This window comes from Ananas comosus, linkage group 14 (assembly GCF_001540865.1).
Source record: "Ananas comosus cultivar F153 linkage group 14, ASM154086v1, whole genome shotgun sequence".
In the NCBI taxonomy this organism is placed as follows: Eukaryota; Viridiplantae; Streptophyta; class Magnoliopsida; order Poales; family Bromeliaceae; genus Ananas; species Ananas comosus.
Genome location: NC_033634.1, coordinates 11,059,881 through 11,182,681, shown reverse-complemented (window position 1 = coordinate 11,182,681; position 122,801 = coordinate 11,059,881). Strand labels below are relative to the sequence as shown.

At 34.7% G+C, this 122,801-nt stretch overlaps 10 protein-coding genes across 24 annotated transcripts; 6 read left to right on the top strand and 4 right to left on the bottom strand.

The window, feature by feature from the left end:
* On the top strand, window positions 10,500–19,269 carry LOC109720309 (the record flags this gene model as incomplete). Its single annotated transcript, XM_020247332.1, is given in 3 exon segments — window positions 10,500–10,517; window positions 13,173–13,265; window positions 17,546–19,269. Coding segments are annotated over 3 exon segments (1,500 nt in total), but the record flags the coding sequence as incomplete, so codon positions are not given.
* On the top strand, window positions 19,813–28,654 carry LOC109720310 (KH domain-containing protein At5g56140-like). The gene is made up of 7 exons (XM_020247333.1): window positions 19,813–20,069; window positions 20,908–20,993; window positions 24,171–24,310; window positions 25,913–26,032; window positions 26,132–26,248; window positions 27,169–27,312; window positions 27,905–28,654. Exons 1-7 carry the CDS (start codon window positions 19,972–19,974, stop codon window positions 28,052–28,054), a joined length of 855 nt encoding a protein of 284 aa, XP_020102922.1. The 5' UTR covers window positions 19,813–19,971; the 3' UTR covers window positions 28,055–28,654.
* Window positions 33,000–38,134, top strand: LOC109720733 (glucose-1-phosphate adenylyltransferase small subunit, chloroplastic/amyloplastic-like). Its single transcript, XM_020248024.1, has 9 exons — window positions 33,000–33,316; window positions 34,159–34,455; window positions 34,897–35,166; window positions 35,771–35,950; window positions 36,447–36,550; window positions 36,676–36,787; window positions 37,097–37,195; window positions 37,310–37,429; window positions 37,556–38,134. Exons 1-9 carry the CDS (start codon window positions 33,053–33,055, stop codon window positions 37,670–37,672), a joined length of 1,563 nt encoding a protein of 520 aa, XP_020103613.1. The 5' UTR covers window positions 33,000–33,052; the 3' UTR covers window positions 37,673–38,134.
* On the bottom strand, window positions 34,539–44,953 carry LOC109720732 (probable galacturonosyltransferase 4). Of its 3 annotated transcripts, none has more exons than XM_020248022.1 (9): window positions 44,549–44,953; window positions 44,363–44,397; window positions 44,087–44,186; window positions 43,728–43,933; window positions 42,153–42,424; window positions 41,516–41,873; window positions 40,624–41,199; window positions 39,942–40,228; window positions 34,539–35,137 (listed from the first exon to the last, which is right to left on the bottom strand). In XM_020248022.1, exons 1-8 carry the CDS (start codon window positions 44,649–44,651, stop codon window positions 39,953–39,955), a joined length of 1,926 nt encoding a protein of 641 aa, XP_020103611.1. In that variant the 5' UTR covers window positions 44,652–44,953; the 3' UTR covers window positions 34,539–35,137; window positions 39,942–39,952. The 3 variants fall into 3 exon arrangements, with proteins under 3 accessions (XP_020103611.1, XP_020103612.1, XP_020103610.1); XM_020248023.1 differs by lacking the exon at window positions 34,539–35,137 and adding an exon at window positions 35,907–35,924; XM_020248021.1 differs by lacking the exon at window positions 34,539–35,137 and having other exon boundaries at window positions 39,664–40,228.
* LOC109720421 (general transcription factor 3C polypeptide 3-like) lies at window positions 49,027–63,080 on the bottom strand. Of its 10 annotated transcripts, none has more exons than XR_002218916.1 (20): window positions 62,628–63,079; window positions 62,432–62,540; window positions 62,105–62,212; window positions 61,628–61,809; window positions 60,826–61,021; window positions 60,333–60,587; window positions 59,951–60,097; window positions 59,337–59,415; window positions 59,076–59,189; window positions 58,831–58,982; window positions 57,707–57,825; window positions 57,011–57,134; window positions 56,846–56,917; window positions 56,056–56,182; window positions 55,718–55,832; window positions 55,102–55,286; window positions 54,905–55,017; window positions 54,511–54,753; window positions 49,756–49,977; window positions 49,027–49,659 (listed from the first exon to the last, which is right to left on the bottom strand). XR_002218916.1 is itself a non-coding variant. In XM_020247520.1 (20 exons), the coding sequence occupies exons 1-19, from the start codon at window positions 62,915–62,917 to the stop codon at window positions 51,960–51,962; spliced, it is 2,745 nt and encodes a 914-aa protein (XP_020103109.1). In that variant the 5' UTR covers window positions 62,918–63,079; the 3' UTR covers window positions 49,027–49,321; window positions 51,935–51,959. The 10 variants fall into 10 exon arrangements, 8 of the variants coding, with proteins under 8 accessions (XP_020103109.1, XP_020103108.1, XP_020103104.1 ...); XM_020247520.1 differs by lacking the exon at window positions 49,756–49,977 and adding an exon at window positions 51,935–51,974 and having other exon boundaries at window positions 49,027–49,321; XM_020247519.1 differs by lacking the exon at window positions 49,756–49,977 and adding an exon at window positions 51,954–51,974 and having other exon boundaries at window positions 49,027–49,321.
* Window positions 64,050–70,355, top strand: LOC109720838 (probable galactinol--sucrose galactosyltransferase 2). 2 transcript variants are annotated; one of them, XM_020248177.1, is made up of 14 exons: window positions 64,050–64,438; window positions 65,216–65,448; window positions 65,752–65,842; window positions 65,948–65,996; window positions 66,084–66,175; window positions 66,355–66,462; window positions 66,561–66,686; window positions 67,395–67,805; window positions 68,212–68,353; window positions 68,461–68,528; window positions 68,614–68,748; window positions 68,864–69,087; window positions 69,698–69,786; window positions 69,888–70,355. In XM_020248177.1, exons 1-14 carry the CDS (start codon window positions 64,080–64,082, stop codon window positions 70,155–70,157), a joined length of 2,397 nt encoding a protein of 798 aa, XP_020103766.1. In that variant the 5' UTR covers window positions 64,050–64,079; the 3' UTR covers window positions 70,158–70,355. The 2 variants fall into 2 exon arrangements, with proteins under 2 accessions (XP_020103766.1, XP_020103765.1); XM_020248176.1 differs by having other exon boundaries at window positions 65,189–65,448.
* Window positions 70,929–84,504, bottom strand: LOC109720361 (subtilisin-like protease SBT5.3). Its single transcript, XM_020247410.1, has 12 exons — window positions 84,376–84,504; window positions 83,825–84,325; window positions 74,460–74,569; window positions 74,264–74,361; window positions 74,020–74,184; window positions 73,795–73,903; window positions 72,766–73,300; window positions 72,593–72,690; window positions 72,125–72,376; window positions 71,924–72,038; window positions 71,629–71,842; window positions 70,929–71,560 (listed from the first exon to the last, which is right to left on the bottom strand). Exons 1-12 carry the CDS (start codon window positions 84,502–84,504, stop codon window positions 71,019–71,021), a joined length of 2,868 nt encoding a protein of 955 aa, XP_020102999.1. The 3' UTR covers window positions 70,929–71,018.
* On the bottom strand, window positions 93,398–94,001 carry LOC109720710 (auxin response factor 12-like). The gene is made up of 2 exons (XM_020247988.1): window positions 93,820–94,001; window positions 93,398–93,713 (listed from the first exon to the last, which is right to left on the bottom strand). The coding sequence occupies exons 1-2, from the start codon at window positions 93,979–93,981 to the stop codon at window positions 93,615–93,617; spliced, it is 261 nt and encodes an 86-aa protein (XP_020103577.1). The 5' UTR covers window positions 93,982–94,001; the 3' UTR covers window positions 93,398–93,614.
* On the top strand, window positions 95,349–96,479 carry LOC109720729 (60S ribosomal protein L8-like). Its single transcript, XM_020248017.1, has 2 exons — window positions 95,349–95,788; window positions 96,134–96,479. Exons 1-2 carry the CDS (start codon window positions 95,349–95,351, stop codon window positions 96,477–96,479), a joined length of 786 nt encoding a protein of 261 aa, XP_020103606.1.
* Window positions 100,491–110,899, top strand: LOC109720379 (protein HIRA-like). Of its 3 annotated transcripts, none has more exons than XR_002218909.1 (12): window positions 100,491–100,927; window positions 101,619–101,894; window positions 102,433–102,684; window positions 104,168–104,568; window positions 104,975–106,010; window positions 106,921–107,131; window positions 107,756–107,996; window positions 108,149–108,271; window positions 109,186–109,303; window positions 109,660–109,853; window positions 110,092–110,149; window positions 110,773–110,899. XR_002218909.1 is itself a non-coding variant. In XM_020247442.1 (10 exons), the coding sequence occupies exons 1-10, from the start codon at window positions 100,820–100,822 to the stop codon at window positions 109,837–109,839; spliced, it is 2,946 nt and encodes a 981-aa protein (XP_020103031.1). In that variant the 5' UTR covers window positions 100,491–100,819; the 3' UTR covers window positions 109,840–110,085. The 3 variants fall into 3 exon arrangements, 1 of the variants encoding a protein (XP_020103031.1); XR_002218910.1 differs by having other exon boundaries at window positions 110,087–110,149; XM_020247442.1 differs by lacking the exons at window positions 110,092–110,149; window positions 110,773–110,899 and having other exon boundaries at window positions 109,660–110,085.

Genomic DNA, 122,801 nt, shown 5'->3' with positions numbered 1-122,801 from the left:
ACAACCCCACTAATGGCGCGGACGACGCACAATCCACCTTCCTCACTGGTGCTCCTGCTGCTTGTCTGGATCACCCACCACTACCGCGCGCCGTCAAGGTTTTTCTTCGGGAGGGGGAGTTGTGGTGTGGAGACAACGCGGAAGGACGGCGGCGCTGCAGGCGAGCGCTGGACTGAGGCCTCGCGGGGCCAGGGACGGGGCGGAACTGCCGGACCCATCAGCGGGTCGCGACTGCACGACCGGAATCCAATCCCTCCGATCGCTCTTAGCCTTCAGACGGACTAATTCCTCCGTTTCCCCGCCCGACGCCTCCGCGCGATTCTCCGCCCGCCGCCCTCACCTCCCTAAACCCCGGTAATAACCAACCTCCCGCGCTCAGATCAGAGATTCTTTTTTTTTTTTTTTTCCTTTCTTTTACTGTTCATTGGCTCTTTTTTTTTTATTTTCTTTCTTTGTGTGTGGGGTGTGTTTTTTTTTTGGGGGTGTTACAGGTCATGGTAGCTGTATATTCCCGTCGAGGTTCGGCGCCTCTTACTTCTTTTGCTTGTCTCGCGGTAAGTCATTCTCACTCCTTCATGTTAACTTGCTACTGAAATGTGGTGGTAAGAGTTGGGAACAAAAAAAAGAAAAAAAAGCGTTGGCATTCTGTCAGTTGTAGATTTCAACATACAAAATGATTCTCTCGGATCACAGGTATATTCTATAATTCTCAACCAATAACGCATTAATTTTGTTCGAACATGTTTTGCTAAAATAGAGTAAACTCCTATTCGGTGTTATATGCTATTGAACGAATGTTCAGCTAGTAATTTATACATAACAAACACGGGTTGCGAACGATGATCAAGCTGAAGAAACGATGAGAAAGCTCGGGGCAAACGAATATAAACATTGTTGAAATTTGTATTGGGCAAGTATTTTCCTGTCAGAACCACATTCTATTGCCTCTTTAACAAAGGCATGCATTTTAAATAAAACGAAGAGAATATTTTTCGAATCGTGGATAGCTTACAGTGCCATACTGCCGCAGTTCGATCCGCGAAGAATGGAAATTTTACGGAAGGAGCGACGGGATTGGCCGCCCGTCCAGCGCCGATTAAGTGGAGGTTTACAGGAATTAAAATAATATCGACATGGCCCTCAAGCATAGCCTTTTTGTGTTCCTTATTATGCCAAACTAATGGGGTAAGAAATTGCGCCTCGGAGAAGCCCCCTCATTGATATGCTATTTTTTCACAGGACTCTCAGAACTTTGTCTTTATTTTTTCAATTTATGACAGCAGGTTAGACTTTGATTTGAAGTTTTCAGTATTTTGAGTTGAGCATTTTGTTAAATTAGTCGAGTATTATTATTAAAATTTATAATAGTTTAGCTCATGTGGTTTTATAGTTAGAATAGACGCCCAAAGCTGTCTAAGTAACGAAATCTCCGGTATTCGATGATCGGATAAGCTTCATGATCAAATACAAATGTTAACAAAAATTTAAATACAATAGGGGCAGGAGTTAGAGGGGCCAGATTTTAATGAGGTCAAGTATTGAGGGGCTTCTCAGTCCAGTAATAGATTTGTGCTTCTTTTGTTTTGGGGTCGTTAGTTTTTGGTGAGGATGAAAGCAAATGGTGCGGTGAATATGGATTTTTAGTGTTGTTTAGTGATAAGTTTGTGGCGCTTTCTGGCAGGCAGACGAGATTGTTTGTTTGTGGAAGAGATTTTTGGGAAAATGGCAGGTGTTGTAAACTAGTCTGGCGCGAGACCAAAAACACAAGCAAGTTTTGAGTCACTAGGTTTAACGTTTAACTAGGTGTTATTGGGTGTTGACTCTTGTTGGGGGGGGCGTGACATTGCATGTTCTGGACTTTTGTTTGCATTTTTTTAGAAATCTTTGTGAAGGGATGAACCAATAGACACATCGAACTGCTTAATGGGTTTCCTATTTACTGTAATTAGTTGTTGGACCTCAAAAACTTTATACTGATATTTCAAATTCAAGAAAGCTTAGGAATGTGTCGAGGGAAATAAGCATGGTGCATATTCCCTGGTATATTACGGAGATAGAATCTCTCTCTCTCTCTCTCTTTCTCTCTCTTGTCTCGTCTTCGTTTATTCATGTTAACAGAACAGTAGAGGGAATGATCCAAAAATATCATTTGCGTGGGGTGCCTGTATTATTTATCATGTTTCTATATATGAACTATATTACTTGTAAATGAGCAGAGCCTTTAAGTTTTTGTTTGGTATAACGAGAATTTCTTCGTACATGCGGTATGCGGTATTTGAATTTTATTTTTTTTTAACGATATAGTGCAGTTTCATGTGTAATTTGCCAAACATTTGTATGGAAAAGATGGCGAGAATCCGATATTTAGCGTGGCGCTAGTGTAACGATCTTCTGTGCTTTGACTCGCCATCTTGTCTGTAAGATTGTCTTTCTTTTATTTTAAGAGATGTTCAGTTTGAGGGATTGTTTTGAAAAGTTAAAAGTATAAGACACTATGATGAAAGTTCATCTCACAGAACAGTCAGGTAGACATAAGATCGACCTATATGGGCAATGTCGAGTGCTCAGGCCCAACCCACTGTCGACGTCAGTCCCATATGAACGAAGTGTAAGCCACCGGCAGACTGCGTCACGTTCCCCTTCACTGAATACACGAGGCAAGCGGAGCGAATGACTCCGCACGCGTCGCTACTTTCGGGCCGTTTGCTGGGGGCTTTTTGTCCCAAGGGGTCAGGAATGGCAATGCGGGGGCAGTCGCGGCGAGCCGACTTCATTGGGGCTTGATGCAGCTGGCAGCACTGGTAATTGTATTCGAATATCTGGTTAGCAGCAGGTGAGGCGGGTTCCGACGTTGGTGTCGTGCATGACGCGCACAAAAATACCAGGCGATAAAGAACCCAGAAGATGGTGAAAGGAAGTCACCAAGCAATTTGGTGTGTAAGCCCTTCACGTAACGGATGGACGCAGGGAATTCGCATGACAACAAGCAAATTCCGGCCGGGCTCCGGTCGCTTGCCACAGGTGGATCCGAGGTGGCATGTTTCTGTTGGAGAGTACCTATAACTAGTGAATATTTTCTCTCATTTCAAATCCTTTTCAATATACATCTTGATCGCTTTTTTTTTGCAAATTACAATTTGTTACTAGTTACAATACGCGACCATTTCTAAAATAAAACAATGGACCACCACTTTTTCTTCTTATTTTTCTTTCTTTTTTTTTGGTATTCCTCCCCTTTTCGTGGATTGTATAGGGTAAGAGAGCCAATACTAATTATAAGCGAAGTGCAAATAGTTTTTTCCTTATTTTATTTTTTTTTCATGTTATTCCTTGTTTGGTCGGTGAATTCAGGTGTTTGAATTAAAAAAAAAAAAAAAAAAAAGAACAAGATTAGTCAATAATCGGTAAGTTTTTAGGAAAATAGTTGGGAGTACACTTGGAATATCAATGGAAAGTAAACTTTAATTTATTTGAAGCGAAGAGGATATCTTACATCGTTTAATATCTTTTTTATTTGATAGGATAAAGATTTGGTAATAAAACCGCTTTTCTTTTATTTTTTTCCCTAACTTTCAGATAAAAACGTTATTTTTTATTTATATTGATTATTGGGTAAGTTAAAGATATAAAGTGAATTTTTTTTCAAAGTAATCTAGGTAAAAATGTTCTAATTAAAATTTCCGGACGAATGGATACATCTTTTCTTAATAGATCACATCGAGATGAGTTTATAATTTTTCTTTTTCATAATATCTAACAATTATAGTAAAAAGTTAACATCACACTATAATCTTACCAATCTAAGAAGTATCCTATATCCATATTAATCCTAATATTTCGTTATAATCTTAACAACATTCAGTATAGACTATTTCTACAATGCTACTAAATCTAACTACTACTTGATAAATCGTTAATGATAAAAAATTTCTGATAGATTAATCCGTAAAATCCAAACCTCACAAACTAAATCATCAACAATAATACAAAGAAAATAACAATATAAAGACATGAATTAGAATTTTTCTATAGAATTATTGTTTAGAAAAAGTCTATAAATCTCGAGTTAGAATTTAATAATCTTTATAATTTTTTTACTAAGTAATACATAGATATTTAGGAATGCTATGTTGAATAATAAAACAATGTGTATTTATTTAACGCATGAAATACATTTGCTAATGTATGGTAACGTCACTAGACTAACAAATAAGATTCTGAAACTTGAGGGCCAAAACTGATCACTCTTCCCCTTTCCTCGCTGCAGCAAATACCAAACAATTCGTCGGCATGCAGTATTCTAATTAAGGAATGGTCATCGAGCGACAAATGGGAAGTCGAGTGACAGGGCGAGCCAAGGGTAGACGCGAGTCCGCATGACATTGTCTGTTCACGCCAGCAGCGATCTCCAATTCCCCTGTCTGTCAGTGAATCTAAGCAAGGAACGGTATGGCAAGCCCTCGGACCGTCGCCGCGTATGCGCCACGCCTTCTTGTCAGGTAATGCAACGGCGAGATAGCACTTGTCGGGCAGAAGAATAGACCGGCGCGGTTCAGCCAAGTACTGCCATGCGTGCGATACCGTTGGACAGGCCGCACCCGGTATAGGTTGAGAAGGGACCCACAATCCCGGACGCGATGGATGGCGGCTCGGTTAGAGCCGAGGAGGAAAGCGCAGACTGCCCGATAGCATCGGAGCAAAGATATCAGAAACAGGAGAGATGCCGTCACCGTGACATTGCCGTGTTCATGTCTTGGACCTGAGCGGAGCATATGGACAGTAACTGATGTCCGTAGATCACCTAAATATATATTATACAAGTATAGGATTAAGGTTTTAAATCAAATTTTAAAATTTTAGATTCGGAGTGGCGATAGTTTAGATTAATTTTCTTTACCCCATATATTAGAGTTAAAGCTTAGAAATTCTCGCCACACTTGATCTATGATATAGTGATTGTAGAGTGCAATCCTTTTGGTTGCCCAGAGGTTGCTTTCTGTGTCAAATGTAGATAACAATGTGGGATTTCTTTGAAAATTAGTCACGATCAATTATATATGGTAGATAGATATTATATTTTACTAAACAAGATTACAATCTGCAGCCATAATATTTAATAAATAACAAATTGCAATACGACAAGAGGAATAAAAGCAAATCTTCAAAATGCAGGCTAAACCTCTAGAACGTTTACCTCAAGTTGTGTTCTAATTTACTGTGGAATATCAAAATAGCGGATATTAGTTTGTATATGACATGAAACAATTCTCATCTCTTGGTGTTTGGAAATTAATACTTCGTCCTGCCCTCGGAGCACTTGGTACTAGGGTTTTTTTACAATTCATTCCGTATCAAGTTTGGTTGATGGACTTTGCATAACGAAAAATAGGGCTCAAATCAAATTTTTATCATAAAGTTCAGCAAATAGCTAAGACAAATTATAAAGCATTTTTTATCAAACAAAAAAGAATAAAATAAAAATTTATTAAATAAAAAAAAAGAAGTTAAGCCTCACTTTTTCAACACTAGTGAATTCGGCCAAATACCCTTCACTTTAGGTGCTTGACTTTCTCATAAGTGCTGGGAACTCGTTAGTGTCTATTATTAATGTTTCGCAGAGGATATACGCGAACTAATACTATTAGAATCTCTTGTTAAATTAACTTAAATCTAAATAATTTATCTCAATGTATATAATATAGTATTTCTATTAGACTAGGAATATTAAAATCTAACTCAATCCTAATACAGCTTAAATTTTTTGGGTTAGGCGAAAGATGGTTGGAATTCCAAAAACTTTTTAGAGATGTTTGTCCCCCGTAGAATTTTTTGATTTTTTTGATTTTTTTTTTTTTTGAAACAGTATTCTTTGATATTTTAGCTTTTCGCCCGCCGTTGGGAAAACAAAGAAAAAATGCCGGCTCATGGCCTTTGAGCCGCGGTCCACAAGGTCATCCTCCATTGACCAGGCATGAAAGATTATATAGGCGGATAATTCCATTCAATTTATATATAAATTGCTTTCTTCGTGAAATGATGTCATGGTATATATTTTTTATTATAGGGTAAAACTCCGATTGCAAATAGAGATTTTTCGTGAATGCTTTTGCTTTGACATTTTGATCGGGCGTTACAGCCCAATAAAAGTGCAAAGCGTGATCAACAAAGTTCGATGTCTAACAAGTAGCAAATGCGAGTTTATTAGATTGCTTTCCTTAAGTGATTTTGAGACTTTATTTCTCTGTTTTACTCTGTTTCTTAAGAAAATGGTGTAAGGGAGTGTTTAATATAAAAAAGTTCAATATACGTATGTTGGATTTTTAGATTATTAAATTGAATCCTAGTTGAGAAGATTAAATTTAAATCTCGTTGAGAAATTAGATTTCATATTAATTAGATGTATAATCTAACGATGAGGTGAGGATTAATATTTTAATCATTGGAGATAAACAATATAGTATAAATATTTTCGGCAGTGGACTCCTAATTATACTGGATTTGCGTAGCGATTTTTATCTTTCTAAATCATTTTAGATGATAGAGATTTCGGATCGGTAATCAAAATGATTAAAGTTGATATAGAGTATTTAAAGTGTCTAAAATTTTTTTATAAATTTTAAAAATTATTTACATAATAACCAAAGGATCACAAAATTAATAATTTTTTATAGTTTATATGAGCAGTTTGCTTATTTAACGGTGTAGAACAACAGCTTGAATTTTGATAGAAAATTCTATATACTATTTAGATAATGTTTGATAATTCTGATCGTGAATTGAAAAAGTCTAACATCTAGTTTCACAAGGTTATTCGATTTTTAAGAACCGGTAAGTTATTCAATTTTTACCGTTTATTTTTCAACTCTTCAATGAACTTGTTAACGAATTTTAAAATGCATGAAATTTAGTTTTTAGACGTTATAAATACTCTAAATCAATTTTAACGGTTCCGATCATCGATTCGGGGTCTCTATCATCTAAAATAATTTTAGAAGGATGAAGGCCTNTTTTTAGACGTTATAAATACTCTAAATCAATTTTAACGGTTCCGATCATCGATTCGGGGTCTCTATCATCTAAAATAATTTTAGAAGGATGAAGGCCTCTGTCCTCTTAAAAAGATAGTAGCTGAACTCTGCATCACTCTTTTCTCTCTCCTAATGGAAAAAATATATTGGTGAGCTCTCAATTCGCTGTTGTTATATGTCGGTTTTGTTTTATCCACAGATTATAATATTTCTCCTCCAGCATTTAAATGATATTGAAAAATCGTAAGATTTATTTTCTAAGTACTTCAAATATTTTAAATCAACTCTAACGGAACTGATCGTCGATTCGAAAACTCTATCATCAAAAATATCTTTGGAACATAGAAACCTCCGTGCTCCTAATAGCACATAATACCTACTCTCTCTCTCTCTCTCTCTCTCTCTCTATCTCAAAATCAATAATTTTAATGGCCGTGGTGAGCCGGCTGCAAGTTTAACGGTGTAGAAATATCCAAATCATATGAAATTTTGATAGAAAATTCTTTATACCATATAAAACAAGATCAATAACTTTGATCTAAAATTTTAATGTCATATCATCATATTTTGTAAGATTTTTATTTTCAGCCGTTGATTTTGAGCCACTTCGATCACTAGGCAAATGATATCGATCGAAAAATCGCAAAATTTATTTTCTAGATACTTCAAATACTTTAGATCAAGTCTAACGGAGCCGATCGTCGATTCGAAAGTCTAAGATCGAAAAAAGTGGAGAGCACGAGCCTTCCGTGCTTCCATAAAGCATCCTAGCTGCACTCATTTATAAATATATATATATATATAATATATATATATATATATATATATATATAAACACACCTAATCACATTAGGAGTCTTAGCATCCAATCTACATTTACATCATCCTAAAAACTTAACTCAATTTGTCACAACTAATCCAACTGGGACAATACATTATATCACAAAAAAAAAAAAAACTCTTTTTTTTTAAAAAAAAACTTTTCTTATTCATTTCGCCCTTTTCTTTTCCCCTGTAGCTCTAGTGACAGTTCCCCACTTTAATACAAAAAGTAAATAAGAGAGAGAGAGAGAATGCAAGTATGATAAATGAGCAGTAAAAATTAATGTATGGAGATCCCTTCAATTAATTTCTAATTAATTGATGTCCTTTAACTTCTATTTTGTTGATCAACTTAAAAAAGTTGTTAAATTTTATGTTCTTGATTAGCTACTTAATCAATTAATTTATTGGCTAGAATTTGGAGCTTAAAATGTTAAATATGATAGAGTTGAGAATCAATTTTGGTAAAACTTTTTATTTCTTCGACTAAAATTACTTAGTTCTACAAAGTTAAAATATACGAACTTATATGAACTAAAGACCACTTTGAGTTAGCGGCCTAATCTTTTTTTCAAAATTTGATTTTAGAATTCAACTTTTCGATTTATTTGATCTGTATTCGGTTAGCAACACTTTGACTTTAAAATTTAAATGCGTCATTTATCTTTAAAGATTTAATTATTATATAAAGTTAATTATTTTGATGATTTCAAATTATACAAATTTAAAGATTAGATAATAAAGTTAAATTTTTTAAAAAAATAATAGTAATTCAAATAATTCATAGTTCATATAAGTTATATAAATTTTACATTTTTTAAAAAAATTTAATTTAGAGGTGAATTTCAAAATGGAATGTATTTGTGAAATGATGGTGAGGCTTCACTTTGTGCTATTGTGTATTTGTGTCCATTGTTTAGAGAGAGAGAGATGAGAGAGAGAGAGAGAGAGCGCTAGCTCTTGGGATCTCCTTACAAAAAAAAAAGAAAAAAGGAAAAAAAAAAGAAGAAAAAAAAGTATTAAAGCAAGCAAGCCTGACTCCGTGCTTCCATAAGCATCCTAGCCTGCACTCATATATATATATATATATATATATATATATATATTATATATTATATATATAATATATATATATATATATATTAACACATATCACATTAGGGTTTAGCATCCCAATCTACATTTACAGTCATCCTACAAACTCTAACTCAATTTGTCACAACTAATCCAACTGCGACAATACATTATATCACAAAAAAAAAAAAAACTCTTTTTTTTAAAAAACTTTTCTTATTCATTTCGCCCTTTTCTTTTCCCTGTAGCTTCTAGTGACAGTTCCCCACTTTAATACAAAAAGTAAATAAGAGAGAGAGAGAGATGCAAGTAATATAATGAGCAGGTAAAAATTAATGTATGGAGATCCCTTCAACTTTAATTTTCTAATTAATTGATGCTCCTTTAACTTCTATTTTGTTGATCAACTTAAAAAAGTTGTTAATTTTATGTCTTGATTAGCTACTTAATCAATTAATTTATTGGCTTGAATTTGGAGCTTAAAATGTTAAATATGATAGAGTTGTAAATCAATTTGGTAAACTTTTTTTTTCTTCACTAAAATTACTTATTTCTACAAAGTTAAAATATACGGAACTTATATGAACTAAGACCACTTTGAGTTAGCGCCTAATCTTTTTTTCAAAAATTTGATTTTAGAATTCAACTTTTCATTTATTTGATTTGATTCGGTTAGGCAACACTTTGACTTTAAAATTGAAATGCGTCATTTATCTTTTAAAGATTTAATTATATATAAAGTTAAATTATTTTTGACTGATTCAAATTATACAAATTTAAAGATTAGATAATAAAGTTAATTTTTTTAAAAAATTAATAGTATATTCAAATAATTCATAGTTCATATAAGTTATATAAATTTTACATTTTTTTAAAAAATTATAATTTAGAGGGTGATTTCAAAATGGAATGTATTTGTGAAATGTGGTGAGGCTTCACTTTTGTGCTATTGTGTATTTGTGTCCATTGTTTAGAGAGAGAGAGGAGAGAGAGAGAGAGAGAGAGAGAGAGCTCTTGGGATCTCTTACAAAAAAAAAAGAAAAAAGGAAAAAAAAGAAGAAAAAAAAAAGCTATTAAAGCAAGCAAGCCTGAAAAGTTGTTTTGAATTTGTCTCTCCTCTCTCTCCTCTCTCTCTCTCTCTCTCTTAAAAAAGAAAAGTAAAAAAGTGGCTTCTTTGGTTTTTGGGAAGAGGAGAATAAAGTAGAGAGAGAGAGAGAGAGGAGAGAGAGAGACCCACTATAAAGAAAAAACCACAATATACAGCTATAGAGAGAGAGAGAGAGGGGGGAGAGAGTGACCAAAGAAGAGAAGAAAGAAGAAGCACAAGAAACAAAGAGGAAGAAAGAGAAAGGAGAGATTTTTAAGATTATTTGCAACTACTATTCAAAAACCAGGAAAAAAAACAACAAGAAGAGAGAGAGAGAGAGAGATATGTATATATAAAAAAAAGGAAGAGGTTTTGGAGTAAATTTTTTTTTTCTTCCCTTTTTTTTTTTGTTTTGTGAATGGTGGAGGGGAACATCAAAGTGGAAGAGTTAATGGCCAAGATGTTTTGCTTCCTTGTGCTACCTTTTCAATTACTCCACCAAAAGTGTATGCTCTCTCTCTCTCTCTCTCCTCTCTATTTTTCTCTCTCTCTCTCTCTCTCTCTACTATTTTTTTTCTTTTTTTGGGGGGGGTTCTTTAGTTAATTAGCATCTCTACAAGCATCTAATGCTAATGTCCAAACACTCTCCTCACAAAAAAAGAAGAAAAAAAAAAGAAGAAAAAATCCAATTTTTATCTGTGATGAACTTGGTTGAAGTAATTGCCTTTTTTTTTTTTTTTTTTCTTTTTGTTGTTGTTGTTGTTGCCTATTTTAGTAGCATTGGCCAAATGAAATGTCTCTCTCTCTCTCTCTCTCTCTCTCTCTAGTTTTTTTAAAATCTATTATTATTTTATTTATTTATCCTACATTTTCTTTCTTCTTGTTCTTAAGATTGTGTTCCAACCACCTCCAAAAAAAAAGAAAAAAAATGGATTTTTTATTTGTAATTAATTTGGTTAAAGTTGTCTCTTTTTTTTTTTTTTTTTTTTTTTTTTTTTTTTTTTGCTTATTTTAGGCCAGCATTGGTCAAACACTGTAATCTGTGAATTCTCAGTCCATTTTAGATGATATTTTCCTCAATTTCATCCACAAAATCTAATTTTTATTTTTTTTTTTATAACTAATCCTATTCCCTTTCCTCATTCTCACAATAACTCCACTATTTAATTTCTCTCTCTCTCTCTCTCTCTACTATTTAATTTTCTTTTTTAATGTTAGAAAATGAAAACTCAAATTTTTATTTGTAATTAATTTGGTTAAAGTTGTCTCTTTTTTCTTTTTGCTTTTTTTTTTGGGGACTATTTTTGCAGCATTGGTCCAACACTTTAATCTCTGAATTTTTACTTCATTTTAGATGAGATTTTCCTAATTTTCATCCCACAAATCTGTTTTTTTTTTTTTTTTTTCCTTTTTGTTTTCTAATTAATTCTCTGTAAAGAATCACAATCTCCCAAATTTTAATTTATTGCCCTATTCCTGTGGGAAAAATTTTCTATTTTGGGTAACTTTTTCTCTTTTTTTTGGGGGGTAATCTTTGGTTTCTTTAATTTTTAAAATTTTAAATAAAATAAAACTTAGTCATTAAATTATTATATTTTATAAATTATACCTTTTAGTAATAAAATAGAATATTAATTAACTCAAATAAATTACTAAAGTTGGTAAAACTATTCACTTAACTAAATAAATAATCCAAATATAAAACAACCTTATTACACTACACTACACCTCTACTTTATATATATATATTTTTTATTTTCTAAACTTTTTTTATTTTCAAAGAACACTAATCAATTATTTATTTAAAATTATTATTTGAAAGTGGCGAGATATGTTCAGCTTAATTAGTTTTATATAAAAAAATAAAATAAATAAAATAATAATAAATAGTTTAATGGAAATTTTAATAATTAAAATTTTTAATAAATTTTAAAAATTAAAAGCGCTTACGAAACTTTTGAATCTTTTAGGCCTACATAGGTAATGCGGTGGTTAAAAATAGTAATGTTATATTATAGAAGGTTTTAGTAATTTTTTCGGATAAATTGCACGTATAGTCTTATAAATTTAATTTTTTATCGGCTTAAATTTTTAGAATTATTACAATTAATTTCATAACCTAATTTCGATAACAATATATATTATATATAATATAATATATATATACACATCATTGATATTAAAGTGATATAATATTTTTATTATTGGCGCATTATCAATCGCATTACTATTACATTACTTCTCTATTTTAACAATACACTAAGAGGCTGTTTGATTTAATGTAATTATAAGTACAGTGTAGTTAGATATGTATGCAGTTGAAAATACAGCAGTTGTAACTATATGTATTTTATTTGATTGGATGTAGTGGAAAGCACTATAGCTATAAATAATTTGTTTTGTCGCATGTAGTTGAGAAATGATTTTTAAAATTACTTCCAACGTAAGAAAGAAAAAATATTTTTTATTTAAAAAATAATTAAGAAAGTAAGCGTATCTTTTATTTAAATTTATTTTTTTCAACGGCTGCTGCAGTTGGAACTGCAGTCAATTTAGGCGTAATTCCAACTGCTGTTGCAGTTGGGCCTTCTCTAGCGGTTTTTACTGCCGGAGTTTGAGTTAAATACATCAAATCAAATACCGAATTTATATTTACATGCAGTTAGTTACAACTGTAGTACAGTTGCAACTTGCGACTACATGCGACCAAACGGTCTCTAATATTTAACCAACTAAATTGAGTTAAAAATTATAATAAATTGAAATTTGAGCATCATATATTAATTTAACAATTTTGAATCTTTTAAAATGAAAAAAAAAAGTAAGTTCAATTTTTAAACTAGTATTGATAAATAGAATTAGGCTGGAATACAATCGATAGCACCAAGGATTAATTTGGTGCTATTAGTTTTTTAGTCCTTGAATTGAGAAATGTGCGGTTAGGATGATATGAGCTCTCTAGGATTAAGTGGGTGGTTGGTTGAATAATATAATCTATCGGATAAAAATAATCAAAGGATTAATCTAACGGTGGAAAATTTGACAGCACCAAATCCTTGATGATATCGATTGCATTCCAGTCGAACTCTTGACGAATATATAATATAATAATAATAAAAATAGTAATAATGTTGGTAATGAGGGACGATGACGATGTACAGGTGGCGGCATCCTCTGCCTGCGCGGTGAGCAAAAGCGCTTCGGCAGAAAACGCGGAAGAGGGAAGCAGGGAAAAGCAGCAAGAACCCACTAAGGTAGACAGCCTTTTCTTTTTCTTTTTCTTTTTCTTTTTCTTTCTTTCTTTTTTTTCCCACTTTAACCACCCCACTTTTCTTTATTTGTTTAAGAAAAAACTTCAAATACCCTTTCAGTGATTTCGCACTTTCTTTCTCACTTTAGTATCTTGTGGTTTAAATTATATCAAGTTAATGCTCTGTGATTTTATTTTTATATCAAGTTAGTATCCTGTGGTTTTATTTTTCTTTTTTTATTATTCATTTCGGAGTATGTTTTTTATTAAATCAGTAACAAAATTAAAACTAAAAGATATTAAATGAATATTCGATAAACCTAGATAGGATATCTGAAGTTTTTTTGTATATAATTTAACGAAATATTAAACGATAGAGTATTAAAGTGAGAAAGTGCGAAACCACAGAGTATTAAAGTGAGTAAGTGGGAAATCACAGGGTACTAACTTGATACACTTTAAACTATGTGGTACTCAAGTGAGAAAGTGCGAAACGACACGGGGTATTTAAAGTTTTTCCTTTATTTAATTTATTAGTTTGTTACTTGCTTATTTTACCATACTAGGAGAGCTTTTTCTCCTTTTTTTTTTTTTTTTTTTTTTTTTTTTTTTTTTTTTTTTTTTTTTTTTTTTTTTTCCAAAGTGGGCTGCGGAGGCGGAGACGGAGGCGGAGGTGGAGGTAGAGGTGGTCCGCCTCGCCTCTGTCCCGTGCTCCCTCGCCTTCGCCTACGCACCTCCCTCCGCCGTCCTCGTTTCTGGCCTTGCCAAGGCCGCGCCGCGACCTTATTTTTTTTTTCTCCGACCCTTTTCCATCGCCTTCCCGGTTCTTTACAACAGTAAAGAGGACAATGTCACATCTTCTTCTTTTTCTTTTTTTCTCTCATTCTTTTTTTTTTTCTCTTCAACCCACCTCCACCGCCTTGGTGCATCTCCATGACGGTAACGACAACAGTGCCGTATTCTTTTCTTCCGTCTCTTNAACATTTTTTTTTTTTTTTTTTTTTGCACAGAAACTTTAATTTAAGGCTAAATTATAAAAACTCCCGCATAAACATTTACTTTTTAACTTTTTCATCCTTGATTTTTAAAAATTTATATTTTATTCTCTTAAAATTTTAAAAATATTTTCGGACGAGTACGACGTTAATGGAGAGCACAAAATGGCCAAATTATCTTTATTTTTTTATAAAAATTAAATTTTTGATATTTTTTGTCATTTTGAAAAAAATTTCGGTACAAATTATAAAAATTAGGCAAAATAGTAGTAAAATTCTGACGGGGGACGGGTTACATGCAACAACTTGAAATATAGAGAGAGTAAAATATAAATTTTTAAAAGTTAGAGAGGAAAAGTAAAAAAAACTGGAATCCATAAGAGAATTTTTTATTATTTACCTTAATTAATTTATTATTATTATTAATTATTATTATGATATAAGGATTTTAAATTATTTTGAATTGGATTAGAAATTATAAAATTCGTGTTTTAAGAGCTCAAATTATATATAATGTAGGATTAATTTAGGTAAAGGTACTTAAAAGTGAGAATCCACATTACCATTTGTATAGGGAGGGTTTGCGGGTTAGTCCATGCACTATTCTTAAATTGCTATTTGGTCCCTCGGCTCTATTAGTCAGTTATTTATAATTATTTTTAAGAATCAAATATCTTTCTTTTTTTTTTATAAAGAGACATCTGAATAGACGATCAGTTTCGTCAGACATAATTTATATTATTAAAAATATTTACAAATTAAATTTTATAATTTTTTAATATTATTTGTCTAGAGATTAAAATGCTTCAAACTTATAAAATATATACTAATAAATATATATGATCGAAAATAAGCTAGAATAAGACACAATACAATTATATACTTATATACTTATATTTATTTAATAAAACTAACATTTTAACAAGTATAAATGTTCTCTTAATACAAAATCTATAACAAGATAAAAAAAAATAACACAATAAAAATCATTTTATCCTCTCCACAATATATATTATTAACATTTCTCTTATCTCTTAGGGTAAAAGCGGTCGAATGTGGTCAATTTTTTTTTTATATAATCAAATCCATATTTCCAAATTTGGACACGAATATATGTTGAATGCTAAATTTTAATATTTTCCAATTCACCCCCAGTCCTTTCTATGAAAAGATTAGGGACCGGATAGCGATATCAGGAAACGTCAGGGACTGTTCATACATTTTACCCAGATTATTAAAAAGTAAAAGAAATAAAATAAAATTATATATATATATATATATGTTTTAAAAAAAAAGGGAAAACTTCAAAACCCCCCCCTGTGGTTTCGTGCATTCTCACTTTGCTACCCTGTGGTTTAAAACGTATCAATTTACCCCCCTGTGGTTTCATTTTTATCTTTTCGGAAGCTTTTTCGTTAATATTTCGTTAAATTATATACAAAAAACTTCAGATAACCATCTATATTTATCGAATAGTCACTTTAGTATTCTTTAATTTTAACTTTGTCACTGATTTTAAAAAAAAAAAATAATAAAATTGATAACAAAAAGATAAAAACGAAACCACAGGGGGGCAAATTGATACGTTTTAAACCACAGGGTAGCAAAGTGAGAATGCACGAAACCACAGGGGGGTTTTTGAAGTTTTCTCAAAAAAAAATAAAAACGAAAATATGTGTTGATCATTAATTTAAAAGAAGGTGGGACCCACAATAAACTCGACACTGTGACGCAACCATAACCTGAGATGTGTCAGTTTTTTTTTTTTATTATTATCATTTTCTTTAAATTCTGGGGGTGGGCCCCACTTTGACTTCCGCACACCCCCCGAGGGAACAAAACCCTCCCTCCGGTGTATAACTGCGGACGCATTTTTTTACACCCGGCGTACGTACGTACGTACGTACGCGGGGCGCTGCTTTAAGATTCGCGCACGGACGGCTCGGCCGTCCCCGTCGATGCTTTGAAATTCGTGCTCGAATCGCCTTTTTTTTTTTTTTTTTTTTCTTTGGTTCTTCACGATATGAAAAAAACCAAAATAATAATGATAATAATAATAATAAAATGCATGCGGTTCACGGATGGCGTGGTGCACCGGGCGCAAGAAATATTTTATCTCTCCCGTAATGTGGGTCCCACATAAAATCACGGTCACATCGTGGGGGGAATTGGACGGTTCTGATGTAGTGTCCCCTCGGCACGGAATTTCGAACGCACATAACAACAATGCAGTTTAGTCCCCGTACTATCACATTATTATTATTTTTGTGATGTTTTTTCTTGTTTGCTACATTAGAACATTCAGAAAAAAAAAAAAAAAAGGTGAAATGTATAGCACTTAGGTGAATTATGAATCATTTTTAATTTATTATTTGATCTTTCAAAAAACTTATCTACTATTTAATTTTTCAATTTGTTTAATTTGAATTAGTCAACGATACTTTTACTTTAAAAATTTGAACTAATTTCTTATTTTAATAAATTTATAATTGTGAAAATTACATTAAGCGTATTAATTAAATCTGTAATGATAAACGACGCATTTAAATTTTGAAATCAAAATATTGTTGACGGATTAAAATCAAACAAATCTAAAGTAGTAAAATCAAATTTTGTTAAAAGTCGGGTAGTAGGTTCAAAATGGTCCATAGTTCAGATAAGTTTTGTACAATTTTACTAAAAATTTAATTACAAAAGCGATCCTTCTCAAATTATAAATGTAAAAATGATGATAAATTATTACTTTGTTCCTTAATACTAATAATTGAAATGCAAAACTAGCCCCTAATGTATTTAGTAAACACGATAAATTATTCACGGGGGTTTAAAATTCGTGAAGTTTAATATAGTAAACTATTTACTGCATATATGAGGGTCAATTTTGTATATTTACCTTAAATGGGGCTAAAAAAAAAAGAAAGAAGAATGGTAAAAATATAGGGAAGCCCCCTGAACTCTAAGCAATTATGAATTAACCCCTCAACTTTTTTTTTTTTTTTTCTCTCTCTTTGTTATTGAGACTCCTTCAACTTCTAATTTTTCTCTTCAAATTATAGAATAAAAGGGAGAATGCTACTAAAAATTAAATTAAAATATAAATTTATAAGATTTTTTAAGTTTCTTTTATTGCTTTTATATCACCTGATTCTTTGTACTTGTACTTGGAATAAAATTTCCTAAATTTTTACTTTATAATCAACAAAAATTTGTGTTTTTAGCCTTTTTATTATGAGTTACTTGATGAGCCAATCATTGCGCTAAAAGTTTATGCTCTTGTACTGATTTGCAGAGCCTTTGCGCAATATGCCTTGAGCCGCTCGGCGGCGGCGGCACAATTGACGGCGGCGGTAGCAGCAGCAGCAGCAAATCGACGATTTTCACGGCCGAATGCTCGCACTCATTCCATTTCCTATGCATCGCATCGAACATTCGGCACGGCAACGTCACGTGTCCGATCTGCCGTGCCCAGTGGTCCCAGCTTCCTCGTGACCTCAGAGTGCTGCCCGCATCGCACCACCACCGGTCCGACCCCGTCCTCCGCATCCTCGACGACTCCATCGCCACCTCCCGGGTCAACCGTCGCTCCTTCGTCCGCACCACCCGATACAACGACGACGAGCCCATCGATCCCGCTTCCACCGTGGAGCCCGTCCACCCTTCTCTCCAATTTGCCCTAATGCCGGCCCTCATCCCCGTGCCGGTCCCGACTAGCCCTAATCCTCTCGGGCATTACGCTTGCGGTCATGTAATGCCATTGCATCATGAAGTTCACTTCACTAGCTTATCTTTGATAGCTCCGCAACCGAGTACCTCGCCCTACGGGCAAACAAGGGCTTACCTCTCGATAAGGCTCGCCCCTCAACGGGCTACCGACCTCGTCCTAGTGGCGAGTCCCAACGGACCGCATATTAGGCTTCTTAAGCAAGCCATGGCGCTCGTCGTATTCTCGATGCGTGCGATCGATCGGTTGGCCGTCGTGACATACTCCACCACCGCCACCCGTGCCTTTCCTCTGAGGCGGATGTCGCCGCACGCGAAGCGGATGGCTCTGCAAGTCATCGACCGCCTCTCCTACTTCAACGGAGCCGACCCGATCGAGGGGCTCCAGAAAGCATCGAGAATTCTCGAGGACCGCACGCACCGCAACCCGATCTCGTGCATTCTCCAGTTGTCGGATAGCCCCGTGCGAGCCCATCTAGACGGAGGAGGCCTCGATGCTCCTATCCCCATCCATCGGTTTCATGTCGGGTTCGGATTCGGGACGTCGAACGGGTTCGTGATGTATGAGTTCGAGGAGTTCTTGGCGAGATTGCTCGGGGGAGTGGTAAGAGAGACCCAATTGAGGATAGGGGAGCATGGTGGGGTGGTGAGGTTGGGGGAGTTGAGGGGCGGGGAGGAGAGGAGGATACCATTGGATCTATTGGGTGATTGTGGACTCATCAACGTCGGTTATAGCTATGTCGAGGGGGGCGAAGGGGATCAATATAGGAGTGGTGAAGTAGTAGTCGAGTTAGGCGAGAAGAGCGCGGGAAATGGTAGTGACATCGGAGGGTTTGAGGTCGGAGACAGGGATCTAGGGTTCGGCGGAGCGCGAAGGAGTTGTGTCGACCGGTGGGACTACGTCGACCCCTTCATGGCTCGACGGTGGGCGAAGCACTTGCATGGCTACAAAGCATGAGGAAGAGGAATTAATGATTCGCGAGAACCAAAACAACCTCGGCCGATGATCGACGATCGACGATCGACGAGGCGAAAACAAGGAATCCAAAGGGGGGATAGAACATCAACATCTTGTGATAAAAGAGTTTGCTTTGGTTTGGACTTGGTTGATATTCTTCTTAATTTGTTCTTCATGTTGCTCCTGATTTTTCTTTTCTTTCAATTTTAGTTTTACTTTATTTTTTTTCCATGACTTTGTGTGTGAGTGTCTCTTTAAATCCATGTATGTGAGTAGTGGATTAATTACATGTGTGATTAATGGGTTATATCAATTTATTCTACTTACTTTTTTTTTTCAAAAGTGATATAGCAAATTGTGTTGGATGTTTTTTTTTCTATAAATTAATATAACAAAAAAAAATCTTAATAAAATAATTAGATCAAATACTTATCATACCAACTTAACCTAATCCAATTTTTGTAGTCAATTTTTGATGCTGTGAAAATTGAAATATTATGTTTGAAAAATAGAAAAAAAGTACAACACGGAGTATTAACATTGAAAAAGATACTGCGAAATGTTTAAGTTTTTAGAACTTGTTAAGATAATCGAATTGGTTCTGAGTGATATTTATATGTATTTTATGAGGNTTTTTTTTTTTTTTCACGAACTTGTTTAGATAATTTTGCCAATATATCCATGACAAAATCCTAAATTGCTACACCCCATTTTTTTTTTTTTACTTTTACCCCCCTCTCCATTTTTTAACCACCTTAAACAACAGTGAAGTGGAATTAGTACTATTACAACTACTACTTTTTGTACTATTACTATTACTATTCATATAATAAAGAGAGTAGTATACAAAATTAGAAACTTTTTTTTTTTTATCTCTCTCTCTCTCTCTCTCTCTCTCTCTCTCGCTCTCTCTCTCCGCCGCTTCTCTCGATCGATCGATTGATTGATCGAGATCTCGCCGGAACCCTAGCCGATCGCCGGAGAAGGCCGAGGGATCCGGCGCCGATCTCGGCGGTGTTGGCGGCGGCGGCGGAGCCATGTCGTCGGGGAGATACATGGCGTACTCCCCCTCCCCCTCCACCGCCCCCCACTCCCCCCACATCTCCGGCATCCGCTCCCTCTCCGACCAGGAGAAGTAAATAAACCCTCCTCTACGCTTTCGATTTTGGTGGAGGATCTCGCCTCTAGGTTTATTTCCGATTTTTTTTTTTCCCGTAAAAGTTGGATTTTTACGCGATTTGATCGGTTGGTATCTCGCGATCGTCCTCTTTCCGCTGCGCGATTGTTGAGCGCTTCGATTAGAAATCGTTAGGATTCTGGGGGTGTTTGTAATTTTAGTTCATCTGGTTGTTTAGGTGGATGGAGAGGTTCAGTGAGGTTTTATGAGCAGAGTTTTTAGGCAATTTTTGTGCTCAGAGCTCCATATTATTGACTTATTTGATTGGTTACAATGGCATGTATCAAGTTAAAAGTGCACCTTTTAATTGGAAATGGGCAAAATTGTTGGTGAAATAAATTTGCAAAAATGCATCTGCTTGTAGGAAACTGTTTTGTGGTTTTGGTTCTTTGTTTCTACTGGATCTTCTTGTTGGGATTATGATAGTATCAAAGGTTATTGTTGAAGTTTTATAATTTTTAGTGCTTAGAGTACAATTGGTGTTTTTCCTGATTTTTATACATTAGCGGCTAATCGATTTTGTTAGTTTGGTTACTTTGCTTGCAACCTGATAGATTAATTTACTTTAGGGCCTTAGTATTAAGTTTTTGTTGCAAATTTCTTATCTTTGTAAACTTTTGCCATTTGAAGTTCAAAGATCCAATGTTTTGCTTGTCGGGTCCAGTTTTGTAATAGTATTCTATTTAAATTAAATGTCGATGCTGCTGAGAATAATGGTTGTTCGAGCAGTTCTTAGGCACATTTTACAATCTGTCTCTTCAGTTGCAAATTAAAGAAGTGGACAATTTCTTTGCAGGTACTTCTCTGAGTTGCTGGCTGAGCGTCAGAAACTAGGTCCATTTATGGCGGTACTTCCACATTGCTATCGATTGCTAAACCAGGGTAAATGTCCCGACGGCATTATAGATTCTCTTAATTTTCTTTCCCGCAGCTACTATGTCGAGATCGAGTAATATATTTTTCTTTTTTGTTTTTTGCATGATGTTCTAAGATATTAATAAAGGGGTTTGATCACTTAGAAATTAGAATGAAATGATATTATACAAAGGAAGGGAAAAAAAAAAGGGGAAGATAAAGCAATCTACATTGACTTGTTTCACAGGAATGTTTTTGGATGATGTATGTCAGCAATAAATTGAAATTAGAGTTATCACTGCTTAGTTGGACAGAAGATAGCCACCTTTAGAAATAACAGCTCTATAGGTGCTCAAAATTCTCTTTGGAAACCAACCTTTCCCTCACGGTGAAATTTTAGAAGTCGCTTTTCTTAGGTACTTATGCAGTTCATCATCAAGATCAGAATACACTTGGCCCAACTGTAAATAATTACTAATCAGCATGTTTGACGATAACATCAGAGGGAATCATGTTTATCTGAAAGTATCCTGGCTTTGTTAATATGAGGTATAATTCAATAGGGAGAAATCCATAAAATATCTCTGATATTTTAGGTCAATAGCACTTAAACCTACATCACATATATGCGCTGGAATCATGTATAGGGCTTATATTGGAATTAATACAATTTACTTTTATTTTGCTTTTCTCATATATTAGGATTAGTTGCTACAAGTTCTCCCTGCTTTTCCTGATCAATTAAAACATTCCATGTAGGTTTTTTCAGATGGCTAAGTCTCTCCTGTTATAATTTAGTTTATCCCTGTAGTTACTTAAAGCTGGGAATCTTCAGCTACTTGCCTAACTCCTTTTCTGTACTTAATATTTGGATAAAATTGCTCGTATCTTGATTTATTTTGCGTGTTTACTTCAAACTCTAACTGACTCTCTGTCACACTAAACTCTTACATGCTACTGACATCTGAGCAACATTGTGTCATCTCTGTATTCTGTTTGTTATGGGTTGTAACAAGAAAGGACAGTGGATATACACTATAATAAGATGAGCTATTAAAACTCAACTTTTTGAAGAGAAGACTGTAGAGTCAGAAAGTAAAATGGTGTTTGATGACTCCAGGATTTGCACTTTAGTGTGTTGCGGGGAAAAGCAATAACGGCAAGTGTTTGATGGGCAGCAAAATGGTTGCTTGTTTATAGGTCTAATGCAATCTGTATATGATTTTGCCTCTTTCAAAATTATGGAAATAAAACTAGCCCTCTAAATTTCTGCACCTTCTATTTTTAACTTTGCAACTGAAGATCAATTTAAATGAGGCAGGATTCAGTCTTAAATAAGGTAATACATAGTAAGTTGCCATCTCCCTCTGCAATACGTGAAAAGGAGGGAAACTATTTCCAGGTGAGTGGAGCTTGAAGTAGAAGGAAAAGTCAGTCCAAAAAAGAAAATGTATTTCAATCAGGTAAATCGTGGATAGGTGAATTTAAAATCCAAAAATTGCATAACTTGTTGTAACCCAAAATGATTGAAATAACCGAAGATTAGATGACATATAAGATAATCATTGTAGTGCTTACAATCCTGTGTGTCTAATTGAACCAGGATCAATATCACTCAAATATGGGTTGAGTATAAAAATTAAGATAGTAACTCACATGTAATCGAGTGATGTGATGCATGATAGGGTTCAGATGAAAATTTAACATCCCAGTTTTTACCATAGGAGATAAATAGTGAGCCAGAAATGCATTCAGGACAATTAGCAAATTTTGGCAATAGTAATATATACAAGATGGTCAAGTGCTGTCCGATAGGTAGGAAAAACAAATGATGTTACCATTGGCTCGATATATAAACAACAGATTTTTCAATTAACAAATGCAGTAGTTGTTTAAGATATTGCACTAAGTGATATAAAGAAATCTGTACTCTTGTGCCAAGTTAATAAACGTACTTGTCTTGAAGAAGGTTGAAAAGGGAAAGTAATGTTAATTTTGTGAACTACATGTGACTGTTTTGGAGGCTTTAAGTCTTGTGTTTGACAGAAGGAAGATTTTAGGTGAAGGCTGAAGAACAGGAAATTGATTATTACAAAATTTGTAGACTAAGATAGAAATGGCAAAAGGTGAAACATAAAGCAGAAAGGTTGGTTCCTGAGCACCTATAAATCTTGGAAGTTACCTTAGTAGATTTGTGAGTTGGTCTTTTGAAATGCTCCATTGAAGCTACTATAGAAAGTTAAAATGGTGGTGTGAAGACTAGTATTTGGTAAACTCGCAGTGGTCCACCTGAAATGTAATAGAATATTGACATAAAACCAGAACGATGTCCATAAGGTGTGAATTGAAGGCATAATTGAACTAGAAGTCTGAATTGCTTAGATTAGCGAATTCTTTGGAGTCGAAATAATTAAAAAAATTCAACTCAAGTTGCTATTGATTTCTCATGTAAGGAGCTTATTTGCACCCTTAGCCTAATACAATTTTATGAGAAGAGTGCTTTAAGATTCCTGGTAATGAAGCACCCTAAGTCAATTGAAAGGGGACTTGGCTGCTAACTTGAGGGAAAGAATCTTGATCTGCTCTATGAGATTCAACTATTTGGGGTCATTCGTTTTTTGTCTACAATCTACATTGTCATATTATCCAGATCAACCGTAACTGTGACTTGATACTTCAAGTTTCAACCGTACTCCAGTGATCCTTAATCTCTATAATGGTTAGAAATGCTTTTGTCTGGTCGTCTAATTTTTCTAACGAATGATAAATAATTGCCATACTACTTTATTAACTATATTTTTTAAACTTAATTATTTTTTAACTGATCTGGTGGATTACTTTTGTCAACACTTATTGTTATGATATATATAAAATGGTAGCCATATTGCTCTAATAACTATATTTTTTCTATTAACTGTATTTTCATTAATATGTTATAATATTTTCCAGTAGTGTTTGATGTCCTTTCACCATAGTGAACCATCTACATACTTCTGTTTGAACAAGCTATTTTGAGTTTATAGTTAATTACTATGTTATTCTTCCCAAGTTATATTCCTCTAGTTGTACATTTGGATTAGTGCTTTAGTGGGTTAATACATGTCCATTTAGTCGACCCACTCTTGTCCATTTACTGCTAACTTGTTCGCAAGGGCTAACTAACTGGGTACATGCTATGCTTTCATATTGAATATTGTGGAGCAGAGATCTTGCGTGTAACCACACTGCTGGGGAATGCGTCAGTTTTAGATCAAGAACATGGTAGCCCCCTCATCAATGGAGGATTATTCCCAAATGGAGGACCAGCTAACATGAATGGGTGGGCGTCACCATATCAATCAGAAGTATGGATACTAACTATTAACATAACTTTATTTGCATCTAATTTTGTGCACGTGAGAAGCAATTGAAATGGTTTGATCTTCTTCTAAACTAGAGTAGCTTTCCTGATCGATTTAACTCCTTCCTCAATGTAGTTTTTAACACTCATAGTATTTGAACTATCTTGTTTAAGTGCTCTTGCATTCTAGAATAATTGACCTCTTATGTTGCAATGTCATGTCCATTACTTTATTTGCTAGTAATTTTGATAGTTCTTGCACAATAGGACCATTTATAATCAGTGAGATGATCTAATTTGTGCTTTCTTTCCTTGTTGCGTACTAACATTCCTCTACCCTACTGTTGGCGCTCTGTAGTGCTTCCCCAACATCCTTTGACCCGTTTCTATTGCGAATGTTCTTATATTATATTTCCGAATTATGTTTCTGTCGAAAATGTATTCAATAATAATTTGAGTAACGTACGGTTTTATTACTTCCACATCTTTCTCTTTCTCACTGTTTCGATAAGCGAACCAAAGTACCCTTGACATTTACTTGGTGCTTCTGAAATATCTGACAGAAACACTGCATTTTATTCTTACCTGAACTGGTTGGAGCTTATATATATATATATAGAGAGAGAGAGAGAGAGAGTCCGGCTACTATGATATCGATAGTACCAAGCTCTTGGTACTATCGAGTTTTTTGCCATTAGATCTACCCTTTGATCATTTCCACCCGTTAGATTATATTATTCAACCAACCACCCGCTCAACCCTAGGGGACCACTATCATCCTAACGGCACATCCTTTTATCTAACGGCCGAAAACTCTATAGTACAAAGCGCTCGATACTATCGATAGTATAGTAGCATATATATCCCTCCAAAATCATTTTTTTACGATTTTACGTACATAACCCAATGAAATATGAATTATCTATATAATATAGTTTCTTATATATAAAAAAAGAAAAACTTAAGTTTAGGTGTCATCCAAACATAAGTTTTATATGAGAGTTTTCTAAGGAGGAGCATTTTTGTTAGTAGAAGGCCGTATATGTTATATTTTATACTTTCAAAGGATATAGTTTCTTATATATAAAAAAAGAAAAACTTAAGTTTAGGTGTCATCCAAACATAAGTTTTATATGAGAGTTTTCTGAGGAGCATTTTCGTTAGTAGAAGGCCGTATATGTTATATTTTATACTTTCAAAGGCCATGTATGAAAATTCAGATTTTGCAGGGATATGTATGTCAATTTAGTAATTTTGCAGGGGTGTATATATGTATAGATCCCCATCTAATTTGTTGTTTGGCAGAAGATTTTGCAGGGATATGTATGTCAATTTAGTAATTTTGCAGGGGTGTATATATGTATAGATCCCCATCTAATTTGTTGTTTGACTGAGGATTCTGCCATTTCTTTCTTACATCTTCTGTTATCAGTAATCAATTTCAGTGAGAAGGTGATTATACACTTCTATTCACCTAGGACTTCAATTTTTTTTTCCGGTTATTTTGTGGAAGCGGATCTTTATGTGAAAGATTAGTTCTGCTGTAATTTTATTCATCTTCCATGCCAATATATTCATTATAATAGCCTTTGACTTTAAATTGCAGAGGCCGGATATGTTCCATCCTCCAGCAGCCAATAATTGGCTTGGGCCACAAGGCAACTCATCAGCTTTCATTGTAAAGAAAACAATCAGAGTTGACATTCCAGTCGACAAATACCCTAATGTATATTATGGCCTTGTCTCCCTTTACTGCTTTCCACCCCACCTTTTGGTGATGATTTAATGTTGATTCCAAGTTTCTATCTCTTGCATTATTTTACAGTACAACTTTGTTGGGCGACTACTTGGTCCTAGAGGGAACTCTCTAAAACGAGTGGAAGCCACTACTGATTGCCGTGTCCTAATTCGAGGGTGTGGCAGCATTAAAGATCCTGCACGGGTAACATCTATCTTTTCTCTCGTCTTTGACAGCAATTCATCCGGTACATTGTTTAGCCATGACTGGAATTGCGACATTAAGCGTATAGGCCATGCGTTCTAGTTGGACGGGTGAGCTAAACTTTTGTTTCTTTTGTAAAATTGTCATGGCCAACTTTAGTTCAGGTGTTCTCTATAATCTCCCATAAAAAGTTTGCGCTACTTGATAGTTGACTTAATAAATTATACTTGTCTTTGGCCTGGAATGTTGTACCACTCAGAATAGTTTCCGCATCTGAATGAACTTGCTCGGTTAATCTCTTTTAGGTGTATAATTTCGATGCTGATGCTACTTCTGATTTTGTTCTTGATTGTAGTGAGGAATGTAAACAATGTCTTCTTCGGAATCCTCACTATGGTTGTGTGTGTTTCTCTTCTTTGATCTTTGAGCATTGAAACTATATTCAAAATGCCCTTATTTGATAAAACTTGCCCCTTACACAGGAAGAGTTTAATAACCTCTAAGAGTTTCCACCATTGCATTTGACTAATTTTCATATTTTCGTCAGTGCATGGAATTCTGAAATTCAGAAAGTTTTCGGGTCTAGTCAAGGAGCCCATACTAGTCAACCAGGTGCCAATTGACTGATAGATTGAACCAATCACATGCCTTGTGTCAGTTGTACGTAAATATGTTTTAATGCTTTTACTCGGTTAGGTTCATAGCATAAGAGTATTTATGCACGAAGAAGAAGAGGTTGATGAAAATATCCATCCACATGTATAATATGTTCTTGTTTTTTATGCACCGTAGAAAAAGGTGGTTGTTTTCATTATGCTTCTCTTCGAACACGCTTAATTTGTCACCTCTTTAACATTTTTAGTTTGTCGTCATATTAATGGCAAAATATATTAACTGCTATCACAATTTAAAACCTATAGGAAGAAATGATGCGCGGAAAACCGGGGTACGAGCATCTGAACGAGCCCCTCCACATACTAGTCGAAGCAGAGCTGCCAGCTGAAATCATCGATGCTCGCTTGATACGAGCCCGTGAGATCCTTGAAGATCTTCTCAAACCTGTGGTATTGCTCTCTCCTCTTCCATATCACTGATCTCAGTTTCGTCACTATTTGGTCCACAAATTTCATTACCTCCTTAATGTAGCCAAATTATAATGATAGGAATTATGTTGGGTAAATTATACCATTTGATTGCCAAAACTGTTAAATTTCGCCTAGGCTGCTGAACTTCCAATTTGTTGCAATTGATGCACTGAACCCCATTCTTTGTTTCACACTCCATCAAACCCTATTTAATTTCTCAAATGGAGAGACGACATAACAGCCGAATCAGCAAACAATTCATCCTTGGAGATGACGTGACGGCTGATTGACAATAGTCGTGCAATGATGCGGCAGTTGGATCTCCTACCATATTATCACCAGGTTGTCTTGTGGAGATGACGGGCCAGATGGAAAATTAAATAGAGTTCAAGGTAGAGACTTGTTTGAACTAGGAATTCCAGTTCGGTCATCAATTGCGATAAATTGCAACTTTGGCAACCTAAGAAAAATTTTACATCTAGTTCGGTGCCTAATGGTGTTATTATCCAATAATGTTTATCTCTCGAAATTCACCCTTTTCTTGCTCTCTTCTTTTTTCTTTGGGTGTTAGGATGAATCAGTTGACTTCTTCAAGAAGCAGCAGCTCCGAGAGCTAGCTATGCTTAACGGCACTCTCCGTGACGACAGCTCACAGAAGTCGGGTTCCGTGTCCCCGTTTCACAACAGCCTCAGCATGAAAAGAGCCAAGACACGCGGTTAGCTAGAGATCTCTACATGTTAGTCCTCTTTACAACCAACTATACAATCAAAGGTGTTGCATGCCGATCCATGCTCGAAACGCCGGTCGTGTGCAGTAAGACTAAAAGGTGTGACCTAATTAAGATGCGGTGTGATGTGTGTCGTCCTGCTATTGAGGGAGGTTTGGAGATACTATGGCTTATACAAATCAAAGAGCGAGCTGAGTACGATTGTGGAGTATGCCTAGGTTTGTGTAATAGTAAATACTAATCGAGAAGCACAAACATGTCTGATTACTCTCGATAGAATAATGTTCTTGTGATTACAGTTTTGGTAAGCAGTGTGGTGGGGTTTGAATAGAAAAGCTCTAGTTCGATCTGCGTATAGAACGATGAGAGAGACAAATAACCCCTATACGCAGATTCGGATGGCCAAAGTCGTCGTCGTCGTCGTAGTAGTAGTGTTCTCTCTCTCTCTCTCTCTAATGTTTGATGTCCTGTTTAAGTTTGTAATAAACAACAGCTTTGTTGGTGAGTGTGAGCAGATCATTGTGCTAACATTTGGTTGGTTTTCTATATATTTTTTATATGTATAATCAGTATACTAAAGCATCATCCCGCGAGATCTAATCAACGGATTTTCGCGACTTCCTCTCGGCCCGAGTGTTCTATCCCCTTTCTCTGCCTCGCGGGAGTTTAGTCTTCTAGCTTTTTCTTTGTCCATTGTTTAGATCTCAGGTGTTGGAGGCAACAGATGAGCTTCTCCGACTTGTTCGTGGCTGCGAGTCGAGGAGATCAATTTCTTGGAGGTGCATCTCCTTTTGCTTCTTTTGTTGGGCTTCATTTTTACCAGCTTTTGTCATATTTGTTGAGCTGTTAAGTTTGGGGACTTTATTATGCATCATCCTCTTTTTTTTGTTCTTCCTTTTAATTTGTTTAGGTCTGAGAACTACTTCCAAAAATCTCCTCCACTCTGTTTGTTTGTTAATATTTGTTGTATTAAGCTGTAAATTTTGAATGGAAAAGTCAACTGGCAAATTCCTGAAAATAAATAAAGAGTATATTGAAGATGCAGTGTGATGTGTATATGTAATCTTATTCCCATATACTCAAGTAGAAGGGGGGGTTGATTGCAGAGTAGAGCTCCTGTGCTTTTAAAAGCATAAGAGCATTTGTGCTTGTGATTTTTAGCCGTCGGATCGTCTTAAAATTTATACAATATTGTCAATAGCGTCTTTTGTTGAGTCTTCTTTATAGTGCTGTACGGATCTTGAGATGATTCGACGGCCAAAAATTACAAACAGAGGAGCTCAACTCTTGATTACACTCATTTTTATAGGCAATTTTGAAGTTCATCCTTTAATGTTCATGAATGATTGGGAAGCATAAAGATGGTGAGGTTCACAGTAAAATACTACACTACAGTTCACTAACTTATTAGAGAAATTTCACTAACATGGGATGTTGATTTTCTTTTTCATATTTGGTAGGGTAAATTACACTTTTGGTACTCAAAACTAAGGGGCCTGTGACCCTTTAGTCCTCAAAATTTAATTTATCATAATTTGAGACTCGATCTTTCTAAATTGTTACAATTAAGTCTCACAATTCAATTTTTTTAGACTAATATAAATGTAGAAAATAAAATTAATTGCAATCAAGTTTTCACTCTTCATAATAGAAAATAAAAATAGCAAAAATCAATCATAAATAAAATTTAAAATTACACTAATGTAGAAAAAATAAATTAAAAAAAAATTCAAAGACCGGTTAATCGGTTCGCTGGTTAAATCGTTAGTTCGAACGGTCCAAAGCTAAGATTTTGGCTTATTTGGTTTAAAGGTTGAATCGAACTGCTTTATTAACTAGATCATGATTCGACGCAATTCGACCTGGGTTTTAAAACATTGAATAAAAGCCCTTCCTTTCTTTACGCTCATAAACTAAGTAAATTGAATTTACTAATATCATATAAAATATGGTGTATTAGATACTGCCAATTTAATTATCCTACATGATTTAGATTATTAATTCAAGTTTAAGAATCAACTTGTAATTAAGTAGTGCTTGCTTAGAAAGTAATGTTTTTGAAAACCTAACATGAGAGAAAGTATTTGCTGAAGAAACAAAAATTTAGGGCTTTGCTTATTTGCCCCTTATTACTATTCAAAATTTTCAAATAGACCCTTCTATATCCAAAATATTTTTCCAAAATTTAATCCCATTAGTGAATCTTTATAAGGGTTTTGGGATATTTCAAGAAATTTTTTAAAATCACAAGAGGTGTTTTGATCAACCAAGGGTATATTAGATATTTTTTAAGTTTTAAAATACATATTTGTTGATGTCCCCTTTTTTTTTGTAAATAGGAATCCTCCCTGTGAAAATACATATAATCAACTATTTATTACTCCTTCAAAATTCGTGCATTGCATGGGATTAACGGTTGATTAGACTGGTTTCCCGCGGAAGACTCTCTATATAATTTTTTTTTCTTTTTTTTTTATATGAGAGCTTATATTAGAATGTATGTTTGTTCGTCAGCAATTGATTTTCAAGTTAGAAAATGACTTTCAGTTGAATTAAAATCGAAAAGAAAAATATTTTTCATTATTTTTTGTTTGATAAAAAGTTAATGGCTTTTGAACTGTCATCATTCCATTTTTCTAAATTTATTTATCAAAAATTTTCATACTAACAGTTAAGTGGATGAAAAAAGTTACAACAGTTAATTTTTTATTATTTTTCATCTCTTTTCCTTTCATAATTGACTTTATCATTACCTGGATCGACGAAATCAATTACGTGTTTTGTGAAATTGGGGTTATGATCAAATTTAATTTAGGGCAAATTAAATAATTAATGAAAGTGAATATTTACGGCCAAGAACAGCTTCATCCTTTTTTTACTTTTGGTGAAATAGATATGTAGTGGAAGAACTTCGCATACACTGTAGATGCGGTCTATGAGAAATTGAAAGAGACATAACCTGGTTTGCAACTGTTGTGGTTGCTTGAATATTAAGTGACAAACTTGTTTTGCTGTAAGAATACCTGCTTTTGGCTTGTGAAATGTAAAAATGAGAAAGCATCTAGAACAAAAGGGATTCAGGTTGGTGGATCTCTCGCTCCGATCCGTTTCGAATTGGGTGGTAAGTAAGAACCAAAAATTAAAAAAAAAAAATTTGTAACTCGCCCCTAAACTGTCTCGATCGGCCAAGCAAATTGACCAGGAGGCGAGAGATCCCCTTTCTGCTTTTGATCGGCCCAAATCCGTTAAAAATCCATCAAAAACTTATATCCGTTCCGAATAGAGTCATAAGTGGGGGCCACAAATAGGATTAAAATTAATCCCCCTGAACCTGCCCTAACCCGATAAGAAATAGAGCGGTACGTGGGGAACACAAATAGGATTAAAATGAACCCTCTGAATCTGTCCCGATCTGATAAGAAATGAAGTGGGAGGTGGAGGACTCCTCCCGCAGCTAGATCCACCTCGTTTGCATCCCTATTTAGAATGTCATATAGTGAAAAAGCTTCACGTGTTGTGTTGAGTGGTATGTGATGCTCTTTTAGAGAATGTTTAATGTTAGTGGAACTTAACTGCATTGAAGTTTTTAGTTTCTTTAAAAACGAACTTTAATAGTTGTTTGTTTTGATGAAATTTGCTTTTCTGGTGTTCACTTAGAAAATTGTTTCCTTAGCTAATGTTATAATTGATTTTTAAAATATTTTCTAAATACCTGAAAACTTTTAGGGAAATTATTGTAATTAGATGATATTTTTAATAATTTTTATGGAAAGCCAAAGGTGGAGAAAATTTGACTTCCCTCCATGCGGGGGCAAAGTCAAGAGTAGGAAAAATGAGAAAAAAACGTATAACTTTACTTATAATATTTTTTCATACTTTCGTACATCAAAATAAACAACAGAAGCTATCACATACGTTAAAACTTCACTTTTCATCCTTGAGTTACTCCAATTCGAACATGCCCTTAGCATTGCACTTTATCAGGTCGAATATAAGTCACATATTTGGTTTGTTGTAAAAATAGCTTTTGGCTATAAAACATAATGTGAAATGTATTAGACCTTTCTTGTAGTGCAAGAACTCTACATATAATATGAATTTTGTCTATGAAAAGTAATTCAATTAAAATTTTAAGATAGAAACAGACAAATTTGCTTTCTTATAAAAGATAGCCTATGGGTTGCGAAATATCTTATGCTTCGAAAGTGGCAAGTAAGCTTTCTTAGCAATACCCTCGTGAGCGACAGAGCGACAACTTTTAACTCACGAAACGTATTGTAAGGAAGCAAGTAGACAAATTACTTTACTTTTGAAATGACGGATACGCTTCTGAAGTAATACACTCATGATCCGCTACGAAAGTAGTAGCTTTTGGCTCACGAAACACGTTTCAGTACGCAAATAGACGAATTACTGTTGTTTTACGGTGATAGATATACTTCCTAGTTATTACGCAATACTCACGAGCAATAGTAATAAATTTTAAAAGCTTAATAATTACTTGGTTTAAAAAAGAAGTGATAACGCAAATAGCATCACCTTATATCCACAATGAAAGCAACTTCTCTAGTGCATGTTTTGAGAAAATACTTAAAATGAAGTAGCTGTGTTTGATAACATAGATTGGTTTAATTAGGAAACAAAATAACTCAAGTTATTCATTTTACACCACTACCACATGAATCATGGCAAGAGGAAAATAGCCATTAAGTCAAAATATAAACTGGTAAAATTTTTGAGATTTGTAAGGGTGTATAAAGTTCTTTCTTATAAGTTCGCAGATATATGTATATATATATATGATATTTTTTAAGGGATATATAAGCAATTATCCCTTGGTCTAGTTTACAATGGCAACTTTACTGTGTGCTGTTCAGTGTACTTTGGCTTATTTACAACAATGCCATTTATTTATAATCCATGCATGTAGCAATGGAGTCTCTCTCTCTCTCTCTCTCTCTCTTATAGAGTTGCTTCTACCATAGCTAGCTATGGCAATAAACATGAGAATTGCAGCACCTAATACTTGTGTGTCGACGATATCGGCCTCGCTGTCGCCCTCTGCCGGGCAGAAGAGTTGCTGCCATGCTGCAAGCCTTTCTTTCTCCTTCCATGCTGCCGGAGAGAAGCTGCTGCCCCTCCGCCGTCGGAATTTGCCGCGGTCAGACGGCACCACATCTGGCCTCATCTCTGCAAGTGCAGTTTCTGATGACTACTGCAGCTCCAACATCAGCCTTACTTCTGATGTTGATAGTGTGAGTTTCTTCATGCAGTGAAATCTTGAAGACCCAAAGCAATTGTTTTTTTCTTCTTTTTTTTTTTTTTCTAGAAACCTAAGTTGTCCAAAAAAAAAAGTGTTTTTAATATTTATATTTAACAGTAATACTCATGTTCGGGCTCGCAGTGATGTATTATTTTAATTATTGTCACGTCATCAGCCACAGAATTGCTATATTACTGTCACATTAAGGACACATTATCATTCAGTCAACTAAATTAGATCATAAGACTTAACTGCAATTGACACTCTGGAGATCGAGTTCGAATGAAAATTTAAAATAAATTAAAGCTTGAGGAGCAAAAGTGTCATCCCACTGCCTCACAATTTGAAGATCAGAAGTATATCTATTGGGATTGAGTGTTGAAAGTACCACTCGTTTATACTCTTATAAATACAAAAAAAAAACTCTACAAATACCTACTTTTTCTTTTCTTTTTTTTTTTTCTGACTTCTAAGAATCTATATTTTTTCCACTCAAAATTTCAAGTTGATGTATTTACCCCCGCCTCTGTCAAGATTCCGTCACTGTTACATCTATTTCTTATAATTTATACGAAAAATATCCTTGAAAATGATAAAATATATTAAAAAAAAATTTCTATAGTAAATTTGATCATTTTATCCTCTCTATTTACGCCCCGCAACCCCTGAAAATATTTTTAAAATTTGAAAGGGCAAAATGTAGATTTTTGAAAGTAAAAAAAAAAAAAACATTTATAGAAAGGTTTTCTGTAGTTTAGCCTTATTGTTATTTCATTTTTCTGAGCTGTAACAAATTCATGCACTTCTCATTCCCATTTTTCTCTCTCTTTTCAGAGTGTTGTAGGAATCATCCTTGGTGGTGGAGCTGGGACTCGACTGTATCCCCTAACAATGAAGCGGGCAAAGCCGGCAGTCCCTTTTGGAGCCAACTACAGACTGATAGACATTCCTGTCAGCAACTGCCTGAACAGCAGCATATCGAAGATTTACGTCCTGACGCAGTTCAATTCCGCCTCGCTAAATCGTCACGTCTCGCGAGCTTACGGAAGTAACACGGGCATGTTCACCAACAAAGGGTTTGTGGAGGTTCTCGCGGCGCAACGAAGTCGAAACACGCCGACTTGGTTCGAGGTATTGCTGCTGGAATCAACATGCATCTCTGCCTTACATATATAATAATAGAGACCGTCACCAGAAAAGCATTCGATCGACGCTTTTTCAACGACAGTTCCTGCCCACCATTTTATAGCATAAGAGGAAAGAAGTTTCAAATCACTTCAAAATTCGTCGAGCTTTGCAAAGAACTGTAAGAATTGATATAATTAAGCTGAGTAATAATGAAAAATGCAAAGAGTTTAACATATCCAACCAAAAAAGAAATGGCAGTAAATGCACACTACAGATCAGATTCAGAATCTTCCACCAATCTTCAAATGAACCAACCAACATTCCAGATGATGACTTTGATCAGATTCAGAATCTTCGATATGATCGAATTGCATCTGCTTTGAGTATATCATGTTGAAATATTCATGTAATTGAGTTCAAATCTCCTCTTTGGTGCTTCTCCAGGGCAATGCTGATGCAGTAAGGCAATACATGTGGCTTTTCCAGCAGCACAATGTTATGGATTACCTTGTTCTTGCTGGGGATCACTTGTACCGAATGGACTACCGCGGCTTCATCACAGCACACAGAAAGGTGGATGCGGATATCACCGTCGCTGCTGTACCGACAGACGAGAAGCGTGCGACTGCTTTTGGCCTGATGAAGATGGATGATGAAGGACGCGTAATCGAGTTCGCGGAGAAACCTGAAGGAGAGAAGCTCGAATCCATGAAGGTACAAGCACATTGAATGATTCACTAGCTTGGGGTTAGTACATTTCAGTATTGGTGCAGTTTTTGCAGAAGTACTGTTTTTAGTAGAACTGGTTGAAAACTTGTGCACTTTCGCAATATCAAGCACATAATGTCGAAAAGATGCACCATCTAATCATAGACTAGATTTTGGATGTTTCTATGAAAGATGCCTTCATATTGTTTCAAAGGATTTTTTTTTTTTTCCGAGAATTTAACGCAATGGCTACCTACCAGATCCTCTCGGTGTCTTCACAATAAACGGTAAAATTAATCTCTCTACTTTTAGTAAACCTGATTTGTGGCCGAATCACAACTTCAATCCAAACACCCCTTTGCGTTTTGAAGAAAAGGAAAAACAACTTTTTCATCAAATTGTCTTCGGACCATACTTACAAAAGAAGCTTCAAATCATTTTTGATCGTAAGAGCTCATTTTCGTCACCCAAAATAACAATGCCTCGCTTTTGCTTCTCGAGTAGAGAAGCTGTTCTCGAAGCTTGCCAAACGCACTAAGAGTTTGCACAAATAAAGAACTTTCAAAAAGTGACTCGGATAATCCTATCTCACAATTTCAAAATATTGCAGGTTGACACCACCATATTAGGGCTTGATGATGAAAGAGCAAAAGAGATGCCTTATATTGCTAGTATGGGTATCTATGTGATTAGAAAAAGAGCACTGAAGCAACTGCTTCTTGAGAAGTTTCGTGGAGCCAATGATTTTGGAGGTGAACTGATTCCTGGTGCAATAAATGTTGGAATGAGGGTATGCTCAATAATTAGCATTTAGGTTTAGTTGCTACTTAATAACCATCTTTTTTTCTTGATTTTGACTGCATGAGCGACTTGAAAGACAAGATACACACCATACATTTTCAGTGACATTAAATTTGTAAAATGACCTATAAACATGTTAGATATGCACCTTACAGTTTCAACATATACTTTGATAAAATCGGTATTTTGTGTTATCAAAACATGTTGATATTAGGGCAAAATACATGGATAGTTGCCATGCTGTCAACAAATTTCAATTTGATTTATGATCTTTTACTTAAAATAGGTTAGTTTTTGGACTAAGCCAATCTCTTGCAACGTAATCCTTGAGTGCATTTTCCATCCAAAATTTCAGCATTGCAGTAGCTGAGAAACATAAACTAAAGATAGTAAATTCAGGAACAGATATTTTTAAGCGAAACTAATCTGAATTTCAACTGTAATAACAATCTACACGTGCTAACATATATCTCTATGAATGACAGGTACAAGCTTACTTGTTTGATGGTTACTGGGAGGATATCGGCACCATTGAGTCGTTTTACAATGCCAATCTGGGATTGACTAAAAAGCCAGTACCCAATTTCAGGTTGGGATCCTGAAATAAAATCACTAGAGAAGTGTAATTTCTAATTCAACAGAACAAACCACAAGCTTAGCTCCTTTTGGTTCTGAAATTAGCTACAACATAATAAATCTCAAATAATGATACAGCTTTGACGATCCTTCCGCTCCGATTTACTCCCAACATCGGTGTTTACCGCCCTCGAAGATGGTTGATGTGAATGTTACTGATAGTATTATTGGTGAGGGATGTATTATCAAAGTACGTTCGTCCTAATTACTTCCGTACTTTCTTCACTTAGTGTGTACATGTAGAATTATAATGTTTCTCCCCAATCTCTCTGTTCTTTGCGCCTTTCTCAGTTTCTGCTGCCTTAAAGTCCTCTAAAAGGTGTCTTTTGATCTTGAAGTTTACATTTGCATTCTCAAAATAGTTCATTTCATATCTTTTACATCTTGCTGCTTTAGTTTCGATTCAGGAAATCGATATATGAATTCATTGTGAGGCACAATATGTATATTATGTCGGTGTGTATTTATGTATGATATTAACTTTCTTGTTTTGTTGAAGGATTGCAAGATTCATCATTCAGTGGTCGGGCCGCGTTCTTGCATCTCCAAAGGTGTGATAATCGAAGACTCGATAATCATGGGGGCGGATTACTATGAGGTACTAGTCTATGAATAAATGAATAAGGAACAAGATAATCCAATCAAGCGACAGCATGACTGTATCTAAAAGGTGATTCAAGTTGAAGGACTAACTCATCTGTTTTGCCGCCAGAGTGAAGCCGATAAGAACATCCTAGCTAAACAAAGTGTTTCCCCAATCGGAATCAGAGAGTTTTCAGTCATCAAGAGGGCTATTATCGACAAGAACGCTCACATCGGATGCAACGTGAAGGTTATTTTCTCTACACTCATCAGTTTCTCATCTCTCTCCATATACAGTACAGTTTCCTTTTGCTATAACATGATCATCACCCCATGATTCGTCGCGCCTAATGGGGTCTCTTTATGCTAATTTCAGATCATCAACAAGGATAATGTGCAAGAAGCGGAGAGGGAGACATGTGGGTACTACATCAAGAGTGGAATAGTGACTGTGATCAAGGATGCTTTGATCGGTGGCGGAGTTATCATCTAGAAGTGACTATATGGCCAAGTAAATATAATGCTTTATCTATTGCGCTTTTCGTACTCTCTAGGAATAAACATAAGTTAACTATTCTGTTCTTCCGTGTAAATCCTTTTTTATCTGCTTTTGAACTATCGAAATTTATGAGTTTCCTTTTCCTTCTAATAAAGTGTTTTAGGTATGAGAACATAATCTCGCATGAAAGTGAGGAAACATATTAAGACTCTTGGTTGCAAGATATTAAAATTTCCTTTTCATGCTCTGTTATGTGTGAATTTCATCAACAGTTATCGACTCAGCTGGCATTGCCATGTTATGAGGAGCTGGTTTGTCCTTCTGAATTACAGGGAGTGTTCTTTCTAACCCAAACTATCTAGGTTCGATAATGCAACATATTTTATATGATTTGAGGGTTCTCACAATTGCCAACATTACTTTTCATAGTTAGGATGATCATTGGTGATTATCCATTAAGATATAGTGAAACCTAGAAACATTATACAATTACTTTGCACCTAAAACAAGTTTTGAGAGGAAAAGCTGATGCCAACATAAACTGCAGTAACTAAAATAAGGTGCTCAAGGAAACCATACTAGAAAGAAATTGAGGTCGAATACATCATAAATTCATTAGATCGTGATATACTAATTGGTTATTTTCTCTTTTATGAGGGAAAGATAATCTTAGGAAGAGAAACTCTTGCTAATATTTAAGGCCAATGGATGCATGAATATCTGATTGGTGCATAATTTTGTTGAGAAATTCTACTTGTACAACCCCCAAAAGGGGGTGTAGATCTTACACCCGCCCATCCTAGGGTTCAAAAAAATCCAAATGGTTTTTAGTAAAAATAAAAAAAGATTGATGTGACAAGTAGAGAATTAATGATCCTTGGATGGCGTGAGTGCAAGATATACACCCTACTTTGGAGACTGGAGTGTACCAGTAGCATTGCTCTATTTTGTTTATTCAGAGTGGTATGTGGTAGTTGGTCGAAAGCGAGTATGGAAAACAGGTTTACAGCCACTAAATCATTGTTCTCTTTCGATTGATGGTAATATGGAGTAAAATCAAATTCCTAGAATGCAACAATAAAGGAAAATACCCATACCGCACAATTTTTCACTGGATAACTTGTTCAGACATCTAGTAGACCACAGAGGAATGAGAAGGATCTAAGAATAGGTTGGTTTCCTTTTTCTGCGCCAAAGTTGAACTTGCCTTGCAGAGTCTCTGATAACTAAACAACTAAACTAATGAATTACGAGAACAAGCAATCAACTTCAGTAGTTTCTCATAGAAAATATGATTTCAAAATAGAGCGGAATATAGAGAAGAAAAAGTTGTTTGAAGGACGCATTTAAATAAAAATGCATCCTTTTCAAAGAGGAGGACGGTTTACTTGCACTACTAGAATACTGGAGCTAAAATCAAGTTGGTGAATTGTCTTATGTCTCTCCCTAGGTTCTAGGTATCATAAACACTCCGAAGATAAAAGAGCCTCGAATACTAGATTAGCTCAACATGCTCAATGCACCATGCTTGGGAACCACAAATCTGATAATTGGATATGATTTAATTTCTAGTTTTCCTAAATCCACTGCTTACCTTAGTTTCCTGGAGAGCAAATTGATGTCAAATTGTCGCTGGATTCTGGATGATTTTTTTACGGACACTATCAAATCCATTGATTTGAACTCAGTTTTGTGGTGCATAGAAATGTGTGATCCTAAAATTTGACTATCAATGTGTCCAAGCAATATTGATAGGCACAACACAGAACCTACATAGAACCATTCTAAAAGTTAACAAAAATAACAACAATATGTGGATTGTTATCTGCAGATTGCTGCAGCTGGCAAGCGTAGCTACTCAAATATAACAGTAATAATCTGAAATTAAGAGAATTCTATAAAGCGAATGCAGATGCAACCATTCATGCATAGCAATTATATTCATAAGATAAAAATGAAAAGTATCAACAAGCAAATAAAAAAAATTAAACAAGAAAAAGGCTTGGAAGAATGATTTCATATTAGCGCTAGCAAAAGGCAGAATTCCTAGTATACACTGATACACGTACAACTCAACTGCGGTTCTGCAGAGAGTCAGAAACCAGATGAATAGGAAAAGCTAAAGCCAAATATACCAAAATTGAAAAGAACAACAAAAAAAGCAAAAAAAAAAAAATGCTAGACTAATAAAAGGCAAAAAAAATAAAAGCAAGCAGCATTAGAGAACGTGATAATGGCGTTGAAGAAATTGCGATCAATGTACCATCTTTTTTATTAAGGATTGATATTGCATTCTCGTAGGAAGACTTGGTCATAGTTCACGTATTTTGACCAGTAGTTGCGATACTTGGGAAAGCCAATCTCTAGCCAAGGCTTCATGTTTCCGCTGTAATGTATCACTGCCGCCTTTTCGATGTCTTTGTTGCTTATATGTGGATTGTATCCTAGGCCGAGCAGGTGCCATGATTTGTCAAGGGGGAATGTCTGATTCCAGAATGTAATTAGACCTGGTGGAAGTGTTCCTAATTTCCATAGTAACCTACCGTGATTCTGGAAAAATTATGAAACAAAGATTATATTTAGAAATGTCAATGGTTAAGCAAAAGGCACGATGAAAGTTAAAAGTAGATCATTACATATATATATATATATATATATATATATATATATATAATTTGTGTACTCTTAATTCCTGACAGGCATTTCACTTAAAATATTCCCCTGTTTAAAAACCCTTTTCAAATACAAAACCAGTTTACCCTCGTTAGCTAAAATGCAGAATAAAGATTTAGATTCTTGCAGAGCTTTCAAGAACCAAAAAACCTCACTAAAATCCAAAACAGTTTACAAGATAGTTAAGGCATTATCAGAAAACCTATTAGAGTGACACTGGTGGAAAGGAATTAAGGGTCATGTAATTGATCTTACAACACGACAAGTCTTACCAGCTTCTGCCAAGAGTGATAGACTTCTGTTATGTTTTGACGCCTCCACTCAGCCAAATTGAAAACATTCATTCCATACGCCCACCCGCAAGCACGAGGATTGAAATTTTTGGCAATAATTGGATTAGAAAAATTAAGATACCGATCAAAACGGTGGAAGTTCTCTCCACATGTCTCAACTGCTCCATTCACTTTCCCATTAAGATTGATATTCCAAAGGCCTGCTAGGTCTTTTTGTACTACGACATCGTCATCCAGAAAGACCACCTTGTTGAGATTTGGGTAAATCTCTGGTATATAGAATCGGAGGTGGTTTAGCACTGAAAAGTATTTAGGGTTGCGATACTTCAAGTTTGCATCAGAATTTGCGCGGTGAGCCCTGAAGTTATAGTCGATCATAGACTGAGAGCCAAGTTGGTTGAGAACAGGACTATAGCCTGCGTTAAACCATGTTAATTCTTCGATGTTTTGAACTTCAATTGTAGCTTCTCCAGGTGGATTAGCTAAGAACCACATTCTCATTGCGGCATAATTGAGCCTGTCTGTTACTATATGGAATACATGATCTGCAGGATTCTGCAATAAATAAAAGAATTCTATATTAACATTAGATTTTCTAACTGAAGTAAGAAATATTGCTGTAAAATACAGACTAATGCCCTTATTTAAACAAAACCTTCCCCATTTGAAATTATTTTTCTCATGAAACTAACTTATGCCATGGATTGGTTAACTCCCTAACTTAAAATAAGGGCATTCCTTTTTGTACGAAACTGCACATCTAAAGGTATATGTGAAAAAAAAAGAGATTTTAGAAGTCATAAATGTAAAAGATGATTTTACAGGGATATAAACATAATAATGAAAATACACCAACAACAGAAAAGCCAACCTTAGCATTAACCACAGTCGAGTTAACAACAACTGCTGCTGCCAATAAGTTATCCGAGAACAAGGCATAATGATAGAGTTTAGGGTCATCGAGCTTTTCTTGATTAGGGAACTGCTGCTTGCTTGGTTCGAGAGAGAAGTACTCGGAAGAGAGCCTTAAGGGGAGGCAATGAAGGCCTTTAGGAAGGGCTTTAGCTGCGAGTTGGGTGAGAAATGTTGTTTGCTTCTTATGAACACGTAATTGTTCCTCTGCTAAGTGAAGCATAGCACGAAGCTTCCTTATTACAATCGCACTATTTTCTTGGATTTGCTTGCACTTCGCCAATAATTGTTCCATCGCTTTTAATTTCTCATAGGCACTGAATCAGTTGGCAGGTAAAAATATTAGTCATAGCAAAAGAATGTCGATGCTTGTTTTGATAGTGCTTTTCAAAGAAATGTAGGGGTTAAGGACTAGAAGCTCGTTTCAGCTTCTCGCCACAGCTAGAAGTTCCAGATTTTTATTTTCCAAACACCTAGCTTCTGCTTCTTGAGTAGAGAAACCACTCCAAAAGCTAGGTCAAATGGACCATTAATCTCAAGTAGGCTATATAGCTTGGAAAAACTACACATGCGTTGAATAATAAGGAGGCACTCACTTCTTTGGCAGTTCGGAGTCCTTGGTTGCATCACCGAGTGTTCTTTGAATATCCTTTATCCGAGCACGCAACTCCCGGACATAATGAGAATTGGATCGAATGGCTCCAATGCCGAGATAGACTTTTGCCCTGATTAACTGATCCCTAAGAAGCCGCACTCTACCATCAGGCATAACTGTGTTTTTATTGATCTTATTGTTTGCTACATCGGTAGAATTTTCTTGAACAACTTTTGGAGATTTTGGGTAGGCCTGTATTTTCGATTTATTTACCTGGAAAAAGTAATAGAGGAACGTCAGACCTATCTTGATAATGAAGGATAAAAAAGAAGATGATTCATGAAACAGGTGGTTACAGGTTACAAAATATTCTTATGCTAATTTAATATATTTCTTCTGATTAACATCTAAAATCCGAAGAAATCTTTAAATATAACACGAAAGAAAGTAGGGTTCTTGAACATAAACTTATACTGATTGGGGTGGCCATAAAAAATAATCAAAAAGAGATCTATAAATAACAAAAAGGAAACACACATAAACTTATAATACTGACTGGGGTGGCCATAAAAAATAACCAAAAAGAGATCTATAAATAACAAAAAGGATAATATTTTGCATGTAATGACTACGAACTTTTACTCCTTCAATGATTGATCACCATGTTAAAGAAAAGTCATAATTCCATGCAAAAAAGTTACCTGGATAGTCGACGGACAACCTGGTATAGGTTAATATCTAAGACGGAACTAAACAACATCACAAATTTTACCGAACTAGTAACATTATCCCAACAATAACGGGAAAGTCATACTATGGAAATAGTCATGATATTTTGTAAATCAGGATAGGTGGATGAAATTATATCTGAGAATTTAGTCCAAAAGTGGTCATTGCACCAATAGCCTACCAATATTTTGTTGACTCCTACAGCATGCGTAGGGATTATGTTCACCAAATTAGATCTAGCCATTTGCCGAATGACTAAGAAAAGGCATTACATTTGCCTTCAAGCACATAATAGTGGTCTGTTTGGATTAAGCCAGAGCTTCTGAAGAAGTGCTATTTAAATAGAGCCATTTGAAAAAGCAATACTAGCCTTCTTCTTAAAAATCATCCCTCCGCACTCCTGCAACAGAAGTATCTGAGAATTGACACTACCGCTTTTGGGTCCCAAAAACTCATTGAACTTCCCGCCACAGCAAAAGCTCTAGAAATTTTTGTTCATCAAGCACGTGGCTTTTACTTCTCAGTGTGGAAAAAAACCATTTAAGAAGCAATGCCAAACAGGAAGAAAACAGGTATGAGACAGAGCATGGAGAATGTATTCTATCAACTTCACCTACCAACCAACACAAATGACAAAAAGTATCACAAATGTCACCATCTAATAAAAATGAAGCATGTTAACATCAATCCAGATAAGCAAGAAAATGACAGGGCTTTCCATCTAATCGCCACCCTAAGCCATGATATCATACAAAACGACAACTTAATAAAACTTCGTCAGTTTCCAAAATCCTGCATTTGCTAGGAACTATAAAATAATACACAGTTAAAAAAATATATATACCACCTTCAAGATAGTTTCGAAAGAAGATTGCAGCTGAGATCCAATTTCCTTCACTTTTTGGGCCAATATCTTCGTCCCCAAGCCATCGGCTTGATTCCCTTTTCCGGTTACTTGTTCGATTACGGCTCCACTTTCATGCTTATTTCCCACTTCCGCCACTTCGGACAGTACCCTACTCTTGTGCCCCACATGTTTCCCTAATGATAGCTCTACAAACAATTCAAACACCAATAAATTCAAATTAATCAACCCTCACAATTATATAATCTTATATACTTCCTAATATTTTCCAAACAGAAAATATCAATCTAAAAACCTTAGGATTCAATAAAGATCACAAAACTAATAAATAAAAATCCCACCTTTAGCTTTGAATGCTGAGAAACTTCCACGGAAATTGATCTTATTATGTGAATGAACTACACCAATTTGTTCTTTCAGAGGTTTTGCCCAATCCTGAACCTAAATTTCCGAATAATTCATAAGCAATAACATACCAAAAATAAAACTAATTCATATTCGCCAAAATGTGTATGGAAAGGAGGGAAAAAAATTCCCAAATAAGTCAACTTCGAAATCAAAAACAAAAATCTTTCAAAAAAGTTAGAAAAAACCAAACCTAATTCGAAACTACTCACCGGATTCAATCCCCCGTGATCAAAATCGCTCCTTGCTGCCAAAAAACAAACAAACACACCCAAAAAAAAAAGAATCAAAAAAATGTTCACAACATCAACAATTCCACTTCAAATCACCCAAATTAGGACCAAATCTAAGCCAAAAAATCTCATTTTTTCGCTCAACTTTAGGGTTTGGGAGCTCACCAATGGAATGGAAGGAACCGGAGAGGCGATCCGTGAAGAGGACGATGGGCGCGAGAACCGTTACGAGGAGCAAAACCAACAAGGGTTTTTGTTTACTCACCATCGTAGCTCCTCCTCCTACTCCTCCTCCTCTTAACGGAAACCGCCCATTTATATTCACCTCACCGTAACGGAAAACCGCTTCCCGCTGACGGAGGTGGCGTCGGAAACCGCTAGTTTTAACGGAAAACCGCTTTCCGGGGATCACCGTTCCGTTTCCGGAGGCTTCGCCGTCGACGGAGGATACAGGTTTTGTCTCACTCCGTTGTAGCTTTTCTTTTTTTGTTTGGACCTGTTTTTAAAGTCTAAATTACAGAAAAGTCCCCGTACTTTTTTTCTTTTGTATTTATTATTTTGTAAATACGACACTATAGAATTAATTGGGGCTTTTTTATATATTTGGCCCCTCAATTTTTCTATAAATAGTCCTAACAAATTTATATTTGAATAAATAATTTTTTTCTTGCCACCCGAGCACCTAGGTACTAGTTGAACACGGTAATTGAATTACCGCATTATTTTTTTTATTTTTTATTGCACCTAAAGTAAGAAAAAATGACTAAAGTGTAAATATAAATACGGTGATTCAATCACCGTGTTCAACTTAAAATTACCAACGTGACACTTTCGTGGCAAGAAGAGGGTCATATATCCAAATCTATATCTATCTATATCCATATCTCTATACCTATACATTATTTCTCTTAAACTTTGCCACATGGCTTCATTTTTTTTTTTGTTAAATTAAATGTGGGCTCTACTAATTTCTTTTTCTTTGTTTGAACCAAACCGGGTTATTGGGTGTCACCTTGAACCAGCTCAAGTCCTCCAAATAATTATATAATTTTTCTCTGTTTGTGCTTGAACAACAGGATCAATTTGCTTCATTGGACCGAATCAATTATTCTATATATTTCCATCTTTGAACTAGATTTCTTTTTTAATTATCTGAACCAAATCAATAATGTTGAACCGGGTCAACTTACTTTATTAGATCGAACCAAACCAATTGCTCTATATATTTCTATCTTTGAACCGGATTTCTCTTTTAGTTTATCTGAACTAAGCCAATAATTATTGAATAAGAATTCCATCCTAAACTAGCTCAAGTTCTCTTCTTTTTTGCTTGAACTGAGCCAGATTTTTTTTTCTTTGCTTGAACCGAACCGATGTCCTTTTTCTTGCTTGAACCGAGCTCGGTCAAATCTTTGCCCTTTTTCTCTTCTCTTTGTTTTTTTAGAAATTCTCATTAAGGACTTTTTTTAGAAAAAAAGAAAATTAACTGATATTTATATTAATTTATTATTAATATTGATATAAAATATGATGATAAAGTATATTTAGCAAACATGTAATGTCTTCACTTATTTTAAAACTGTTGACTCATACATATAAATTACTTACACATTTGAATAATTTATAATCAATCAAATATAAATTATTCAAAAATTTATGAAAAAATATATCATTAATATTTTTATTTTTTTTTAATTTTCTGTCCGTCGCATCGCACGGATTACTACACTAGTATAAATTTATTAGGGTTATTTGTAAATTTTTTTGGAGGGGGCTAAATATAAAAAAAGCACAATTAATTGTTTTTTTTAAATTTTGCTAAAATACTTATAATCCTCCTATAAAAATTTAAAAATATTTTCACGGGTCAGGCGGTAACAAAGATGATAAAATGATCAAATTTTTTCTACTTGTTCTATAAGAATAAAAAATAAAAATATTTCTATTATTTTCAATGATATTTTTAATATAAATTATAAAGAATGGATGAAACATAATGGAACTCTGACTGAGGAGAAAGGAGGGCTAAATGCACCAACTTGAAATTTTAAGAAGATAAAATATAGGTTTTTGAAAGTCATGAAATAAAAGTAAAAAAACATATATTTACGAGGAGATTTTTTTATATTTTAGCATTTGTTTGGCATAATTATACTGAAGTTTTCTAAGTATGGACTATTTTGTGTTGGCTATAATAACTTTTTAAAATTTCGATTTTACTATTCAATCTTTTAACTGATTTGATTTCCATCGATCTACATTTTGGCTTTAAAATTTGAAACGTCGTTTATCCATACGGATTTAATTAGTATATTTTATATAATAATTAGCTTAAATTTTAAAGTCAAAATATTATTGACTGACTTAAATCAAACAAATTACAACGAATAGGTAGTAAAATCAAAATTTTAAAATATTAGATAGTCAATTCAAAATAGTCCATAGTTCAAATAAATTCTGTATATTTTTACCTTTTTTCGATATTCTAATATAAATTGCCACGTTGCAAGGTTTGGTATCGACGATGCAAATATTGATTCGACCTTTAGCTTTGAATGCGGAAAACTTCCACGGAAATTGATCTTATTATCTGAATGAACTACACCAATTTGTTCTTTCAGTAAGGTGGCATTTGGTTTGGGTATAAATAAAAACTGCTTATTTCAGAAATAGATACAAATTCAAGTATGAGCAGAAACTAAACCAACTTTGCGTTTGAAAGAAAATTGGATTGTTTTTGCGAATAAGGTAAATAGTATTTCGATGGTTAGATTAGAACATGAGGAATAGCTGTTATAATTTTAAATTAAAATATTTTATCTAATTAATTAATATATTAATTAAAATAATTTAATAAATTAATAAATTTATTAGGTATGAATATTTATAAGATAATAAAAATATATTAATTAAGTAATTAATTATAAAAATAATTTAACTTTTTAGTTAGTTAGTAAATTATTTTGATTAGATAACTAGTAAAAAAAAAATAATTAGATTAATAAAAATATTAACAGTTGATCAATATAAATATTAGTTTGTGGATAAACGCATTAAATTATTAATAATTAAGCAGCTAATTAATTATAAGTTAATTAATTACTTTATTATTTAAGCAATGGATAATAATTTAAATATATTAATTAGATTAATTAATGATTTATACTATAATAATTAAAATTAAATTAAGACTTTAATTAATCTTATTTTCATTTGAGAACAAGCTTATTCCAAGGAAGGAGTGGAACAGCAGTTTCTGCCTTATACCAGATTATACCAACTTATTTCAGAGTGGAACAGCAGTTCCTGCTTTATACTAGATTATACCAACTTATTTCAGGAACCGAAAATTACTATTTTTCAGCACAAAAATTTATATTTGGAAACAAAAGTGGAAAACAAGGGCGTATTCCCTTCTCGTTACCGAAGCAAATGCTGCCTAAAACGTTTATAAGATTAGTATAAGAATTAATATTGGCTTTTGATTGAATGGAGTATAAGATTTAGACCCTGTTTAGCCTAGCTTTTTTAAAGTAATTTTAGAATCAAAATTATTTTTGAACTCTGTAGAGTGTTTTGGTAAAGACTCCTGAAAAATCTGCTCCTGTTTTTTAAAAAACAGAAAATTGATTCTTCAACCTCCAAAGGCAGAAGCCGAAACAACCTGCTTCTCAAAATTGATTTTTAGATAAAAATATTTAAAAATTAATTTTTTTATTTTGTTTTGTTTCATTTGTTTTTAAAAAATTATCTAAAAATAAAAATTCTAAATCCGAAACACTAAAATCTAAGCCTCCGTTTAGTTCGGGGTTAAGTAAAAGCTAGTTATTCCAGGGATAGGGTTAAGTTCAGGTTAAGGTGGGGTTAGAGTAATTTTGTATTTGGTTGAGAATTGGATTTAGTCCATGAAAAAACAAATTAGTGTTTGGTTGGAGTAGACGGAATAAGAAAGATAGTGATTGATAAAGGGGTAAAAAGACCAAAATACCCTCACATTAATCTATTGATAGAAAAGCTTTTATTTTTTGAATTTTAATTTATATGTTTGCAATTTATTTTGAGTCAAATTAAATTAATTTGAGCGTAATTTGTTACCAAAAAATATTTTTTACTCCTCTTTTGTGACTTTGAAATTACCAAAATTTTACGAACAACTATTTTAATTTTTTCTTAAGTTCAAATTTCACGAACAATTGCATTTCACGAACAACTATTTTACGAACAATTACATTTTAACCATCCAAAAATACTAATTTACAACCTTTCAATTTCAGCCGCTGGCAGAGGCGAGTACTGGTACGCGATTTCAAACCCGGTTTGCGCCGATAACACTTTAACTTCCGAAACTCACTTCTAACCATCCCAACGCGTACAAGGCAACTTTTGCACTTCACTTATCACTCTCATACAACACGTTGATCAATTTTATAAAAATTAGCATTACGATTCGAATATTCGATATAATACACAAATATTTAAATACATCAAGCCAATTTGCACATCAACGAACAGTTACAAAGATAACAACACATTGAATAAAAAAAAATTACATATACAACCAAAACAGTGTGAAAGAGTACAACTATATAACAAAGTTGGCTAACAATTACATCTACCTACGTGATCTATCAACATTTGGCAAATAAACAAACGCAAACAAGAAAAGCTCATCACAATTTCTAACATTACTACATGTTCCAAAGTTACAAAGAAACAAGTATTACAAACCATATGCATCTCATACATCAACATCTTAGTTTAGTCAAATTCCAATACAACCACTGCACTTAGTTCTACCAAATAACAATACAATTTTCAAATTTATAGCGAACTATGTTCTACTGCTCCACAATTAGTTTGTAATATTAGCACGGAGATCCTCACCATTTTGGGAGTCATCATTTCATCCTAAAAAACGCGTTCTTCATCTTCAGCGTCCTGTTCATCTGGCTCGTCAGAAAATATGTTATCATTTGCTTGGTGACGGCGAATAAAGTTATGTAGTATACAACATGCCATAGCAATCAAGCATTGCACTTTATACGGATACGGTGTTGCTACATTGAGAATTTCAAAACGCTTCTTCAAAATGCCAAATGTCTTCTCGATCACATTTCTAAATTGAGCATGCCGGTGGTTATACAAATCTCGTGGATTTCGATGAACGCGGGCCCGTGTGTTAGCGTCAAATTGACTAATATGGTAATGCTCTCCTCTATAGGGTGCAAGAAATCTATCTGTATTTGCGTATTCCGAGTCTACTAAGTAATACTTACCTGCGAATAAGATAATTACCAGTTGTTAAGTACATGCGAATTATCAGTAATATAATCATATATATATTATAAGCAGGAAATAATTAGCATCGCTACCTTCGGGAACAACGAAACCACCAGTTTCGCACGCCCATCGAAGTACTCTCATATCGGCAGCAGATCCTTCCCAACCTGTGCATACAAATACAAAATTTTGATCAATTGACACGGCAGCCATCATATTTTGTGAGGTAAACCATTTCCGACAGCGAAATGGTGCTTGTTTGCTCCTTCGGACCACTACTGAAATATGTGTTCCGTCGATCCACCAATAGCATTCTACAGTTGAAAAGAAAACATAAAAAACATTAGTAATAAAACATTTTTATTAACACATGTAGTATATATATAAGCGTGCATGGTTATCTTGAAAGGATGAAAATTTGAATTATCCCTAATCCTTGGATGCACGGGCAGCATTACTTGACGGCAACATTATGTACTCATCTTTTAGCCTCACAATGCCACGTACAGCGTTGTTAAAATGTCTACTGATAGTTTCTCCTGAATGTTGGAATGTTTCCGCGAGAATCTGGTTTGCCACGCCATGGCCTACGCCAAATAGAAATATGGCTAACTGCTCGTCAACAATCATATTTCTTGTGCTACTTATCAACCCCCTCTCGACTAACATATCGCGGAGTGCAATAAATATAGTTGCACTCGTACGAAAGTGATGGTAGCATCGTTCATGATGATCAGACAAAATATCACACAACATTTGATGTCCGGTAAACGGCCGAGTTCGACATCTTTGTCTGGGGACTCTCTATTTGCAAATGTTGGATTTTCTAACTCAAGTTGCATTAAATGTTGGATTCTCCTGAATATTGGATTTCATTAGGTGAGTTATCCGGCAACCCGCTCTTATTCTGACTGGTTGCCAAATGATGATGATGAATCTTTCGAGCACCTGAATGTTGGATTTCATTAGGTGAGTTATCCGGCAACCCGCTCTTATTTTGACTGGTTGTCGAATGATGATGATGAATCTTTCGAGCATTTAATGCAACTTGAGCTAGAAAATCCAACATTTGCAAATATAGTCACTGGACAAAGATGTCGAACTCGGCCGTTTACCGGACATCAAATATTGTATGATATTTCGTCTGGTCATCATAAACGATGCTACCATCACTTTCGTATGAGTGCAACTACATTTATTGCACTCCACGATGCGTTAGTCGAGAGGGGGTTGATAAGTAGGACAAGAAATATGACTGCTGACAAGCAGTTAGCCATAATTCTATTTGGCATAGGCCATGGCGCGGCAAACCGGATTCTTGCTGAAACATTCCAACATTCAGGAGAAACTATCAGCAGACATTTTAACAACGCTGTACGTAGCATTGTGAGGCTAAAAGATGAGTACATAATATTGCCATCAACTAATGCTGCCGTGCATCCAAGGATTAGGGATAATCCAAATTTTCATCCTTTCAAGATAACCATGCACGTTTATATATATAATACATGTGTTAATAAAAATATTTTATTACTATAATATTTTTCATGTTTTCTTTTCAACGGTAGAATGCTATTGGTGCGATCGACGGAACACATATTCCAGTAGTAGTCCGAAGGAGCAAACAAGCACCATTTCGCTGTCGGAAAGAATTTACTTCACAAAATATAATGGCTGCTGTGTTATTTAATCAAAATTTTATATTTGTATGCACAGATTGGGAAGGATCTGCTGACGATATGAAAGTACTTCGATGGGCGTGCAAAATTGGTGGTTTCGTTGTTCTCGTTGTTCCTGAAGGTAGCGATGCTAATTATTTTCCGCTTATAATATATATATATATATATATATATATATGATTATATTACTGATAATTCACATGTACTTAACAACTGGTAATTATCTTATTCGCAGGTAAGTATTATTTAGTAGACTCAGGAGACGCAAATACAGATAGATTTCTTGCACCCTATATAAAAGAGCGTTGCCATATTAGTCAATTTGACGCTAACACACGGGCCCGCGTTCATCGAAATCCATGAGATTTGTATAACCACCGGCACGCTCAATTAAGAAATGTGATCGAGAAGACATTTGGCATTTTGAAGAAGCATTTTAAAATTCTCAATATAGCAACACTGTATCCGTATAAAGTGCAATGCTTGATTGCTATGACATGTTGTATACTACATAACTTTATTCGCCGTCACCAAGTACGGGTTGGAATGGTTAGAAGTGAGTTTCGAAAGTTAAAGTGTTATCGGCGCAAACCGGGTTTGAAATCGCGTACCAGTACTCACCTCTGCCGGGGCTGAAATTGAAAGGTTGTAAATTAGTGTTTTTTGAGGGTTAAAATGCAATTGTTTGTAAAATAGTTGTTCGCGAAATGCAATTGTTCGTGAAATTTGAACTTAAGAAAAAATTAAAATAATTGTTCGTAAAATTTTGGTAATTTCAAAGTCACAAAAGAGTAGTGAAAAATAATTTTGGTAACAAATTACGCTCAAATTAATTTAATTTGACTCCTCAAAATAAATTGCAAACATATAAATTAAAATTCAAAAAATAAAAGCTTTTCTATCAATAGATTAATGTGAGGGTATTTTGGTCTTTTTACCTTTTTACCAACCACTATCCTTCTTATTTCATCTACTCCAACCAAACACTAATTTGTTTATTCCTGGACTAAATACAATTCTCAACCAAACACAAAATTACTCTAACCCCACCTTAACCCTGAACTTAACCCTATCCCTGGAATAACTAGCTTTTACTTAATCCCGAACCAAACGGAGGCTAAAAAGCAATCCAAGCTACTTAAGGGATCATATGATTTCATTGGGATTAACCACTATACTGTCAGCTACACTTAGGGGCCGTTTGGTTGGATGTAGTTACAAAAACAGTGTAGTTGAAAATACATACAGTTGCTGCAGTCATAACTACATCTAGTCTGTTTAGTTTTATGCATTTACATTTTTTCTGTTTAGTAGTCTACAATTGAAATTTGTATTTGTAAATTCTGTCAATTTTTAGATAGAAATGTGAGATTACCTCTTCTGAGCGTAACGTAATCATATTTTAATTATAAATTAAGAATTTTATATCTATATATAATTCATATATTATAAAATTATGTATGAATTTAATAAATTTTAAATGTAAATATATTATAAATTTGGTCAAAATAAAAATTAANATGTATGAATTTAATAAATTTTAAATGTAAATATATTATAAATTTGGTCAAAATAAAAATTAAGATATTATTAAACTAGCAGACTGAAAAATAAGAAGCGTATAAAAAAAATTATTGACCCTAAGAGGCATTACTAAATCCTATCAGATTTCATGAATATGTATTTTTGGAAAAAAAAAATAAAAAAAAAAAGCGTATGAAAAAAAAATCACACTTTGTTTATTTTTTTACTGAGTGAGCCGACTCCGGCTCAACTGGAACAGTTGGTACTGCAGCTAATTTCGCTGCAGTACCAACTGCTGCAGTTGAGCCTTCTTGTGCAGATGCAACTGCAGCAGTTGAACCTAACAACACCAAACCAAAAAAAATTAATAGATACATGCATTTCCAACCGCAATGCAGTTAGAAATGCATGCAACCAAACAACCCCTTTACAGTGTTCCTCCTCCTTCCAACATTGTTAATGCAAGCTTTTCCACTGATTCACAGATTAATGCAGCAGGTAAAACTCATGACTGAAAAAAAAAAAAAAAAAAAAAAAAAAAAAGCTACCCGCATCCCAAAACCTTCTTCCTATATATTGTCTTGACCTCTCACAGCACTAACATTATTATTATTTAACATGAAACTACAGCAATTCGCAACGGGATCCCGATTGGACCACAGGTATGCATCATTACTTTCCAACTAAAAAAGAAGAGAAAAAAGGTTTAGATCCACTGAACTAACCTGGGGTTTAGGAGTGAGATAGGTGACAAAAATGAGATTTTATATAATGAGCTCTAAAACCCAGAGGTGTTTGACAGGCTGCTTCAGGATGGCTTTACATCTACCCACCAGGAATGAGACAACTCTTACTCTATACCAAGTCCAAGTACAGCAACCCAGTCATTTACATTACAGAGAATGGTGAGACAACCCCTTTCATGTCCATTATTATGAAGCTCATAGTTCAGTATCATGAGTGGTTTATCTAATCAAATGGCGAGCACAATGTTATTTACTTCTCTTTTGTTGTTCTTCTTTAGGTGTTGATGCGTACAACAATAAGACTGCATCTCTTAAAGAAGCCCTAAATGACCGCACCAGAGTTAGTTACTACAAGAAGCATCTCCTCTACGTGCGCCGAGCCATCAGGTGCTTTACGCTTCAAAATTTGGACTAGAATCACTTGGGCTGTTATGCTGGTCTATTTCAGCGACGGTGTCGACATGAGAGGATATTTCACCTGGTCATTGCTAGATAACTTTGAGTGGGTGGATGGTTAGAGTGTCCGATTCGGGATAAATTATGTGGATTTTAACAACGGTCCGAAGAGAAGTCTCAAAAGATCTGCTCACTGGTTTAAGAGACTCCTCCAGAAGTAGGTTACTAGGAAAACAAGTCACTGTGGGATAAAACCTACTCCTAACCTTTATTTCTGCTGTAAAATCGACAAAATATGGCCTTAAAATGATTAAGGGGTTATTTGACCCAAGCCCAGATAAAATATATTTAGATAAACAAGTGTATTTGATGCTAGGGGAAAGAATTTTCTTTTTAATTATTTTCTTTAGCCAATTTATTTTTGAAGTACAAATAACTTATATACGCATAGATAATTTAAAAACCCAAAATAGTTTCAAACCGTACAATAATTTTTCAGTACCTGTCTCGCAAGATCTGTTGCTCCACTTTTCTTGTAAATTAAGTGCAAGTTATAAGCGGCCTCCCTGTGCAGGTTAGAGTAACCTGGCCTCAGATCTTTTTCTCTAGTACTTGAACCCTCATAGGGGAGCTTGGGAATCGGGTGGTCCTCCTCCTTAATTGCTAGAACCTTCTCATAGTAAGCAGCGGCAAGTGTTACAAGGCCGACTTGGTGGTAAGCCCGAGCTACATTGTACAAAGCTTCCTAAAACAGAAAACCACAACACTACCAAATTAGACATTCTATCGCTCGACCCCAATAGATGATGAGGAAAGAGAGGCAGGTGAGATGGCTAAGGATGATGACGAGCATGTGATAAATGCAAACAACAAGAGAACCTGAAAAGGAATCAAACCTGGCTGTTGTCGCAGATGCGTAAATAATTGTAGAGAAATGCAAACCCTTGGACGACACACTGGTGCTTGTTCTGAAGCCTAAAACCGAGAGCTAAATTAATCAAAGAGATGCCTGAAAGAAAATTAAAATTATTATAATTCCCACATATTCATTTTCTGCGCAGAAATGATCGATCTGGTAGTTGAGACAATATACCAACACATAAATTAATAAGAGGATTATCAGGCTGCAGCTTATAAGCTTCCAAATAATCACGAGTAGCTGCTTGATGCTGGCTAATTGCAGTAAAGTGATGGCCACTAATAACTATTGGTGGTACACAGTCTCTCCATGCTGCCTTCATCCGGTTTAGGAATTTCCCCGAAAACCGATTTTCCACTCTGCAAAGCATTAAGTTCAAAAGAAAAAACTGTTTAATCCGACATGTAGAAACCGTCCGGAAACACACCTACTCTTAATACATTCTAACCAAATTTATCAGGCTTAGCATTCGCAACATGAAAATCACAGCAATAATTGTTCGATATAAGATCACAACGATTAAAAATAAAGAAATTAAATGTGAACAGATAAAGCATCAGGAACTGGCATCAACTTTTATATAGAATAGAAAGCCTGAGAAACATATAAACATGTTATAATAAATAAAAAAAATATTTGAAGAACTTGTCTGGTAAATAAAATAGCATGCACCCGATCAGACTTTTCACATAGGCTTAAGGTTGAGAATTGCAACAACATTTCACGCAAAGCATGAGCTTTGAAGAATATATTGACCCCATAGCTCCAATAAAGCATCATTAGCAATTACCTTGAAACAACTTTATAGAAGCAGTTCCACGCAGCATTGCTATAAGGATGTTGCTGAACTATATGACGTACATAATTGTATCCATGCTTCGGATCTCCGGTGCTATATGCAATTTCTGAAGGGAGGAAAACAAAGACATTAAGGGGAAAAATACTGATGTTTCAGCAGAGCAACTCTTTGTACTCCCACCTACACCTTGACAAAAAGCTTACAAGTACTATTTGCATAGAAGTAAAAAAATTCTGTTTACATTTTAAGATGCAAGCCTAGTCAGGGTGATAATTCATTTCTAGTTACAGGGAAATCACCAATAATTAGAAAAAGAAGACAATTCTTACGTGCGCCCAATGATCGAAGCTCTTCTTTTTTCTCCTCAGATAATGCATTGTTGGCCACTTTGAGAGTGCGGTTAATAATCTCCAGTTCCTCCCGATATCGTTTCAATGATGCCAATGCTTTGCAAAGCTGCAAATTACTCCAGAAAAATCAAAAAAGACTTTATGCCAGCTTTTTCTTTAGTTAGAAACTAGCTCATAGAATTATCAGGGGCAAAAGTTTTGGAACAGTAAGACACAATGGACAGCACACAAATCAGTGTAGAACCTAAGAGTAATCAATACCAAATCACCTAACATAAGAGGGTACACCCATACGAACCAGCCAAGAATGGGGCACATAGTATTATGTGATTTTTGGATAACACAGAGTACTAACTTGTGTTGAAGACAGTCATTTCCTATTCTAACTTTCCTGTAAACTCATACATCCACTTCAGTATTCTTGTTTCAATTTTGCATACATCATTTCTCATTTGCACAATATTCCAATTCATAAAGCATGACTGCTACTAACCATTCTATAAATTCTTCCTTTCCATCATAATGGACACATTACAATAACATAACTTTCTCCTTTTTAACCATCCTACTCTAAATTTATGCACAGAAAAAAAAAATTAACAAACTAGTTTACTCATTTTAAATCATCAACTGAATCTATTAAACATGAATAACAGAAAGCAACTATAGTGTAACTCCAGGGCTTTTATTCTGCAAAACATATATTTTAAACATATCCAATAGGTGGAAAGTGAATTAAAAAAGAGAGAAAGGCAAAGAAAATACTGACATCTAATATAAGTTGATGGCCCTCCATGTTCATTAACAGTCCTGGAAGAGGAGGTTCTTGTATTTCCTTCCGCTAAAGGAAAAAAAAGAAGAGATGTTTTGAGCCATTCAATGAAGAGTACTCATAACATCAAATGTAACAGAATCATCATAATTTTTAATCTACCGGAGTTTCATCCTCTGAATCTTCACTTTGCCATTCCAAGCCAGCAGCTATTGCTGCTGCTTTCCTTTCAGCTCTTAAAGATGCCTTCTTTTGTAGCAATTTCTTTGCTCTAGCCGCTTTGGCCCTAACAACATAATAACAATGATAGAAGTAATATTAGAAATAAAATTCGAGGCACTTAAGTGAAATGATGTGCTTAGATAACTTGAAATGATGTGCTTAGATAACTTACCGAGTAATCTTACTGATGCATAAACTAAAAACAAGCACAAAAAGGATTACGGACCTGCTTTTATAAAGTAAAAACAAACTCTTACCAAAGAGTTTTTAGGTTGTGCACCTACTTGATTTCCAACCAAATTACACAACCAAGACTAGCCAACCCAGTTAACTTGATTCCATTTAACAAATACTTTAGTTCAGTTTGTTTTGAAAGAAAAATAAAATATTTATTTTCAGTTTTTGGTTTCTATATGGAAAGTTGGAAACTAAAACAGAATGAACCAGAGATGTGCTTTTAGCTGTTCAACTAGGGTAAATCCCTGCATTGATTCTTTGACAACATGTAATAATGGAAATCGCCATTCATCAGACACTAATGCAATGCGACACAAGTTTGTTATTATATATTCCAAGGTGATAATACTGAAGTGTTATGACCATTCTGTCTAAAGCAAGAGAATGAATATGGCTTACAACTCTGCTGTTGTTCCGATTGGTTTAAACCCGTGAAAAATGTTCTGAGGTTGTTGTTCACCCAACAACTTGGCTCTCTCAAATAGAACAGTTTTTGGGAGCTTTTTTGCAGGTCGCACCTGTTTAAAGACAGCACAAACATGACAAATGAAACTGAGGAACAAATGACAAATGAAACTAAGGAACAAAGAGCCTACCATAGAATTCAAAGAGCACAAAGTTAAACAAACAAATAAATGATCTAAACAATAAAGTAAAAGTGTCGATGACATAAATTGTTAGACCAATACCTAGTAACATTCCACGACTGTAAAAAAAAATAAAAGTTTTCTCAAATTTTTCTGGGACACTACACTGATGCAGTAATAAAGGGTAAAAGTTGAACAAATTGATGAATATCTACACATCTATATATGCTGGAAAAATATCTACAAGTTGTGCCAAAATAACAGAAAGGATTGACAAAACAGTTCAAATGCTTTTCTAGGAAGTCTCTTTCACACAAGCATCACTATGCATCTGAAGCCTTACAATCATCATTATTCTTGCAAAAGAAGCACAAGAGAAAACCTTTACCAACTTAACTAAGAAGCAAAATTACAATAAATTTACAGGAATAACAATATTGTCATGGCAGTGACCAAAACTTTGTTCCCAGCTTTGAACACCTGGTTGGAAGGACTATATCAAACCATTTTTGCACATAGAAAGATAACATTGCAAAAGAGATTATAGATTCCACAAAGTTCCCAAATATCTGACTCTTGCTATGAAACCTAGAAAGCAAGGGCAATTATGTTTCCTAATCAATTCCCGTAATAAATAGTTATATCAGGACAGAAAATTACTGCTTTGTTGCTATGCCGAAAACAAACAAACAGAACACGTAAACCTTTTGCCAAATAGCTATTTCAGTTCAAAGCTAACCTAAAGCAAGAATAAAAATATTGCAGCAGCTTAAAATTGTTACTCTCAGTGAAATCCGAAATAATGATGGCATCAGTCTTCTGATTGCCATAAAAGCCAAATTACTAAAATCAAAGCTTAATGAAGTAACAGTTTACAAATCACTCAGACGGGGAAAAAAAATGTATAATCATCATCAGAAGAGAGCTCAAATTTACCTTCTGATTCATGGATTCAATAATTAATGTTTCACGAAGTGATGGAAAGATAGTATCAGCAAAGGCTTCCAGCATCCCTTTGTCACGATAAACTTTTGCAAGCTGCAATTTAATTTTCCCATTAAGCCACCAAGGTTTGGATTGTGCAATATCTGTATCAAGGAGTGGTTATGTAAAATCTGGAATGATGTCAATAAAAATTGCAACCACCTTGATTCTATAAATCAGTCCTCAGCTTGAGTTACCTGAACTTTTAGGAGGGGAAAGCAAAATAATAGTTTCATCTTCCTTTCCCTCTTCTACAAGGACGGAGGCTAGAGTTAATCGGATAGCAATGTCGTCTTCCATTTTAGATAAAGCTGAAAAAGATCATGAATTCAGTAAAAGAATACGAAATCGACAATACTTATTCCCAAAAACTTTGTAGAGCAACTAAAAGATATCAACAGTCTGATTCTAATAGTTGTTCTTGCAGCTTAGCAATGGTGAAAGATGGAGAAAAGGACCTTTGTAGAAGAACGGAATAGCTTTTCCACTTTCCTTCATGGATATGTAACATTGAGCAACTTTAAGATACAATTTACCCTGCAGATAATTGAAATAAGAGAAGTTACCAATAATCCTTTACAAAGAAACAAAGTAAAATCAAGGTTTTAAGTGCCTGTCAGCACGGGCTGTATCCACCGTGCCGTACCGTGCTAACAAGATACCGGCACGATACAGACCACGTGCCAATGGCGCAGCTAAAAACCCTCTATTCTTTAAATTAATAAGTAATTTCCTCAATAAAGTTCAAAAGATGTGATAAAAAGACATAATAAATAGTTAGAATATTTTGTTGCTAAAGAAAATAAATATTTCATGCTATTATGTGTCGGCACACAAGAATTTTTTTGACCGGCACATATCGGCACCCACCGTGCTGTACCGTGCCGGCAAGTTTCCGGCACGACCCCGTGCCAGGGCACTTAAATCTTTGAGTAAAATAAACAAAATATTAAAAAAAAAAAAAAACTTATGATAAATCACTATGATAGAACTGTCAACATTGAGTAATGTAAATAAGAAATTTTTGTACATTGTCACATAAAAAGGAAATGCAACAATATAAGCAAATCACATTTTTATCACCAACAATCTCCTCTAGTGTGGAGTACAATTTTACTGCATAATCATACTGCCCCAAAGAAGCAAATGAGTCAGCAACTTCCAATATCCAATCTCCTTTAGCCGGAGAATTTTCCATTTGAATATCCTGAAAAAAGACCTGCAAACGGATGGAAGCCCAATAGAAAGAGAAGAAATCTGAATAAGAATGTAATTCAAACTAACAACAATATTTGCACTATATCGATATCAGGTTTTTTTTCAAAAAAAAAATTGATGTGATGTCACATAGATAGAAAGCAAGAACGGAGGAAAAAATAAACAAAGAAGCACTTAATAGTCTGATTTTGTGAGTGAATTAGTTATATGGGAAAGCAACAGAAATAACCACAAACCTCAGCAGGTTCCATCTCTCCAAGATGAGCATGGCAGATTATTGCTTTCGTGTTTAGACTTGCAGGCAGTTTCTCAAAGCCAAGTGCTAGCCGTGCATTCTCGATATGCCTAAGTGCCTCATTATGTGCATTTTTGTCCATATACAAGGAAACTAGAAGATCTACAACATTCAAGTCCACTTTAGAATTAGGAAGATTGACATGATCTTCAAGTAAACTGATTGCCCTGTCGGGTAGACCACATTTCCGATACATCTGGCGAAAGAGAAAAAGAAAGACTCCGTAAAAAATAAAAATAAAAACAAAAATAAAAAAATCCAAACTGTGAAGATTTTTATAACTAAAGATCTTTTAGATAGCTATTTTTTAGATCCTACATAAAAAATTCATAATAGTAATATCCATATATTTGAAAGTGAGATGCACATTATGTAGGCGAATACCACGTAACATTAGAAGCTCTAATGCAAACAATAACTTGTAGAATAAGAACCTTCGAGGCCATTTTGCGTGCTTCAATGTTGGCAGGATAGATCTCTAGTATCTGCTCATATGATTCTGCAGCTTTCTTATATTCCCCCATTTCAAATTGCAGTAAAGCAATGTCAAACTTAAGGCCTACGTCGTTTGGATCTGCAGTTATAGCCTTCTTAAGACAATACATAAGCTGACCACTATTCTTTTGTTCTCTGTGCCAGAAGATTCAAAACAGTCAGCGCTAGAGCCACCAGTTGCCTATTAGAAAGAATGAAATAACCCAACAGTCGGACAAGGAAAAAAAAGGGGGGGTTCAAAACTGATACTTACGGGATTGTAGAAATAAGAAATGTTGGATGCGACCATTTGAGATATAATATCATGGGGTCGTTTACGAAAATAAACACATGCATGCGCACACATGGTTGTATGGACAAGCAAGCAAGGAATTAACAGACTGATAATCTGAAAAAGCCTTTTTTTTCCAGGTATTAATAAAGGTGTTAGCTTCACGAAACGTAGCATACATAAGATTGAATAGCCAGTATGTTCAACAATGACATGTATATCTATAGTAGTAGCATACATAAGATTGAATAGCCAGTATGTTTAACAATGACACATGTATATCTATAGTATGGAAGGGCAATTAATTGTTTTCATGTATTATCTGACAATGGCAGTTAATGAGTGGCAAAATGGTAGTATTCCTAGTGCTGTAAATAGGACAAAAACACTACAAAATGCAACATAGTATTGAAAGAATGGTCATGCCATTCTTGAGCTAAAATTCAAGCAAGAAGTTTTGAAGGGCTTACATTGACCAAGATACAAGCTTTTTCCACAATGACGGATCCTTCGGTGATAAGTATGCAGCAAGGATGTGAAAATTAATAGCTTTCATTCTGTCGCCCATGGCTTCATATATTAGTCCAAGTAGATGATATGCATCAGGTAAATTTGGCGCAAGCAACACAACCTCTTCCAATAAAGGAATTGCCTGTATCCAGAAGAAAGATCAATAAATAAATAGATAATACAAGTGGATATATGCGCGGTTTCAACAATACCATGATTTGCATGACATTCTAGAACACAGTAATCATGAGTCAAGAAAATACCCGGTCAGCTAAAAAATCATTTTACAAGACAAAATTGAACAAACTTAAAAAAATCATAATTATGTAGTTAATTTCAGTTTGTGATGGTAGCTAAATACTTTCACCACTACCAATGTTTCACCCTAAAAAATTTATAGAAGCAAAGCAAATGTATGCGAGCAAAGAATGGCTAACCTCTTCATAGTCTCCAGATGCATAATGAAGAGTAGCATCACCAATTTTCCGACTAACTTCATGGGTGAATTTATTCCTCGACCCCTTCTTTCTCCCCCTTTTCTTAGGCTGATCAAAGAAAACAGGCATTTATTTGTTTTTCCAGAAAAGAAATTAAAACAGAGCTAGTCAAGAACTCATGCAAAGAACTCGAAAACCCAATTCTCCTAAAACTCAAGCAAGAGCTTTTAGTTGTTCCAAAACCAGCTTTGCCTAACACTATATCGAAAAGAATGCATCAACGAAAACAACAAGAAGAGAACAAAATCGAAGTTGAAAAGATCATACAGCTCGCGACCTATTCCTCCTGCGCATCCCAAAGTTCATCATCTCATTGATCTCTTCCATTGTGGCGCCCAAGAACTCATCTCGTCGTGGCTTCTTGGAGGGCTCACCCCTACAGCAACAAACACCACCAACAGAGATGTAAGAACAAATGATTCACGAAAAACTTTAAAAAAAAATAAAAAATTAGGGTTTCCACCGATCTATCCGGTCCTGGAGGGCCTTGCGCTTCCGCTCGGCGAGCGCCTCGTACTCGAGCCGCTCGAATTGCTGGTAGAGCTCGACGCCATCCGCGGCCTCCTCAATGAAGTCGAGGGGGTTCGTCTCTTCATCGAATTCTATTGCGTATTCCTCATCATCACCCTCCTCCTCCTCCTCCTCCTCCTCCTCCACCGCTACATCTTCTTCGTTCTCCTTTTCTTGCTCTTCTTCGTCTCCTCTCCTCTCCTCTTCTCCATGCCGAGACCCTCCTCCTTCGCCTATCTCCATCTGGAACTCCCTAACAGATCCTCAAAAGTTTCGTTAGGGTTTCGATGCAGGTCACGGGGATTGAAGGTCCTCGTCGTCCCCTTCGGCGGGTAGGGTTTTTGAAGGGGATCAAGGAAAAAAAAAAGAAAAAAAAAAAATCGGAGAAGGACAAGGAGCGGAAGCTCAAAGCTCACTTTGCAGATTGAAATTTTTTTTTTTAATGTAATAACGGTANAAAAATTAATTTTTTTTTTTTTTTTAAATGTAGTAACGGTAAAATTATAAAATTTTAAAAACAAGATATAAAGTTCAATTTTATTTAGAGTTTAGTGTTTAGGATTTATAATTTTTATTTTTAGATAATTTTTTTTAAACAAATCAAACAAAACAAAATAAAAAAAAATTAATTTTTAAATATTTTTATCTAAAAATCAGTTTTGAGAAGCAGGTTGTTTCAGCTTCTGCTTTTAGAGGTTGAAGAATCAATTTTTTGCTTTTCAAAAATAAAAGCAGATTTTTCAGGAGTCTTTACCAAACACTCTACAGAGTTTAAAAATAATTTTAAGTCTAAAATTACTTTGAAAAAGCTAGGCCAAACCGGGCCTCTCAAGATAATTTACTTTTAATTTACTTTTAATTTGTTCTATTGTAACAACCGAAAAAATAAAAATAAAAATATCCTAGTAATAATACAGATTATTTATACATACTTTTTTTTATTGCCGAATTATTACGTATAAAAATTTTCCACTGCTAAAATTGAGGATGTAAGAGCAGAGTTAGTTAATTCAGTTTCGGCAAAAATTCGGTACGTATATAATACGTATAAAATTTGTTTTCTAATTTTTAAATTCGTTTAAAAATTCGGATTAAAAAACGGATTCGGATTTAGGCTCAGGTCGAATATAGTCAAAATCCATATCCACCGAATTTTTGTTTTTGATATTCATATACGAAACCATATTTATTTTGTATCGAATAAATTTTGCTCCGTTCAGATTCGGATTTTGGATAAAATTTTGAATATGCGTATTCATTAACCATCCCTTCCCTAAAACTCTCTCTCTCTCTCTCTCTCTCTCTCTCTCTCTTCATTTCCCGGGAACTTGTAACCCTATCCACTATTCCAACGGTCGAGTCCAATTCAAAAAAAAAAAAAAAAAAAAAAACCACCAATCACCCAATGATTCTCCTATCCCCTCCTCTTTCCCTTCGCCCCAACCCCATCTCCTCCTCATCTCTCTCGCCCCTCCCCCTCTCCCTCCTCATCAATGGCGCCCCCAAATCGCATTGTAGGGCACGGGGGAGCCGCTTCACCGTGTGTTTGGCTACAAAACCCCTCATCAAAGATAGGGTTTTGAGGGTTAATGGGAGGGAGGCGCTCTCGGGCGTTCCCGAGAACGTTACGCTCTCGCACATCACCACCGCTGCGGCGCGCAGTGAGGGGTCGGATTCGGCTTCAGCTTCGGCCTCGGCCTCGTTCTTGGGGGCGGTGGCCGACCGCGAGGATTGCCGCCACGTCTTCAAGATCGGGGTTCTTCGGTATGGATTCAATTGGGTTCTTGATTTGTGGTTTTCGTGAGATTCATGTAATTATATGTGAGAAAAAAGGGATTTTTGGTGTGCTTTTAGGGCATTGGACAGTTTATTTTCCCAAATTGCCCAAAAACTTAAGAATCTTCTCTTTGCATCAGTTCACTTGCCATTTCTCGGCAATAATTTTCAATATTTGTTATCCAAGAGATTGATCTAACCTAGTAGGAAATGAATCATGAATAGGCTCCATATCCGCGCTCACGTGCGTAGTAGATATTAGGTGAACCATGCCATGTGCACGGATAAGAGATGTTACGAAAGCTTGGCATTTATCGGAATTATGGGCTATATCCAAATCACAGTATGATTTTTGTTGTAAATTTTAGTAGTGTATGATAATAAAATCATTTTTCTTTAAATTAACGATCAAAGAAGCCAAAGTGTCATAATTTAAGAGAAGCTACTATTATTCATTTGAGTTGTTTCGAGGAACTTCGAACAGCTTTACTCCAAGTTGCAATAAATTTTTATTCTTATAAATTCGTTGTATCGATAACAAATTTCTTATTTAGTCTGTTGTGAACTATGTTGTAGATTTGCATAAAAGAAAACAATAATTAAATGCTATGCATTCATGTAAATTTCTTGGTTGAAAATCCGGTTGTTTGAAGCATGTGTGAATTTGATGGAGAGCAATGCTGCTGTCTTTTCCCTCTCGCTGACTCCAAGATAAGTGATTTTTTACTCTCTTAACAGGGATTGTTGCCTGGTTTGCTTATTTAGATTCAGGATCTTCTGGATGATACCTCGGTTTGGAAATTCTGCGAGTGATATCCCGCAGGAGACCCAAATGTTGCTCTTAGAAATTAAGGAAGATAAAAGTGTTTCCAATGAGGTTGATGGAAATTCTGAAGACCCCATCACTTATATCCTACTACTGCCTGTGTTGGATGGCTTATTCAGAAGCAGTTTGCAAGGGAATTCTTCAGACGAGCTTGAGTTTTGCATCGAAAGTGGTAGCCGTTTCGCAAACTATCTTCTACCCCCATTGTTTCTGCAGATAGTTTGATCATTTTCAGAATTTTATTTCCTGTGTAAATTGCATCATGGGTCTTCAACTTTTTGCTGGGGTTTAAGTTTGGTTCTACCTTTTAATTTCTACAACTGGGTCACTAAACGTTGATCGAATGGGACAAAATTACCACTTAATAGCCAACTAATTGTCGCCGAAGTGAAACCTCCTAAAAAGGTTGAAGACCACTTGTGCAATTTGCCCATTTTTACATTGCAACAAATTTGATGTATTTGTAGACCTTTAGGTGATCCTGCTGTACGACAATCTCAGTTCCTAGAAGCAGTACTCGTAAACTACGGGAACAATCCCTTCGATCTCATGAAAGAATCCATGAAGTGAGCCTCAATTGTAGTAAACATCATTTGCTTTTCATGTTATCTATCGACCCAAATATCTTTCTCCTTTAAAGTTTGATGTGCTATGATCTATGAGAATCGCAGAATATTGGAGAAACATAAAGGAACTTTTACGGTGCGTGAACATAAAAAGGCAAGTACAAGATTCAGTAGCTCTGGTATTGATGCTTTTTCGGGAAGCTATTATGAGATAGTGCAGTTTTCTTTTTTGTTGAAGCAGAAGCCCGCAATGTTAGATTGGTTCGGATGGTGCACTTGGGATGCTTTTTATTTTGATGTAAACCCGCGAGGAATCATGGATGGCCTTAAGAGGTATCTGTTTCTTGTCCCACAACTTCTCTTTTAACTTTCTCTAATGTTTTTGATATCTTAATTACGTTAATGTTTCCCTTTAGTTCACCACATGTGCTATAGGGGCTTGTATTAAGCTTTTGAATTGAATGCAGCATTTTTAGTTAACTAATGCCGCTTGTCAATTTTAATTGGCATAGCTTATGCGAAGGAGGGACTCCCCCAAGATTTCTTATCATAGATGACGGTTGGCAAGACACGGAAAATGAATTCCAGAAAGAAGGTGAACCATCAGCTGAAGGATCTCAGTATGTTTTCCACAATCAAATTCTTCTTTGCCATGAAATGATAAATAAATATTCCTTGAAAGTTCTGAAAGTTTAGTTTTGGCTCTACGATTTCACAGGTATGGAGCCAGATTAGTTAGTGTGAGAGAGAACAGCAAGTTCAGAAATATCAGTCTTGGTCCAGATGAAGAGTTCAGGTCTCTAAAAGATTTCATTACGGGTATAAAAAAGACTTTTGGACTCAAGTAAGTATTTTGTTTGCTCATAGTTTCGTACAATATAAAATCCAACAATTGTATGAAGTAATTCAATTTGAGAGTATTTAAGTATATGCGAGGATTACGAGTGTCGTGCCATGTCGGCTGGTATTATGCCGGTATCAAATCGGCACAGCCATGGTCACTGTGCTGTAGTATGCTTTGATTACTGCACAAGAGGGCCTCAAGAGGTTCTATGATGGTTCTACAGATGTCTGAAACCCGTTAAGTAACCTGGTTATAATTCCTATCGAGTTAAAAGTTCATAACTGCTGCTGCATCCTTTCTCTGTGCCGGAATGCCATGGAACCACCATCTGCAGCCTTTGATGTCTGTTAAAGCTACTGGCCACTATAGAACTCATCACGCAAGCTTTCGAGGCCATTGGCAAGGCGGATGGTTTATTACGGCACCAACTGATGTGCCAATGCTGGCATGCCAGCACTAAACTGTCACAGAATTGTGCCGCGGCTAGTCAATCCTTGCGTATTCAAAACGCCTTCACAAAACTGTCCATATATATATATATCCTGGCAAAATCTGAATTTTCTTTTATATCCTTTGAAAACTTAATTACAAGGTAACAAGCTACATTTCCGAGGATATATGTATGTATGGAAACTACTATATGATTTTGTTTGCACATATATGTAGTAGCCCCTTCGGTTTTTTATGTCTCTAACTAACAGCATTTAGGTATGTCTATGTATGGCACGCATTAATGGGATACTGGGGAGGAGTTCACTGGGAAGCACCAGAAACAAAGAAATATAACTCAAAGCTAGTATACCCAATTCAGTCTCCGGGAAATCTTGCACACTTAAGAGACCTGACCATGGATTGCATGGAGAAGTATGGCATCGGAATGATAAACCCGGACACCGTATTCGAATTCTACAACGACTATCATAGCTATCTTGTTTCTCAGAATGTTGACGGAGTCAAAGTGGACGTACAAAATGTTCTCGAAACACTCGGAAGTGGTTACGGCGGTCGAGTTTCTCTAACAAGTCAGTTTCATGATGCGCTCGAGAAGTCTATCTCCAAGAATTTTCAGGACAACAGCATCATTTGCTGCATGGGTCATAATACCGACTCAGTATACAGGTGATCAGTCAATAAAATGCTTGAATAGTCCCTGTATTTTCACGATGTCACTACTTTAGTCCTTGAACTTGTCTTTTACGCATCTCAACCCATGAACTTTTGAATATATCTCAATGACACCCATAACAGCACTTCATTGTTCGAAGTATCTGCTATTCACTAAGTTATGAGCTAGGCATGTGACCCGATGTCAGGTATATCAAACAATCACATGGGGGCACAGGGATGCGATTTTAGAATATGGAAAGCTTAGGGACTAAAATGTTTGAGTGAAAGTCCAGAGACCAAATGACAATGTCTCAAATAATCAACACATGCCATCCGGAAAAAAAATTCTGGACTTTGTATATACTAAAGTTTTATGCCAGTGATATATTTATTCAGCTAGTGAAAATTACTATTTCAGTTTGAAAGTGAGTGCGATTACCAGAGTATCAGATGACTACATGCCTAGAAACCAAGCGTCGCAGACACTACACATTGCTGCTGTTGCATTCAACAGCATCTTTCTCGGAGAGGTCGTCATACCTGATTGGGATATGTTTTATGTGAGTAATTTTCTTGTTTTTTTTTTTTAAATAATTTTAGTTTGTTACCATGATATGATTGGATTATTTTATTTGGTCATTTTTTTGACATTTTTCTATGGTTTCAGAGCCAGCACTATGCTGCAGAGTTTCATGCAGCAGCAAGATCATTGGGTGGGTGTGGAATCTATATCAGGTAACGTACTCATTTTTGTATTTCTCTTCAACACTACTTTGCACCAAAATTAGTAGTTTCTAATTAGTACGTGTTCAATTTACAGTGACAAACCTAACCATCATGATTTCGAGCTACTTAAAAAGCTCGTACTCCCTGATGGATCAATTTTAAGAGCTAAATATCCGGGAAGGCCTACTCGGGATTGCTTGTTCACTGACCCAGTTATGGATGGGAAAAGGTCAATATGGAGCCTTCTTTTGAGCTTTTAAAATGTCTTAAGTTCCTTCTATTATGTTTATATCTTTCAATGTATGAGAATTTCTTCTTTTGTTTTTTAAATTTTAATTGAGCAGTCTGCTGAAGATTTGGAATCTGAATGCATGCAATGGAATTCTTGGCATCTTCAATTGCCAAGGAGCAGGAACTTGGCCATGCCTCGATAGCAGTCTCAGCAACCCTAATTCTGAGGCAACTACTCTCAGTGCGAAAGTTCGATCTGATGATATCGAGTATCTCGAAGAGGTTGCAGCAAATAATAACTGGACTGGTGATTGTGCAGTTTATTCCTTCAATGCTGGTACTCTACATTAACTCATTTCTATCTACTGTGTGCTTGGATGGTTTACAGTTGTTCAGAAAGTGAAAAATTAAGGCCTCGTTTGGTATGGCTGCCCTTTTTTTTTTTTTACTTTTTTAAACACTAATTCTACATAATTTGATACATTGGAGGAAAAACTTTTCTTTTGTTGTTATAGTCGATTAGCTAACAATCCATCCGGCTATGTGATAGATGACAATTTGTTTCAGTAATGTTTGGAAGCAAAAAAAAAGTAGTTTTGAAGTTTTTGTCTTTTGTTAAGTAAAGATCTTGGATGAAAAGATTGCAAGCAATCCACTGTCCACTTCTACACTTTTTGATATACAAAATTTTATTTAAATAAAACAAATAACAAACACGATACCAGGTGAATTCATCATTCTGTGCTTGAACAAGAAGGAGATTCATTTCTGCACGTATTGTGTCATAAGTAGTTAATTAATTAGCCTGTTAGAGGCTCTTTTAGGCTCAACTGAACTCGTGCTGTGCCAAATGATTCTCGAGACTAATTGCGATTAAATATCGCTTGCACTGCAATGAGTGGAACTACTTCATAGAAAGTTAAATTTACGGTGACTACTTCTTTCAGGTTCTCTTACTAGATTCCCAAAGAACAAATCATGGAGTGTTACTCTTAAAGTTCTTCAATGCGTGGTTTTTACAGTTTCTCCAATTAAGGTGAGTTACGTATGATCCTTATTTTGTATATTAAACAGATTCTGCAGCTGTTCATCATAGATTCTTACATAAACCACTTTCATTATCCATTGCTTGAGCAGGCTTATAGTCAAAACATTCAATTCGCGCCAATCGGTTTACTGAAAATGTATAATTCTGGCGGAGCTGTTAAAGCTGTTCACTTCACTGACGATTGTTTAGTCGTCGAAGGAAGAGGTTGCGGTCTCTTTGGAGCATATTCAAGTAGAGAACCTAAGAGTTGCGGTTTGAACTCCGAAGACAAGGACTTTGAGTTTAATAATGGTAATAATCTTTTGACATTAATGATTCCTTCAGGAGTTGATTCTTGGGAGATAGAAATTTATTTTTAAAGCTACACTTCTAGCCATTTTCTTTTATGTTAATTCTTGCAATCTACATACATAAAGGCATCCTAATAGGAAAATACGTATACAAATAGATGCCATTTGTCGATTTTTGCTAAACATGATTATAATCCGAAAGCATTTTCTTTGTGTAATGTTCTTGTCATAGTATATATGTATATACTTCCATGTTTACAGTAATAATCGAATTCCCATTTAGTCAAATAAATGAATATTTTGGCACATGTTCTATCTCCTTATGAAGAATCAAAAGGGTGGTGATATTATTAACTGATTTGTATCACTGGGTTATATTTCGGACTGGCTCGTTCCTAATTTTGATATCTGCCGTATTTATTATGAATACACAGATCAAAAATATAAATTCTATGATAGATGAGTGATTTGATTCCAATGTAGAGCACTTATAATAGCAAAAAGAAGAAAAAAAAGGAAATGCAGAAGAATTATGTTCTTAAAAAGCTTGAATTATGACATTTGAATCCAAAGATCATGTGAAAAACTATGTTCTTCAAAAGCTCAGATTATTAGAGGACAATAAAGTACCACATCCATATTCAATGATCTAAGTTTGTAGTTTTCTGAAAACAAAATGCTATATGGACTGCTGAAATTTAGAAATTCGGCTCGAATTCTTATGACATGTAAAGGAAAACAAAAGAAGAATTTTCATTAATTAAGGTTATAACAAGTTCAAATAAATAGTGAGAAACAAGAGGTCTCTCAAAATGAAACTTAAACAATGTTCTCTAACCCAAACATAATAAAAATTCAAACTCTAAATTCTAATTCGATCAAACTCCAAATTCTAATCCCTATTAAAATAGGTGTAAAAAGAATGATATCTCAAGCAACTGCATTAACTGCAATGGAACTCCTCACATAATGCCGCCCGTCGGACCAAATCAACCTTCCAAACACAAATCCTCTTCCGATTTCATCTTTGTGCGAGTCGAAAGTAACCGTGAACGACTTCTCATCTCCGACCTTGTCGAACTTGAGGGTGTCGGGCTTAACGGTGACCGTCGTCCCGAACGGGGCTTTGACTCTGGCCTTGTACGTGCCGGGGGACCCGACGTTCTTCAAAGTGCGGGTTACGGTCGAGGTCTTATTGAGGTCGGCCACAGTGATCGAAGGGTAGTTCAAGTTCTCGAGAGTCACGGCCTTCGAGGGGCAAGTGAAGTTCTTTCTAATGAGTCGAGTGACATTCGACGATTTGAAGCCTAGAGCACAAAGGAAGTTCAAGTAGTCGGTGAACGTCGCGTCGTAGACTAGGCCAGGGTCCGCGGCACGGTTCGGTCGGATGTGGCCCGAGCCGTAGTTAAACGGCGTGGCCTTTTGTCCGGCACCGTCTTGAATCGGCTTTCCCGTGTTGTCTTGGGTTCGTGCTGCGTGGAAAACAGGAGAGATCAGAGGGGTTGTTTTCTGCATGTTCACTGAAAGAAAAGGTATTTACCTGTCGTTATGATTGCCGATCGAATCGCAGCGGGGCTCCAATTGGGATGGAGCGACTTCACGAGTCCCGCGACCCCCGCGACGTGCGGGCATGACATTGATGTCCCCGACAGCAAGGCGTACGAGGCCGTGCGGTCGTCCCCGTCCACACCGGTCGCGCTAACAACCGGAGAATAGGCCGCGAGTATGTTCACTCCTGGTGCGGTAATATCCGGCTGCGAGAGAAAAAAAAAGAAGCAACAAAAGGTTTACTCGCCGTAAATTGTAACTAGAGTCGGTTTCGTCGAACAACTCACCTTTAAGATTTGCGGTGACGGCAAACTGGGCCCTTGGGACGAGAAAAGGGCCATCATCGGCGAGGGTTTAAGGCCGAATGTTGTTTTTGATGGCGAAATCGAACCTACAGGAGACCTGCATTTAAGTACAGCATCGAAATGAGTCAGATTCAATTACAGCAACATCTGAGTTTCAGATTTAAATTCAAATTTCAGACTTACTTGGTGGAATTCAAGTAGGCGAAAAGAGGAAGGGAATCTTTGTATGTGATCATGGTGGCCGGGAGAAAGTGCAGGTCGGCGACGATGTCGTTGCCCGAGTCCTTGTCGTTGGCGAGGACCATACCGGCCCCGCCTGCCTCGAGAACCGACTTCCCCTTCATTATCCTCGCAATATCTCCTCCTCGCAAGCACACCACTATTTTCCCCTTCACCTTCGCGGAATCAAGCGAGTCCCCAGTGCTGCACCACATTCTGCAGCGTACACGTCGCGAATTCGTTACTCGATCAATCGATCGAATGTTATGTAATCGTAAAATTCGATATAATCTATCTGATATCAGATCAGGTTAAAGAGTTTATTCTGAGATACAGAATCTGCTAAACCCTGCTGAAGAAAACTGTTTAACTTCAAGATATCGCGAATCAGCTAACAAAAAATTGAGCAAATCTGAGCTCAGAGTCGCTTACGCAGTGTTTCGAGAAACATTGGGAGCCGCAGCGTCTGCGGCATAGATCAAAGGATAAAGCTTATTCTGCGGTAGATCTTTCGTCTCCATGCTTTCACCCTGACGAAAGTAAATCGGAGATCAACATCACGCCGATCAGCGCTTGCGATTCATGATTATGCGAAACATGTTTACCTTTATTATTCTCTTATTGCCGAGGGTAAGAGACGAGGGGAAGTCCCTATCGATAGTGCTCGCGGCGACGGTTATCACCCATGGGGGGATGTTGACGACAGTGCCCGGGGTCGGGCCGGAGTTTCCAGCTGAGCACGACACCGTGATCCCTCTCCGCGCGGCGTGGAACGACCCCAACGCAATTCCATCGTCGAGGTAAGTCGAGGGATCGAGAATGCTGAGCTCCGCCCCGAGGGAGACCGAGATCACGTCGACGCCGTCGTAGATTGCGTTGTCGAACCCCGCGAGGATGTCCGCGTCGGCGCACCCGGAATCGCCGCACGCCCTGTAGGAGGCCACGCGGGCCCTGGGGGACCCGCCGTTCGCGGTGCCGTTGGCGTGGCCGAAGAAGCTCACGCCCGGCACGAAGTTCCCGCCGGCGGTGGAGAGGGTGTGCGTGCCGTGGCCTTCGTAGTCCCGCGCCGTGTTGTTGCGGGGGATTTTCGGATCGATCGCGTGCGATCCCGAGTTGAAGTATTTGGCGCCAATCAGCTTCCTAAAAGCAGGAATTCAAATCATGCTAAACATAAATAAGATGATCAAAATTAGAAATCCAATTAAATTACACAAAAAATGATGCAATAATTTCTCGCTTTTAATACACATAAAGCACTACAACAGTAAACAAAATCAACTAAAATCAACTAAATGTTAGGCTTAAAACACAAGAAAATGATGTGAAAATGTACAACATACGCAAATATGTTATCGTAGATCGATTCGCTGATAATATTGAAATCAATTATAACTATCTCTATCAAATCTGATAAATTTGAAATTATGTTATAACTATGATTCATTTGTGTTTCATGTGTGCAAATGAGAATAGCTAATCCGAAAATGCTGTAACAGATTTGAAATCATCTTCAATTGCAGTTATTCAAAGCAATTGATAGAGAATTGTGAAATGTGGTTGTGATTTATCATCAGAATTATCATTTCAGAAACAAATTTAAATTTAAATGAACATTTAAAAAAAAAATTGAGGACCTGTTGCAAGGAACCTGATCCTTGGTGTTGTTCTCGCAGAAACCTCTCCATCTCGACGGAACCGGTCCGTACCCTTCGTCGCTAAAACTCTTCGATTCGGGCCACACACCTTCAAAATATTCAGAAACAGAAACAAGAACATCATGTAACATGAATTCAAATGAGCTTACTAAAGAAGATTTTAGAGGCAACAACATGTAATTAAGTGCAGTTAAAAGTAATAACCGGAATCGATGTGCGCGATGATCACGTCTTCGCCGAACTTAGCCTTCCGAAAGATCGATTCGCGGGGGATTTTTCCGTCCCTCTCCAAATCGACGAAAGCCCACGAACGAGTCGTGTGCAGCTTCTTCAGCTTGTTCTCGAACACCGTCACGACCTCAGGGTGATCTACAAAACTAAAGCTCGATGAAAATTTATCACACATATTGCACAATTCAGTAATTTGAAAACAAGTTAAGAGACTCGCTTGCGATAGCTCGCGCTTCTTCCTCTTCCAAGTGCGCTGCGAAACCGTTGATCGCTTTGGCGTATGAATAAATCATTGCATCTTTCGCCTTGTCCCTACTATAAATGATAAATTAGTGTTGATACATAAAATAATTAATGATGAAAAATTAAGAAAAATATAAGAGTGACTCTTTAAAGTGTTCTTTGATCTTCACCTTCCAACAAATGAGGCCAAGAACTCGTGGTGCGAGTCGATCGCGCGATCGAAATCTTCGAGCGTCGCGTCGTCGCCATGAGGATGTGATCCAAGATACACAATGTATGACTAAAATATTCACAAAAAAATGACAAAAAAATAAGGAAGAATAACAATAATTAGATACTAATAATAAGCAGTATATGTATAATAGTAGCTTAAGATGATAGATTCAAAATGATTCAAAAAGCATAACAAATAAATAGTTTTACATCTTAGTTATGATTTTTGTTTAATTCTCATCATGATATGATCCATAGATAATTAATTATGAAAGAGTAATACAATATATGACTAAAATATTCATCAAAAAATATGAAAAATAGGGATGGTAAGGATTAAAATGAACCAAAAAATATGATTTTGTTATGGATCTCTTCTTTCGACACGCGACGAATATCGAAACACCAAAAAATAGAGCTCAAAACTTATACTATGACACTATAAATAAATATAAATAATTGAATAAAATCACCAACTCTAAGATATGATTAGAACAATAATGCTTGCCTTTTTCGCGGCGAAAACCGGATGATGCAAGAGAGAGGAGAATAACACAAAGGTGATGAACAAAAAAAGACTCTTTTTCTCCATCTTTTTCTCTCTAATCTCCTCTTCTTTTTTTTAATCTTCTTTAATTTAATTCTTAAACCATTATTTATATGACTCTATGTATGTAGAGGAATGTATATGCATATGTATATATATATATAATATAGTAGAGAATAATAAATGAGGTTATATGGGGATATATATGGGTTGTTTTTTTGAATTTGACAATGTTTTATGTCTAGTTACATTACATTACATAAAATGATAAGCCTGTATTTTTGGTTAATTAGGAGATATTATATTTAAAAAATGGAGATATTTAGGATAACAAAAAAAAAAGTTTAAATAGGAATTAACAGAAAAGGTTGGGAAATATTGGTTAATTAGGAGAAGTTGAGGTATTTTAAAATTGAGATATTTAGGATAAATAAATATTGGTTAAATTAATTAGGAGATATTTTAAAATTGAGATATTTAGGAAAACAAAAAAAAAATGTTTAAGGAATTAACAGAAAAGGAGAGAAAATCGGGTGAATGCATGTATAAGTTGTTATCGACTCATTCATTCTATTTAGGAATGGAACAAAAATTTGGTACATAATATGCCGTTCATCACGCAATCAGCACGAATCTCAAAGTAGTTTTAATATTATATTTTATTCTTACATTAGTATAGGAATTATCAGCCGTTCACCACACAGCCAGCACGAATCTCAAAGTGGCGACGAAAAAACCATCTCAACTTTTGTATAATTTCAGATAGTCACTTAAACTTTGAAAATATTTACCACCTTTTTCCTCAATAAATTATATATATAAAAATATATAAACTGGTGATTAATGTTATCCTAGTGAGATTTTTTTTTTTTTGATATATATATATATATATATATATGAATTGTTATAAGAGATAGGCAAAATTAGGGAAAACATTATAAAATAATTCCAAATAGAGCAAATATAACAAATATAATATTACCATTATTATATAGAATAATAATATAAGGAAAATATTGATCACTTTTTAGTGAGCAAATATAACCAGGGTTAAATACTAAAACAAATCTTTCTCTATTAATGTTTTAATTAATTATTAAAGCTGGCATATTAAGAATTATTAAACTTTGAATTTTTAATTATTATTTTTTTAGATTTTGAGTATTCAACCTACAATATCTCGTGAAATTAATTTCGAATTATTCTGAATTTTGAATCTCCAACAGAATCGCCTATAATATCTCATTATACTTTAAATTTTGGATTTTGAATTATTTGACTTAATATTGCAAAATTTGCACATTGCAAATTTTAAAATTTGAATTTTTCTGAAAAAATTTCTTTTTTTTTTTGCAAAGCGCCGAATAGAAAATTTTGAAGTTACGAAACTTTTAATTTTGAATTGTTTCAAATTTGAAGATTTGATGTGACCCAACATGAAGATATTTTAAATTACTCAAATTTTAGATTACAAACTTCAAATTTTGGGCTCTTCCGAAATGCGAAATTTTAAATATGGTTTAGGGTTAGAAAGTGATTACGAACTTCAAATTTTGAATTGCTTCAAAAATCTTTCTTTTTATATCTTTTAGATATAATTAGCAACCCAACCAAATTATTAGATTATTCGATTATTATAACAATCTTATGTACATATTTTATGAAAAAATAGTTTTTTTTTTTTTTTGAAAAAATCAGAAAACAAAAATACTAGTTTTCTATAACATCTAGAAACAAGGTTTAAAAAAAAAACAAAAACAAAAACTAATTCTTCGTAGAATCAAACGAACAGAAAACTGAAAAAAGGATTTTCAATGATATTTTCTTTTATCAATTTTTACATTTTTCGTGATGCTTACATCACAATGATTCGATGATGATATAGTTTTTGCGGTCCTACAGAAAACAAAAGGCATTATGGACCCTTAACTAGTTCAAATTTTAAGCCCAAAGCCTAAATTTATGTGAACTTGATTCGGCTCTAAAAAATTTGGAGGAGCAATTTTTTATATACCCTTGACTACTATTCAAAATTTCAAATTTACCTTTCAGTTTTTAAAATAACTCTTAAAAATCCAAATCTCGCCCACAAACCTTCATTTTTCATAAGCAAATTCGGAAATAAAAAGGACAATTTTGAAAATCAAGCGTAAATTAAATATTTTTCGAGTTTTGAGGGGTATATTGGATATTATCTCAAACAAAAAATAATATGGCATTGATAGCTTAATGTTGTTGTAATTTGATTTCAAAGATTAAAAAATAAAGTAAGGATTTCATAATGGACACTTTAAAATCTAAAAGGACTTGATTGCTATTTGTATGATCTTATCAAACTGTAGACTTTAATATGTTACGATTAGAGATACAAATGGAATGGATCGAGTCGGTAGAGCTCCTGCTCCGATTTGCCCCAACTGAATACAACAATAAAGAAAAGAATTATTCGCCCCGAATTCGCTTCAATAGAAAAGAATAATTCGCCCCGAATACCAACTTACCCTGACCTACCCTAAGTAGAGCAATAAGTGGGGCTAAAAATAGAATATATAAATCAACTTGTTTCAAATCTATTCTAATCTGCCAAAAAAACGGGGCGAATGGTAAGAACCTCTCCTAACTTTTGGATCCGCGGGGCGAATGGTAAGGACCTCTCCTAACTTTTGGATCCGCACTGTTTGCATCCCAATTAGCTATTCTGATCTAGCTAGGCGTAAGGACGAGAATGTAAAATTATTAATATAAAAAAATACTTTCCATATGATGTATATAATTTACCCATTCATGTAAATCATAAGGGGCATGCTATTTTTGTTGCTAGTCATAAATCAAGTATGATTTTATCTTAAAATTAACCTACCCTAACCCATCCGCCTCTCACCTTTAGGATCCGCACCATTTGGATCCCAACCTATCATGACCCATCCTAAATAGAGCGGTAAGTGAAATTAAAAATAGAATATAAATCAATTTATTCCAAATATGTTCTAACCCACCAAAAAAAAAAAGGGGTGGATGTTAAGGGACCCCTCCCACCTTTCGGATCCGCACCATTTGCATCCACTAGGAGTAAGGACAAGAATGTAAAATCATTAATAAAAAAATTTACTTTCCATATGATGTGTATAATGTATCCATTCATGTAGATCATAAGGGGCATGCTATTTTTGTTGCTAGTCATAAATTAAGTATGATTTCACCTTAATTAGAACTATAAAATCATGTAACATCATATGAGAAAAAAATGTTGGAAAAAGAAAACTATGCTTATTTTTGCCCAGTAATATTGAGACTAATATTTCTTTTATATATATATATATATATATATATATATATATATATATATATATTTATAAAACAAAATGTGATATTGGAGAAAACTAAATTGTAATTAATCCGCTAATATTTTCTAAATATCTCAGAAGTCGCAAGTTGGACTCATTCGTAATTTAACTTATTTTTCAACTAGAACAACTCAAATCAAAAAATTAATTTAATGATTGTAATTACTTTTAAAGCTACAATAGTTAGCAAAATAACAACAACTAATATCTAAATAAAAATATTAAATTTGAATAAAATGGGCATCTTAACCAATAAGAAAACTAATATGAAAAGCTGAAATAAAAAAGCTTAAATAAAAAAATTTAAAAAAGTGAAGGGGTGTGAATCCAAAAATATAAAAAAAGACTTGAGGGGTTTCTTTTAAATATTGCCACTACATAATATAGTGGCTTTATTTGGAAAAGAAATAATCCTACAAAGATTTGTTTTCTGAAAGAACAAAAGTCCAAACTTCATGTGAAAGGTCTTAGTGTGGAGGTAGTTTTTGCATCGACAGGCGGGACAGGTGTATTCATAGTCCCTGGGATGGGTATGATTACAATACCTAGTGAGATTGGGTCCGAGTTGGCATTGTTCTACAGATAGTAGTGTTGGGCTATGGTAAATTAGTGACTTATAGCTGTAGATTTATTCCAGATTCTTTTCTATTGTTATGCATTTACCGTAGACTTGGTAGATGAACCGATGATTCTGAGAGCGATACCCACTGTAGTTCTCACGCCAGTTGCTACCCCTATTTTTGCAGAACCGTCGCCTTCGGCTGCTGCTGCTGCTGCTGATTCAGATTGTGGTTAGGGCATCGCGAGTTAGAGCCCTTCCAGCCGTGCTAGAGTTAGAGGAGTACCTTCTGCAGGTAGTTGCACTTTTATTTTGAGTTCATGTACATACAAATATTATAACTCGCTGGTGCGAGTCCTTTTGTGCCTGGATACTATGTATGTATATGAAACTTATTGTATATATCTCTTTTTGATTCTAGCAGCTCTATACTACTGGTTGTGGTGTGCATGTTTACAGGTACAACCACTGTTCGCTTCGTATACAGGAACGTATACGGCGGGTCTGTTTGCGTGCCCGGGAAAACGTATAATCCGGGGCGTGACAACGGGTGTGTTCACAGTCCCTAGTGAGATTGAGTCAGGATTTGCATTTTCTACAGATAGTTAGTATCGGATCATGATAGTATAGTAGCATATAGCTGTAGATTGTTTTCAGTCTCTTTACTATCATTGAGTATATCTACTGTAGACTTAGTGGGTGAACCGTTGAGGTCGATAGTGATACCCACTGAGGGCTATTTCTTTTTGCAGTAGTTCTCACGTCCAGTGGTGGATCTTTTGCAGAGCCTTCGATTGCGGCTGCTGCTACTGTTGATTCCGATCGTGGAAAGGGTGTTGCGAGCTAGAGCCCTTCCTGACGAACTTCAGAGTTAGAGGAGTACCAGCTACAGGTAGTTGTAGTTTTTGGATTTTTATATATACTGATGTTGTAATTCGCTGGAGCGAGTATTTTTGTTATACCTGGATACTATGTATGTATAGTGGACCCATGTTATTATATATATTTTATTTAGTAGCTATATACTACTGGTTGTAGTATTGTATGATTATAGGTACGGGTACAGCTTTCGTTTCGTATACAGAAAAAATTTCTATGTATACGGCGGATCTGTTAGCGTGCCCGGAAAAACGAGTAATCCGGGGCGTGACAGATATCTCATAAAGTTTATTTGAATTAATATTTCTAAATTTTGAATCTCCAAAAAAATCGCCTGCAGGATTTGACTTATTAGAATTGGCATTGTAAAATTTTACATTACAAATTTCAAATTTTGAATTATCTTGAAAACTTTTTTTTTTTTTTTTTTGCAAAACTAATAGAATAATCTCATTCAACATATAATTCAAGTTACAAAACTTTTAATTTTGAATTTGTAGTGTTCCGGAGGTTTGGATAGGATTGGCTACAGTATTAGTGACTAGTCGACATATCTGGAGAGTGTCGGATTGAGTCGTAGTCATTTCTGCACGAATTGGATGCAGAAATGGAGTCGGCGCACTCAAATAAGCAAAACTGAAGTTTTGCCAGATTCGGGTGCCCAGAGCAGGGCTTGGGTCGCCCAGAAGTTGAGTGCAGGATTGAACAGAACTGGAAGCCAATTCGGATCCAGGTTTCGGACGCCTAAAGTGGGTCCGAAAACTTACCTCATGAATATCGTTCTCTCCGACATGTGGTTCGTGGTAGGTGTGATCCGCCGGAACCGGTTTAGGGCGCAGCGGACCGCAGGCGGAGGAACCGAAGAGGAAGACTTGTGTAGCCTGGAGGTTTCGGACGCCCAGAATGTTGTTTTGGGCGCACGAAAGTCATCGTTTTTGCAGAGTAAGCAATTTAGCAGCTTTTGTTCCTGCGGCTTATTGGATCATTCTATTACCCTATGCATAGCTAGAGTTCGTCCCCAGTGAACTCTTTTCATCCTCTCTTCACAGTGAAGGCTTAGAATTGCATCTAACACCTCAAATTACTCCAATTTCTCCAAATTGCTCACTTTCTACATTGAGCACTGTAGTTCTAGCAGTTTCCATGCAACGACCTTCGGCGTTTTGGCTCGTGTGCAACTTAGAGAGCTCCGTTTGCCACAAAACTTGGTTTGTTGGATTCTAGACTTACAGAGAAATTCGTAGAGGCCATTTTTATAGGATTTGGTTGAGGTTATTTTAGTCGATTTTGGGTTTTTCTTTGCTGCTGATGTTTTGGTCCTGAATTTGAGTTTCTTTGATTATTATGGACCAATTCATGGAGAGAGCTGGAATTTCGGCCAGTGAAAGTTGTGCCACCATTTTTCTACTGATTTGGAGGGTGTTCATCATCTGAATTGAGAATTTGAGGATTGATAAGTGAGTTTCAACATTAGAGTTGACGGATTAAGTTTAAGTACTGAAATTTGAGGGTATTGGTGTAATGTTGATGTTTTTGTATTCAGATCTTTGGAGGAAGTTGGATTTGGACTAGAGGGTGATATTCCATCTTAGTTCATTGGTTTTGGGACCTTGTCTCACTTGATTTGGAGATCGAAATGTGATATCGACATTGAATTGATGTGAATTTGAGCTTAGTGCCGAATTTTGGATTATTGATGGACTTTAATATTTTGGGTGTTGAAATCCTTAGAGAGGCTTGTGCTTGTGGCTGAAGCTTGGCAGGGATTCCGGCAACTCCTCACCACCGTGGATTAGCGCTTGAGGTGAGTTAATCATCGAATTCTCCTCCTAAATTTAGTAGTTGACAGCATGTATGTTTAGCCTTTTGTATATCATATAATTAGCTCAAACTAGTGATTTGCATGCTTATGAAATATGAGTTTGGAGCTTCAAATGTTAGTTAATTATACATATAAATTTGGAATTGACTTAGGAGAAAACTGGCGCTTCTACACTGTCATATGTGAAACTACCAGATTTAGCTCTAGGAGTCGTAGTTTGTTTGTATTACCGCAGTTTGTGGGAGGTGGATACCTATATTAGTATAGAATGCATTTACGCTCGTGCTGGATGCCGAGCTTGAGTAATATTCAATTGTGGGAGGTGGATACCTATATTAGTTAGCTCCTTAAGCTTTTGTGCTTCGTATCCACGCTATTAGTATGCATTTGATACTCAGATAGCTTCTAAAGCTGTTGTGCTTCGTATCCACGCTGTTAGTGCGCATGTGATACTCAGATAGCTTCTGAAGCTGTCGCGGATCGTATCCACGCTGTTAGTGTGCATTTGATACGCTGAAAGCTTAGGAGCTATAGTTTATCTGTACCACCGCAGTTTGTTGGCGGTAGATACCCATAATAGTGTAGAATGCATTTACGCTCGTGCTGAGATGTCGAGCTTATTTTTACAGCAGTGGTTAGGCTGTTTCGGTCTGTCGGATGCCATTAAGGTTGACGGTAGACCCAGTTTGCTATTTTTGGCATTAAATTGTGCTGAGGACATATGAGTTTGGTTGTTAGACCAGTTTGACCTTATTTACTTGACTATAGCCTATGAGAGCCTGATTGAGCTCGGCAGAGATACGTTTGCATACTCGGTTGGGTAGCGCCCACGATGCCACTCCGGAGTCGGGCTTTGTGCATTTGCATTAGTGTCGTAGTGTCCTGGTTGGACTTGCTCTCCACGGACTGCTTAGTGTGGGGTAGTTTTGTAGATTCGACAGGCGGGACGGGTGTATTCACAGTCCCTGGGACATGTATGTTCACAGTCCCTATCGAGATCGGGTCTGAGATTGCATTATTCTACAGATAGTTAGTGTTGGATAATGATAGTATAGTGGCATATAGCTGTAAATTGTTTCCGGTTCCTTTACTATCTCATTTGTGCACACTTTCTGTAGACTTGGTGGGCGAGCCGATGAGATTGAGGGCGGTACCCCCCGAGAACTACTTCTTTTGCAGTAGTTCTCGCGCCCAGTTGTTACCCTTCTTTTTGCAGAGCCTTCTTCTTCAGCTGTTGCTGTCGCGGATATCGATCGTGGAAAGAGATATACCAGTTACAGGTAGTTGTAGTTTTTGGTTCTTATATATACTGATATTAGATCCTCGCTGGAGCGAGTGTTTGTTGAAGCATAAAAAAAAAAAAGAAAAAAAAAAGAAAAAAAAGAAAAAAAGAAAGAAAAAAGAGAGAGGAATAAAAGAAGAAAAAGAAAAAAGGGGAGAGAGAAAATAATAAATAGAGATGGTTTATGAGATCATCTATGCACCAGGTGTATGGATAAAATTTAAATTTTGAAAATATCCCATGCACCGGATTGCAAAAAATAATACGTACGGGTATATAAAATAGCATATTAGTCTATTCCCTTTTATATATTTACAAAATGCCCCACCTTAATCATATAATATTTTTATTAAGGTGTAATATGATCAAAGGGAAAGAACTAATCCGCAATATTCCCGCAATCCCATCCTAACCACCCAATATCTCACAATCTCATCGCAACCGTCCAAAATCTATCCCACAATCTCCTCTCAACTACCCACAATCCCACGTCTCGCAATTCGCTCGCACGTTTCCCTCAGGTTGGTTACAACCACCCCTATAAATACCCTTCGAAAAAAATCAAACGAGAGAGCTTTTTGAACCTTGAAATCCATTCAAAAAAAAAAATATCCACCCAATCCCCATCGTTTACAAAAAAAAAAAAGGTAAGAAAATTATTATCTTTTTTCTCCCTTCTCCAAAATCAAAGCTCTCTCTCTTCAAAAAAAAAAAAAAAAAAAAAAAAAAAAAAAAAAAAAAAAAAAAAAAAAAAAAAAAAGATAAAAAAAAAAAGAAGAAGGGGAGAAGAAAGAAAGATTTCTTTCTCCTCTCTCTCTCTCTCTCTCTCTCTCTCTCTCTCTCTCTCTCGCTCGTAATCGCGATCACGACCTCCCGGTGAGAGGGTGACCATCGCCGGAGATCTGGTGACGGCGGCACTGTCAGCAGACCTCCTGGCTGATGGCGGGTCGCGGGAGCTCTCCTCGCCGGGTTCCTCGACCGACGCGCGCTCCGGGCACTCCGCCGCCCCCTCCGCGCTTGAGCTCCTCGAGCTCTCCACGCCGAGGCGCTCCACCGACGCGCGCTCCGCCCTCCTCTGCCGCTCATCTTCTTCCTCTTCTACGCCGGAGACGCGTAGCCCAAAGCGCGCGGCGTGCCGTGGCGCGATGTGCTCCGTGCCAACGTGCGCCGCGAGTTCGAGGAGGCACGCTTTGAGCAGGACCCCGAAGTCATCGCCAAACTCCTCATCGGCGGCCGCGACGCCATCCAGAAGGCCCTCGACAGGCTCATCTACACCAGCAAGAAGATGGACGACGACGAAGCCCGGGATCAGAGCGAAGGTGGGACGTAAAATCGAAACCCCGACTCGAGACGCTCTGAGGCTGCCCGCGTCGCTCCGAGACACCCCGACCTGAGGCGTCACTTCTCGACAATCTCCGTGCAAATGGCCGCGGACTTCGCCCCAAACTCCTCTGCGGTCACCGCGACGGCATCGACTCCGACGTCACCGCGAGCCGCCGTCGCCGTCGCTCCTGGACATGCTCCGAAACACCAATCCGAGGCGTTGCTCCTGGACATGCTCCAACCCATGCTCTAACCCGAGGCGTCGCTCCTCGCCAATCCACGCCGCCTACGTCGCTATGGGACGTCCCGACCCGAGCTCCTTTGAATTCCACCGAGCTCTGTCGAACGCCATCCATCCGTTCGATGAAATGGCCGAATGAAACCGGAGAACGCCCACCAACCGCTCGACGGCGAACTTGAGAGAGAGAGCGGTGCTCTCCTCTCAAACGGATTCCACCCGTCCGTCAAGTGCTCTACGTACCCNCTCTAATCTACATCATGAATACTACCCCACGGTGGAAAATCAAAATAAGATCAACCGTGCGAGGTGCGTCATTCGTGGTGGCAGACAGTGTTTTTGTATTAGAATACTATGTATGTATAGTGACCAGTTTTATTTATATATTGTTCTTTTTAGCAGCTCTATACTACTAGTTGTAGTGTTGTATGATTACAGGTTCATGTACAGCTTCGCTTCGTATACAGGAGAAATTTCTATGTATACGGCGGGTTTGTTAGCGTGTCCGGAAAAACGAGTAATCCGGGGCGTGACAGAATTATTTCAAATTTGAAGGATTTCATGTGGCCCAATATGAAGATATTTTAAATTACTCAAATTTTAGATTACGAACTTCCAATTTTGAACTCTTCCAAAATACGAAATTTTAAATCTGGTTCAGGATTAGGAAAGAGGTAAGGAACTTTAAATTTTGAATTGCTTCAAAAGTCCTTTTTTTTAAATTTTTTAGATATAATTAGCAAACCAACCAAATTAGTAGATTACTAATTATTATATTATAATAATCTTATTACTGGGCAAAGTATGAAAAATGATTTTTGAAGAAAAAATAATTCTTTTTTTGGGTCAAAAGTCTCTTTTCAGTTTTTCGCTTGTTTGCTACTTTGCTTAGGAGGAAAACTAGTTTTTTTAAATTATTATTATTTTCTTATTTTGTGGAAAATTAGTTTTTTTATTTTTAAAAAAATCAAAAAATAAAAACACTATTTTTTATAAAATCTAGAAACAAAATTTTCATAAAAAAACTAGTTCTTTTTAGAATCAAAAGAATGGAAAATTGAAAAAGGAATTTTCGTTGAAATTTTTCTATCAACTTTTATTTTTTTTAATTTTCATGCTTTCTCAAAGATCGAATGGAATAGCCACACATGGTTAACTTAAATCACAATAAAGATACAATTTTCACGGGTCCTACAGAAAGCAAAAAGCATTTTAGGCCCTTAACTAGTTCAAATTTAAGCCGAATTAAGGGGCTAAATTTTTTTGAACTTGATTCGATTCTAGAAAATTTTGCCTGCAATTGAGACAAAAAAGAGCAATTTTTTATATACTCTTGACTAGCTACTATTCAAAATTTCAAATTTACCTTTCAATTTTTAAAATAACCCTTTAAAAATCCAAATCTCGCCAATAAACCCTCGAGGGGTATGGGTACGTACGTTGAAAGAAACTGACATTTTTCAGAAGCAAATTCGGAAACAAGAAAGATGATTTTGGAAATCAAGGGTAAATTAAATATTTTTAGAGTTTTGAGGGGTATATTGGATATTATCTCAAACAAAAAAAATATGGCATATATAGCTCAATGTTGTTGCTGTTTGATTTCAAAGATTTAAAAATAAAGTAAGGATTTCACAATGGACACTTTTAAAATCTAAAAGGACTTGATTGCTATTCTTATCAAACTTAGACCTTAGTATGTTAAGATTAGAGATACGAACGGATCCGGATCAGTGGAGATCCTGCTCCGATTTGCTCCAGTTGAATATAAAACAATAAAGAAAAAAATAATTCGCTCACAAAACCACTCCAATCTAGTAGCAAAATAGAGCAGAAAGAGAGGACCCTTTCCTTCAGCTCCAATCTAATAGCAAAATAGAGCAGAAAGGGATAAAGGTGTCGACGGACCGGATCGGATCTAGATAGTTGATATACTATACACATACCCTAAAAAATAAAGATTTTAAAAAAAATTACCCTACCTATTTATCTTCAGATCGGATCCGGATCTGTGTACTTAAGCTAATAATATATTCATCAGGTCTATTTGAACGGGCCTGGGTAACGACTACTCATATACTACCTGTTTAAGACCGGGTATGGTCAGGTATGGATTGGGTCTAGATCGGATATGGATAAACGTATGTATATATTTTTTATAAATTTTATTAAACAGTCTATGAACATACCATATATAAACCTCTCACTATGAAAAAAAAATACTTTCTAATTAGTTGCACCTAGTTCAATAAATTCGCTCAAAAGAAAGATTCAAGCAGTAAACAGCCAGAATTAAAAAAAAAATGAGTAAAATAAAAAAAATTGAGTAAACAGAATGACATAGACTGTAAGTCCTATGAAAATTGATCTTTCAGTTTCAAACTTTTTTATTTACTATCAACTATTTTGCTGGGTCCAAGTTAGAGTCCGGTTCCTAATCTGGATTTGGAAAATCTTCCGGATTCTATCAATTGAAAGGCTGAGTTTGGGTCTGGTCCAAATTGGGTATGGATCCGGATCCATATCTGAAACTTTATTGGATAATTTTTTTAACCTTATACTATTCATTTTTTATCAGATCCAGCACAGTTCTGAGTAGGGTCCGGATCGGATATAATATATCGAGTATTTTGAACCGTTTTAGAAAGGGAGGAGCCTTACCTTCTCTTGATCTTTTCTAATTTTTATAAATCTATCAAAGATTTGTTCGGATCATAACTTACCCTGACCTACCCTAAATAGAATAGTAAGAGGGGCTAAAAATAAAATATAAATCAACTTGTTTCAAATCTATTCTAATCCTGCAAAGAAAAAAAAGAGGTGAATTGTAAGGGACCCGTCCCACCTTTCGGATCCACACTATTTGCATCCCAATTGGCCATTCTTTTTTGGCGTAAGAACGAGAATGTAAAACCATTAATAAAAAAAAAAAACCTACTTTCCATATGATGTTTGTAATCTATTATCTATTATCTATTACTATTTATTATTTCTCTAAAATCTTGCCACATGGCAACATTCTCTTCAATGTTGTTGGTTGTGAGCTCCACCGCTTTCTTTTCCTTTACTTGAACAGAACCGGATTGTCTAGTATGAGTGCCAACCTGAACCGGCTCAAGTCCTCCCAATAATTTCATCTTTCTTTGCTTGAACCAAACATGGTTTCCCTCTGTTTTTACTTAAACCAAACTGAGTTAAATTACTTCATTGGGCTGAAACAGACCAATTGCTTTATACGTTTTTATTTTTGAACCGCATTTTCTTTTTAATTGTTTGAACCAAACCGATTATAGTTGAGTCAGGCCTCTACCCTAAACTAGCTCAAGTTTCCTGTTTTTTTTTGCTTGAGCCAAACCAGTGCCCTTTTTTTTTTTGGCTTGAACTGGTCTGCTTAATTGGACAGAACCAGACCAATTGATTCATAGTTTTCATCTTTGAACTGGTTTTTTTGTTGAGTGAGGGCTCCACGTTGAATGATCGTATTAGTTTGTATAAGCACCACACTCTAAACCGAACTCACTTATTTTTTCTTCCAAATTATTTTATTATCTTAATAGTTTGTGGAATAAAATTATTAAGCTTCAACTAATGATAGTATTTTACTTCGGACGTGAACCTCGAACACTTTATAATTATATATTCTCAATAATATAATTTTCGTCATATATTATTCTATCTGTGAACAAAAAAAATATTTTTTTCACCTTTTCTTTTGCTTCTCTATATTGAATTTTTTGCTTGAATACTAATTTTGAAATTTATTTAGCAGGAAAAAAAATATTTTTAAGTAATGACAATTTATTAATATTGTGTTATTTAACTAAAAATATACTTTCTAATATTAATTATAAATTAAATATAATATTAACTATCCGCTGCATTGTGCGGGTATCTTAACTACTAGTTCATCTATCATTCATGTAGATCATCATAAGGTGCATGCTATTTTGTTGCTGGTCATGAATTAAATATGATATCACCATAAAATTAGAACTATAAAACCATGTAGCATCAAATGAGAAAAAAAAAATGTTGGAAAAGGAAAAAAATGTACTTATTTTTGCCTAATACTATTGACACATAATTTCTTTTACATATGTGTTTATAAAACAAAATGTGATATTGGAGAAAACTAAATTGTAATTAACCCGTTAATATTTTCTAAATATCTTAGAATTTACAAGTTGAATTTATTCATATTTAACTTATTGTTCAATTGTTCAATTCTTAGGTTTCATAACTATTTTAAAATTAATATGAGAATTTATAAGTTGTTATGAACTATTTCTTTTAATTTTGGAAATTAAAATTATCACGAGTAAGAATAAAAATTTGGTGAGTGAACTGTCGTAAACGGTGCAGTCGACTTGAATTTCAAAGTGATAATAATAATTGATAGAGCAATATCACTCTATTAAGGGGCTATACATGCATGCTGTGATACGCTCATCCATACAAATACATAATTTGATGGTTGTGACAATAGACGTGGAAGAAATTTATGCCTCCACGTCATTCCTTTTCTCTATTCTGCCTAAAGCCTTCACATGTGGCTCTTTTTTTCACGCAAAAAAATTTTACCCAGATTTGATAAAATATTGGAAAGAGGACCAACATTGAAAATGGGTCCAACATTGGAAAGAGGACCAACATGAGTACCAATATTGGAAAGAGGACCAATATTGAAAAAAGAACCAACAATGGAAAGGGTCAATATCTTGACCAACATATTCCTTTGGACCAAAACCTTTTCCATATATAGAGGTTAAAAAGGTGAAGGTGCACATATGCGTATGAGAAGACTTAACCTCAGCTTGCACTTTAATAGTCTCTTCTACCTCACATTTCTTTCACATTGATTTCTACACTGAGCTTTATATTTTCATTTTTGTTGGATCTCTGAAAGCTCATACTGTTCATATTGCGCCACCCTGAAGACGTGCTGACGGGATGAACAGTGGTCGTTGTATTGCTTAAGTTTGTGTCAATTTTTAGAATTCCTTCTTATTTTTATATGTTCTCTAAATTATATTTAACCAATATATCTTAATGCTTAGTAATCATGCACTCTAAATATATATTTGTATAGTTGATAATGATATATTTTGTTGTCATTCTCTTTTAGTTTTTCTTGGTTCTCTTTTTTTTTTTTTCTTTTATAATTATACTTTCGAATTAGCGTCAAAATTATCCGCAGCAAAGCGCGGGTTCAACACTAGTATAATTAAATGCATTAAAACAATCTTTCATTTGTGAATAGATATTTAAATTTCAAAATATTTATTACTATTTCATTTCGTTAATTTAAAATAACTAATATTCACCAAATTGTTAATAAATAGTGACGGCTGCATCCACCAGCAACATAGATGAATCCTCACGAATAAAACTCCATAAACTCCAGTAATCAACATTTTCATACTTTTTACCAAATAAAGTTAAAAATTTTTCTTCTATATTGATGATATATATGCATGGCTTATTATTTTTTGAGCAATGCTCTTATACACCAATAAATCTCAACTCTTAAATTTATAAAAATAGACGATAGAAACGCATTTTATTTTAGAGAATGACTAGCTTTAAATTTGTTGCCTTGGATGCAGGTCACCTTCTAAGAGAAGTAAAGAGTTTTCTCATCATGTAGTGTTAGCACCAAAGATTTTGTAAATTCTCATTTTCATTTCCATAATGTTCCTTTCATAAATATAGAACATTGCATCTTCCCCTACCACTTTTGTAAATTTTCCATCCATAATGTCCCTTTTATAAATATAAAAAATCTTATCCTTCCCTTCCATTTTTGTAAATTTTCCATCCCCACCATCCCATCTTATTCCAAAGTCATGTCTTTTTTTTTTTGAGAGAAACTCATGCCCATTTTGCTTTTATTTTTAAAATAATAGCTAATCTATACTTTTAATTTTTAAGCGATAGATTTTTTTTTTCCTTAATATTGTTATTTAAACAAGGTAAAAATTATTTTAAAGATAATTTGAAATTATAATAAATAAAATTAAATTTAGATTTATAATTTAAAGCTAATTTTCAAACATAGAAATGTTTAATTTAAATAGTTAACAAAATTTATTTTTTAACTATAATATAAATTAAATCTAATTTAATTCAAAATTTTAATTAATATTTTTGAACTTTAATTCTGCTTTCGCTATCGAATAAACAATTTGAATCTAATTTTAAAAGTAGAAGCCATTTATTTAAATAAATAATAAAAGTTGTGTTTATAAATACAACATAACTTACAATTTAAAATAAGTTTATGTATTTGAACTTTCATATTATTTTAATATTAAATTAACATTTTGAATTGAAATGTACTACTCATTTAAACATAAATTTTTTTCTTTCTGAAAATTAAAAGTAAAATTAAATTTGAATATAATGTATACAATTATAAAGTTTAAGCTCAAATTAAATTTTAAATTCACTTTATAAAGGTTTGTTACTTATTAAATTAGTCACTATCTAATTTGATATAAGTAACAAAATTAAATAAGTAAGCAAATATTTATTTAGGATTTATCAAATTTAATTAGTAATTGGTTAATATTTATTTTTCAATATTATCCTTACTATTGATCTTAAGTAGTAACCTGTTGTCATTCTGAAAATATAAACTTATCTCGTATTATGAAAAAAATAAAAATTTAGGAATCCCATATGAATTTTTTAAATTTGGACAACAAGTCAAAAAGAACATGTCTTTCTATCCAATAAATGACATATTAGTCCGCTAGTATAGCTATCAATCAAAAATTTTTTTTCTACCTATTTTGAGATTCAGAATCTGAGGTAAATTTACACTTTTGATTCTCAAAATATATATTTTGATATATTTATAGAATTAGATCCATAGATGGATATAAATGTTATTCTTTAATAGATTGATCATAACCGTTCATTCGTTCTTATTTAATATATTTTTTATTAACTATTTTTTAACTGATGGATTATAACCGTTCGTTTTTATTTAAAATATTTTTAACGAATTCATCATAACTGTTCGTGAAATTAGATTTATAAATGGATATAAATGTTCTTTTTTAACAGGTTGATTATTGTTCATTCTTATTTGTTATATTTTTTTAATAACAAACTAATTATAACAGTCAGTAAGGAAATATTTACTTATTTTTTTGGTTTCGTCTGTCATTAATAACTAGTGTAGGTACTCGCACGTTGCAGCGAGTAGCTATTGTTGAAGTAAAATTATAGTTTTTTTTTTTCTCCTTAGAAAGACTCTATCGCAAAAAATAAGAAAAGACTTTAATTTAATTGTTGTCCCTACTAAATAAGAAATTTTACTGAAACAAATCTGATGTAAAAATAAGAAAAGACTCTAACTAAGGGAATTTGAATTAATTTATAATTATTGTAAATCTATTTTGAACTAATATATAGATGCCTAAATTAATAACAATGAAATAACCAGGCTACTTAAAGATTAAACTCAATACTACAGCAGCTACACATTTCAAATCTAGGTATGCTGGAAATAAAAAAGTCACAAATTTACTGTTATAAATTAGCAGAAGCAATAGAACAAAAATAGAACAATCGTAGAAGAATGTTATTTCACATAACAAAGAAGTAAATTAATAAACAAACTATTATACTACAGCAATAATAAAAACTCAATTTTAGAAGTCTTAAAAAGAAACCCAAAATACTAACTAATTGTAGACAGTAAAAGCATCACCAAAATATGAGAAGACCATATTTCAATTTATGTCTACCATTCTGAGCATTCATCTTAGCAAGAGCTATCAATTACATTGGAGGATCATTCATTGAAAGTGGGCATTTAATTTAAAATTGGAGTAACAGCATAGCATTTGATTAAGCTCATTCTCCACCAGTGATGGTTCTGACCTCTGTTGAACCTAGGGGTTCACACCAAAAGGCAGAAAATTAAAAGGCTGAATGCCTCGTTCTCCACTACCCCCTCTTAGAAACACCGGGGAATTGCTCTCGAGTTCTTTATTCTCTAAAAGAAAAATACATGAAAGTATGAAATATAGTTAAAAAAAAAAGAGAATAAATAATACCCGAAAATTGATTTTCTGTTGGTAAAGAACTTCACATTGATAAAATCGTAGGTTTCGATAAAGTAATTTCACATGGCATGCATAGTGTAGCTCAATAAGAGACAAACTGTACATTAACCTGGAAAAATTAAGAAAGACTGTGGAATCGATAATTACCGGCCAATAGGCAATAAACAAACCTTGAGAATATGGTGCTCCAGGCTGCCAAGGACGCTTGAGCCTCAGGGGGAACAATGATGGATACATGGGGTATGTTGTTTATGAAGAATCATATAACACTGGAGAACTGGATGCAACAGTTTACTCCAATTACCCAACTTTACCACTGCTAGAAGTTTTACTATTTTGAAAAGAAAAGGGATGTTGGAACGCCAAACAACAATTTACATGTGTGCATGCACACGTTCATATGTACATGTAAAAATACATTTGATAAGGGCATAAACAATGCATTCTGTCCCAGGATTCACATTAAGGTCGGCGGGTTGCTCAAATTGATGATCCAAATTACTCATTCTATGGTTCAAAGAAGAAGATAGTTTTGGCAGTTAATCCCGATCAAAGGTGAGAAACAACATCTCTCTTATAACTGTTCATGCCACAGAATATATTCTGTTAAACCATTCAAGAAGAGTCCTTATTCAACAAAATTTCTTTAATAGATAATCTTGCTTATTTACAACTCTACTGTTATATTATTGTCAATTCCTTGGGCCTCTCATATATTCAAGAACATCAACTTTTTTCACTGTATTGAATCAAAGAAATGCCTTATCTAATTACCTTCGAACCCAACCTATATCATGAGACATTGAATCAATTCTTTCCAACCATAAAAATGCTACATGCCTGAATACATAATTTGGCGTTTGTATCCATCTTATCTAACATCTATGGGCATCAAACTAAGTAAGCACTACTCTTAACATCTATAACCAATTTATCTATATGCTATACAAGCACTGATTCCTGAAGATGTTACACTAATCCCTTATGTGCATCAACATTCATTCTTTCCAATACCTCAACCACGGCACGGATCTATTTCCCTACCTTCTCCTTACCTCGAAAGATGTGCCGAACTTTGATTCAACATCATGAAGATCACGCGCAATGAGCTCCTGCGCTGGTGGCTGCTGAGTGAAATCCTACAACCAACACCAGGGTCAATTTCTTCATAAGCTTATAATAAATACTCCACAACCAATAAATCTTGACAAAAAAATTCATGTAATTTGCTGAATCCTAACATACCAGGGGAGGAAACACCTTCTCAGCAGCACGGCGGGGAACAAAGAATCCCCCGTGAGTACTCGTATCGCTTCCCGTCAGAGTCTTGCAGAAGTAATTTGTCGGCTGCTTGCTCACTATACCCATCTCAATTGGAAGGAAGCTATCTATCTGCTCCTGCTGCATAAAAAAAATCAATCACTTTAGGGTCTAGTTAGCCTAGCTTATCACCACGGTTAGGTCCGCAACAGCAGAAGTGAGCCATTTGCTGCCACCTTTAATGCTCCAGAGTGGCCCGCAACCGTAAATTTGTGCTATCCACAGTAGCTCCGTAATCAAAGCTTTTTAACACCACAGCACTATGCCAAAATGCAAAGCTAGAAACGCTTAAATTGAAAGAAAATGAATGCCCCAAGTAGTGGAGGGATGTAACGACAAGAGTAGAATAAATTTATTTATTTATTGGAGGTAACAGTTACCAACAATGGGGAAAAAAGAAAAGAGGAGCAGATGGGTGAAGAATGGGGTGCCATGTGGCAAAAGTGTTGCGGATTCATATTATTTAATAGCTTATTTGTTTGAACAATATAAAATTTTTGATGTTGGCTCAACCAAACTCTGCGCTCAGGTAGGGATGTCAACGGGTCGGGTTTTCAAAAATTCGAACCCGAACCCGAAAACCAAATTAAAATCCCAATCCGGATCCAAACTTGACGGGTTTTAAAAATCCATACCCATATCCGTACTTGACCAAAAACCCGAAACCCGAACCTGGACCCGAATCCGGCGAGTTTTAAAAATCCATACCGTTGGATGAAGATTTAAGAGATAAAAATTATTAAATATTTTATATATTATATAAATAAATAAAAATAAATTATGTATATATATATATATATATATATATATATATNAGAATAATATTATTAAAATGCCAAAGAGTGTTGTTTTTTTAATTCTTATAGATTATTGATATATATTTTATCATAAAACTAGACTACTTCGTTCAACTATTAACTTCCCTATAAACTTAATCTAAGTAGGATTGATGATGGAAGGGGCGGTAAAAAATAAAAAAAAAATAATTTCAGTAACTTTTTAATGCAGAATCAGAAGCTTCCAAGTAGCTTCTTGCTTTGAAGCCCGGGAGGTCACTCTCTCTAACTTTCTATGTCACAGCAAATACTGCTTTTATAGAGGAAAAGGAGGAAAAATTAATCATTTCAGAGTATAAAAAAAAATATATATATATATATATATATATGGTGGTAGCGTAGCATTACAAGCAAGCCACATACGCGTATTACGCCATTCAATTCTGATCAAATTAAATATATATTATATATATATATATATTCTATATCGATACCTCTCTTCTTTCCTAAACCCTAATAATCCGGCGCCTCGTCTCCCACATCTACGTTCTCCTCCTCCGCTTCTTCCAGCCAACGTGAATATATATATATATTCTATACCCCTATATATATATATAGCCTTTAAACCCTAAACCCGACGTAGTCTCCTCCTCCATCTCTCCTTTTTCCCTCTCCTCCATGGGAAGGGTGATTCGAGCGCAGCGCAAGGGCGCGGGATCCGTGTTCCGCTCCCACGCGCACCACCGCAAGGGCCCCGCGCGGTTCCGGTCCCTCGACTTCGCAGAGCGCAACGGGTACCTCAGGGGCGTCGTCTCCGACATCGTCCACGACCCCGGCCGCGGCGCCCCCCTCGCGCGCGTCACCTTCCGCCACCCCGTCCGCCACCAGCGCCAGCACGAGCTCTTCGTCTGCGCCGAGGGCATGTACACGGGCCAGTCCGTGCACTGCGGCCGCAGGGCCTCGCTCATGGTCGGGAACGTCCTCCCCCTCCGGTCCATCCCCGAGGGCGCCGTCGTCTGCAACGTCGAGCGCCGCGATGGCGACCGCGGGGTCTTCGCCCGGTGCTCCGGGGACTACGCCGTCGTCGTCTCCCACAACCCCGATAACGCCACCACAAGGTCCGTCGAATCCAACGAACAATTAAAAGATTGTTAACAGATCCGCCGAACGGATATAATTTTCTCTATTCGTCCAAGGCATAAATAAAACTAAATACATTGAATTTCATCAAGAAGAAACAATATAATACAGTTATGCACGGGAGTATATCACAAGAGTGAGAATGTAAATCTAACTATTATTACAACATTTGGATAAATAATACATGGCGGTAAGGTGTTTATATATATATATATATATATATATATATATATATATATATATATATATATTATTTTTTTTTTTCTCATTTTCGAACTCAAACGGATGAATTACACTATCGAGCTTCTAATACGAGAGTGCAGGATCAAGCTTCCCTCTGGCGCGAAGAAGATCGTCTCGAGCGGGTGCCGCGCGATGATCGGGCAGGTCGCGGGCGGAGGGCGGACGGAGAAGCCCCTTCTGAAGGCCGGGAATGCGTACCACAAGTTCAGGGTCAAGCGCAACTGCTGGCCCAAGGTGCGCGGCGTGGCCATGAACCCTGTGGACCATCCCCACGGAGGAGGTAACCACCAGCACATTGGCCATCCTGGCACCGTTTCCCGCCGCGCGCCGCCCGGCCAGAAGGTCGGTCTCATTGCCGCCAAGAGGACTGGACGGCTCAGGGGACAGGCTGCTGCCGCTGCTGCCAAGCCCGACAAGTCTACCTAAAATTGCGTCAAACTGCTTGGCTTTCAACTTAGTTTAGAGTTAGGACCTTATGCAATCTTTTTCCGTTATGGAGATTATGGAGCTACTATATTTATCTTTTGTTATTAGGCTGAATTTTTGGTGTCTAATTATGGAGAACTGGATGTTTGGTTTCTTTTTTTTTTTATTATGATTGCGTGATTATTTTGTTTCCATCTTGTTGATTCATGCCTTCTTCTTTGTTCTTTTTTTTTTTTTTTTTTTTTTTTTTTTTTGGAGATAAAGGTAGCTCATTTATTTAGTTAATGAATTTGATCACATAGAGTGAGGCAGCAAATATCCCTGAAGAGTGAAAAAAAAAAATGAATAAAAACTAATTACAAACGCCGAATCAAATACTCAGCTCTACAAAACTCAGACCACTCCTTTGCCGGTATGCCAATGCATTGAACATTAATGATGGCATGGACAGTTAGATTTCTAAAAATAATAATATTTTTTTGTGCTATTTTGATGATTAGTTGTGGTGGTTTTACAGTTTCTATATCTGTATATGTTTTTGGATGGATAGTGGGGGAGAGCTTTTACCTCTGCTTCCCTACTTTAGATTTACTATTAGTTAGACTTCCGCGCTGACGGGGAACAAAAGTGATCACAAGACAGAAAGAATTAAGAAAAACTTTAAATATCATATCGATTTTATACTTTCTCACTTTAGTACCCTATAGTTTAAAATGTATCAATTTAGTGTTCTATGGTTATATTTTTATCCTTTATTATCAATTTCACTAATTTTTTTCATTAAATCAGTGACAGAATTAAAATTAAAGGGTACTAAAGTGAATATTCGATAAACCTAGATAGAGTATCTGAAATTTTTTATATATAATTTAACGAAACATTAATGGGACGAAAAGATAAAAATAAAATCACATGACACTAACTATATATATAATATACTTGAAACCACATTGTAGTAAAGTAAAAAAATGCGAAATTACAAGAGTCGTATCTAAAGTTTATCCAAAGAAATATGAATGAGAAAAGTGAGAGTAAAGCATGCATAATATTTTTTTTGTAAAAAAAATTCAAATAGAACACTTTGTTGAAATGCAAAGTGTTAAAAAAAAAAAGTTAGCCAAACAATATTTTAATAAAGTTGGACACTATAATTTCTTTCATGCTGTGTTTTCATTATTACTTTTCTACTTTTTTAATTACTATTCTGTATTGCTAGCCACGTTAGATGATGGCATGCAAAACACACCATGCAGACCTTGTTCTCAGCAGAAACGACAACATAAAAAGAAAAAAAGGAAAATCGATCTGTTTTGAAATTTTGTAAAAAAAGAGCACTATTTTGAATTCCACAGTGACCCAGTTTCAGCCCTAACTGTAGTAGGTATAAGGTTTGATTGGTCTGGATTCTAGAAAAGAAATTTTTGTAGAATTGATTTTAGTTTGGAGAATTAATTTTTATTAAAAACTGTAGAGCGTTTGGCTGAGTTTAAATAAAATTAAATTTTTTGAAGGATTTTGTAAAACTGTTTGACAAAACTTTTTTGATGCTTGCGCATATAATCTTTTTTACTAAATTTTATTTTTTAAAAAAAAATTAAATTTAATTAAAATTTTAAAATTGATTTAAAATTTTAAATATTGAATTTCAAATTTGCACAATATTCAAACTATGATATTATAATTTAACACATAAATTAAAATTTTATTATTTAAATTCTTAAATCTAAATTTAAATTTTTAATTTCAAATATAAAATCTAACTTTGAAATTTAACATTTGAAAATTTGAAATTTAAAATTTTAATATTTAAAATCTTAAACTTACAGTTTAAAATTTAAAAATAAAATTTAAAGTTTGAACATTTAAAATTTGGAATTTTAAATTTTTAAATTTTAATTTGAAAATCAAAACTTATAATTTTAAATTTTAAAGTTTAAATTTTAAATTATAAAATATTAAGTATTAGATTTTAAATTTTAAATTTTATATTTTGAATTATAAAATATAAAATTTCAAATTATAAAATTTTATAATTTTATAATTTAAAAATTTAAAATTGAAAATTGAAAATTTATAATTTAAAATTTGAAATTTAAACGTTAAAATTTTATAATTTAAAATTTTGAAATTTGAAATTTAATAGTTAAAAGTTAAAATTTGGAAATTCAAATATAAATTTAAACTTTAGAATTAATATTTTAATTTAATTTAAAAATTTGAATCTAAAATGAAAATAAAAATTTAAAATTTGAGTCTAAAATTAGAATTAGATTTTTAACTATTTTGATTTTGGGCCTTGAAAATCAAAAAATAGATTCTAAAAATCATAATCTGATTTTGTAATCAAGGTTGAGAAATGCCATATTGAGCTAAAAATCACTTTTAGATCTAAAATCTCTTACATAAGCTATCCCAAACACCTGAATTCGAGAAAAGTGATTTTGATTCTGGAAAAGTGATTCCTAGAAAAGTGATTTTGATTTAGAGAAGTGATTTTGGTTAAAAGCTGTAAAACGTTTGGTTGAGTTTAGATAAAAACGAATTTTCTTAAGTAATTTTATNATAATTTTAAAATTTTAAAAATTAAAATTTAAAATTTGAAATTTTAAATCTAAATTTCAATTTTAAATTTCCAAGTTAAATTTAAAATTTAAAGTTTAAAATAATTTTAAAATATAAAATATAAAATTTGAATATTTAAAATTTAAAATTTAAAATTTTAATTTCAAAAAATTGAAATTTATAATTTGAAGATTAAGAAGTGTAATTTTAAATATTAAATTTTAAAAATTTTAAAATTAAATTTTAAAATCTAAAATGTCAAAATTTAAATTTTATCTTAAATTTGAAATTTAAAATTTGAAATTTGAAATTTGAAATTTAAAATTTAAAATTTTAAAATCTAAAATTTGAGATTTGAAATTTAAAATTAAAATTTAAAATTTAAAGTTTAAAATCTAAATTTTAAATTCTAGATTTGGAAAGTTGAAATTTAAAAAATTAAATTAGGATTGAAAATTTAAAAATTAGAATTAAATTTAAATTTAAACATTGAATCTAAAATTAAAGTAAAAATTTGAAATTTGAGTTCTAAATCAGTATTAGATTTCAAGAAATATTTTTTTCTGCTTCTGCTTCTGGGGTCTTCAAAATCAGTTTTCTAATTTTGTAAAGCACAATCAGGTTCTTCAACTTCTGATGCTAAACGCTTTTCTGAGCCCAAAAGTGATTCTGAGTCGAAATCACTTCTAGAAAGGTTGGACGAACAGGGTTGGAAATAAGCATTTGAATTTTAAAAATATAAAAATCATTTTTTTATTATTTTAAAATAAATAATTTTTGTCACATTCTTTTACTGTTTCCGAATTACGGAGTGATGCAAAAACGACACTATGTCTAAACGAGGAAAGACACAGCTACCGTATACCGTTTCAAAAAAATTTAAATTATCATTCTCATGATGAACGGTCGATGATAACCCACTGAAGATCAAACGGCCAGTGTAACTGTATCAATAAGCTAATTAATGCATGTTTACGGGTTACCCCTTTACTTTTCATATATTATTAATAAGGTTCTTTACAAAAACTGTTTTTTATTAGGGTAAACTTCAGATACTACCCATGTGGTTTCACACTTTCTCATTTTAATGCTATGTGGTTTAAAGTGTATCGAGTTATTGTCTTGTGGTTCCATTTTTATCTTTTTGTCAGTTTTTTTATTAATATTTTGTTAAATTATATACAAAAAAACTTCAGATACTCCACTTAGGTTTATCGAATATTCACTTTAATACCCTTTAGTTTTTACTTTGTCATTGATTTAACAAAAAAATTTAGTTAAATCGATAATAAAAAAATAAAAATGAAACCACATTGCACTAAATTGATACACTTTAAACTAAAGAATACTAAAATGACAAACTGTGAAACCTCAGGGTGGTCTTTGAAGTTTTCCCTTTTTATTATTATTTAATTGTTCCGGTGTTCGAACTCTTTGCTCGCGAGAGAAATTAAAGTAAAAAAAAAAAGGAAAAAAAGAAGAAATTTCTGTAATTTCCGGCAAAATTCTCTTAAATCTCTTCTTCCTTTTTAGGGTTTTGGGATTTTTTTTTTTTTTGACCACTCTTTTCACTGGCTACTTCTCACTCGCAATCCGCTACGTGATGCTTGTGAGCTCATCCTAGGGTTTATCTTCTTGATCCATCCTAGGTTTCTGCGATTTTGGCCATAGAATTACCGATTGCGTCGCTGAATCGAGATCGAGGTGATCAGTAAGGGGTGTTACGGTTAGGGTTTTCAAAAAGAAGCGTCGGAGATCAATTGACGCGGTGATCGAAGATGATAACGGAGAAGCCGAGTTGGATTCGGCACGAGGGTCTTCAGATCTTCTCCATTGATGTGCAACCGGGAGGTCTCAGATTTGCTACCGGCGGAGGAGATCAAAAGGTGAGATTCCTAGCGTATTTGTATCTTTCGATCCTTTTTAAGCTTCCTCAATTGTTGTTTATAGGTTTAGTTGAGCATCTTTTGTTGCAATTTTTCATGCGTTTTTTTGGTTTATACTCCTCTAAACTTCTCCTCTTCATCTATTTGGTTTCTCCTTGATCCTTCCGTTTGCTTTTTAACAGATAATTTAATGCCTTTTTATTTTAATTTTTGCCAAATTTGTTTTACTTGTTTGTGTTAGTATGTTTTTGATGTTATTTGCCCATGGTGTTCATCTTTTAGTAATTTCACTACAATGTACAACTTGGATGAGAAAAAAAACTATATATTTAGGGCTATATTTGGATTAATCTTGGCTATTTCTGATGAAAGTTACTCAGGTATGTTGATTCGGACTTCTGCATGACACAGGCCGTAGAATTACAATTTGTCGAAGAAAGATCATTAATCTAACAATTCGTTTGTACTTTGTATTTTAGTTCTAGTAGAAGTTTCACTGCAGCTAATACATTTTCTTATTTGCGCATGTGGATTGATTTTGTGTTCATCACTTGCATGCCGCTATTACTTTTTATTTCGTCTTCGTTGCTTTACTTAAACCTTAGCAGTACACTTATCTGTAACAAGATTTTGCATGCATAAATGTGCGCTTTATAGCTGAGACTTCTCTTGTGAATGATTCTTTGCATAGGTTCGGATATGGAACACAAAATCAATGAGAAAGAACCATAATAGCAACCATTCATCACAAAGACTGCTGGCAACACTCCGCGACCATTTTGGATCAGTTAATTGTGTGAGGTGGGCCAAGCACGGCAGGTATCTCGCTTCAGGTTCAGATGATCAGGTCATTCTAATTCACGAAAGGAAACCCGGATCCGGGACATCAGAGTTTGGCAGCAAAGAGCCCCCTGACATAGAAAATTGGAAAGTCGTTATGACTTTAAGAGGTCACACTGCTGATGTGGTAATTACTTGCCAATGCTTTCTTTCTGGCCAAAAAAAAAACCGGCGAAAGGCACGGATAGTCTCTGCACTGTCTTGCATCAAGATACTGCATGCTAGTTTTCCAGAAATTTACACACTTCAATCCCTGGAATTTATCATATATTTTACCATTCCATCCCTGGCCACTTAAAGAGTATATCTGACAACACATAGCGTTTTTCCTATAATTTGAACGTCTTAACCTTATTTCAAGTACACCACAACTAGTTATTTGAAGGAAAAGGGTAAACATGGTCATTTGAGAGGATAAACTTTAGAGTAGTTTGATTGCTAGTGTTGGAATTGCAATATATGAAAAAGTTAGGAGACTAATATCTTTACATAAAAAGGCAGGGATTTAGTTGATATTTTGGGATAGTACAATGACTGGCCATACATTTTGTTCGAAAAAAAGGCTCCCAGTTTTGAAACCTTCTTGCTTATGTTGGAGTTGAAGCATGACTTAATACTATTTTTTTCCCTCTTTTTTTTTTCCTATCTTCCAATGCCTTAAACAGGTAGATCTTAATTGGTCGCCCGATGACCAAACATTGGCGAGTGGCAGTTTGGATAACAGTGTTCACATATGGAACATGACTAACGGTATATGCACTGCTGTATTGAGAGGGCATTCAAGCTTAGTCAAAGGAGTTGCCTGGGATCCCATTGGTTCTTTCATTGCTAGCCAATCAGATGACAAAGCGGTAATCATATGGCAAACCAGTGATTGGAGTCTTGTGCATAGGACGGAGGGCCATTGGTCAAAGTCGGTACGTTACAAACCACAGGGATTTTGTTCACATACTTGTTTCTAGTGACTTTTTTTGTTATGGTGTTTACATATGTATACCTACGCAAAATTACCTATATACATTTATAATCTTCAAACTCTGTTTTACATATATATATATATATATAGAACTGGGGTGGAATGCTTCTAATAGCACCAAGCCATTTGTGCTTGTGGGTTTTTGGCCTTTGGATAAAGGGTTGTGTGGTTAGGATGATAGTAGTCCCCATAAGATTTAATTGTAGTTGGTAGAATAGCATGATCTAGGGGATAGAAATAGTCAAAGGGGTAGATCCAATGGTGGAAAAATTTGTAGCACTAAGTGCTTGGGACTATTGGAAGCATCCCAGCCAGACTATATATATATATATATATGAGCTAGGCTCCTATGCTTTTGAAAGTACGGAGGCCTCCGTGCTTGCAAGTTGTTTTCGATGATGGAGCATCCGATTCGGCGATCGGCTCCGTTAGACATGATCTACACTATTGAAACTATTTAGAAACCAAATTTCATAATTTTTCGACTTCATTTGCCTAGTGAACGAGTTGGCTCAAAATGAACGGCTGAAAATAAAAATCTCACAAAAAATAGTGATAGTAGACTCAAATTTCAAATCGGAAGTATTGTTCTTACTCTTGATGTTAAGTAGAATTTTCTATTAAAGTTTCATGTAAGTTGGATTCTTCTACACCGTTGAACTTTAAAACGTGTCACATCGGCCGTTAAAATAGTCATTTTTTAGACTCTTTGATCACTTGGTAAATGATGTCAAAAAATTATGAAATTTGTTTTCTAAATAGTTCTAATAGCGTAGATCATACCTAACAGAGCCGATCGCCAAATCGGATGCTCCATCATCGAAAACAATTTACAAGCACGGAGGCCTCCGTACTTTCGAAAGTATAGGAGACGTACTCTCTCTCTCTCTCTCTCTCTCTCTCTCTCTCTCTCTCTATATATATAAAATATATATATATATATATATATATTATTGTTGGCTGGAATGCTATTGATAGCACGAAATATTTTGCTGCTATCAAGTTTTTTGTCGTTAAATTTATCTCTTTTATCATTTTCATCCGTCATTATACTATTCACATACCAACCCACTCAACCTAGGGAAGCCCACATCATCCTAACAGTGCACATCTTTTAATCCAAGGGTAGAAAAACTTAATAGCACAATATTAGGTGCTATTAATAGTATTCCAGCCTTAGTTAATATATATATATATATATATATATATATATATATATATATATATATATAATGGGTGAAAATGATCAAAGGCATAGATCTAATGGTAAAAAATTTACAAGCACCACGTGCTTGGTGCTTTTACAAGCACCATAGCCGGACTCTATATATATATAGTTTTATAGGGGCGTAATTGTAATAGTGTTTTTTTTCTCTTCTTTTTTCAATGAAAGTTTTGCTTAATCAATAGTTGGCCTTTTTCAGCTTGGTTCAACCTTTTTTAGGCGGCTTGCATGGTCACCTTGTGGCCACTTTATCACTACAACTCATGGTTTTCAAAAACCAAGGCATTCTGCTCCTGTGCTAGAAAGAGGCGAATGGTCTGCTACCTTTGACTTTCTAGGACACAATGCCCCTGTTATTGTGGTGAAATTTAACCATTCATTATTTCGTAAGCACTCCTCTAATGGTCAAGGCTTTAAGGCTGCACTTGCTGGAGGATGGACCAATGGAGCATCAAAGACACCAACAAAGGACCAACAACCCTACAATGTGATTGCTATCGGAAGTCAAGATCGCACGATTACCGTCTGGACAACAGCAAGCGCTCGCCCCTTGTTTGTTGCCAAGCATTTTTTCACACAAAGTGTTGTTGATTTGTCATGGTAAAACTCTTTGGTTTATTACAGATTTGCTTCTTGAAGTTTGATCTATATTCCAATCTCGTCCTTGGAGTTTCAATTGTAACAATTTAGTCCTTAGTTTGATTTGACTTCAGTCTCGTCCTTGAAGTTTTATTTTTGACAATTTTACTACTAAAGTTTGATCCCAATTTTGATATCTTCCTTGGTTCCAAATTTTACAAAGCAAAGTCAATAGTTCTGATGTGGTAAAATTTTACAAAGCATAGTCAATTGGTGTGGTAAAATTGAATCTAGGGTCAAACTTTAGAGACTAAATTTGTAGTTAACCCAATCAGTTTTAATTTGTTGTCTTGGATTAATATACTATTCATTAGTATGTAAACAGTAATATATGACTATAAGCTAATCCAAACATTCTATATGGCAGGAGTCCGGATGGGTATGATCTATTCGCCTCCTCATTGGATGGGACAGTGGCTACTTTTCATTTTGAAGTGAAGGAATTAGGGCACAGATTGAGTGATGCTGAGCTGGACGAGTTGAAGAGAAGTAGATATGGGGATGTGAGAGGAAGGCAAGCAAACTTAGCTGAAACCCCTGCACAGCTGCTGTTAGAAGCAGTTTCAGCAAAGCAAACACCCACTAATAAAGCAAATTCCAATGCCCAGCAAAATGAAATATCCGTGAAAACTTCTGTTGATTTGGGGAATCCAGCTACCAATCAACCAATTCAGAAGGTTCCAGAAGCCCAACAAGAAGAAGCCAAGAAAACAGGAGCTTCTGCTGATGGTTTAAACAAAATCCCATCTGTCCGTCTATCTAGTCCAGTTAAACAAAGAGAATACCGCCGTCCAGATGGGCGAAAAAGAATAATTCCAGAAGCAGTTGGAGTTCCTTCCAACCAAGAAGCTCTTTCTAGTGGCCCTCAATCTCAACTGGTTGATTTTGCATCCTTAGCCTTGGAACAGCAAAAGGATGATAGAATGCTTATAGGCACTAATATGGTAAGAGAAGCTTCTGCCAAAAGATTTTTCAGCGGATACACCGATGCAAATTGCACCAATTGCAGGGTTAGGGAGCGGTCGGGTGTCATGGCTAGGGCTAACATCAGCGAAAGTCTTGTTATAGAGAAGACTTCAACTTATAATGAGGGAAGGATGAGCATAGAATGCGCAGGTTCACTAGGAATGGTGGGCTCTTTGACTTCTAACACTCTTTCCATTCGTGTATATAACAAGAAGGACGATGAGGATACTTTGCCAGTTTGCTTGGAGGCTACACCAGTAGAACGAGCTGCAAGCGATGTAATAGGTCCAACTAATTTATTTTTATCTAAAGAAACTGAAATTAGATGCGCTAAAGGAACTCAAACCCTTTGGTCAGATCGTATATCTGGAAAAGTAACTGTTTTGGCTGGTAACGCCAACTTTTGGGCTGTTGGTTGTGAAGATGGCTGCTTACAGGTACTAAAAATGATATTTTCCTTTGTGAGCTGTATAATCATATAGGCAAATTTTTGCTTAAACTTTTTGAATTCTGCTTTGCACATGATATTACTTCATTCAAAAGACCAGTAAGGTTTTGGGTACTAGAGAATTGAGAAATGTATGAGGACTAATGTTCTCTTATTGCCCCTGATCAGCTAACATGATGGGTGTGGAGACAGAATGGAACAAAAAACCCTTCGTTTTGTTTCATTTTCTTTTGTGCGTCTCTAAAATTTATTTTTTTCTCACTGTACTTTGGCTTTCTGTCGTTAGGCTGTGGGAGCTTTATGAATCAGTCGGTACTCGGTAGAATGACTGCTTGACAGCATACCATTTCAGCTACACTTAAATTACTCCTGCCAATTCAGCTCTACTTGAATTTCTAGTCAATATGTTCTTAGGAATCTGTTTTCTTTCAGTAACTAGTAACCTTCCTGACATTATGACACTCAAACTTAATTTTCTTATTGGTAAATGACATGATTAATAGGGATCGAGAAGCATCTGTCTGTGCTTTTGTGCATTGCCCATTCCTTTCCTTATAAAAAGAAACTGGTTTACGCTGAAATTTCTCATGGCTTATATGATTAATTATTCAGTCAAACACTAGTTGCTGGCGTGCTTTTATATTGAGATGCTCCAATAGATGTGCTATTCAGTGCCTGTTTAACATGCTTATGCTTGCTCATATACTGGCTTTACTCCTTTATCGTGCCATCTTTTGCATCTTTCAGTACAATTTGTATAATCTGCATATCATTAATGTGCATTTTCTAAGGAATAAATGGGTATTTGGCTGTGAGTCGATGTGTAAGTATGTTTCTTCTTTTCTGCTTATTTATATCAATTTGTTATTGAATCATGATTGCTTCTTCTTTTTGAGAAGGTTTACACAAAATGTGGAAGACGAGCAATGCCGGCAATGATGATGGGGTCTGCGGCGGTTTTTATAGATTGTGACGAGTGTTGGAAGTTACTTCTCGTCACAAGAAGAGGACTCTTGTATGTCTGGGATCTTTTCAGCAGAACTTGTCTTCTTAGTGACTCTTTAGCTTCTCTTGTCACCCCGCAGGTGGACTCATCTGCAAAAGATACTGGTATAAAATAACATCATGTCTTCTTTTATTGTCATTGTTAAGTAATCTATATATTCTACTGACCATCCTAGCGCAAATGACAAAGAGCTTGATAGTTGGTACGTGAGTTCTCAAGTTCGAAGTCTAGTTGCTTTATTTTTTTAGTTAAGTTCATTCATAAAAAATGAAAGAAGCAGTTGCATGCTACCATTCTTTCTCTCTCTCTCCCTCAAAAGAAAAAAAAAGAAGTAATTTATATATTCTTGATTCAGGAAATAGATCTTTGAGATGTTTACATATGCGCATAATTATCTGGATAGATATGTACCCTGCAAAATCTGACTTATATATTTGCCCTTCAAAATGTTAATTATTTTTTATAGAAGACCCTTGGACTTGTGAAAAAGCCTCTAGTTTAAGAGCTTTTCTATTACAAAACGAACTTCCCTGACAGCACAACTTCCCATTTAAGATAAGGCTATTTTCGAAGAGTGTGTACGAAAATTCAGATTTTACAGGGCTACATATGTAAATAAATGATTGGTCGGGGATGTATATGTTACCATTTTTCTGTGTTAATACTGGTATTGTTCTCTCTGTTTAAAAACAAATTGATCCATCAGCATGATCTGACCTTTGTGACAGGCACAATTAAGGTTATATCTGTGAGGTTCTCTAGATCTGGTTCACCGTTGGTTGTTCTTGCCACTCGCCATGCTTTCCTTTTTGACATGAGCCTCAAGTGCTGGTTGAGGATAGCCGATGATTGTTTTCCTGGTTCAAATTATGCAAGCTCTTTTAGTTTGAGCTCTACTCAAAGTGGCGAGCTGGGCAAATTGCAAGTGGATGTGGGAAAGTTCATGGCTAGAAAGCCAAGCTGGAGCAGGTTTCTAAATATTTAAAATTTTGCAGTACAAACAGTAGAAGTTGCTTTGGCCTAAATTTTAGCAGCTTCTGAAAAAGTGGGATATTAATAAAAATGGTATTCCTTTTCTTTCTTTCTTTGTTTTTTGTTTTTTTTTTTCCTTTTGGTTGCAGGGTGACAGATGATGGGGTGCAGACACGTGCTCATTTAGAGACTCAGCTTGCAGCCGCATTGGCTTTGAAGTCACCTCAAGAGTATCGACAATGTCTCCTTTCCTACATACGTTTCTTGGCAAGGTTAGTGCACTGGTTTTTCCTTTTTCTCTTTATAATTTTTTTTCTTCATGATTGGATGTGTGTCTGTGGATTGAAGGATGGGATGGTGGATAAAACTTCGCCATCATCGGTTCATGTCATATATGGTGTATGCTGTAGATTTGACCCTCGTAATGCCTGTTAGGGGCTGGAGCCTCTTCCCTTATTCTATCATGCGCTGTTAATTATAGTATATGTTCTTCTTGCACATCCTCATAATTATAAAATTTCTGGGATCTATGTTCTGAGCAGAAGGATTGATAAATGGTTTAAACCTTGAAAGTATAATTGTATGTTTACCTTTGAAAATGTAATGTTGCGTTTATATTTCCTGATCATACTTTTTCTCAGGGTACGAAAATAACAACTTCACATTGTAAAGTTTGCAGACCCCTCAAAACTGAACAAATAAGAATTATCGACGTGCTTATAAGTTATTTAGATTGATAGGGACAAATATAATATGATTTTATATGCAATCTTTTCTATATAGTTCAGATTTCATATTCCATCTTAATATAGTTTATTTATCCTGTTCCCCTTGTGCTTTGACGAGTGGAATCTGTATAATATCATATTCCCATTTTATACCATGTTCTATAAGAATTTCACAGCCGCAACAGCACTAGTAAACCTAGCCACAGCCCATTAAAACAAACTTTTTATTACATTTCGTATGGGTTTGTGGCCGTGGAATGGTCATAATGTGTATCACCTGTGCAATTTGATATGCAAGCTACTACGGCTGTTTATAATCATCTGGCACCTCTAGCTAATTTCATACATGTGGAGTGAGGAAAACAAATGGAGATTCCTCTGTTAATAGCCCTAAACCTGCTTTAATGCTATTTATCTAGACCAGCTAACAAAGTGGCCCTTTCTTTTTTGTGTTGCAGAGAAGCTGACGAGTCGCGTTTGCGTGAGTTCTGTGAGAGCTTTCTTGGACCTCCCATCAGCATGATTGAAGCTGCTTCTGCTGATCCTAAAATCTCAGCTTGGGATCCCGATATTCTTGTAAGCATATACTTTACTAGTTTTCTCTCTCATTTTTCTTTTTTCATCTTAATTTGGTCAGCGCCAATTTTTCTCTACTAGAATGTTTGGCAACTGTCTTTCAATCTTAAATTACGTTCTTGCTGCCGATGTATTGACTGGTACTAGAAATCTTACATTTTATTTCTTGCTTTATATGTCAGCGGAAATAAAATGTTTGCCCAGCTCCCTGAAAACCTAAATGCACATTGGAATTTGATTTTTGACTTGATATCCAAACACTTGAAATTATCTGTTTTGCGCTAACCTCCTGCTGATTATGATTTTCTGTTCCATCTTCTCTTTTCCTTGATGGACTAACCTTGTTTTATTTGCAGGGAATGAAAAAGCACAAACTCCTCAGAGAAGATGTCCTTCCGGCCATGGCGACAAACCGAAAAGTCCAACGACTCCTCAACGAGTTCACGGACCTTCTATCGGAATATGAAGCCGCTGAAACAGATCGAGGTCCAATGGATATCGTGCCATCGCCAAGCACCACCGCCGCCCCCGTATGATTGGCCCATAGCAGGTTTCAACTTATAGTTCAGATAGAGTTTTCGCCTTACTGACGCTCGAGAATTAAATTATTCACCCTCATACAGGTACACCTGTATATATATAACAAAGTAGCTCTTTATCTTAAAGTAATTTGTCTGCAGCTCCTTGTTAACAGTGGATGCTGCTGCTATAGGCGACTGTTTGTATATCTCCGCAAAATTCTATAGAAGCTTTGTTTGATCTCATCATCTGATCATTTATTAGTGCAGCTATCAATCTGTGTGGATGGCATTTTTCTCGGCCTGAAAAATCGGTGGAGAATGGAAGGTAATTTTGCTTTTTCTGTTCTCTGAGAAGTTTTTCTTTTTCGACCGAATAGTTGTTTTTCTACTCCTGTTTATCCTCTTCCTGAAATTAGCATGCGTGGGGCAATGTTATTATATATGTGGGTGTTTGGCCAAGCTTTTGAAAAGTGATTTTAGATCCAAAAGTAATTTTTGGCTCAATATGGCGTTTGACAATTTTATTTTCAAAATTTGATTCTTATTTTTAGAATCAATTTTTCGATTTTCGAGACTCAAAATCAGAAGCAGCTAAAATCTTTTTCTTAAAATCTAATTCTGATTTTGAACTCAAATTTAAATTTAAAATTTTATTTTAGATTCAAATTTTAAATTTAAATTAATTTTATATTTTATATTTGAATTTTAAAATTTAAAATTTTAGCTTTTAAATTTTCAATTTCAAGATTTAAAATTTAGATATTAAATTTCAAAATTTTAAATTTTAAATTTCAAATTTAAGATAAAATTCAAATATAACCCTTCCTAGCAGCTCTGCAAGTTTCACTATTTTTCAGTAGCTGTAGGAATTTTTTGTATTTTTTTTCCTAGTTATACTACCCCCAGGCCCAGGCAATATAATATAATTGATTTATTTTTTTTTTGTAGGAGTGTTATGTAACCGTGTGAGACCTGTAACAAGGGTTTTCATATATTATCTGTGTGAAAGTAAATTTGCACATATGGTCCATAAACTATAAAGTGGGTGGTACTTTGGTTCTCAATTTTTAATTTATCAGAAATTCTACTTGTACACTCAAAAATGACGGTGTAGATTTTACACGCCCATACGAGAATTTATGCAAGAATTTAAATAAGTTTTAATAAAAAAAAGATTGATGTGATAAATAAAGAATTAATAATTTTCGGAGTGTAAGATGTACATTTTATTTTGGAAGTGTATTAGTAGTATTGCTCTTAATTTATTGTAGTTTTTGGTTCTAACTTTTAAAATTGTTATTATGAAATCTCACAACTTTTTATGTGGACGTATCGTTAATGTAAAATTTTGGACGCATCACCAATCACAATACTATTATATTATTTTTTTTTATTAGTGATTCATCAAGTATTTAGTTAACTAAATTAAATCATAGAATTTAATTACAATAATTCTGAAAGATTGAGCCAAAAATTATAAATGAACGAAAATTATAGAAAAGAACTAAAATTTAAGGACTACATTGTTACCCAACTTATACTTAGATGACCAAACATGCAATTCACCCTTTTCACGTAATGTTTGTAGCTCACCCATTCATGTAGATCATGAGGTGCATATTATTTTTGTTGCCAATCATGTATTAGAAATGATTTCACCTTATAAATACGGGCTATAAAGCTATGTAACATAATCCGACAGAGAGTTAAAATTTGATGAGTGAATAAAAAGAAAAATCACTACTGATTTATTTACTCAACATAAAATTATCAAATATTCTGTGATATTGGAGAAAACTAAATAATAATCATAAATTCTAAACTCTAAATAATAATCATAAATGATCTTGGAGGCCTCCTAAGGATCTCAACAATTTTATAGATTTCCCTTCCAAAGTTTAAAGTATCACATACCCTTATAAATATAGAAAATTATCATTAATACTCCCACCGTTAGTTATATTAGCTTTACCATAGTCTTTAAATGATTAAAGATGGGTTAAATTTTAAAATTATTTATTTACCCTCAACTATTTTTTTAATAAAAATGTATGGAGACCCCCTCAACTATTTGCCGTTTTGAAACAGCTTACCCTCAACTTTTATTTTTTTAGTTAACATCCCATTAACTTTTAGTTTCTAAAAAAATTAACTAATTTTAGTGTATGAAAAATAAATATTTTATCGAGTTTTTTTATGATTTCACCAAATCTAGTGGCTCTATTTATTTTAACTATGTACAAAAAATTAAATAAAAGTAAATGTTGAGGATTTTTTCAATCTTTCTTTAATCTTGGAAGCTTAAAAGTTTTTTTAACCAAAATTATTCTCAATAATTTTACATCCATTAAATGTATTAAAAACTGAAATATAATATATTTAAGCTTTTGAACAAAACTCTTCTTGTTTTTCAATCGATAAAAAAAAAGCATGCATATTGATATAGTTATGTGATTTATTTTTGATTAAATAGGAAAAAAAATAAAATCTATACTTTATTTCAAATTACTATTACTGATTAGGAATGTGAATTGATACAGGTATACAATTTTATCTGAACTCGATTTTGAAGAGGGTGAGCTTAATGGAGGTTGAGTAGGGATGATAGTTTCAGTTATAGGTACAAAAAAAATGAACTATCACCGTATTCAAATTTAGTTATGATTTTGGTAAATATCCAAATCGAATCTGAACCAAAATCCGAAGCCAAAAACAAAACCAAAATCATATAAAAACATACTATATATAAAATATAATTTTTATATATTATTTAAAAATTAATTTAATATTTATATATTAAATAGTCAAATTTAGAATTACAAAATTATCTTGAAATACCTATTAGTGTTTCTATTATTGATAAGAGATAAAGGGTAGAAATAGTATTTTGAAAATTTAAAATTTTAACAGATATTAACCAGTGGAGGGCATTTGTGATAATTTTTAAATATATTGGAGGGCATTCGTGATATTATTAATTTTAGAAAGTTATTGATGAAATTAACAGTTTCTAGAAGAACATCTATGAAATTATCCCTACTTTTGAAGGTGTTTTAGTTCTGAATATTTAATTATTTTGGAGATATTTTAAATTAGACATATTTACTTCTCTCTATATATAAAATAACTGAGTTTATACGCAAGAAAGAGAATTTTTTTTGTTTAATGGTTGATTTTGATATATTGTAAATTGAATAATATTATATGGGAATAGAGAATTTTTTAGAAAAAACAATAGTTAAATTTAAGATATAATCTCTTACTTATATTCATCTAATCTACAAATACATAGTTATTGTTTAATACGTAAATCATAAGGATCTCAAAGTTAAACTTTAAAGGTGTTTTACTTCCGAAAGTTTAATTATTTTGGAGATATTTTAAATTAGAGATATTTATTTCTCTCTCTATATAGAGTAATTGAGTTTATATGGAAGAAAGAAAATTTTTTTGTTCAATGGTTAATTTGGATATATTTTAAATTAGATAAAAAATAATTTTATGTGGAAATAGAGATTTTTCTCAAAAAATGTTTAAATTTGAGATATTGTAAATTGGAGAAACAAATAATAGTTAATTTGGAAATCCAAAATTGTTGGAGCGGTCATTTGTCTTTGTAAGCTAGAAACGTAATGACCGACCGTCTCTAGAATAAGTGGCAAAGGGCTTGGTGGTTGGTACCCGGACCCAAGTTCGAATACTAGATTCACATTTTCAGCTAAGTTTATTTCTAAATGAAATAAACGAAGCGGGTAGCGTATAAAGGATAATGGTGCACATATGAATGCTAATATTACTGTATAATTTTCATATTTTTTATCAACCAAATGATATTTGATATTTTGATGTCAAAAGTTACTTTTAAGATGTTTTAGCGTCAAAAAAAATCTTTCTATAGTCCATCTATTCTTTCTAGATTATTTGATTAATGTTATTCATTTTAATGAAAGTATAATTTAAATGATTAATTTCAAAACATTTAAATTCCAAAAAAAATGAAATTGTTAAAAATTAGGGATAATTACCTATATACCCTTCATGTGTTCGGAAATATCCGATCTACCCCTACTTTTTTTTTCTTTCTAAAATGCCCCTCATATGTTCCACCGTTATTCCAAAATACTCCCGCAGTTATCCCCTGTTAGCTTAACTCGGGTTAAACATGGGTTAAATCTATACTAAAGTTAAAATCTAAACAATATACCTATTTTGCCCCTGCCTTATTATACTAATTTCTTAGATTATCCTCTCTTTCTTCCCCAACTTGGTCGCCACCACCGGCCGGCTCCTCCGCTACCACCGGCCAGCTCCTCCGCCACCACCTCGCCTCATCTCCTCCCAGACCACCACCACCACCTCCCACACCTCCACCTCCAACACCACCCCTTTCGTCACTCTCGTTGTCCTCTTCCAGCGCTGCTCTCGTCGTCGCCGTCGTCCACCTCCTCCGCCGCGTTGGCCGGCGCCGGGAGCAAGAGGGCCGTAGCGACGATTCCATCTCTCGCCGCTCTCGTCGTCCTTCTCCTCCTCCGCTGCCTTGGCCGGTGCGAGGAGCAAGAGGGCCGCAGTGCCATCGGACCCCTGCACGCCCTCTGCTCCGGATCCGGCTGAAGGGCAAATAAAAAAAGTATTTGCTATATGAAAGGTATATAAGAAAAGTTTGTTAGGTACAAGGGTATATTGGAATGGGCAAAATGGTAATTTTTCAGAGATAACGGCAGCTCACTAATCGAACGTAACTCCAGAGGCATTTTAGAAAAACTTGGAACATAAGAATAATATTTTCAATATTAGTCTTCTAAGAGAGGTAAATAAGAAAATCGGAAACTTTTCAGGAGTATACAGGCAGTTGCCCCTAAAAATTAGGTGGTGGAGACTTAGAGAAGACATTTGAACATATTATAATTTATTATTGGCTAATAAATTTATCCAATTTTTACAAAAAAATGTTTATATGGCCGTATATAATTGGTGAAAAGATACGAATTTGCTGTAATTCACGATGCAAAAAGTAAAATTGGCTGACTTTTACAACAATTTATGAAATTCAAATTTTAGTGGTGCCCCAAAAAAATCAAAACTTTGAACAATTGTGTGTATTTAATGGTGTACAAGGCTAGGGATGTCAATAGATATGGATATCTTAAATATTATTCGAATCCGAACCGGAACAGGACGGGTTTAGTTGAGCTAAACGGATATGAATTCGGTTATGGGTATAGAAAATAAAAACCCGACGGATATGGATACTAGTATGAATTTTGTATTTATCCGACCCGAACTCGAACCCGAATAAATTATATAACATTTTGATATCTAGATATTGTATTAAATATTTAAAGAATGTATTGTTGTCTTTAACTATTTGAATTTGTGCTTTTCATATCTAGATATTGATATTATATGACATGAATATTTTAATGTTGTATTTGATTGTGTTTTGAATTCATATTTAATGTTGTATTTGAAACATTGATATTTAATGTTGTATTTAATTGTGTTTTAATGTTGTATTTGATTGTGTTTTGAATTCATATTTTAATGTTGTATTTAATGTTGTATTTGATTGTGTCTTATCTAGATATTGATATTTAATGTTTTGAATTCATATTTAATGTTGTCTTTAACTATTTGAAACTATTTAATGTTGATTGTGTTGAATTCATATTAAATATATAGATATTGATATTTAATGTTGTATTTAACTATTTGAACCCTTGTTTTATTGTATTAGATATTTAATGTTGTATTTGAAACTATTTGAACTCGGGTTTCGAGTTTTTGATCGGGTTCGGATATGGGTATGGATTTTTAAAACCCGCCGGATTCGGGTCCGGGTTCGAATTTTAATTTGATTTTCGGGTTCGAATTTTTGAAAACCCGACCAAACCCGACTTGGTGACATCCCTATACAAGGCCCGACATAAAAGGCTTAATAACATTATAGTACATCGTGTGTTATATAGTACAATACACAATATAAAATTTGGTCTCTAAATACTCCATGTTGTATAGAACATGTTCAACAGCACTCAATTTAGATGCTCCATCATCGAAATTAAATGGATGGCAACGGAGTCCATTTACTACTGATATTATTTCAGCTCTACTCTCTCTCTATATATATATTCAAATGCATCTTTCAATTACTTTTTTTTTTAAAATATAAACAATAAATCTATACTTTTGTTAATCGTAATGCAGAGATTGGTGAAAAAAAATACTTAAGTGATATCTATTAAAAAAATAATATAAAAAGTAAATTAAATCTAAAATGCAATGTAGAGACTAATACAATATACTAATACAATGATGTCTTTGGAAAAAAAAAAAATCTATCTATAAATAAAACACATGTAAGTCCAACCCTAAAGAAGCCCTCTCTTTATTTTGGAGGGGTTTGTGGGGTTAACATAAATTTCTTTAAAAAATTAATTACACATTGATCCCCAATCTTTTCACTATTTTTATTATGGTCCTTAATTTTTTTGCAATTAAAATTTCAAATCTCTTGATTGCATCGCTATAATGATATGGTTAAAAGTCCTTAAAGAAGGCCTCCCCTTACTTTGTATAAAATGTAGCAAATAAAAATAATACTAAAGTAAAGTATAGTAGAGTGTAATTAAGCCGATACAATATAATTGATATTTTTCCATCAAGATTTGTCTTATATTTTTTTTACATAATGTTTAGAGTTGCCCATTCATTTAGAGCTTACAAGGCGCACACTATTTTTATTTCCAAGTCATGTATTAGAAATGATTTTACTTTAAAAAACAAGCTATAAAGCTATGTTATATAACTTGGTGAGAGAGTTAAAATTTGGTGAGAGAGTGAAAATTTGATAGATGAATGAAAAGAAAAACTACCCTGCTCAAATATTTTGTGATATTGGAGAAAACTAAATAATATTTAGAGATGATCTACAAAGTGTAATAATAAATATTATTATAAAAATTTATAAATGTGAGAGAGTTTATAGGAAAGAGCCAGGCTGAAATTATAATAGAAATGAAAACTTTAAAATTAAACAAGAAATTCGGATAGTATGATTCCAACGCGTCTTCTTCTACTGGTTCCTTTCGCCCGAAATACTACACTGACCACTTGAAAGCTACTCCCATGGTTTTTCACTCGAAGAATCACTCCTACTTATGGGATTTTTGGCCAAATATTTTACACCAAGAGATCGTTTATTTATTGTGGATGCATCAGAATTAAACTTGTCAATTACAAAAGAAATGGGTCTATCATAAAGTATTTTTTTTCGCACACAGTTAAAATATTTTAGGTTTTCAATTTTAGCAACCCTATCTCATAAATTTTAAATTTTATTGGTTGTAATTACAAAGAGAATAAATATTTAATTATTAATTTTACTGGAAAAGAAAGCCTATTAATCTATCTAATAATATTTAGAAATCTACTTTTACAACTTCTACCAAGTAAGAAATTTACTTGTAGGAGTTCTACAATTTACTTGGAAGTTTATACATATCGGTCTAGACAGAGAATTTTTTAAACACAAGAAGTCAGTTGTACGAATTTTATTTATGAAATGTATGCGAATTTTATTTTTATTTGTGAAATGTTAAAATTGAAATTGAATCAATGTTCTTTAAACAGGAATTAAATTAATCTTAGTGTAATATCCAAAGCGCTTAATTGAGGGTTAAGGTCTTACGGTATAATTTTATCTATTTATAAAATTTGTAAATATTCTATTGATATGGGAGAAAACTAAATAATATTTATATCTATTTATAAAATTGGCTGTTGACATGGGAGAAAACTACATAATATTTACAGATGGTATGGTTCCCATATATCTCTTGTATTCATCTAATTCATATATATATATATATATATATATATATATATAATTATTTAAAAGGGAAAACTTCAAATATCCCTTTGTGTTTTGCACTTTCTTACTTTACTACTATGTGGTTTAAGTTGTATCAAGTTAGTACCCCGTGGTTTCACATTTTCTCACTTTAATACCCTATGGTTTAAAGTGTATCAAGTTAGTACCCTGTGGTTTCGCATTTTCTCACTTTAATACTCTGTGGTTTAATATTTCGTTAAATTATATACAAAAAACTCCAGATACCTTACTTACGTTAATCGAATATTCATTTTAGTACTCTTTAGTTTTAATTTTGTCACTGATTTAACGAAAAAAATACTCCGAAATGGATAAAAAAAAGAGAAAAATGAAACTATATTGTACTAACTTGATACAAAAATAAAACCGCAGAGTACTAACTTGATACACTTTAAACTATAGGGTACTAAAGTAAAAAAATGTGAAACCACAGGGGCTAACTTGATACACTTTAAATCACAGGGTACTTAAGTAAGAAAGTGTGAAACCACAAGAGGGTATTTGAAGTTTACCCAAAAATACAACGATGAAATATTGTTATAAAAATTTATAGCGAGACGAGTTGGAATTGATTTAGATGCAAAATTTACATCACCAACATTTCAAAATGTGAATTATATTCAGCCGGAACGGATTAAAATTGAGGATATAACTTCATTCTTCACCAACTCACTTAATTCACCAACTCACTTAATTGAAGATTTTGGACTATTTTCAGCCAGTGATTAATCCTCTTTCTTCTTCTCCTCCACCTCCTCTTCCCTCTTTTCTCCGTCCTTGTTCCTCCCTGCACACTACAATAAGCATGAGCTGTTGCTTGCAGGTGGCAACAGTGTAAGTGCAGTCACCTTTCAATCTTCTCCTTCTTCTACTTCTCTACAGCTATCTACAGTCAGCTAGCAATCAGAATCAGCCTTTTCTTTCCTTCTCCTTCCCTCCTCCTTCGCTAGTTGCTCAGATTTTGTTTGTTGGTATTCTCTTGATGAAGAGGAGACCACCAGGAAGAAATTAATTCAGCTGCCTATCTATACGGCGGATCTGTTGGCAAGTTTGGATTGGGCTGCAACTCGGGGTGTGACATCAAGGGTGCGGATTTTATTTGTGAAACATATGTGAATCGTAAAATAGAAATTGAATTAACGTTCTTACTAATACCCGAAATAGAAATTAAATCACCGTTCTTAGTGTTATATACCTTTACCTTAGAAAATGGCCCATGCTTAATTGAGAGTTAATTTCACACAATACAATTTTATTTATAAATTAGTAAATATTCTATTGATATTGGAAAAAAAAAATCAACAATATTTACATATGGTCTTAATGATTCCTATTGAGTCCCCGGTTAGGTTAATATCTCGCGAAATTAAATAAGCCTAAGTTTTCGATAATTAATTTTTAATTATTATTCTAAATCTTCAATATTTATTAAAATCGCCTACAACATCTCGCGAAATTAATTTTGAATTATTCTAAATTTTGAATCTCCGACAGAATCGCCTAAAATGTGGTATGACACTTCTTTTAGTTTTGGATTCTGGAGTATTATGCGGCGTAGTATATATAGCAAAATCGTACATTGCAAATTTTAAATTTTGAATTATCCTGAAAACTTTTCTCTTCATTTTCGCATAGCTAATAGAATAATCAGATTCATCATTACAAAATTTTCAAGTTATGAAACTTTTAATTTTGAGTTATTTCAAATTTGAGGCATTTCAAATATAAAATATAAAAATAAAAATAAAAATTGAAAAAATTTAGAATTATATTATTTTAAAGGGAAAACTTCAAATACCATCCCTGTGGTTTCACGCTTTCTCACTTTAATACCCTGTGGTTTAAATTGTATCAATTTAGTGCCCACTGGTTTTATTTTTATCTTTTTATTATTGATTTTACTAATTTTTTCGTTAAATCAGTGGCAAAGTTAAAACTAAAGAGTACTAAAATGAATATTCAATAAACCTAGGCAGGGTATCTGAAGTTTTTTTTGTATATAATTTAACGAAATATTAACGAAAAAGCTGACGAAAAGATAAAAATAAAACCACAGGACACTAACTTGATACACTTTAAATCATAGGGTATTAAAGTGAGAAAGTGTGAAACTACAGGGGTAGTATTTGAAATTTACCCTATTTTAAAAATGAGGTGGCCAAACACTCAATTGAGCCGACAATCAGTTTTGGGCTCCAAAATCGGCTTTTCGGCCCACTAAATAACTATCTTCCGGCCCAACACTAGTACCAAAACCTGGCTGGCTCGAATTGTAGAAAGGGGGGCATATTCGTCAAATCATGTCGACCGCTCCGAATTAACCCTAGCTATTTATATTGATATTGATGGTGCTCTTGTTTTCTTCTTTTCCTTACGCCGTCTCCTCTCTTCGCCCTTTGCATCCATCCATACCCATTCCCTGCGCCACCGGAAACGAACGATGAAGTTCAACCCTCGGGTCATTGAAAAATCATAATTTAGTTTTCTCCAATATCACATTTTATTTTATAAGTATATCTATTGATAAAAAATACTTGGGTAAATACTCTAGGACAAAATTGATTTTTTTTCCTACTATTTTTTTCTTATTTGTCAAATTAGTTTACATGCTTTTATAGTTTTAATTTTATGGCAAAATCATACTTAATTGATGCTAGCAATAAAAATAGCATGCACCTTATAAGCTAAGGGGGCGTTTGGTTCCCCGTAAAAATGGTCAGAAAATTTTTTTTCAGTTGAAAATCATTTTTCTAGCATTTGGTTTGACGTAAAAAAATTTTACGGAAATTTTTTTTTTACGGATTATATGGAAAAGCTTGCTTTTTCGTTTTCCGCCGAGATTCTCAGCGGAAAACGAAAACTCACCCTGAAAAAATCGGGGCTCATGTTTTCCTTGCACCTATATATATATATATATATATATAAGGAGAGAATCGTTTAAGTATAGTAATTATATTCAATAAATATAAATTTTTCTCTCTTTAGAATGGTATAACATTTTTATTCGTTTTGCTTTCGCAATACACAGTTGGTCATCTCGATTACATAGAATCGATAGATGTGAACAGCCAATAAATCCAACGTTCAATCAAATCAAAGCTACACGCGAAAACAATAACACACAAGAAAAGGGTAAAGTGTGATCAATAAGGAGATACCAACTTATAAACCAAGCACGAGCATCAATCATAATTAGACTATACTAGAAACAGATTCACAAAACTGAGATTAACTGTTCATGCAAGAGTGGAAGTCAAAACATAGTATCATCTTAGATCTTAAACCGATCTCAAAGTCCATCCGGTAGGTGTTCGATTCATTCCATCCTAACATCATCAATCTCAAAAGAGAGAAATAAATCGACCATAATAATAGTGAACTTAAACTTACTATGTCGAATTAATTCATCTCAATCGATCTCCTGAGGGAAGGGCAGCTGCGGCGGCGGCGGCGGCGGCGACGTCTTCGGGTGGTGAATTTGCGCCTTGGCCTTGTCGGCGCGCGCGGCCGGCGGCGCCTTTGTCGGTCGAGGCAGGCCTGCGTCCTTGTCGAGCTTGACTTGGTGATGACGAGCCTTGGAGGGGCGATCGCCGACGTTGACGTCGAGCCGTTCACTTCTCGCGGTGATATCCGCTCGACGTGATGATCACTCGCGGCGGTAGACCTGGACGACTTGCCTCCGCGGCCTCTGAAGTGCCCGCGCACGACCTCGGACCTCGTCGTCCTTCCGCACTCGCATCGGACCGCACGCCGTACTTGCTCCTCAGCTCGGCCGACAGCGGCGCGCTCATCAGCACCCGCCGCACGCTCGACGGCGCCGTAAGTGCGCCTTCCGGCACTTGCGCCGCGAGCTCGACACCCGAGGGTTGAACTCAATCGTTCGTTTCCGGCGGCGCAAGGGAATGTATGATGCAAAGCGAACAGAGAGACGCGTAAGGAAAAGAAGAGAAAGGAGCGACACCACATCAAATATATAAATAGCTAGGTTATGATTCGTGGGGTCGACATGATCTGACGAAAATGCCCCCACCCCTTTCTACACTTCGAGCCAGCCAGGTTTTGGTGTTTTGGGGGCCCAAAGTAGGCCAGTGCGGTGGGCGGGTAGATAATATTTAGTGGCTCAAAACCCTATTTTGGAGCCCAAAATTGATTGCCGGCTCGTTGAGTGTTTAGACGACCTAATTTTAAAATAATATATATTTTAATTTTTTAAAATTTTAATTTTAAAATTTGAACTCTTAACTTCTAAATTTAAGTTTTCAAATTTTTAAATTTTAAAATTTAATTTTCAAATTTAAATTTGAAAGTTATAATTTTAAATTTAAATTCTATATTTTAAATTTTAATATTTTAAATTTTTGAATTTAAAAATTTTAAATTTGGATCTGTTCGGATCTGTATACAGTTACAACTGCAAATGAACAATCTCTACTATCCATAGATTGATTGGGCAGTCTCCAAACCCAAGCCCAAGAATAGGCCTATCAAATTAGTCTTGCGACTTGACATAAGTGGCCAATCAACATTGGGTTAATTGACTTGTCTTAATTCATTTTCCACATATGCTATATATATGTTACAACCAAAAAAGTAGGACAAAATTAATTAAATTAGACCCCAATTGCCCATTCTTACCTATCTAGAAAAAGAAAGAAATGAAAATCATAAATTTTAATTTAAAATCATAAAAAGTTAATTTATTTTCCGCATTACGTTCTAATCCACTATTCATCATTAGGTTGTGTTTGGTTCCACGTAAAACTGAGGAAAAAAATTTTTCGGTGGGAAAAAAATTTTTACGTCGTTTGTGTTTGTGTTTGTTGTAGAAAATAACAAAAAAAATTTCCGTGACGGTTGTTTGGTGCGAAAGGAAAGAAAAAAATAAAAACTATTTAATATATATTTTCTATTATATATATATAATTATATATTATTAATATATAATAATTACATAATATATTTAATTATTAATAATTATATTTATAAACAAGATATATTTAAAATATATTATATAATAAATATATAATATAATATATAATATAATCATATATTTATATTATAAAATAAATTTATAATTTATAAATAA

Bases quoted from the DNA above. Each gene is read 5' to 3' on its own strand.
- LOC109720310 (XM_020247333.1), top strand. From the start codon at position 19,972: ATGTCGTCGGGGAGATACATGGCGTACTCCCCCTCCCCCTCCACCGCC. The intron at 20,070-20,907 runs GTAAATAAACCC...ATTTCTTTGCAG, and splicing joins TCCCTCTCCGACCAGGAGAA to GTACTTCTCTGAGTTGCTGG. The intron at 26,033-26,131 runs GTATATTATGGC...ATTATTTTACAG, and splicing joins CAGTCGACAAATACCCTAAT to TACAACTTTGTTGGGCGACT.
- LOC109720733 (XM_020248024.1), top strand. From the start codon at position 33,053: ATGGCAATAAACATGAGAATTGCAGCACCTAATACTTGTGTGTCGACG. The intron at 34,456-34,896 runs GTATTGCTGCTG...GTGCTTCTCCAG, and splicing joins ACACGCCGACTTGGTTCGAG to GGCAATGCTGATGCAGTAAG. The intron at 36,551-36,675 runs GTTGGGATCCTG...ATAATGATACAG, and splicing joins AAGCCAGTACCCAATTTCAG to CTTTGACGATCCTTCCGCTC.
- LOC109720732 (XM_020248022.1), bottom strand. From the start codon at position 44,651: ATGGTGAGTAAACAAAAACCCTTGTTGGTTTTGCTCCTCGTAACGGTT. The intron at 43,934-44,086 runs GTGGGATTTTTA...AATTGTTTGTAG, and splicing joins CTCAGCATTCAAAGCTAAAG to AGCTATCATTAGGGAAACAT. The intron at 40,229-40,623 runs GTAAGACTTGTC...TAATTTTTCCAG, and splicing joins ATCACTCTTGGCAGAAGCTG to AATCACGGTAGGTTACTATG.
- LOC109720421 (XM_020247515.1), bottom strand. From the start codon at position 62,917: ATGGAGATAGGCGAAGGAGGAGGGTCTCGGCATGGAGAAGAGGAGAGG. The intron at 61,022-61,627 runs GTAAGCCCTTCA...CTTCTGGCACAG, and splicing joins AAGCTTGTATCTTGGTCAAT to AGAACAAAAGAATAGTGGTC. The intron at 59,416-59,950 runs GTGATTTGCTTA...AATTATCTGCAG, and splicing joins AGATTGTTGGTGATAAAAAT to GGTAAATTGTATCTTAAAGT.
- LOC109720838 (XM_020248176.1), top strand. From the start codon at position 64,080: ATGATTCTCCTATCCCCTCCTCTTTCCCTTCGCCCCAACCCCATCTCC. The intron at 65,997-66,083 runs GCAAGTACAAGA...TTGTTGAAGCAG, and splicing joins CGGTGCGTGAACATAAAAAG to AAGCCCGCAATGTTAGATTG. The intron at 69,787-69,887 runs GTGAGTTACGTA...TTGCTTGAGCAG, and splicing joins TTACAGTTTCTCCAATTAAG to GCTTATAGTCAAAACATTCA.
- LOC109720361 (XM_020247410.1), bottom strand. From the start codon at position 84,504: ATGGGTTGGAGCATGTCCAGGAGCAACGCCTCGGATTGGTGTTTCGGA. The intron at 73,301-73,794 runs GTCCTCAATTTT...TCCTGCTTTTAG, and splicing joins GATCAGGTTCCTTGCAACAG to GAAGCTGATTGGCGCCAAAT. The intron at 72,039-72,124 runs GTAAGTCTGAAA...ACTTAAATGCAG, and splicing joins GCCTACTTGAATTCCACCAA to GTCTCCTGTAGGTTCGATTT.
- LOC109720710 (XM_020247988.1), bottom strand. From the start codon at position 93,981: ATGCAGCAGGAGCAGATAGATAGCTTCCTTCCAATTGAGATGGGTATA. The intron at 93,714-93,819 runs GTATGTTAGGAT...TGTTGGTTGTAG, and splicing joins AGAAGGTGTTTCCTCCCCTG to GATTTCACTCAGCAGCCACC.
- LOC109720729 (XM_020248017.1), top strand. From the start codon at position 95,349: ATGGGAAGGGTGATTCGAGCGCAGCGCAAGGGCGCGGGATCCGTGTTC. The intron at 95,789-96,133 runs GTCCGTCGAATC...ACGAGAGTGCAG, and splicing joins CCCGATAACGCCACCACAAG to GATCAAGCTTCCCTCTGGCG.
- LOC109720379 (XM_020247442.1), top strand. From the start codon at position 100,820: ATGATAACGGAGAAGCCGAGTTGGATTCGGCACGAGGGTCTTCAGATC. The intron at 101,895-102,432 runs GTAATTACTTGC...TGCCTTAAACAG, and splicing joins GAGGTCACACTGCTGATGTG to GTAGATCTTAATTGGTCGCC. The intron at 108,272-109,185 runs GTTAGTGCACTG...TTTGTGTTGCAG, and splicing joins TACATACGTTTCTTGGCAAG to AGAAGCTGACGAGTCGCGTT.